The sequence below is a fragment of the Sander lucioperca genome, chromosome 7 (assembly GCF_008315115.2).
Source record: "Sander lucioperca isolate FBNREF2018 chromosome 7, SLUC_FBN_1.2, whole genome shotgun sequence".
Classification (NCBI taxonomy): domain Eukaryota; kingdom Metazoa; phylum Chordata; class Actinopteri; order Perciformes; family Percidae; genus Sander; species Sander lucioperca.
Window position 1 is genome coordinate 32,325,067 of NC_050179.1, and position 144,179 is coordinate 32,469,245.

General features: G+C 40.1%; 4 protein-coding genes across 5 annotated transcripts in view; 1 reads left to right on the plus strand and 3 right to left on the minus strand.

The window, feature by feature from the left end:
- Positions 1–2,013: 2,013 nt before the first annotated feature.
- wnt2 (wingless-type MMTV integration site family member 2) lies at positions 2,014–21,101 on the minus strand. Its single transcript, XM_031279794.2, has 5 exons — positions 19,568–21,101; positions 18,322–18,542; positions 13,994–14,271; positions 13,068–13,332; positions 2,014–2,779 (listed from the first exon to the last, which is right to left on the minus strand). The coding sequence occupies exons 1-5, from the start codon at positions 19,648–19,650 to the stop codon at positions 2,574–2,576; spliced, it is 1,053 nt and encodes a 350-aa protein (XP_031135654.1). The 5' UTR covers positions 19,651–21,101; the 3' UTR covers positions 2,014–2,573.
- Positions 21,102–21,714: 613 nt separating this feature from the next.
- Positions 21,715–62,789, minus strand: asz1 (ankyrin repeat, SAM and basic leucine zipper domain containing 1). The gene is made up of 13 exons (XM_031279768.2): positions 62,661–62,789; positions 61,092–61,194; positions 59,783–59,905; positions 45,860–45,971; positions 36,985–37,096; positions 36,704–36,838; positions 36,366–36,484; positions 35,050–35,122; positions 34,467–34,523; positions 32,449–32,561; positions 29,502–29,607; positions 28,939–29,052; positions 21,715–22,112 (listed from the first exon to the last, which is right to left on the minus strand). Exons 1-13 carry the CDS (start codon positions 62,763–62,765, stop codon positions 21,954–21,956), a joined length of 1,431 nt encoding a protein of 476 aa, XP_031135628.1. The 5' UTR covers positions 62,766–62,789; the 3' UTR covers positions 21,715–21,953.
- A 3,189-nt stretch (positions 62,790–65,978) lies between these two features.
- On the plus strand, positions 65,979–109,234 carry cftr (CF transmembrane conductance regulator). Its single transcript, XM_031279712.2, has 27 exons — positions 65,979–66,543; positions 67,597–67,707; positions 74,161–74,272; positions 76,306–76,521; positions 77,207–77,296; positions 79,193–79,356; positions 80,033–80,158; positions 81,049–81,295; positions 81,392–81,484; positions 83,851–84,027; positions 84,171–84,362; positions 89,604–89,698; positions 90,709–90,795; positions 91,209–92,001; positions 92,205–92,333; positions 92,425–92,462; positions 93,090–93,376; positions 93,961–94,040; positions 95,485–95,635; positions 98,408–98,635; positions 99,418–99,518; positions 100,018–100,248; positions 101,789–101,944; positions 102,517–102,606; positions 103,158–103,330; positions 106,005–106,110; positions 106,861–109,234. The coding sequence occupies exons 1-27, from the start codon at positions 66,491–66,493 to the stop codon at positions 107,074–107,076; spliced, it is 4,542 nt and encodes a 1,513-aa protein (XP_031135572.1). The 5' UTR covers positions 65,979–66,490; the 3' UTR covers positions 107,077–109,234.
- A 6,703-nt stretch (positions 109,235–115,937) lies between these two features.
- The window catches only part of cttnbp2 (cortactin binding protein 2), a 123,393-nt gene continuing 95,151 nt past the window's right edge, over positions 115,938–144,179 (minus strand). Inside the window, exons 12-24 of one of the 2 annotated variants that reach the window (XM_036002779.1) lie at positions 140,173–140,252; positions 138,842–138,928; positions 135,640–135,739; positions 134,592–134,768; positions 133,396–133,568; positions 132,727–132,905; positions 128,936–129,162; positions 128,612–128,803; positions 121,892–121,943; positions 121,630–121,729; positions 119,377–119,475; positions 117,010–117,149; positions 115,938–116,976 (exon numbers count right to left, since the gene is read on the minus strand). In XM_036002779.1, the coding sequence (XP_035858672.1) occupies positions 116,796–116,976; positions 117,010–117,149; positions 119,377–119,475; positions 121,630–121,729; positions 121,892–121,943; positions 128,612–128,803; positions 128,936–129,162; positions 132,727–132,905; positions 133,396–133,568; positions 134,592–134,768; positions 135,640–135,739; positions 138,842–138,928; positions 140,173–140,252 (1,787 nt within the window). In that variant the 3' untranslated portion in view covers positions 115,938–116,795. Of the gene's footprint in view, positions 117,150–119,376; positions 119,476–121,629; positions 121,730–121,891; positions 121,944–128,611; positions 128,804–128,935; positions 129,163–132,726; positions 132,906–133,395; positions 133,569–134,591; positions 134,769–135,639; positions 135,740–138,841; positions 138,929–140,172; positions 140,253–144,179 lie in introns of both variants that reach the window. The other variant, XM_031279711.2, reaches the window with a different exon arrangement.

The following is a 144,179-nucleotide window of genomic DNA, read 5'->3' on the forward strand; positions in this document are numbered from 1 at the left end:
GTGTCAGTAATTTTTTCAGACAGGACACACTTCAGACATCTTTACACACTGGAAGGTAAATAAATACAGTGAAATAAGAGAAGAAACAATGAATGATTTACATATTTGGGTAAGAGGACAGCAGGTTCTAACGGTGACAAGCAGGTGTTTAAATTGAACTTTATTTCACTGTTTACCGAATGTTTTAACGAGAGTATAAGTGCTTGTGTTCTGTATTTGGAGGCTACAATTAACAGTGTGTTTACATGCACAGAATATTATCTTGCAGCATTTTTTTATTACACCTGGAAGCTCGCCATAAAATGCAGAGCTCGAAATGTGAGTATGATCTGAAATGCATCTTTAACTGTGTTCATTAATTCAGCGGCTTTTAACAGCGACAATTAAGAAGACAAGTGGACTAAAGCCAGGTCATATGTAATTTGTTATCTTAAGTCGAAGAGAGAAATTGACATTTACCTCACACCTATACAATAATGAGTAGTCATATGCCTTCCAGTTTGCTCTTTTCACCTTCAGCTCCCATACTTTGCCTTTTTGGTTCACGGGGGGACTTGTGAAATCTTTTGCCGCTTCCCTGTCTTTCATTGCAGCCAAACACGCAACAGTTGGGCAGTTATTTTTGAAATAATTTATTACATTTTTCCACTATTCCCTCCACTATGTCAATGGGAATCAGATGAATGTTGGTATCCAAGCCTTGGGCTTCCTTTGTGTTGGCGTTCTCAACTCCGGTGGATTTCTGAGGACTATGGTTAACTGCTCCTCAGATCTCTGCAGGATAAATCCAGACAGCTAGCTAGACTATCTGTCCAATCGGAGTTTTCTGTTGCAAGACTAAAACTACTTTTGAACGTACACACGTTCCACCAAAACAAGTTCCTTCCGAGTCTATTTTGCAGCGGCATTGCGGCTTTTCTCCAGTGCTTAGCACCGCCTAAGACGATTGTGATTGGTTTAAAGAAATGCCAATAAACCAGAGCATGTTTTCCTCCCATCCCCGAATGCTATGTGGACTAGCCTGACCCTCCTCCAGAGCACTTTGGAGGAGGGTCTGGCAAAGCGGAACTAGCCAGTATGTAACTTAACTTAAACTTAACAGTGTTAACATGAGTTTGGAAGTTAGATGAAATGAGAACCGTGTCTTGGGCAAAATGTGTGGAAAAAATGCAATTCTCAAACATAAGAAAGTGATTAAGAGAATACATTATTAATTGAATGCCAAAGACATAGTTAATTTGTTCAATTGATTACGGCTCCAGAATAATGTGAGTTTAAAGCTTTTAATGTTTAGTATTTTACAAAGCTTAATTTGTAGACATCACTTGAACAAGATGTTTACAAGAATACCTGTGAAATCTGCCCTGTTACTGTGCATGTAATCACCCTCACTAATCACCACAAAGTGCTAAACAGAAACCCTCAAACCAGCAGACAGTAAAGAACCAACACTCAGCTGCAAACCCGTCGCCTTTTGGTTGCAAAATGTGTGATGTGTGTAGATCTGAACGAGTTTTGAAACGTTGCGGCTTAACTGAGCGTCTTATCAGGCCTGTCACCTTGTTTTTTGCAGGCCTGAACATTTGGGGGAGTAATAACCAGAGGTTTTGGGTGACACACTGCCATGTTGGACAAAAGCCCCCGACACGGCAAAAACTAATTTATGTTCTTTGGCGAGGAGTTCAAATTGAACCGTAAAATTGAAAACATGCGGGAGAAAAGGACCGGCTCTGAATCGCACAACACTTGCACACGCTGATGTTTCTGTTACGAACGGGTTGCTGATTAAATGGAAGGTGTCGCCAAAACAAATCTTACAAAACATCCATACATACTGTCATCAAAACATCTGTCAAACGAATGATGTGTTTAAATTCTGCTTTGTATTAAATTGTTGAAAAAGCTCAGAGACTGCCCAGGGAACAACGCAACTCTCTCTCCCTGTTGAGCGATTTGACAACACTACAATAGATTATATAACTTAAGATATATTTTCAGTGTATTTTCTCAGTCCTCAGGGTGGTACTGTACCTCCAAAACAACATAAAACTGATTGATTGATTGATCTGATTGAGCCAGTCAGCCTTTGAAAACCAGGTTTTTGGCAGTAAGACCTAGTTTGTGTTGATCGATATATATATTTTTTTTAAATACCGGTCATTTAATCTTTAACATGTTGATGAAAGCGCTTCCATTTTCTGCCCTGATCGTCTGGAGTCTGGAAGCTCTAGCAGACAGAAGAGTTACCTTGTTTTGTTTGGAATAAACAGCTGGGTAATGAGCATGAGCAGCAAAAACACAACATGGCTAAACCAAGAAAAGATACTCATCCACAGATCCCAATCCACAGAGAACCCAACTACCTACTGTTTAATTGACAGGTAATATTTTGGAAGTGCGGTGCAGAAACACTGAGGGCTTAGCAAAGGGTCGTGGAGTCAGAACATCCATCCTTGATTGTCACTTACAGCTTGATGACAGTAGCCCAGTACAAAAGCAGTGGTTTCTACACGCTGGCCCAGTATGACTGCTGGCTGAATGTGAGCGGTCAGTAGTGTTCCGTGGCGGCGACGTCACGTCTGGCCCTTACAGGTGTGCACGTCGACCTGCTGGTGGCAGTCGCGGCAGTGCACGGCGCAGCACCAGTGGAACTTGCACTCGCACTTGGTGGTCCGGCTGACGCGCGACGTGTCGTAGCCTCGACCGCAGCACATCACCTCGCAGCCGTCCACTCCGCGGGACGTCCGGTTACAGAGTCGCCCTCCCGTCCCCACTGACCCTGCAGAGAGAGAGAGAGAGAGGTCAGTGAGGATTTAAGGACTTTATCGGCTTTTCATTCATAGTAACGTATCTATAATCATTCACTTTACAATGTTTGACACCATCTGTGCTTTCGTACAATTCTCTGTGTTCATTTTGAATTTTGAAAATAGGTGAGAATCAACAACAAAAAAAAAAGCTTCAATATTTTGCTGTTCTTAAAAACACCTCTAGGACCGGTATTCCAGAAATGTGGAGCTCGGTGGGCAAAGGCTTGACCACCAAATAAGTTGTTATTAAACCGAGGAACAGTTAAGTTACATCAAGGGAACGTAAAACGTGTGATGGAGTATTTGGGGAAATAAGTGCTTCTTCCAAATTATTTTAGCAGTAGGATTTAAGTTGGAGTTCATTTCCCACTGAACAAACATTAGATTCACTCACTAAATGCAAAAACACATTTCAGTAATTTCTCTCCAAAATGAGACTTACTGGTGGAATCGCTCGACACCCAAACAGACAATTATTCCGGGCTGAAAAAGTTAGAAAAAGCATCCTGGGAAATTGCTCCGGATTTAAGACATAAGTGCCCCTTTAACACAGTTCCTCCAGTGTGGAATGAGGACGTGACTTGGCGGTACAGAAGCCGCAGTGTGGCCAATCAGAATAGTTTAATTGGCTATCAAGAGCCAATGGGAGCGCGGTATAATGCTGGCAGCGCAGCACAGATAAGACAGAGGGGGTGAGTAAGATGATGAACGTTGGACGAAGGAGAGATGAGGGATTGATGATAGGAGCCGTCAGCCGGCACTCCCACTCTTCATCAGCTGTTCATTTTACAGGAGACATCCATCTCCTCAGACTGGCCACACTGATAGTGTTTTCCACTCATTCTCCAGCCGCCCACACACACTCACTTTCTATCTCTGCAAACACACTTACATTATCTATGATTTCAGGTGTTGTTTCACTGAGGGAACAGCTGCTGAACTTTCATTTATGATAATCTACGGAAGCCTGCGATAGTCATACTGTAGCAGTGGATATTTTAATACTTTCTTGTGATCACATCAGAATGATCTCAACTTTTGAACCTTGATCAAACAAGGTTTTTTTTAGATGAAAACAGCAACTATTTTGAAAATCCAAAAGTACATTTTTGATGGTTCTGATTTTATCAATTGTGAGAATTAACTGCTTTTCAGAGTCTTGCATTCAAAGAAATTGAAAATGTGAAGACGTCACCTTGGACGCTAGGAAACTGTAATGGGCAATTTTCAGTATTTTCTGACATTTTATAGACCAAATGATTAACTGAGAAGATAACTGGTAAACGAAAATGAAAAATGTAATTCTGATGTGATCATGATCTAGCATAAACTGTAAACTAACTGCTGACACACCATCGGTCCTCGACAGAGATGTTTCAGGGACTTTTATCTGTTGATGTTAAATATGAGCAACATCACAGCCAGCAGAGAACATCTCAGAAAGCACTAGTAACGTAGCAACGCACACACAGCTCCAAATCTTGAACAGTGTATCGGGTGCACAGTAGAGGCAAAGTAATGGCACACTGGCCAAATCTGAATGCGTTTTGGCTCGAAGCTGTCATCATCATGTTGCGACCTTTACTTAATGTCTAGGGCAGAGATCTTCAACAGGGGGTCCGGGACCCCTAGGGGGGCCTCAGTCACTGCAGGGGGGCCTCCAAATTATTGTTAATTTTTGAAAGTTTTTTCAAAAATTAAAAAGTCTTTACATGAATCCAACATATTATTAGCAAATATAAATCCCCATTGATGATAGTATTACTGGCCTATAGGTAACACTGTCACTAAGGTAGCCATCCACAGATACAGTTAATCCCAAAGGATTCACACATTTATGTTGAGAATTAAAATATTATTTATAAAATCATGTCAATAACAATTATTATTTTAATAGCTTAGTATTCTATGAGCTAAAAAGGTATGTATAAGGCTTTAGGCCGCACTACACGTTATTGTAGGCCCAGTTTAGTATGAAACTTTTTTATACAATATTAGTAGTAGGGGGTCCCTGCTCTGTCTCTCTTTTAGTTAAGGGGTCCTTGGCTTAAAAAAAGCTTGAAGACCCCTGCTCTAGGGGAACACAAGGAGTAACATAAAGTTTACCCAAAACCATTGCAAAAATTAGACCAAAACACCAAGAAAAAGTCTGCTGAAACACTAAGTGTAACAATGAATGACTTTTATTTACAGGGTAATTATTAACAGAGATAAACCAACTAACAACCAGAAAGGGAAGCAAATAAGGTATCAGTGCAGGCTTTTTGTTTAATATTTTGGCCTTGGAGACCCTAACTAGAAAATAAAAACTCAACTGGTCTATAGAATTAAACAGAAAGACAATACTAAGCTCCCTAACTGAGCACTAAACAGGAGCAAAAGGGGAAGCAAAAATAAAAGGCAGAGAACCCCTATAAGGTTACCAACTTGTCAGCGAAGACAAAAGATTGATTAAACCGAGCTGTATGTTGACAACGGCTTCTAGCTAAAACAAGTTCGGTTTTGCCCACAATAAATAAGAAAACTATTCATCTGTGAGTGCCGGTGTTCATCAGAATCTCACGTTTTAATCTAATGATCCCAGAGGGGTCAAGTAACGAAGTACAAATACTTTGTTACCTTACTTAAGTAGAAATTTTGGGTATCTATACTTTACTGGAGTCATTATTTTACAGCAAACCGTTTTCATTACAGCTTGTCATCGTTCAAAAAAACACAAAAAACAAACAAAAACAAAAAACCTATAAAGATAAATCGCGCCATCCGGATAGAGTGAATTTGATTGTGGTTGGATGAGAAGTATAAACATATACCATTCCGACACCCTATTGGTTTGTACACGATCCATCGCACCTGCACATGACACAAATCACGTCACACTCCAGCAAATAGCAGACGTATGTAGCCTAGTACGAAGATGTCTGTGGCAGAGACTCGAGAGAACTCGGTGAAATGTTCCAACCAAGCACCAGCGAGGAGGTTGGTAGCCAGGAAGACCAGCCAACCCTTCTACATCCCTGGCCGTAGCTGGAAGAATTTTTCGAAATGGTTGGATGCAAAAACAACTCCTTTCTAATGCGCTGCAAGCTCTGCGCACCCAAGTACCACCAGCTAATTGTTTCCAAAACTCGGCGTCTAATCTGAAAAAGCATATTGATATTATTTTTTTCCCCTTACATTACTTTTACTTTTATACTTTAAGTAGTTTTGAAACCAGTACTTTTACACTTTTACTTGAGTAAAAACACAACTCCAGAAGTCTTTTTAAACCCTAGTATCTATACTTCTACCTGAGTAATGAATGTGAATACTTTTGACACCTCTGAATGATCCTAACAAGACAGTTTGGGTTATTGTGTCCAGATTTCCAGATAATTATTCTTCTGTCACGGGAAAAACAACCCTTGTTATGTCGAGTTAAAGACAAACCCATTCCTTGATCACAAGTACAATAAAACTGTGGAATCAGCACCTTTCAGATAAAGTCTCAACAAAAAGTGACTCATTATGAACAACATTATCCTGGAGGCCAGAGGCTCTGATGTATGTGTGATTCGTAGAGTATAAATGGGCTCCGGCTCGGCCTTTCACAACATGTCATTGTGTTGATGAGTGACTGAACTTGGCTGGCAAATGCAGCATTTATCAAAACACAGAAAAATAACAAGATAAATAGTTTGGATTCTACAGAGCCCATTGTGTGCCATGGAGAAGAAAAACTAATTTCTGCTGTTGAATTATTAAATTGTGGTTTTCACATTAATAATTCATGTGCACAAATTGACAGAACCTAACATGAAACAATATTGTTGACATTTGTTTAGGATGTCAAGGATTAAGGGCACAACATTTTTCAACAGGCAAAATCTGAAGTATGTTATTCATGTACCTGTCGAAAATCAAAAACTAAACTAAATCCAAGCATCTCATTTAGATGAGACGATTATTTGACACCCTTTTACCCGTAAACATAGTTCATATGATTTAACGTTGTGTTTGGTGAATTGTTGCACAAATTAAGTTATTTGAGCACATTTATTATTCAGCTGTACACAGTTTTGTTTTCTATTAATTTCCATTGCATCGATTCAGAGGTGTTTCAGATTGTTCAATTTGAGTTAAGCAGCAGCTACAGTCTTCATGAAACTAGATAAAAACATAGAAGAACGTTTCTATTATATTATTTAGTCTTTTGTCACACATTTCTGTAAACTTCAGCAAGTTCCAAACACACCTGGTTACCATTATCACAGTTTTCACATGTATCTATAAAGAATATACAGTATAATAATCACACATACTGTACTATGTCACACAGTACAGTAAAAAGCTGACTGCAAGAAACTCCCCCATCAGAATCAGACCACACCTCATTAAAACCTCATATGCGTTAGTTGATCAACATAAAATGAACAATATTGCATTTTCTGCCTTTATTAGACAGTGGAGAGCTGACACACAGTGAAGTGAGATGGGAAAAAACGTGGTGCCGGACCAGAACCGAGGACATCACAACAACACGGTCAGTGTCCTCAACGCCCTCAAGCACCAAGACACCGCAATTAACAATCATTTAATCGTTTTAGTTAGTAGTTAAGAATAATCATGGCAAACATTCACTGCTTCCAGCTTCTCAAATTAAAGCATTTGCTTCTTTTTTCTTCTTCCTTTAAATATTATTGGGTAACACTTTACTTGAAGGTATCTACATAAGAGTGACATGATACTGTCATGAACACATGACTCTCTCATGACACATGAACCCTAACCCTAACCCTAACCCTAACCGTAACTTGTCATGACAAAAACCGAATGACACTTACTAAAAGAAGCGTTATGTCATAAACATTTATGACTTGTTTATAATGTTTATGACATGTTCATGACAGCGTCATTGTCACTCTTATGTAGATACCTTCAAGTAAAGTGTGACCTATTATTGTAACAGAAAATGACTTCCGCACAGCTATAACATGAGACAGGTGCGTCGTTACGTAGAACTAGTACCAAAACGTTGCCAATTATTAAATTTATCTTTGCAAGTTAGACAGTGTGCGGGAGTTTCTTTGCAAAAATATTATTGTAAATTGAACATTTGTTGGTTGGTTGGACAAAACAAGACATTTGAAGACGTCACCTTGGGCATTGGAAGAATGCGATGGGTCATTTCCACTATTTTGACATTTTATAGATTAAACAATGAATGACTTGGCTGATGATGAAAATAGCTGGAGCCCTGTGTAACAAAACAAAACATGGCTAACTCTGCAGTCTTTTCTAGTTTTGTGATAATCCTGAGGATGTTTGAATTTGAATTCTGAAAGCTTGATTAAACCTCTGAGCTGCTGTGGTACAGATGTTCAGCCAGCAGAGGCCTGTGGCTGCAGTGTGCAGGTGGGGCCGACTGTTACTGTCTGACTGCGAAGCAGCACAAGTGTTACTGAAGAGGAACATGTGTGTGTTCAGCTGACTTTTCCTATATAAATAAAGGTTTAGAGAAAATGATGCGCTGGCTTCAAGTACCATCTCGAACATTGTTCTGGAATTTGCCCGTGTTTACATTCTGCTTCACTCTGTGTGTATGTGTACTGTCTCTGCACCATTCCCTCGCCAGGTAATATGTCTGGGCATGACCTGAAGCCCCCCCCCCTCTCTCTGGCAGCGTGCCCGCTCGTCATCTACTGGTATGCTGCGCTGCGAGGGATGACATCATGGACGGAGTCTTCCTCACAGCCTTCGCTCTCCCTGCGTCTGCTTATTGAATTAAGATGAGGGGGCGCCGAGAGATGAGTTTAGCACCTGAGCCTCGCCGGGGCTGAGGGAAATTGATTTCACACTTTAAAGAGGCACAGAGGGGCCGTCTCACTATGTGTGTGTGTGTGTGTGTGTGTCCCCATCTGTCTGTGAGAATGGATTCAGTCTGTGTGTTATTCAGAATGATTGAGGGTGAGTTTGCATGTCTTTGAGAGGTTTTTCTGTGTGTGTATGTGTTGGGAGAAAGAACAAAACATGAAGAACTCAAAGTGTGTGTTTGAAGAACGACTGACTTCATGTTTTTGTATGTGTGTGTGTGTGTGTGTAAGAGAGAGAGAGAGAGAGAGAGAGAGAGAGAGAGAGAGAGAGAGAGAGCATGATTCAATGTACAGTACGTGTCATGGCTGTGAGTGCGTTTACATGCCTGTCTCTCTCTGTGTGTCCCAGAGGAATTAGTCTTTAGAGAGGGAGTGAGTTAAGTTCTCATGAGAGGCCCAGGGCGAATGAGTGTGTGTGTGTGTGTGTGTGTGTGTGTGTTACCTCACCCTGCTTACATGTACACAGCACATAACGCCTTTATGTCTGCTGTGAAGCCTCTACTTGTTCCCTAAAAGGGGGCCCTAAGACCTCCAGAGGTCCATCAGGAGGTTACAGGGGGAATTTATTTCAGTAGGATTTAGGATCCAGAGAGGCCATGTTCAGACAATCAGTAGAGGGGATGCAGCTCATGATTGCACATTATGTTGTCAGTTAAATCCTTAATTGTTCAATAAAATGTCCAAAGAATAGCAACAAAAAACTAATAAATTTTCTTAAAGTCAAGGTGAGGTGCCATCAAGGTGCCATCTTGTTTTGTCCAAAACCAAAAATATAGTTTTTCACATAAAAAAAAGAAACTAGGGCTGAAATTAACTATTATTTTCATTGTCGATTAATCTGTTGATTATTTTCCCGATTAATCGATTAGTTGTTTGGTCTATAAAATGTCAGAAAATGTCAATCAGTGTTTCCCAAAGCCCAAGATGACGTCCTGAAATGTCTTGTTTTGGCCACAACTCAAAAGATATTCAGTTTACTGTCACAGAGGAGTGAAGAAACTTTTTTTTCTCAAACTGATTAATTGGTTGTCAAAATATTTGGTGATTACTTTAATAGTTGCCAACTAATCGATAAATTGCTTAATCTTTGCAGCTCCAAAAGAAAAGCATCAAATCATCCCAATTATAAAGCTGGAACTAGAGAATGTTTGGCATTTTTGTTTGAAAAACAGACTTTAATGATAAATAAATTATTAAAATAGCTATGGATTCATTCTCTATCGATCTCCTAATTGACTGTTTCAAGTACAGAGTTTATCAAAGTCTTACATTAGAGTTAAACAAATCAAATTCAATTATTTTATGGCAAATTGACCTGGCTTAGGGGTCATTTTATGAGTTAAGGGTGTCCTGGTGGCCTAGGGGTTCAGATGCCCATGTAGCTGCAGTGTCCTTAGTTTGATTCCGGCCTGTTGTTGCTATCTCCATGTGTCCCATCTATTTCTGAACTGTCACTATTCAAAAGCAAAATAACTAAAAAAGTAAAAACAGTGGAACTTAAGTGACGTAATGACACATTGAGCCCGCACCAGCAGACAGTGAGATGCAGTTGAAAGCTCCCAAAGATCAAGAATTAACTTCCATGCTCAACGACAAAAAAATAAAAAAACGCTCTCGTCTTGACCTCTTAACTCAAACCATGCTTCTGAAAATATCTTAGCATGTTAAACAGCAGGTTAAAGTGAGTCTTATTTTAGGGTCATAAAACTCTCTTAGCGCCTAAAAAGACCATGACGGTGACTGATAGCTTATACTGCACACACCGACAGGAGTCCATGACAGACAAATCCCAGGTTTGATTCGCTACAACATCCAATGTTTCCTCTGACTCTGACTTAAGTGCGTTGAGCAAGACATAAACTTTACATGCAAATATCTGAGGCTCAATCACACAGCAAAGTGCAAGTCAAAGCGTTCAACTATCACTTTCATTTCATAAACACCCCATTTTGTTTCTAGTTGGGCCATGAAATACAAAAATAATAGGACAAGGTTCGCACATAAATGCAGACTTCCTCTCAACCTGCACATTCAACTACACTTCCAATAAGACTAAGAAAATCTATTCAAAAAAAGCATCAAAATATGTTTGGGGTGAGGGTAATATATTTGTGGGCTGCCCAAATTTAATCCAAGTGTCCAACCAAAAAGACTTTGGAGAAGCATCTCACTTTGACACGACTGTAACAACACTTTGCCGTTGTTACCACACTGTAAACTGTATTGTGGGACCCAACCTTCCCCCGAAATATACCTCTCTCTGCTGGCCATTCATGCCCTCAGGCGTGTGTCTGTGTGTGTGTGTGTGTGTGTGTGTTTCCAGTGGTGGTGATTTATAGTGATCTGTGGTGCTCTAAGGTTTCAGTCCACAGAAGTGTGTAATGGGTCTTAAACTGGCCGACACCCGATCACCACGGATCATCTGCTGCCTGACAGGCATCCACCTCCTCTGGAACACACACACACACACACACACACACACACACACACACACACACACACACACACACACACACACACACACACACCTGTGTGTGTAAACCAGCGTCTAGGCTCCGATATTTGACATTCTTCTGGCCTGATGAAAACGGTCTTACAACTGAAACCTCAGGTTGAGTTTCATGTGTTTTATTTAACCAGTCAACAGAAAAACCATACAGGAGTATCCACAGAAATCACAGTCAGTTTTCATTCTTAGCAAAAACTAACTTGCAGCCCTCGAGCTGTAATGATTCACTCCTAATGAGATACTGTAGATAGTGTGAAGGGCAGGCTGACACTGGAGCTGCACAATAACTTCAAGATCCACTTTCTCTACTCAGGAGTTTAATCACTTCAAATGTAGGATGCTATCACATCACGATAAGCATCAAGTTTTTGAACAGCAGCTGGAATTTTGATTTGACACAAACACAGCTCAACAAAAAAAGGATTACTTCTTCACAGCAGCTTCCTAAACTCTGCAGGAACTGTTCCAGGAGCAGTCAATGCAAGCTGAACCCGCTCCCTCTGTACGTACACTGTAAAACATGTTTGTTGTTTAAAGAAATCTGGTGATATGAATCCCTGTTTACACACTGCAGACATGACGGAAAGCCATTAATTGTGAACTGAACCTAAAAATGGCACCAACCATAACAAACATCCATTGACGCGCAGGAGCGATAAACAATTCTTCTCGTTTTGATTCCCCCGTGAAACAGAAGCACATAGTAGTTTTCAAGTTGCCTCGAAACTATGAATCGCTAAAATTACTAGACAATCTGAGCTGGGTATGTAAAATACCAGCTCAATGCTAAACTGCAAACTTCTAGCTCCCTATGAGCCGATACGGCACATGACAAACTAGGGCTGCTACGATTCGATCGATTAATTGTTTGGTCTATCAAATAGTGAAAAAATGTCCATTCTAGTTACTCAAAATCCAAGGTGATATCTATAAATGTCTTGTTTTGTCATTCCAAAACCCAAAGATATTCAGTTTAATATGATATAAAACAGAAAAAGCAGGAAATCTCCATATTTGAGAGGCTGAAAACAGCATTTTCTGCCATTTATGCAAGTAAAATTACTTTAACCAACAAAATTAATCGATTATAAAAATAGTTGGCGATTATTTTTCTGTCAATTAACTTCAGTTCGGTAACTGAAAGGTTTGAGATGCCAAAAACATTTAACCTGCTGGAGCTTTTGTTTTTGTAATTCAACCAAATATTTGTGATCAAGCATTTGATAACCTTCATGACAAATCTGTTCACACCGACCAGCATGTTTGTTGAAGTGTTTCAGTTTAGTTTGGTTCATTTGGCAAAGTGAGAACTCAAGTGGAACCAAGCAGCAACCTCCGGGTCTGAAAAGTGAAGCAAATGTGAAAGTGCCTTAAACCTGCATTCTTTCTAATGGCCAGCAGGGGGCGACTCCACTGATTGGAAAAAGAAGTCCGATTGTATAGAAGTTGATAAGAAAATGACCCTACTTCTCATTTGATTTATTTCCTTAGTAGGGCTGCGCAATATATCGATATTATATCGTTATCGATATATGAGGATAGATATCGTTTTACATTTTGAATATCGTAATATGACATAAGTGTTGTCTTTTCCTGGTTTTAAAGGCTGCATTACAGTAAAGTGTATTTTTGTGAACATTTTCCGAGTTAATGGTCTCAATCGCTAGTTTCAAGTCTTCTTCAATACAGCATAGTGTTCATTTGATAAATGATGGTTACATTTAGAGTAGGGATAGATCGATTATCAGCCCTTGCCGATTATCGGGCCGTTTTTTTGGCAGTTTGCAGATTATCTGTTTGAACTGATAAAGTTCATTAATTAAAAAGTGTGCTACTTTGGCTCCGCTACAGCTCTGTGTGATGAGCTGATGTTCTGCAAAGTTCATGGGTGTTTACCTGACTCGTGGTCCCGTATGCAGTAGTCCGGCGAGTCCTCGAAGTACACCAGGTCATTCTTGCTGGGTCGTTTGAAGTGTGTGTGCGCGGCTGTAAACCCAGTTCCGTACTGGTTGACGGCCACCTGCACTGCGCCGTTATACCTCTTGCGAAGGTGGTCGCCAGTGCGTCTGAAGTCAGCCATCGCCAGCCAGCAGGTCCGAACGCTGCACGATCCGCTGACGCCGTGACATTTACACTCCAGAGTCATGAAGCGCTTCACCGCCTGCCGAGGAGAGAGAGAGAGAGAGAGAACAGGAAGTATGCTACAGAGAAGATTGTGTGTGGACAGTTATTATACTGAAGTGATGAACTGTAACAAAAATAGTTCGAGGCGCAACAGCAGTTGCCCACACTGACTGTTGAATGCAAACAATGCAAGGTATCATGGTTTTCACCCAGTTTCTCCTCATTCTAAAAATTTTAAATTTAACATAGTAGCTTAGTTTTTGTTCAAAGATTAGTTTAGTTAGGATGTCAGTGAGACTAAAGGATTTCTCTTTTTCCTTCTCAATATACAGACTGAAAGATACAGTTGACCACCACATCTGAAGATTAAATGCAGGTAAAAGAATCCATTTCAAATAAAGAACAACCAACAGATTGTTTAAGTGTTTTTCTACTTTTCTACTTTTGAGGCTGGTTTAGGTTCTGGCAGTCGTTAAACTATATGAAAACATACTGCCATACTTTTAACTTTTTTTTCTGTGAACATGTAAAGATTTGTACAGTTATCATTCTTGTACAACTCAGGATTTGGATTTTTTATTTTTCCACAGTGGCTGAAAAACTGCAAACTTTAGCAGCTGCTTGAAACCAAACTAGTTTTTCAGAATAAATTACTGTCTGTGAAACACATTTGGTGAACTGATCAGTTGCCTGCTCACCTTCCTGCCGGCTCGGTTGTTGTGCAAGTTCATGAGCGCCCGGGCGTCCCTCTCCTTCCTCTCCTTGGCGTCCACAAAGCCCTGGCTGAAGCGCATGGCGTGCTCCACGTGGTCACTGCAGCCGCCCCAGTCAAAAGAGCCTTTGGCGTCCCGCGACGAGCCCTTCTTTGTGGGATCGCAGGAGCAGGAGTCCAGCTCGCCTTGGCTGCAGGCTCGAGCCAGCGTGTAAACCACACCGGCCGAGGAGATGGCGTACATGAAGGCCACTTCGCGGCTGCCTGGATGGGAGAGGATGAAACGCTGTGAACAAGGAAGCACACATCTGTAACAAAAGACAGGTCTCTAGATTCTAACTACACATTGAGGTCAGAGGCTGACACCATATTCTTTGACCGAACACTAAAAACCACAAGTTCAGGATAAAAAGAAAAAAAAGAATTCAGTAGTTACTGGTGCACTTCTCTACATCATTGAAACTCCACTGATGTGAGATGCAAATCAAACACAAAAGTTTTATCTCTTATTGATCTTGGATCTGGCGTTTCCCAACATTAACAACGGCAACATTAAGCCATGACAAACGGAGAGATGCTTCAACCGCCGCTGCTACCTGTATGACCCGTGTTTGTTGTTGCTTGCTGGAAGCTGTTATATCATGTGAGGCATGAAATAAAAACGCTTCATCTACCTCCAAGTTGGATAAACAGCCAAGGTTTACCAGCAATTCCCTGACAGAGAACTCTTATCTTCCTCCACATGTAAGTGATAAAAGATCTGACAGAGATCAAAGGCTGAGGCTGGGAAAGTGTGTGTGTGTGTGTGTGTGTGTGTAAAGGCAAGTGGATGTATGACATATTTAGAGCTGCAACTAATGATTATTGATTTTAATTAGCAATAAGCTGATCTCTTAATTCATAAATTGTTTTATCCATAAAATGTCGGAAAAAGATGCAAAATTAGCTCTAGCATTAAACCGGTACGGACGGTACTGATTTTAGTAACAACCCAGAAACTATATTATCTGCCATTAAGTACCAAGTCTCTATCATATACAATAAATGTGATTTTAAGAAGGTTAATAATTTACATTTCATTTACAAACTGTAGTTTTTCGGATAGACATAGATCGATATAAATGTAATTAATACAAGAACTGGCATTCACATAGTTTCAGCTTTTAGTCATTTTTTTTAATTGAAGAACCCCTGACTTTATTGCATCGGTGAAAAACTGTTGCAGGAAAAACTCGAACACAAATTCAGTTCATAACGATAAAAGAAAGGAGAGTAGCTCTGAATCTTTATGTTAAAGGAGCTTGAACCGACAACAATTTGATATTGGTATTTGATAAAAAAAATGACTTTAAAAGGATGAATCAAGTACTTAAAGGTGCTGTAGGTAGGATTGCGAAGATCCAGGACTTTGAACATCAACAACTTCTCAGTCCCTCCCCCCTTTCTGCTAAAGCCCAAAATGGTCTCCTAAGCCCCTCCCCCCACAAGGGAGAATGAATGCGTGTGCATGAGCAGTGATTGACATGCAGTTAGACACCCCCCCTGGCCCTGATTGGTGCATCTAAATAGGGAGCGTTGGATTTTTGCAAATCACATTACAGGCTGTAGGTGGTGCCAGAGGAGCTGGATTTTTTTTTTTTATTACCTGCTTCATGTAGTTCTACTCGAACACAGGGTCAGTTTCAGCAAATATGACAGAAAGTTAGTTTTTATAAGTCTGCACCTTTAAATGTTAATGCTTTTGCCGATCGACTATTTTAATTGCAAGACATATTAATGAAGACACACTCTTAACTAAACATAAACTTGACTAAAATCTTAAGTTCTTTACGAATTCTCTGATCAGATAGTTTACCAATAATAGACTCTTGTTTTGGCAAAGTTTGTATATAGCTGCTGGTGTACGAAGAAAGAAAGTGTTTCTTATTAAAAAAAATAAATAAGTTTTGGTATTGAAACTCAGGTATCGTATCAGCACTAGTGTTAAATAACTATAACACATACATACAGTGATCTCAGTGAGTGTGTGTCGCAATCCAGTAGCTAAGTTGAGCGTGCCTAACGAGGTTAATGAGGAGAACGCTGAGAGAACACGACACCAGAGAGGAAAAAACTCCTGTGTAATTGTTTGAAATTAGCCCGGTGACATTGACTATAAGGAGCTTCTGACGGGGCCTCGATGTGCCGTTATAATGCTGTGTGACACGGCCAGGGCCCGGCTGGGAGGTCTGAATACCACACGGCTGATTAGAGGCCCCCGACATGAAACGGACTAAGTCGAAGGATCCGCCTCGCAGGTTAAATCTCAGGGCATGGGAGAGGAACATCAGGCCGCCGGGTCCTGATGATCCTCCACTGGCTATAAAAAAAGATTATGACTTGTTATAACACGTCCTCACAGGAGACACAGACTTATTCTAGCTGCTCAGACGCACAGTGACACGTCTAATTTGACAGAATGCTTCTGTCCAGAGCTCACATCTGTCACAGGCAGCGGCAGAAAGCTTAATACTTGTTAATCATTTAAATCTTTGATGTTTCTCATTACTGCTAGGGAGGAGCCATTTGTCACACTCTTTATAACATCTATTTTCCCTTACACCCCCACACCCCCAAAAAATATGTGACTGTGTCTTCTCTTGACTTTGAAAAGCTCAATGAATCAAGTCTCTTCTTCTGCAAATGATAAGAGAAGATAAACACAGCTAATGAGCCAATGTGGATCTTGAAAGTGGTGGGATTACTTTTATTTAGAAAAAGTCAAAATTTCTCCCATTTCTCATTTGAACGAGCTGAGTGGAGAGTAATTAGCTAACTGAGACAGTAGCTGAAACATAAACATCACTGTGATGAAACGGAATCAAACAGATACAAATGTAAACTTTTTTTAACTAGTTATTAATACCACCGACACTGAAATAATAAATTGTATAAACCTGCAATCAATTAATCTCATTATCATAAAAAAAACATCTGTGGATTCTTTTTTTTTTTATTCTCATCTATAAAATGTCAGAAAATAGTGAAAAATGTCCACGGTGATGTCTTCAGATTGCTTGTTTTGTCGGACCAACAGTCAAAGGAGGAGGAACCAGAAAGTGTTCTCATTGTAATTAGACAGTATTTTATCATGATAAATGACTTAAAAGGTTAATTATCAAAACATTTGCCAATTGATTTTTCTTCCACTGATAAATCTTTTCAGCACTAAATCTGCTTACCAGAAGTCATAATATTACTACAACAAAAGTACTGAATAGCATGTTAGCCCCCCAACACAAGAACACACTGACAGAGAAACCAGTCGGCTGCACCAATGTGATAAATGTACAATTGTAAAGTTAGACGAGGTGTGGAATGCGATTCAACCTCTGTGGGGGGAAAAAAGAAGAACAACATATCTGCGAGGGAACTATCAGTTTCCCCAGAAAGCCTCAGTGTCGCAGTAAATCAACACTTTCAACACAACACACAACCAACCAATTGTTTAGATTTGTCAGGGTTAAGTTAAGGCAACATGTTTGTTACTGCAAACAGATCAGTGTGCTGCTAATCATGCAGGGATTCAATTCCAAAAGGTGCCAGCAGCACACAATGACCTGGAAACACGACCCAGCAGATACTGTTGCAGACAATCCAGCCACTAACTTTCTATTTCTAGTCGTGCAGTGTTTAAGGCAGCGACACCCCCTGAAGTCATATCATGAATATTACTTTCTGCACCTCTTCCCTGCATCCTACATCATTTACCACGGGGGTGAGCAATGATCAAATTTGACTTATACTTCATTTAGAGATGACACCTGTAAACCACAGCATCTTATTAGAATTTTCCAACAAAAACACTCAAGAGAGACTATAGAGGATCATTTAACTGCCTTTATTTAAATGTAACTTTCATTTGATGTATACACACATAATTAATGGAGACAAAGTGAGGCAGGTATTTAACATGGACATGATATCAAGTATTTGAAGTAACTAAAACTAACGACTTGCAGGGAAAATTAGCCCTGAATAATGAGATACTTTTTTTACTAATCCCTCAAAACCCTAACAGGTTTAAATGTTATTTTTTCTCTTGTCTGTCCACCTGAGGCTCAGTGACTTGCTCAAGGACACTTAAGCAGGCAGGGTGCTTCCTGGTTTGATTTCAGATCCTCTAGATTAAGGACAGTCTCTCCCAGCTGTCCCACATTTTCCAGAATAATGATTTTTAAAACCTCCTTTGGTTTAAAATGTGACTTTTTTTTTTTTTTTTAGGCTAAAGTAAGATAAGTCCCCCCTCCCGGATCTAACATTCCCTCCACTCACTGCGTAGCAGCAGGCGTCCGAACAGGTTGTGGTCCCTGGCCGTGGTGTTGCAGTTCCAGCGGTGGTTTCGGAATTGGTGCTGGCACTCTGAGATCCAGTCCTTCATCCCGGCCCCGATGGCCTGCATCACTTTGGGGTGCTGGCGGCACAGCTGGCGCTGCTTGTTCACCAGTCCAGGGATGTTGTCGCACATCACCTGGGAACCCAGGGTGCCCATGTACCTGCAGAGCAGAGGAGCAGACAGATAGAGAGCCAAACACTTGATGAACGTCTTGGAAAACCTTTTAATTAAGAAATTAATTAAATGTAACAGTAAAACAAATTTTGGTCACTGAGTTCTCTCAATGATCTTAAAGACAGAAATTAAAGGACATTATGAATCTATTCTATCAACAAAAGTGCAAATAACTCAATATATGCCTGCACAGAAGAGACATTAAAGCCTTGTAGGGTAATCAGACACCTATCTTCTGCAGAAATAGAAAAAGATAATGAAATAAAAAAAAGAAGTGTGTTCTTATGAAACACACTTCTTGAAAGTGTTGAAACCACTTTGAACAAGTCCACACTCCCATGTACCTGCAGAACCAGGTGATGAAAGACTTGCAGGGAATTTGAACACTTGCAGGCTGCAGGGATTTCCCTCACCGATTAAAGACCAGAGCAACAAGAGAAAAGGAATTGAGGAAAATTATCTGTCTAAATAGCCGCTCAGTATCACAGGCAGTGTGAGGTTTGGAATTTGAGCCTTTGCAAATATTCATTAAAGATTCAAGAGAAAAACAGCATTCAAGAGAAAGTCAGCAAATAAAAAGAAATTAAATGATATCGAATGACTTTATGCTGTAAACTTATCTGTCCAAATATTCAGTCTTCAACTTCAGTATTTCAAAAAATACAGTTATTAAAACCCTGGGGGGATTTTCATTACTCAATCTCTGGGAAATGTCTAATGGACTAAAGGAAAAGAGGAATTATGAAACCGTTTTGGAGGTAATTCAAACATTTTACACATTTAAAAAAAAAAAATAATAATAATCAAAAGAAGGAAAACATACTCGAGATAATTTCACATAAATCACATTTTACTGCAGACAGATTCATTTCAACATTAACCGTTTTGGAGCGTATAGGCTATATTTTGCGCGTCGCGTTAAAACGTGTTAATGAGAAAGCCATGCATTTAGCGCGTGGGGTTTTGCATTTAAATAAAGATGTAAAAACAATGCACAGTAGGTCTACTTACCACCAGGACGTATCGACCTCGGCCGTCAGCCAGCAGATTGCTACAGATAAATAAAAACATATTCCACTTGGCAATAAGTTCATATTAAACAAACGTCGGTCCTTTATGGATCTGGACGGAGCATTTCCACGGATAAAAGACAACTATAAAACATTAGAGAAATCGGAACTTGTTGAATCTCCAAATCAAGCTTGGATTAAAAAGATATCACAGACAGCCGGAGAACGGAGCTTTGCGCGTAAAAGCCATGACCGGCTCGGGCTGTGCACGGTGGTAAAGTGCTTATGAGGAAAAAGTAAAGCGCGACTGTCTAATAGTCCAGCAAATATTTTCAGTGGAGATGATGTGCTATCAGGTTTAAATTGCTTTACACAAGGGGTGGGCAGAGTCCCGTCTCAGGAATGAGGTGAAAAAATGAGACGTCTGAGAGTATCTGTTCAGGCTGGTTTGACACCAGACAGGCTTGGCCCGCGTCCAGACCGGAGCTCCGCTGCAGCTCTGAGATGTGGTCCACACTGATGAGCTCTTCACCGTGATGGGCACCGACGCGTTTAGGGAAGGAGCCGGCTGAGGGGGATTCATCCAGCACACTCAGCCAATGCCAGTCAACACAAACGCGCACAAACCATCTTAGATTCGAGTTCAGGGGACAGCAGATGATTGAGATTGACCGGGGTTTTGTACGATGTCCCTGTACCTTTGCGTATAAATTATATAGAGGATAGTGATTTGAGGACACAGGTTCCATTTATTTTACGCAGATGACTTTTCAGAATATTATTTTCAGGACTTCGAGTAGTGGCGTTTTATTTTGTAATACTGTGAATAATTTGTCATCCAACTATACACCCACGTCACATAATGACATGTCTGCTTCCTAAATACAGTTTATGCTCATTCATTTATCTTTATCTTATATATTTGGTAATTTTCCTGCTCGTTAAGGCATACAAATTTGGATTTACTAAAAGAGAGCCCATTGCCATACCCAACTGACGCACATGTGCCAAATATTTCTGATCCCCAAAGCATGACGCATTGTTATTTTACAGCCTTATACAAACCATCGCTCAGTCCAACTAATAACTCAGGAATGATGGTTAAAAAAGGGGACAGAGAAATTACGCACTGATTCTTCCAAAGCTGCACCTAAAGGTGATGTGTCCATTTCAATTGGATTATCTATCACAGTCTTTTTGAAGTCTTTGGGGGAAATCTGTACCACTGTCACACGCTATTTCCTCCATCTTTGATCTGGCCCGGGTGTATGACCAGATGACATTAATGGGCAAATTGGATTTTTCGCATGATCCCCGTGGAAGAAAACCATAAAACAACAAAGAGATTTAGAGCTCTCTCTCTGCTCTTCTCAGCCCATTGGACACGACTTTGTTGTTGCAGCAGCAGTAGTTATAATAAGTCTGTAACAGAAATCCAATTTAATTGGAGTAATTTGTTCACTGTCATACCAAATCGCATTAAGGCTGGTCACCCTATTCCACTACATTTTCCATGAAGAGAAAGAGAAGTTAACATCATCAATGTAAAGTCAGGTTATGGCCTGAAGACAAATTAAGTACGTCACCAGGGCTAAATTCACTTAAAGGACTGAGCTGATATCTCACAGACAGACAATCAAGATCTTTAACAATTTGATGTTTCTAAGTTTCTATTTCTGGATTTAAAAAACGTTTCCTTAACTGAATTTCAACATCTTATGTGGTGGCGAAAATTATGAGTGGCAGGATAATATGATCCTTATCAACGTCACAGCACTCAGATTTAAAAACTTGGATTAAAAAAATAAATAAATAAATCAGTTCATTCATTATCCAACATTTTTGGAAATATGCTTATTGGATTTCTTTCCAAGAGATAGATGAGAAGATTGATATCAGTCTCATGCCTGAGGCTGATATCAATCTTCTCACAGAACTATGGGAAGTGTATTTCCTAAAATGCTGTGGTATTCCATTAAGTATGTAACTTCAAGGCCTGAAAATGATCATATCTTTGTCTTTTTAAAGTGCGTCATTATCGAGATTAGCATCCAAATTTACACTTTAAAAATCAAGTTCAATTTGTTTTTGTAGGCACTGAAAACAGAAAGAAACATTCTGGTTTTAATCTTAATTTGACTCCCGGTATGCAAGAAATTGTTCCTCATAAGAAACTTTAATTTTCACTTTAAACCTTTAAAACATAATTCAGAACTAAACTCAAGACTAGACAGATCAAAGTGGAAAACAAGTGTTACAGCAGCAAAAATATAAATGCTGTCTTGTCAAACAATGTCCTAAAACAAATCAGTTGTTCCATAATCTAATTGATCATCTACGGTTATCAAAAACAAAATATTCTTTAACACACACTCCTTTACACTCCTTTACATCTGCAGGTAAACCTTCCCACTGGCAGCTTTGTAGAGGAGTAAGAGGACGGTGGCTCCGAGCGCACTCAGTGCGACTGTGGTCAGGGAACGCATCCTCTGATTGCTGTGGGAATCAGGTTTCGGAAGCTGACCGCAATCTCCGGCCTCGTCCATCTGAGGGAGGAGAAGGAGAGGTTTGCATGAGACACGCACGCACACGCACACGCACACGCACATGCACACGCACACACACACACACACACACACACACACAATCCTGTTAAGGCAACGTGACCTCATACAGGAAGTAGAAGGGTCGTTTTAACCTAATCCAGTCTGGATTATGGCAGTTTACTGGCCAGACAGTTTCAGGTCAGTTAAACCTCGAATGGGTGGGAAATATCAGTTAAGTTAGTACTTGGCGGGAATCAAACAGAGATCAGCTCATTTTGAGGGTGAGGGCATGTCTGGTCCCATCGCACCACCACAGCGTGACTCGCAAACCTGATTCACCAAAACTTCCTGTGCCAAATCCTTAAGGATTCATCAGCCAAGTGAAGAGTGGGTCATGGTCACGGAGGAATAATGCTGTTCATAAACTCTCAAGTCAGAGGGTGACACAGTGTCACCTTGAATCCCTGTCATGTGAGAAAGTTTGAATGAGTTCAACATTCAGCTTTCTTCCAGTAAATATGACTCAGGAACTCGCGGTTTGGCAATATACCCATCATTTCTACAACTTCCTGAATTCTGACATCACCAACAAGGATACCAGGAACTGCAAAAATCTGAAGGAAAAAGTGCTTATAACATATGATTGTTGATTTTTCATTAAGTGTTATACTTGTAGATCGTCTGTATTTTGTAGTACTAGTGCAGTGCCCGTTGAAAATGTGCCTGTTTGGGACGGGCCGATTGCTTGGCCTGTGGTATTGCTGCTTGTAGCTTTCTCCAGAACCAAATTGTACCCCAAAATTACTTACAGAAGGACCCCAAACCACTTAATATGCAACTCCCCTGTATACCCTACTACTAACTTACTGATTTACCTGACAGAGAACGTGGCAGATTCAGAATGTAATCACAAAATATCACAATGACAATGTGGAGTAATTTCATGGACTCATGGCAGTGCGCTACCCACCCGGCCCGTTACGAGAGCTAATCAGTACATATCTGCGTTAATCAACCACCAGAACTGGACACACACACAGAGAGAGAGAGAGAGAGAGAGAGAGAGAGAGAGAGAGAGAGAGAGAGAGAGAGAGAGAGAGAGAGAGAGAGAGAGAGAGAGAGAGAGAGAGAGAGAGTTGTCTCGTTAACAAATTTAACATTTCAGCAGAGGTGTTAATTTCCATACAGGTTTAGTGGCTTGACAGTTAACGGTGAAGTAGGGGATTTGATTCGCGGGGGTATTTTGGTATTTTTGTTATTAGTTAGCAGTATATTTAAATAACCCGGGGTGAGTTTGATGAAAAGTGCCATGTCTGCCCGGTTCAGCTCTGAGATGTTCTCGCATTGCACAGCGCTGTGAAGGAATAATCTCAGAGATAACGTCATGTTCTGCCTCTGGTTAGAAGTGGTGAATGTAGGCTACAGCTCACAGCAACTTAATACTATATAGTGTCTGACTTTTGTTTGATATTTAGTGTTGGCAAATGGCTTTTTGTTGAGTTTCCTCTTAGCGAAAGAATAGACACGGAAAAGCGTAGTGCCTTTTTTTCGCCAACCTTATTCCACACAACAGTCACGATGTTCCTTTCAGCTATTCGCCCGTGCTCCAGGAAAGTGAGTTAAAAGTTAGTTTGGTATATCCAGCAATCATGTAGCTAACGTTGGAAGCAGGAAAAAAGTCAAAGGCGCTGTTGTAAAGCGTTACGCATGTGGCGTCTGCATGTGACGTGCAGGTTACCTTCCCACCAAACATGGCCCCAAACACAGACAACGATGTGACTCAAAAACAGTGGCATTACGCTCTGTCTGCCAATTGTTGTCTGTAGCTGGTTGTGGGATTCTGAAACGTCCTTAAATTCGGGAATTGTCGTATGTTTATTCAAAGTCAAAGACAGTCCAAAGTAGTGCTACTTTGCACATTTTTGTGGGTCTGAGGTGTATGTCACATTTTACAAAGCTCCGCTGCTTTCTTCGACCCTCTCTGTCTCTGGTCCTGCGTTGTGCTCACTCAGTGTGCACTGTGAGAGGGGGAGTGGCCAGCAGCTAGAGCGGCAAAAGCTAATGTGTACTTCTTTTACCAATATATATTTAACGATATCTTTTGCATTTCTAATCCAAACAACGTCAAACTTGGCACTGCACTTACTCGTGCCCGTAGCAAAACACCTGTCAAGTCTGAAATCCATCGGACTAACGGTTCGAGAGATATGCGCATAACACACACACACAGACAGACAGACGTTCCTGCAATTTATAGACAGATTTGTCTGTATTGTGTCTATTGTGAATTTAGTTTTTTACTGTCTGTATATTCTCGGTTGTATGTTTATTGCTATTGGACCCCCTCTGAAAAGCTTTTAGTAGCTTATTTGGGGTTCCCCATTTTGTGTGTCCTACATATGATCATTATTCCATCTGAAATTGTGTTTTAATGATATGATGATGATGTATGAATAAACTGAAAACTGATATTCTGCCAGGAATACATTTTCCCCACAAGATATGAATGCAGCATGGATGCCAAATCAAAAGACAATATTTTTAATTTTCTCTACTGTTGATCCATGTGTTGATTATGTGTTGACAGTAATGCACCAAGATACGCAGCAATGCACCAACTAAGCCAGGGAAGAAGAAGACTGCTAGTTAGTAAACATGGATGTAAACACTGCAGGTTTCAAAATGTTTAAAAAAAAATACAAAACAAAAACTTAGGAGGGCAATGCATTTGTTAGATACCTCAAGGATAAGTAACACTGAATGCAAACATAATATACATAATTCCCTGTGGGGTTATCACTAAGAGGGGCCCGTTTCTCATTACACTAAGTGATCCAAAGTTATCTAAAAATATGAATTAGTGCAGCTTTAAACTACATAATTTGACTTAAATCATGCTCTCCCTGTGTCTCACATCTCCTAACTACACGTCTTTTGGCACTCAAGTTTACACATTCAACGTTATTGTGAAAATTAATTTATGATCACCATAGGCTGTGCTGGGGGCTTTCCCATTTGGTGTCATATCCCCACTTGTTCACCAGGTATCACGCATTTATCAAAGTCAACACTAGATGGCAGTAACAAGCACCATCCCCATTGAAATTACTGGTTCTGGTTTAGATGTCCCTCTTTAACTTGTTTTTCTTTAGTGCAAGAAAAAACAGAACCAAAAGCTTGTGTAGTGAGAGCTCCAGCAGATGCAGTGATAGTGTTTGTGTGTCTCAAGAGACAAGCCTCATAGATAAGGTTAGATTCTGTGTGTGTGTGTGTTTATGGTAGCCAGTGGGCCCAAATGGGCTCCATTGGCCGTCAGATTCTTGTCTGACACAACCGAGCTACGGTATCAAACCCCCCCCCCCTCCCCCTCCACACACACACACAAATATCTACCTACACTATCAACACACTCACACGCCTCCATCTGCTGCTAACCCACCTCCTTTTCCCACCCCGTACCCCCACCTTTCTGTTTCTCCCCTTTTAAACTCCCTCACCCCGCCAAACTGCATCCTCTCCTCGCTTCCCTTCGCCCCGCACCCTCGCTTTCCCATCAGCCCCCTCTCATCCCTCCGCCTCATCGTCTGTGTGCTGACAGGTCGATGTCACAGCCGTGCTGACTTATGGGCTGTGAGGATTCTGCCCTGTCAAGAACGACTCTCTCCTCTTGGAATACAAATGCAAAACACACACACACACACACACACACACACACAAACACACACACACACACACACACACACACACACACACACACACACACAAACACTCAGGTGCACACATGCAAGCACTCCCGCACATACCTGTTGGAGCTCGCCAAAATTCATATACCAACATCTAACATACACACTATGGTGTGCTCCTGTTGCTTTAAATCCTCAGTAGTATGAGGAAAGCTCTCAGTAAGAGTGTAAGAAAGGAATTTACTGTAGATTGACTTGCATGAAGTATGACTGTTGTTTGAGCCCCAATATTATCAGCAGAAAAAATACTATCAGCTTATCACAGATATATCAGTGTCAATGTTGACAGATGCAAAAATAAATGATGATGATAGTACATGAATATTTTACGAGCTGCATTTTTATGCATATTCACATTTTCTTTACTTATTTGTATTTTTAGTTTGTTGCCATTTACATCTAATTTTCAGCTACATTTACCTTTAATTTTTTTATTTACTGTTACTGTTATTATTAATTACAAAATTTTTTGTTCAGCAGCTAAATGTCCTGCCTCAGTACTCACAACTTAACGAAATGTGAGACCACTAATCCAATTTGAAGGCATTTCCAACTCGTGCTTGTACAAACGATGAGGTCCACCAATAAGCCCGACCGATATATCGGCGGGCTGATATTAGGCATTTTACAAACTATCGGTATTGGCATTTATAATGGCCGATAAATGAATATTTAAAAAATAAAATAAAAACGGACGAAACACCCTTCAACCATGTTATGAGTGTTGGTGTTGCGTAGTCTGTCCACCAGAGGGAACTGTCCCTGTTGGCAACGCTCGTGTTTAACCCTTTAAGTTTCATATCTTAAGTTTGTATTTTTATACATTTTATTTATCAGAACTTTAAAGGGGTGATAGAATGCAAAACCGATTTTACCTTGTCATAGTTGAATAACGACAGTTTGGTGGGTAACTAGGACATACATAGAACCTCAAAATCCCATTGACACCTCTTTCATCTGCAAATCTCACAATTTGAATCTGCCTCTGAAAACGGGCAAATCTCAAGGTGGCTCCTCCTTATTTGACTCTAGTCTCTACCTTTGTCATGCCCAAACATTTACATAGGCTACACCACTGATATGAGATAAAGGTAGTCTTCTGAATAGGTCGCGCAGATCTCAGAAATTGTATACATTGTTCATCTGCTATTTTACCACTAAATTCACTTCTGAGACTTTTTTATGCGAGAAATCAACTATGTAGAGGTCAGATATGGGCCGTTTTACGAAAATTTATGGCTAATTGCAAATTTTGTCCAACTGTGTGTTGGTCACCGTTTCTGGGTTACTGGGCTACCAATCGCCGCTGCCCTGACAGAGCTCCAGGGCCTGCAGCTTGCTGTCCTCCTTCCCTTCTTCCTGCTAAATGGCCGGTGAGTGTGAGTGAGAGCGCGGTCAGCGAGCTTGTTACGGCCGCAATCTCTTACCACAGGTTCCAGTTAATCTTATAATAGATGTGTGTTGAGTTATTTAAACAAATGATCAGAGAAATAAATGCCTCTTGTCCGTGAGTGTGCTGGATGGAGAGCTATCAATGAGAGCTAGCTTGCCTCCTCCTAACGAGAACTCTGAAATTCACAAAAATGCCTTAAATTGAAATCGGACAAAAGTGTTAGCTAAGCTTTGTAAGACCTTAGGGTAGCTGTGATATACATGCCGTGATGAAATTCAAAGTGTAAATATACTATGGTTATGCTGAAAGTGTAGCTAGCTAGCCGCGATCTTTACCCATGGGATTGAAGGGACACTAGCAGCTAACGAAACCCCTCACATTCACAAAAATGTATTAAATTGAAATCGGACACAAGTGTTAGCTTTGTAAGACCTTAGGGTAGCTGTAATATAAGTGGCGTGACGAAATTCAAACTGTAAATATACTATAGTTATGCCGACAGCCGGCCAGCTCCGTGGAGCCCCGAGCCCCGGTAGTCCAGTAACCCAGAAACGGTGACTTTGCCCTGGGTATGGAGCCCAGTCCGACACGTCTTACCAAATTTGCAATTAACCATACATTTTCGTAAAACAGCCCATATTTGAGCTTTATATAGTTGATTTCTCGTATAAAAAAGTCTCAGAAGTGAATTTAATAACGAAATAGCAGACAAACAATGTGTAACTTTGCAGTGTCTGAAATATGAGACCTGCTGTCTCGTCTTCAGTGTATGTGTATGTGGTTCGCTCACCAATCAGCGCGCAGTTCATCTAAATATTCATGAGCATACCATATTTGGAATTTGGAATATTTGGAATTCACAGGGTAGTTAAGGGCCCACAGAATAGCACTTGGGCAATTTTCAGCCCAACCAATGTTACATACCCTATTAGGAGACCTTAAGGAACAGTGTGAAATACCCTATATAATCATTCTATCACCCCTTTAATATATTTTGATGTTCCTCTGTTCTGTTGTGACAATAAAACAAACAAATTATCATATTATTTTAGTGAGGACTCATAAATAACTACAAATAACTAATGTTAGGGAAATCTGTTTGTTTTGTTACGCGTTTCTGCATTTAAAAAAAATAAAATATATATATATCGGATTTTTAAATCACCAAATATATGTATCGCTATTGGCCTTAAAAATCCTTTATCGTCGGGCTCTAGTTTGCCATGACATCTGAGTTGAATACTTTATTTATGAATATGTTTAAGAACACATACAAAAACTGATTGTGCCCACTGAAAAAAGTTAAAAACAATCAGACTAGACCAAAAAAAAAAAAGCACACAGCTATGGTTTGGAAAACTGTGTGGCTATCCAGATCCTAATTCCCTCTCGCTGCTCACCTGCGATTTCCTTTTTCTAACCTGATTGTGGTAAGTAGCACACATTCACACAGGTGCGCAAGTGATGTAGTGACCAACAACATTCTCTCTCACACACACACACACACACACACACACACACACACACACACACACTCTTTCACTTTCTATGATAATTTTAGCGATTTATTAGGTAAATGAAGATTACAAGTATCAGTTTTAAAATTAAGAAAGGTAGCAGATGAATGAGCTCAGCAATGAAAGTGTGAGTTTGTGTGTGTGTGTTTGTGTGTGTGTGTGCGTGTGTTGACCTGGCATAGAAGATTGCGGAGGCAGGTGACTTCCTTCTGCAGGTCTTTAGTCTGGATCACCAGCTGGTTGCAGATGGCCTGGGCATCTTTCTTCGGGTCCAGTGAGAAGACTAGCTACATGGAGAACCAGAGAGACAGAGACCTAGTTATGTAAATATATGGCAAGCGAGATGGACAGAGGGAGTAACAAAGACATAAGCAGACAGAGCACTCTCATCCCAGTCTGGTGACAGGAAAAAACACTGGACAGTGTACAGACTTAAATGTGCACAAAATATGCAATTGAATATAGTTTATTTTAGACTATCAGTTATGCTTTTATGAAGTTTACTGGTTTCACCCACTCCGAGAATTATTCCTACATGTTGTGCCCCCTAAACAATGTAACCATATTAAATCAACATGCCTTCATTTTAAGCTTAAAAGATAAGGACTTTTATATATAGTAAACATTCTTCTTTTCTTTCTTTTGCCAAAAAGCTAGCATGACCTAGCAGCCAAGGTATCAACAACCGACTGGTAATGCCTAAATGAGTGCACCACTGCAGACAGACGATATGTACCTGAGAAGCTTGGCGGGGAAAACGGCTGATGACGTCCTGAATCGTCTCTGTCAGGTAGCAGCACTGCTGCCTCACACTTATCAGGAAGTTCTGCAGATCTTCACCCCTGAAAAAAACATGAGCAACTTATGGAGAAGGTCTGATTAAATCATAAAAAAAATAAATGAAACAGATATATACAGTATATTTATATGTATTTAAGAAAATATTTGCATGCCTACAATTTACATTTATGGTTACATACTGGATGTTCATGTGCATTTATTCAGTGCTGGAAGTATTAATCGATTAATTGTTTAGCTGATCAACAGAAAATGAATCACCAATTGTGATAATTAATTAATCATTTAAGGCATTTATAAGAAGAAAAAAAAGCCAAACCTTTTCTGGTTCTAGCTAGCTTGTCAAGTGTGAGGATTTGTTGTGTTTTATATGATTGTAGACTGAGTATCTCTGGGTTTTAAGATGGTTGGTGTAGTCAAAAACAAGTCATTTGAAGGTGCCATTAATGATGGGCATTTTTCATAGTTTCCTGACATCTTAAACTAAGCAATTGATAGATTAACAATTCAGTAATTACAGTTTCTCAAATTGTGATTTCAATTTCAAATGCCCAATCTCAGTCTGCAAAATACACTGGAATTTGAATAACTGAATAAGGGTGATGAGGCACATGAATGCAATGCATTGCTCATCTGACAAGTCACACACTTTTTAAGGCGTATAGATAATGCTCTGGAAGCTTCGAAAAGTGAGCCCTAAGAAGATGTCCACATATAAAAAAAAAACAAGGAAAGGCCTGCTGGAGATGCTACAATGACAGGGCAGACAGATTGATAGTTTAGACCAAACTTTGTGTTGACATTCTCCATGCATTTTCCTGGAGACCATCTCAGCAAACTAGAGAAAACTGAGCAGGTGGCCAAGCACTCTCCCCACCTCCTCCCCATGCTAACCCCATGCTGTCATTCCTCCCTGAAAACATCCACCTTAAATGATAGTTATTTATATTCATCAACCTCTCGTTCCATCCCCTGGTCCTTTGGGATATTGATAGCTCTTATCTTAATGGTACATTTCCCTTGGTGAGGGGACTGAGCAGCCAGCCGTCCCGGCCCTCCTCACACTCTATCAGAGGGGCGAGTAAACACTGTCAGTCAGCCTGTGCTGCACCCTCACCTCCCTTCTCCCTGCTGTTAGTTTATCTAGGGAGCAGAGAGTGATGATGGGCCCCTGGTGGGAAGATCGTTGAAGGGATTGTAGATGCAAAGGACGTTATGTTATGTGGGGATACACGTGTGCTGTTGTTGTGAACTTTTTTTATCCAGGAAAAGCCAACTGAGCATGCATGCAGCAGCACCCAGCAAGTAAATGGACTGTCTTTATATAGCGCTTTTCTAGTCTTAACGTCTACAGGAACCATTCACACACATTCACACACTGTGGCCAAGGCTGCCATACAAGGTGCCACCTGCTCATCAGATAAACACTCACAAACACTCACACACACATTTACACTCCGATGGCGCAGCATCGGGGGCAACTCGGGGTTCAGTGTCTTGCCCAAGGACACTTCAACATGGGACCGCAGGGCCAGGGATCAAACTACCAACCTTCCGATTGGCAGGCAACTGCTCTATATCACTGAGCCACAGCCGCTACTCCATGGTAGCTGCTGAGGGGAGAGTGATGCACATTTACTTTCACTGCATACATATTTTCTCTGGCAGATTCAGACCAGCAATATTTCAATCATGTCACTTCTCCAACTTCCTTTGGAGGTGGCAGAGGAGGCTTTTGACATGGCCCGCTAGAATTATCAGTCCCCAACCTGCTCTGGGATTTAGAAAAAAAACACAGTGTTGAATTGCTGCAAAGTGGCATTTCAAACATGAATGAATGTTTCCGGTTCTGCACATCACAGTATTTCAATTCATTATGGTCTTCATTATATATATTTCTGACTGAATACATAGGTTACATTTTATTACAACAATTACGTCAGGCCTAATTTTTCTCACAGGTCCCGGACATGTCAAGAAGATGTTTTTAAGACCGATTCTCTTCTTTTTTCCATTTTTGAGTGTAAAATAAAGATCCTAAAGGAGCTCTTAAGGAAGTCCGGCTCTGATGAAGCCATCCATCCCTCTTATTAACCTTCCCCTCTCTCTATTTAACTGTCTCTCATCCGGCAGGCGAGGGTGGTGCAGCAAGCGAGCCCAGTTCTGCTGAGGATTCATGAAGTGATGGGGTGCGGTGCGATGGCTTTGTTTGGCCCCTGCCACTGGCTCTCCTTTGCTCATTGCAACCTCCCATCGCCTCTCACCTTACAAATCATTACGGCTCCGCTTAAACCATTAGGGCCTGGCTCAGGGCTCCGCTACGGAGATGGGGGGGGAGGGGTATACGGAGCTAGGACCGCGAGATGCTCATGGGGCTGATGGACGACTTCCAGTGGAGGAGGACAGATGGAGCATTACAAGGAGATGGAGGAGGAATGGATGTGGGGGAGGGTTTAAGGTGTGTGGCTGACAAGTGTTTAAAATGTTGCTACTATAGTCAACTTTGTTTGTGGAATACTTTGTTTTGCAACTGACAGCTTATCAGACATTTCTAGCACACTGAAACAAAGATTTTCAAATACTGTAAAGACTCAAACACCTTTTGACAAATTGCCTGTCAGACACCACAATCTAGAAAGTTTTTTGTAATGTTTGGACTGGACTGTAGATAGGAAAGGTAACGTGTAGATAATGAAGCCTCTGATCAGATTGTTAGTCATTCTAATCTCATAATATTGCTTTCCTTAAAAGTAATAACTCATAGTTTTGCCATTAACGCTCTGAGAGCCTTCTAAAGGTCTTTAGTCCTTAATTTGGTATACTCTTCTGTTGAGTACACGTGTTGATTGCCACAGGCCTGCTGGGCATTAAGATGTGGTACCTACCCACTCTCTGCGGTTCCTGGCAGGCTGATTTTGTCAAAGTCCACTTTATCCAGGTGCATCTGCTGCACAGCACTCAACACCTTCTGCTGGTCCACCGGGTCTGTGATCCCAATCTGACAGATGGGGAAAAAAAACAATTTGTCTTTCTTGTTGATTGAAAACTCCTCTCTTATCATATGAGAATAATCTGAAATATAATATTAATAATATATGTAACATATCATATATGCATGTGCAGGACTCCGATGACTTTGTTTTACTAGTGTTTTATTGAATCAGTCTTGACATTTTGTATTGTGGTATGGTATAGTGGTCTTTCAATGACCAACAAGCGTAAGCTAACAAAGCTGGTAAACGTATGGCTAAGGTGGTTGGGGTACAGCTACCCCAGCTACAACATATATGATAAACAGGTCAGGGGTAAGGCTAACCTAATTTTAAACTGCCCTGATCACCCACTTTTTGGGGGAATTTAATCTGCTCCCCTCAGGTTGCCGTTTTAAGCTACCTATGTTAAGAACTAGACGTGCCAGGGATTCTTTTATTCCTGTGGCTATTAGGAACCTGAATTCACTTGATTGACATCTCTTGACATTTTTATATAGTATGTGATTATTTATTTATTTATTCCTGTCCATGTTTATTATGACAGATTTACCTGTGTACTGTCCAATTGGATTCTGTCATTGGTTTTGGGGGAAGTAGTGTCTCCATTGATGTGTTGATGTGTGTCCTGTGTTGTGTTTACAATGTTGTTGGCATCTGGTGGTGCTTTTTCGGTGTATGTGTTTTAGACATCCTGCTGCACACTAAATTTCCTTTTCTAAGGATAAATAAAGTGGAACTTGAACTTGACTTGATATATATATATATATATATATATATATATATATATATATATATATATATATATATATATATATATATATATATATATATCATGCCAAACTAATGTTAATGCATTTATATCATGCTTCAGTAATGTTAATGTTTGAGATTAAAGCCAAGGCATTTTTATTACTGCACCACTTTATTAAATGAAAGATTTTTTACACTAGAGGTGTAAATTCTTATGCTTTTCGATCTGTAATTTACCATGAAGTATGTTTCATGTCAACTTCTCGCCTGGAATTTATCGTTAGGTTCTGTCTGTTATTATAAATGCAACATGCCTTTGCAATAATGACCCCAACGTGGGCCAGGTGAAGTGCACCAGATTAGGGCCGTCAAAGTTGGCCCAAAATCATGTTCGAATTCCTTCTAAAAAAATACATAGGCTCAAACTCTTCAAATATCTATTGTTGCGCAATATGTCCATAAAAGGGTAAGCCAATAAAAGAGACATAACTACTTGTATAGGCATATTGTTGTCAACATAAACATGTCTTTTAAAGGATCTACATACCTACACATTACAAAAAAAAACAAATAAAGTCCTCAACTGTAAAATTTAATTTAAGGACCGTGGAGATCTCTCTCTCTCTTTAGAATGTGCAGGAGGAAGGACATAACACAGATTACACTGCAGTCACGTAGCTTGTTCGTAATTTGGTCATAAACAACAACTTTGCCGTTCCTTGAACTTGTCTGATAATTTAGCCATCAGGCCCGTACTGATAGAAAATCTCAAATCTCGTCTCTCCAGTAAGACTTTTTCGTTGCTGTGTCTGTGTAAATGACCCTTCTTCGTCACCCTCAGATGTTTGTTATTTTCCAATTTCGCACAAGCCGCATGACAAAAAAGTCATTTTTTTCAAATGTATATTATAATTTAAAATATTAGTTGACAGCCCTATACCAGATGCACTCATTTTACATATACCACTTTTGAGAGATTTGAGGTCTATCCAAGTTTACAGAAATATAATATAATCTTTCACAACCTTCTTTCTACTGAACTTGTGTCCTTTTTACAGCTGTGACATCAGCAGCTACCCTCGTCTCTTTATGGGTCACTCTGAAGACTGGCAGTGAGCAAAAGAGCTGACAGACAAACAGATGTTACAGTGATCCTCTACCTTCTCCAGGTCGTCCTTCTCCATGGTCAACAGGTAGCTCCAGGTGATGTCATGTTCCTGTGCATGTGTGTATGTGGGAAAGAAAATGAGTATGAAAGAGAAAACATCACTTAGCATTTACCGAATCAAAACTTCTACAGCTAAAAACAGATGTACCTGCATGAGGCTTTGCCATCCGGTGACAACAATCTACCTGCACCCATCAAACCCAGTCCTCATATATCAGATAGGGCCTACAACTTGAGCTGACCCTTGGTTTAATTCAGGGCCCAGCCAATCCGGCACATCCATTATGAAGCAACATGTAAAATATGTAAACTAGTCATCTCATGACATGTTCCAAAGCATGTAAATGTCATCCGGCCAATAATGCAGCTGTGCTCAACACATTCGGGATCACTGTATCTCACCCATATATTTAATACTGTATTGTACTGTGTGTAACAGCATGTTATCTCTGCTCGCCATCTTGGCATCAGTGAAACAGAAATCTCTCACCTTAGAAAAATGCACTGTTTTACTAATACAAATACATGATTAAAAAAATACAGACATTTTATTCCAGCACGCATTCTGTACTTACAGTCATAATGTCGGTGAGGTAGCCAAGATCAAGGCCGTGTAGGAGGAGCTCAAGGTCATCAAGCTTGTTTACACTGAAGAGAAGAGAGTCGTTCACCTTGACTCATAAAAATGTAATGTACATAGTATTAACCTAAGCCTGGGACTATAATGCCATCCAAACTGTATGAATTCAGACTTCCTGAGTAGGGCATGGATGTAAAAATGTGTTCAAAACTTAAAGCTGAGCAGCAACATACTGAAAAGAGAAATCTTTCTTTATGGGCAAGGCTTGGTTTAGGAACTCGCAGTAGCATAAGCTACCCTACTTAAGTGTCCTTGAGCAATGAACTACATCCCTTCCAGCTAAAGTGTTCCTTAATTTAGCCTTCGCCCTCCCCGTAGAAAGGGGTGGGCATAAGGAAACTCCTCTCTTTCTCCTTTGGGGATCAAGTGGGTGCAACCAAGGTGCCATTGAGTTCAGACACATCAGAGTAACCGCAGTGTACATGCAGCTTCTCAGTTTGACTGTTGAGATGATGAGCTTTACGAACGAGCCTCTATTCTCACGACGTTCAAAGTATGTGAAATATGCTACTTGGATTTTAACATCTTTTTAAATGAGAGAAAGACAGCTGAAATGCTTACAGGCTGTAATTCCTGGTGCCAGACATGCTCAAATACAAAGTTTTTGGCTTATGGTAATTGCCCAGCCGTGTCTGACTGGACTAAACACTCATGCAGGAGGTTTATTATTGTTTATGTCTGGTTAAACAATGGTTCACCAACACCTGCCGCACAGGCACTGCTTCACGGAATTACCAACTGGGGGCGACAAACACACAGGCTGCAGTGACTGGTGGCATGCTGCTTTGACAACAGAAATGCAGAAGGGTGAGTTCTGAGTACATTTTGTCTTTACTTGCTGTTCTGCTTTACTTTGACTTTATACAGATTCACACTTGAGCTCTTTCCTCTCTTAGACAGTATTACAATTATTGAAATGAATGAAATGACTATTCTGGGGCCTGTAACATTGTAACCTGTGTATTGTAACTGGGCAGAAGAGTTTACATTTTTCTCATAATAGTAGGTAAGGTGTATTGATGAAAGATCCTGATTCGGGTACCAACAAACAATTTGAGTAAGCAAAACTGTTAAATACATGTACTGTATGTTTCTGCTGCCAAAGCTAGAGAGGAAAACTACATAAAATCTCAAAGAAGAATGAGGAAAATATAGTAGTAGTGCAGGGATAGTAGTAAGCATGTTAACACATTCTTTGTCAAACCTGTCGCAGCCCTGAAGGCGCCGAATGCAAGCCTCAGGTCGTCTTACCTTTCTTGGGAAGGTGGCGGTTCAGAGTTTGTCTTGAAGTACTTTGAGAGGGTCTCCTCCATGGAGCTGAAGGTTTGGACAGTAGAGATGTGGGACGAAAAGGCCAGGACCCTGCATATCTGCAAACAGACACTGGCGTTAGGATGATTTAGCAGTGGAAAGGTTAGTCCAGCACAAGTAAAACACTCATTGATCAGTACTTTTATTGAGCTTTATTGAACTATTTCCATGTGATAACTAGACATTGACAAGATTTTAATTAACTTTTTAATGTAATATAGGCTACCAAATTGCAGATACGTTGTGTCTGGAATGCATCATAAAAGAACTTCAGGTACCTGTGTGCGTTTGAAAATCACAGCCAAGTCGGCAGGGCTCTTGCCAGCCTTGTTCCTTAATGTTTTGTCCGCTCCCAGCTGGAGGAGCTTTAGCACTGCCTCCTCTCTGCCATACTGCACTGCTATTGACAAAGCCTGACAAAAAATGTTAGTATGATTTATCATTCACAAAGTCAAACGTATAAAAGGTTTATTGTAATGAAATGTATCCGACTATGTCTTTCTTTTTGTGATATAACAGCGTGATCTGCACATTCTGACTGAAGGGACTTGTGACCCACCGTGTATCCATTGCTATCCTGGACATTGATTTCTGCCCCATGGGAGACAAGCAGGTTGATGACCTTACTGTGGTTGTCCCTGGCTGCCAGCATCAGGCAGGTCATTTGAGACCTGAAAAGGACAAGTGAAAAGAAAGCAGAGGAGAGATGAAAATAAAGGACAACAAAAGGGAAGGGAATGAAGAGAAAAACAAAGAAAATGGGAGACATGACTGAACAGGAGTGATGATGAAGGTACAGAGAAACCACCGGGAGGCAGCACACACCACATTATAAGTAGCCATTTACTGTGACACAGTATACAAAAACACGGTTTTAACTGTGACAGACCAATCCATGTCTTTATTCTGGTCTATATCTACTGCACTCACATATTTTAACTGCAGTTTTTTCTGTTAAAAGAACAATCACTAATTTGTTGTGATACTACCGCAGGTGGTATCTAATACTACTGAAACGATTAGAAAATTAATCAAGTGGTTGAGTGAGAGAAAAGTCAACTGTTTTGATAATTTAATTATTCTTTTACACATAAAAATATATATATATATATATATATATATATATATATATATATATATATATATATATATATATATATGTATATATATATATATAATTTGCAGGGAATGTGAAGGAGACTCACTAAAATTGGTAATTCTCCAGGCAGCCTATTAGAATAAGGAAAAACAATCACGTCAGTATAGTATACACAATTTGTATGTATCTAATAATCATTTTACGCACATATCAAAAACACTGATTCATACATGCAATATACACAAAACCCCATCATTAACAGACTAGGAACATACATTTGTGTGACATGAGAGAGAGCAGAGAATTCCAAATTTTGGACCCTCAGTTACTGAACTGAGATTAGGAGTGTGCGAGAAAAAGGGGATCTAAGGCATAGACTGTATATAAAGATGAATGACGCTATGTGTGTGGAATAAGAATGAAATTCTTGGCTTTCTAGAGTGTCCAATTGCTGCTTTTCCTAGTCTTAGGTGATAGTAAACTAAATATCATTGGGGTTTGGACTGTTGGTCAGACAAAACAAGCAGTTGGATGACATCAACTTGAGTTTTAGGGGAACTGTGATACAAGGCATTTTCTGAACAACTTAACCAATTATAAAAATAATTGTTAGTTCTAGTCCTAGTAGACAGTTTGGATTGAAAGCAGTTACAATGGATTCATGTAGAGACCCAAAGTCACAGCAAGAGTCAAAACAACCACTCCTATTGTTCATTTGTATATTCAATATTTTCAACACTCATATTTCTTCCACAACAGAGTTTAATAAAGTAATTCTGTGTCTCATATCATATTGTATATAGTTATTTATTTGCAAAGCGACAATAGTTTGGAGCACACTGAACATACGGATCAATAGTGAAGAAGTGGGATTATGCTGCACGGGTAGTTCAAAAAAGTTTCTGTGGACAATTAAACCATTTTCTTCTGCCTTAACTCTGGATCTCTGGCGTCTTCTGCAAAGGTGCAAGCTACAAACTTAAGCGCAATGATACAAATCTAAAAAGGGATAACATTTAATAACTAGTCTTTCACTGGAGTATTCCTTTACACACAACAATAAAGATAAAGGCAGGGTAATCTAATGTAGTGGGTCAGACTGACAGAGCATCCTGTAACCACACACAAATGTTTCACATGCCCTTCAACAGTCAACAGTTGTTAAAGACCTGGTTCTAACAACTTTGACCTTTCTTACTAATAGTCATTTCTCTGTTGCCTTCATGTGTTTGCTTCTATCTGAACAAGGGCTGTATATAAATACGCTCCTCTACAGTTTTTCTAAATCTTATCACCTATGACTCAAACACAGCGGGTGAGAAAAATACACCCATCTCGAGGGGTGGGAGAGTCTGAGGGCAATTCATCACCTCAGTTAATGCTTTTACAGGAAACTGTGGGTAGCCCAACAAAACACAGGATGGGAATGCGTTATCGCTCCCAAATTGATTGACATGGCTTTTAATAAGGGCTTGTAATAAAACAGACTAACACTGGACGGCTACTAAATCCAAGTTAATGATTTCTGTTGCAATGTTTACTTACATCAATATTTCTTGTAAACATTGGGGGGGGGGGCTTCCCTAAATTTTAAATCTATTTAAACATACATACAATGCTCAAAACAAAGAATAGAACTAAAATGTATAAAGTCCAAACATAATAACCGATTGTGTCTTTAACACAATAATAGTGTTTGATTTGCATGTGAGATGGTAGGGAAAAAACTGTGAAGCAGGTCTTTCTTGCACGTCTTTTACGTTTTCATAATTATTTGGAGGACAACATCTTCTCAAGAGTATTTGCAATATTATATCTTCACATTGATAATAAATCACGTTAGTCAAAATGCAAAAATCCTGTTAATCTGCTCTATTTTTTTTCATTTCCAGTATTTCCTGCAATATCCCCAATACTACTAGCCTGGCTCCGCCCTCCTACGTACTTCCGCTCAATTTTCACGCCGAATATCCAGAAGTTAAAGCCCGAGCAAGAACAATCTTTGCTGAGTTGTGTTGGTGGCCATGATGTTGTGGCCCTCCTCCCCACGGGGTTCGGGAAAAGTTTGTCCAGCTCGCTCCGTTAGTGGTGAAGAAGTTGGCTATGGCTAACGCTAGCAATGCTAATGCTAAATATAAGCCGATAGTTGTCGGTCTCCCCTCTTGTTGCACATGCACATGACATATGTCACAACCAAACATTAGCGATTGGTTATGGCAGATCCAGAGTGGCTCTGGGCAGATCCAATAGTTTTAAACTTCAACAGAGTACCCGCCTTCGAGGAAGTTAACACTTGTCAATGGAGAGTGGCCAGACTCTCTGTACAAATGAAATGTACGAGAGCCTGGTAGGACCAGGCTACAATACTACTAGAAATATTAAAGATATTTCTACCTTGGTACCCGATTGACAAATCTCTATTCTCTCACGGTATATATTGTCATATGACCGAACCCTGAATGCCATTTACAGTAGTGCCTTTTTTGCTTGGTCACTCCGAGTTGAGATTTATTGGTGTTGTCTTTATTCATGTGTTGGCAATAGAAGTGTTGACTTTTGTACTAATAAATTATCTTGAACTGAAAATGCTCTTAGACCGAGGTGATGTTTGTCTAAGAGGCGTGAATCTGTATGGAACATCAGTGGGGACATCATCCTTTAATAAATTACAAGACATCCAAAGTTAATGTTCTATGTGAACTCAAACAAATGAAACAATGGCTATGACGTGTATGACAATTTCTTTATTCACACTCGTCTGCACCCATCAGTCAATTCCTCCTTGACCCAGGAGGACGGGATAGGTAGTGTCATTCATTTCAGCTTTTATGTCCTGCACCACTGAATTTCCCAAGGGTGGTTTTGCTGTGAGACAGGTACCAAGGTCACTCACATACTGTTTGTTTGTTGTGTGTGTGTGTGTGTGTGTGTGTGTGTGTGTGTGTGTGTGTGTGTGTCCTTCAGACTGTGAGATTTGGCCAGTCCCCAAACAGACCAATAGCTGATCGTTATGCAGACAATTCAGAGTAAACATCGTTCATGGCCTCAGGACAGCGAGAAGAATGACTTCCAGAAACACCTGACTCCCAGTGCCAAGCCAAACACAATACATCTAAAAATGGCTTCTGCAATGACTACATGTACTGTATACATGCTTTAAAAAGATATATGGACTAACAATATAATAATAATTAGCAAATTAAGCATGGACAGCACATTACTGGCTAATTTAATGCCAGTGATGATCATTTTTTGTCTTGTGCAATGACAACTTTTCTACAACTACCACTATCCAATTAATAATATTCAACCTGGGGCTCATTTCAGAAAGCAGGTTTAGTGAAAACTCTGAGTTTGTTAACCTTGAGATGAGGGAAACTCTGGGTTTTCAATTTCAGAAAGAGGTTAATCAAACCTGAGAGAGAGGGGTAACTCCAGCCCATTTCAGAAAGAGAGGTAACTTAACCTCAGAGTCAGTTACTATGGTAACTGAGCCTGTGAACCTAACCTGGTAGGGAGCAGGTTTTCTTCAATAAACCTCGAGTTTCTCTCAGTCTCCTCCCTCTGACACAGCGCGCTTTCATTTCCTCATTCATTCAGTCAGTCTGTATCAGGCGCATTTTAGTGCAGTTTGTTATCTGCATTAATAAAAGAAACAGGGTTGGTTTATTGACTGTGTTAGGCAGACTATAAAACCTTTTTGTTCCGAACATGACATTTCATTTTGGCAACGATCCTGTTGATGAAGCTGTATTACTTCACGGAGAGTTAAACATACGTCGGGAGATGATATTGAGGCCCCTAACTATAGATGAATTTTCATTTCCAGATAACATAACGTGGACATGCTCTTATGTCCCAGAAGATTATTTGTGTCACATTATGTTTTTTTTTGCAAACGGCAGTTTTCTTTACAACAGTGATGCGGAGCATTTTAGTAAAGCCACTGTAGCAAAGTGCCGTCAGAAGAGTGTGACTCGCTCTGAAATGTTTTTTTTTTTTTAAACATTTTTGTGGAGTTCCCACATTAAACATTAAAAAGAAATAAATGATTGTAAATCATAATTCTGTTAATGATGGTGCTGCAACCTCAGAATGGGATTAGTAATAGTTTACTTTTTCACCCGTAGGACTGCACCTAAATGAAATTATAGGTGTAGCCTACTACCATTCCAGTTTTCATCAGTAATATTATAGGTTAACTGTGATTAAATATGAAATTAATACACTATATTAGAGCTTACGCATTGACTCAAGCAGCAATTTTCTCCCACACCAATTCTCGCTATTTTGCAACAGCAGCCGTATTGCTTTTTTTAAACAAAACATATTCAAACTTGCTACATGTGTGCATGAGTATTTCCGCCGACCAGTTAGTTTGTGGTTGTTACCATGGTGAATCGTAGTATCATGGCTCCATTCATGCTGCCTTTTTATTGTGGTGGTGCACACGCTTAACTTAACTTAAGTGAACCTACTCCGAGTTGATTGAACCAACTCGAATCAGCTGTTCTGGAACCGAAAACTCAGAGTTTCCCATCTCAGGGTAAATCAACTCAGATCAGGGCTAGACTCAGAGTTTGTTAAACCTCCTTCCTGAAACGGACCCCTGATCATTAGGGGTTAATGATTATTCTGCACAGTGGTTATTTTGCACATGGATGATGTTGCCAAAACTATCTAGTAGAACTATACATTAGGTCTCAAGTCCAAGTCAAGTCACGTCTTCATAAGCAAACTGAAAGTTAAGATCAATTATTTCAAGTGTCTGAATGCTTCATTCAAAAGAGTCAAGTCTTAATACAGGCCTTGCAAACTGCAGTGTTTCATTTTGTAGAAGACAAGGCCGCCAGGCCAACAAGAACCCCGCAAATTCTATTGTTTCCCCAATATTTTTTCAGCAGCGCTGCACTGCCCTGAACTGCATAAGTCTTACAACACTCAAGTCCAAGTCAAGTCTTCCAGTCTACAACGGTGTGTGTCCATATCAATACAGGCCCTGACTCAGTGTTTCCATTACTTTTTAAAGATAGAAGAAAAAAGATACACAAAACATTTAACATTTTGCTGAGACATAGAAAAGGCATTGACATGGGTATATGGATAGGTATTGATACCCTTATCATCAAAAAGGGTGGGGCCTTTTTGACATTCCAAAGCAGAAGGTTATGGAAGTCTAAGCTGGAGTTATGCTTCTGCAAATGTCTCTGCAGACCTAAGCAGTGAAGGGTATCATGAGTAACCATAAGTCGCAGAGATTCACAAACACCTCCCAAATCTCAGCAACACACCATGCAATACTGCGCATTCAGTAAGCTAATTGGTTGATCCAACTCCTGTTGGGAGGAAAGTTTAAAGTTGAGAGGAAAAGTATTGTAAATACTGTATATATCCAAAATCTGTACAAAAGTATAAAAGCCATGCAAACATCTCAGAACAACCCCCCTGTACATTCACCTACTGTATGTGCACAATGCATGCAACTATGGTCAACACAGATCAGTACAGTGAAGGTGAAAAAAAGGGACACATGGAGGCAATGGACCCCACATCTTGCTCCTGCAGGACTTTGAGAGATGACAGAGAATGGTTGTTTACACTACAATGGAGGGATGAGCAGCTGGTGTTAATCTTTGGTTTGATATTCAGACGTAAGAGGCGATGAGGAGGAGGAGGAGGAGGTTTATCCTCTGCACCCACAGGAACCTCATATTCTTCTTTTGCTCTTGATGTTGGGGGCTGTTGGCCCCTCCTCCTCACCACCTCCCCTCATCTGCATCCTCCTGTGTTTTGTTACCTTGCTTTAAATATTTTGTCTGGGAAGGAACCAACCATTTTCCCAACGCTACAGCATGTCCATGTGTGTCATCGCGGGGTTTCAGCCAGTGTGTGTCGTGCATGTAATGGCATACTGGCAGTGTCAGGGGATTAGGGAAAGCTAAACAAGAAAGCCGCTGGGGGCTGCATCCTCCCTTTGACGCGCCAAAAATCCACAGATGGTAACAGTAAAAGTGCTTTGAGAATGACCTCCCTTCATTCTTTTCCACAAGATGGAATTTTTCATTCTTCCTCACCAGGGCAGGGAACCAAAGGTTATATCCGCTGGCTGCAATGGCTGATGGATCCCAAACACACACGTGCCAATTTGTATAGTGAAATAGTATTAAAAATGCAAAAGAAACCTCTATGACAACTTACCTGTCAACATGGCTGAATCTCACTTCTCTTATTTGACAGCTTCTTGGTTGAACCAGAAGTTGTTCTGGCCCTCCTTCGTGAAGCTTTCTTTCCTGCCCCGAGGATCGAGGAGGGATCTCTGAGGAGCTATGAGCGAGGATACACAAGAGCAGCCTTCCCGTTGCTAACTCTGACTATACATTTGACGAATTCACGTGACGCTTCAGAGGAAAAGAGCCTCATCCCTCTGAAAACACATTTCCTCGTTTCCTCTATCCTCGCATGATTTCCTATGCCTCTCCCATGCTTCATTGGTGGGACGGACTAAGACGCGAGGAAGGGAAGCACGTGGAGGAGCTATAGATGCAATTTAAGGGAAGTGAGATTCAGCCCATGGCTGCTTTGGAATGTTGTAGGGCAATACACATCACCAGTGTTTTGTAAAGTGTTTCACTCTGTTACTCTTCCAATTTGTTTCCATTATTACAAACGTTTGTATCCACACAAACAAAGAGACACCCATGTGACTTTTCGTGCAGTCTACTATTTTGTGAGATCAATAGTTTCGATGATATTTCTGACGTAAGTCAGTTTAGTGAAGTAATTGTTGCCAGCGCTGGCTGCTGTCTGTCTCGAGGACAGTGACGGCCGAACGGAAGTTAAAGTCGTGAGGATTGAACGGATGGATCCAAATTACTACTTAAACAAGGACATTTTCTAGTGTGATTTCATGTGAACATATAGATCCAAAATGAAGCTTTTCCCCAAATGTTCTCGTTTGTTTTCTATTCTAAGTTTACTACTGCTTTAAAAGGAAGTTTTTTCTCGCCGCTGCTGCAAGAAATGCAATTGGTCTTGAAGGAATTGTTGGGCCTCTGTAAATTATAGAGAGTGTGGTCTAGACCTTCTCTATCTGTAAAGTGTCCTAAGATAACGTCTGTTATGAGTTGACGCTATAAAATAAAATTGAAAAATTTGTAGGCAAGACAGAAATTATCTTGTTTGACTTTACAGCAAAATTCACCATAATACCATGCTTTATTCTGTTAAAACTAGTTTTCGGAGGGCAGATGAATTCCAAAGTATATGTTTACAATCAAATGCGTTAATAATGATGGACAAACAGAGGTGTTGAAATTAATCAAATAATCAATGCATCGAATCGCGGACACGGATGATGCTGCATCGATAATCGGCCGGGCCATAATATCGATTATTTCTGTTTACAATTTAATGTATGCCTAACAACCTTTTTGTTTACATATTCTGTTATGGTTTGCACATTCAGGAAGTGCCATGTGCTCAGTGCTGTAGTTTTATGTATCCAATTTATTTAGTATTAGAGCACTGCAGAATGTTTTGCTTTTGGAGCTTGAAAAGCTATGAATTAAATATCCTATATGGCTTTAATAGAAAAAAGTATTTGACGCATCGTGATGCATCAAGATATCGAATCGAAGACGTGATAATCATAATCGAATCGAAAGATCAGTGAAGATTCACACCTCTAACAAACATATCAGAAAAAAAGCTTACTTGGTTTTGATGGATAGCTGGTAACTAGTGGTTAAACATGGACTTAGCGATGTGCAGTCAAATGACATTTTAACATCCAGGTTAAAAATACTATATATACTATAATGTTTAACAACAATGGTGTTAAAACCACTGTTGTATGCATGCCTAAAGATATACATTTGAACAACTTTAGCCTGGTTCTGTAACTTAGACGCACGCCTAGATCACTTTTGACCTACAAATTCCCAAAATCATGCTTACTGGATTGCATCCAAGCTTGTAAAAAAAAAGCTTCTAAAATCCTCCTGCCTTCTCCTTACGTGTGTTTGTTTGTCTGTCTGTCTGATACCCGTCTGTACATGCACATGCCATAACAGGACATTCCAAACAAAACACACAAATATACACAGTGTATGGAGCGCTGTGGTGCATAATGCTACCACATGGCAGCAAAACATAACAAGAACCATCAAAGGAAATCCGATCAAGCACCTCTGTTTTTTTTCTCCCCTGTTCAAGTCAACTCTAAAGAGTTTTTATTTTGCCAACATCAACAGGGGTGTGACAGTGCGTACTGTGCTGAGAACCCTATAAACACTTTGACCTGAAACACATCTGTACACCCCCCTCACCCTCTCACCTGTCCAACACGTTGGGATCAGCATTTCTGGATAGCAGAAGTTCCACACAGCGAGCAATTTTGTCTTCACTGCCAGATGCTGTGCAGCTGGCCATGAGCACCGTCCAATGATCTGTGCACAAGAACACATTAGTGTGGAAATGCATCATCACAATTTTACAATTCAATTTCAGTTAAACAAACATTTAGATTAGCACCAACTATTAAAAAAAGGTTTCAGAAAAAAACTTCATAGGCAAGGTAACAAGCGGGCTACAATTCACGCAGCTATGAAGAGTTTTCAATAAAGAAAAAAATACCATTAACAATAAAAGACAAAGGCTGGTTTCTTTGCTTTTCATCGTTTTTTGTTTGCAATTTACACAGCCCTCGGCCAGGAATAACTAAATATTGCTGGTGCTATCAAAATCCACCTGTGTGTGGAAGTTAGGATATTTTTTTTCTGGTTGAAAGTAAACATGCTTATCCTTTTAGTGGTGCAGTTATATGGACATATGTCGTATAGATTTTACCAATAAAACTTAGCAGATAGTCCGTTGATAGTCCAGTGATGGCCAAGAGGACAACTATATTTTTGTAGCTGGTAAAAAACTAGAGGAAGCTTTATGAAGAGTCAGACAATGTGGTGTCAAAAGAGCAGGTTTTTATGTTTGAATATAGCCTGTACTTCTGCAAAAAATATAAGATAATTTACATATCTGACATTTATGATATTTCTGAGTGCTGCAAATCTTCAGTTTTACAGTAACATGTGATTACAGATTACAGTCAGCACTAGCATATCTTGAAGGTTTTTGTTCAGTCCTAGTGACCTAGGTCACCATTTTATGAGCTGTTTTTAAAGCTTAAATGCTTCGTGACTTACTTAAAATTAGAAGTAGCATGTCTATTTTTGAAGGGTTTCTTTAATCTTTTGGTCAGTTTAAAACCATCCGTATGTTCTTGTAGCTCCAAACATTCCAATGTTCGCCCTGTTATTAACTGCCCATTGGTTACGGTAGTTGCTATGTAGCAAAAGAGGAGTATGTCCCCCCCCCCATCAGAATGAAGTCATACACCATGCAGCAAAATAAAAAAATCTGGACGATAACCTGGTGATGGAGATGGATAGCTGTTTATCTGGCATCAGGAAGTGTGGCGGCCTTTATGGGACCGAGTGCCTTCAGAGAAGTTGTTTCCTTATCTTATTCTGATAAGACCTGTCTGAGACCCATGGCAATGCACTCAATTCCTGTTTTGTTCCGCCAATGACTAAGTCTCCAACTTGTGTGTATCATAGTATCTATGTGTGCACTTGTGTAGGCATACCTAGGCCTCGGCATCTGTATATGGGTCCCTGTGTCTATGTGGTGCTCTGCATGTTTGGCTCTATATCTGTTTGCAAGTGTGTGTGTGTGTGTGTGTGTGTGTGTTTATACTACTATTTGTGTGGGTGTAAACCAGACTGCCTAGTTTGTGTCTACAGAGAACTGGAGTAAATACATCTGAGAATTTGTGACTGGTCACTCGTGCATTCCTCCCCTCAGCCTCGCTGCTTTGACAAACGCCATCAGTACGTGACCACACGTCATCCTTCTGTGTAATTATTTCCTTCACCTGCCTCAAGCATCAGATGCCGAGACCATGTGAAATCAGTCACACACACACAGTTCAACTCGACATTCTGGACTGAGAATTAATTGACATCAGATATCAACAGCATGACCAGTGCTGTGGTACCAAACTTGGGTCTGGGGACGTCCAGGGGCTACGGGAGGGTTTCTATTGGATTAAGAATGCAGCGTTCTCAAAATAATTTATTGCAACTGCACTGGCAACAGTGACAATACTTAACTGATCTAAAATTTGCTTTCACCTCCGTTAGTCATGGCAAAAGTATGCTTGTATGCTTATCCGTATATGCAGTGTTCTTTTACTAACATAATCATCATGAATTTGCAGTATTTTGTACTAAACCAAAACTTAAATACCTACAAACTATTAAACTTCCCTCTACGCCTTATTCAAAAATGTATTTTTTATTGCATTTTAGGCCCTTACTTGAGGAGGATAGCTGAAGAGACGAAAGGGGAGAGAGAGGGGGAAGGACATGCAGCAAAGGGCCGCAGGTCGGAAACCTCGGGCCACTGCTGCAAGAACCGAGCCAATGTACTTACGCCGCCGCTCAACCAGGTTAACTACCAGGGCGCCTCCACGCCTTATCCAACGGTACCTTTTTTCAGTACTTTCCCGAAAAAATTTATTTCAGTTGTAAAAATTATTCCACACCTATATATCCTGTTTTATTTAGTACATTTTACACACCACACAAAATACAACACGTTCTTCTCCCCTCCCAAACCCGGCTCTACATCCTATTAAATCAAATAAGTATTCATTTCTTAAACTGCACTGTAACTTTTATTCTTTATTTGCTCTTTAATGTTTTATGTAAAGCACTTTGATTTGTCTTGTTGCTGAAATGTGCTACAGAAATAAATTTGCCTTGCCTACAACCTACAGCCTGTCAGTCAGTAACCAGGGCATAGAGAACACTGTGGTGCCTGCCTGTCTCAGAGGAAGTGTTAACCGCACCGCGTCCGCTTTTGGCTAGCCATTCTTCTATCTTGAGCCATTCTATCTTGAAAATTGCAAAAAATGCGCAGAGTTTTAAAAACTGTAACCACACTTGCAACCACCTGCAACCTCTACGTGTGTGTCACCGGAGCCAGGCTCTCTGTCAACATGCAGAGAGGACAGATAAGCTTGAGGTTACACGCTCTCAGGTATGGAAATTTGGCACCATTTGATTTAACGTGAATCAGTCCTCGGTAGTACCGACGTAATTCAGTCGGTACCCAAAAAAGTACTGAATTCGGTACCAAACCCTATACTGCAGGTAGGGCTGCAACTAATGATTATTGTCATTATTCATGAATCGGTTGATTCTTTTTTTAAATAACTAATGACTCATTTGGTCTATTAAATGTCACTAAGTAGTGAAAATGCCCATCATATGGTCCCAGAGTATGAAGGGACGTCTTCAAATTGCTTATTTTGTCTGGACAGTAAATGCGTGGCACACAAACATTTAGTTGACTATGAAAACATTGCTGTCAATTCATTTCTGTCTATTGACTAATCTATTAAAGTGCCCATATTATGAAAAAAAAAAAAAAAAAATCACATTTGGGGTGTTATGTTGTGTCTCTGGTGCTTCCACACGCATACAAACTTTGAAAAAAGCTATCCATGTTGTTTTGAGTGAGATACAGGTTTCCGAATGTGTCCTGCCTTCAGTCTCCGGGTGAGCTGTTCAAAATCTGCACGGCTTTCTACGTCACTAGCCAAAACGAGGGTGCTAGGGGGCTAACTGTTAGCATGCTAGCTCATTCTCAATGGCAAAACACTGCTACAACACACACAAATTCACCCTAATCTACAAAATGAAATTGTATAGAACTACTTACATGTCCCTGTTCTGCAGGTATTCCACGCAAAGTTGGAAGTGCGCCCTCGTTTAGAAGAAGTCTCCCAGCTAATCCTGCCTTGTACAGGCCGAAGTTGGAGAAACAGCTAGCTAGCAATTGTGAGCTTACCTAGCTACTGCACATGTGCGACTGCCAACAAAGATCTTACAGAAGTTGAGAGGTCTCACTCTGTAGCTAAAACAGAGACCTGACACAGGGTGAAAAGACGATCTGCAGCAATGTGCAGTACAACAAAAATATGGTGTTTTTTTTTTTAATTAAACCATGTAAACCTATTCTGATACAATCTCAAATTACAATTATGAACCTGAAAATGAGCATAATATAGCCACTTTAAATTAACGTATGTTTCAGCAATAACTGCAGTAACGTGATTAAAAATACCCTTCAATAAACAATTGCTTAACAGCTTTACTGCACATTTGCATAAAGTTAAGCTGCCCAACAATCAGTGACAAGTTATCCAGACATTGCTCTTCCGATAATTTGAAATCAAAAACTACCAGCCATTTAATCTCTTGTTATCACTGCTGATTTGAGTCAACAGTAGCAGTAACTATAACAGTAGAATGAGCTCCATCGCAATATTACCAACATTACAATCTGCCAAGAGTTTAAAGAATCTGAATTACAGTTCCCTGACAATATCCCTTTGACCGTAGACTGATCATTCAGCGTGACAAAATTAAACTTGTTCTAACGGCAAAACATTTTAAGTTTTTGGGGGATCTGTAACTTCATTTTCCCAACAGGATGCATGTTTTATGTGTATATAACTGCAGACTTCTTAACATGGAAGAGTTCTTCCCCCATGCTTATTTTACACAGACTGACCTCGATCCAACAGATGCCTTCGATTTCTCTTGCTCAGGGATGAGGTTGCAGTGTGCATGAACTAAAAACAACTCCAAGGATCCGCAATGTGTTTCTGCAAGAGTTCCTCTTTGGCGTCATCACCATTAAGTAATGTCAGATGAAGCGTATTGGTGCAAAGGCTTGAATGGTCCCCTGGTCCTTGGCTGTAGCAGGTGAGGAAATTGAAAAAAGGTGCCACAGGGAAGGATAGCTCGACACCAGCGCAACAGGGACCATCAGGAGGATTAGGTATGGCTGTTTGATATCCAAGCCTGGAAGGCAGCAATGTAATGGTGTTGCCTAATCAAACTATCTGCCCTAGTTTTTTTTGTAAAGTGGTGGGTGAGGGATCACAGATGGATCAGTGGAACCTACACGTACGGTATATTATGATATCAACCGACAATCAAAAATAGAAGGAATTCAAGCCATTTCTGTTTTTATCTTTGGAACCAGTTTAAACCAAATTCCTATTTGGTGTTTTTAGTTGTCTAAAAAATGTTTTGAGTGAGCAGTTACACATGCCAAAATGCTCTATAGAATGATTTAGAGGGTCTTTGGTGACCACCACTGTGAAACTTTGATACTTGCTTGCCTTCTTTTTCTAAGACACAGGTTGTATTTTTTGGCATAAATTGTAAGGTTTCATTTCACAGGTTTTTACAATTGTTTATTTTTAAGGTTTTATTTCATATTTACTGCCCGGTACTGTTTAGAGGTGCATCACTTTTGGTTGGCCTTTATTTATTAATTGATCGACTCCTGAGCTACACTTAAGCCCTGTTAGCATTTGTATTTGTTTTTTTGTGCTGTAAGACAGTATGTCTTTCACATCACAATACTCATCTTATTTCATAGCCTACCATTAACGGCTGGGACTGAAATTGACTCAAATGATTATTTCTACATGGAAAACTATTTAACTTTAGACTCTCACTTCATGTAACTACAGTGAGAAATTTAGCAGACGGTATCTGCATTCTGTTATGTTCTGGCCTAGCCAGTCTGTGATTGTACGGGATTATGTTTTTGTGTGTGTGTGTGTGTGTGTGTGTGTGTGTGTGTGTGTGTGTGTGTGTGTGTATGCTGCTCTCTCTCCCTCTTTACCCCTCACCCTCCTGTCCACCTTTTCTCCTATATACCTGAATAGTTAATATGGGTAAAGGCTTATTTGTTATCCACCTGAATATTAGGAGCTTGCCACATAAAATTGATCTTTAAAAGGGCCTGGCTTGTCTATAATAAACCTAGTGTTATCACACTGTCTGAGACCTGGTTGAATAATAACATATCAGATGAGGAAATCAAACTTGATGGTTATGTTTTTTATAGAGCTGACAGGGGTGCTCGTGGAGGAGGGGTAGCCACTTATGTCTCCTCAAATTTATTATCCGAGCTTGTAACCCCAAAGGAAAACCCTGTACACTTTGAATGTCGTTTTGTTAAAATTTGTCTTCACGTAAATAAACAGTTGATCATAGGGAACATCTACAGACCTCCAAGCTCCCCTACATAGTCAATACACTGCATAGGTACTACTATTAAATCTATTGGTACCACAAATGAAATGATTATTCTTGGTGACATTGTTCATCTCTAAATGACAGAAATTTCTTTGAAAGCTTAAACCTGACAACTAATCAGAGAACCCACTCGAGTTGACCACAGATCCAAATCTCTATTAGACTGGATTCTGGTCACCCACTCTGACTGAATCGCTGAATCTGGTGTTCTACCCGATTGCTTTAGTGATCATTCCATGGTTTTCTGTGTATGGAAAATTAGATAACCTCGCCTACCACACAAGGTAATCAGGGTAAGGCAGAGTAAACATCTTAACACTGAGTTTTTCATTCAAGATTCATTAGATATAAATTGGAATAGGCTTCACCTCATCCCCTTTGTTGAAGCTCCTTCTCATTTGCTATAATAAATCCTACTGACATTTAGCAGGCAATCTTTTAATTAAAGTCAACAAACAAAGCTTGTGTCTTATGTACTGGCAATTCCTTTATCGGATTTATTTAACTTATCGTTATCCACCTGTGTGGTTCCATCAATGTGGAAGTCTGCCAGAGTTACACCAATACACAAGGGTGGCGATGCACTTGATCTTAACAACTACAGACCTATTTCCATCATCAGTAGTATAGCAAAAGTGTTTGAAAAACTAATATTTAAACAATTATTCAAATATATTAAAGTGCCCATATTATGAAAAAATCACTTTCTGGGATTTGGGGTGTTCTTTGGTGTCTCTGGTGCTTCCACACACATACAAACTTTGAAAAAAATCCATCCATGCTGTTTAGAGTGAGATACGTTTTTTGAATGTGTCCTGCCTTCAGTCTCTGGGTGAGCTGTTCAAAATTGGCACGGCTTGTGACGTCACAAGCCGAAACGAGCAGGCTAACCGCAACCATTAGCTCGTTAGCATGCTACCTCGTTCTCAATAGCAAAGCACTGCTACAACACACACAAGTTCACCATAATCTACAAAAGAACTACTTACATGTGCGCCCTCATTTAGAAGTCTCCCAGCTAATCCTGCCTTGTAACTGACCGAAGTTGTAGAAACAGCCTTTCTTTTACTGTCTATGGAGCTAGCTAGCTGACATGATCCACATCTGAGCTACTGGGCATGTGCAGTGCAATCAAAGATAGTACAGAAGAAGAAGAAGAAAAGAGGTCTCACTCTGTAGCTAAAACAGAGACCAGGTGAAAAGAGGAGCTGCAGCAGTGAGAGAGAGCGGTGCAGTACAACAACAATATGGTGTTTTTTGAAAATTAAACCATGTAAACCTATTCTGGTACAACCTTAACAACAATTATGAACCTGAAAATGAGCATAATATGGCAGCTTTAATGATTTCTCCATTCTGTCATCAAATCAATCTGGTTTCAGACCAAACTTTTCTACAACTACTGCTCTTCTAAAATTTACCAATGATGTCTCATTCTCCTTAGATAACATGTCGACTGGTGCAATATTCATAGATCTCACTAAAGCCTTTGATATGGTCGATCATTATATGCTTCTTGACAAATTACATGCGATAGGCCTTTCTAAACATTCTCTTCTCTGGTTTAATTCTTGTTTTCACTGTAGACGTCAGCGTCTCTTTTCATGGTTGTGTATCACAGTCTTTAATAATGGAGAAAGGTGTCCCTCAAGGCTCTTCCTTAGGGCCTCTCCTATTTTCTGTATTTATTTATTACTTCCTCAAATATGCTCAGACTGTAATATTCATCTATATGCAGATGACACAGTGATCTACACATCTAATGTGTCTGTCTCTAAGATTCAATCCTCACTGCAATCTAACTTTAATGCTATTCAACTTTGGTTCCGATCCAACCACCTTCTACTGAATAAGAAAAAGTCATATAGCATACTGTTCCCCACCAGATCAGCTACACTGAATCAAGATAACAATCTTTCACTCAAATTTTTAGACGATACTCCACTTGTACAAGTTGATGAACTTAAATATCTGGGACTTTGGCTTGATTCACAACTCTGCTTTAAGTATCATATTAATTCTGTTGTAAAAAATATCAACTGTAATTTACGAATATTATATCGCTCTATTAACTGTTTCACTCAAGTGATTAGATTAAGAATTGTGTCACAGTTAATATTTCCTATATTAGACTATGCAGATGTTTATCAAAACACATCAGAATCAAATCTTAAACCATTAAATGTTGCTTTCAATAATACCGTATATAGCCGAATATAAGACGAGGTTTTTGTCCTAAAAATAGGCTGAAAATGTGGGGTTGTCTTATATTCGCGATATAGACAATATCACGGGGGGAAAGGTAGAAAGCAGGGGGAAACAGTAGAGGGCGCCAACACGATAGGCTATGTACCGGTAATTACTGGTAGTGACAGTGTTATGAATTAAATAAACAATAAAGTGCCGCCATGGAGAGGTCAAGAGATTATCTTGAGAAAAGCACTTCAAAAGTTGGTCAAATAAACCAACACGTTCGAAACAGTTATGACGCCAACTTTAAACTTATGGTCATGAATGAGGCGGAATCATCTAATAATTGCAAAGCTGCCACAGAAGTCACAGAATGCAACGTTCGGAGATGGCGAACACAAAAAGAACGACTAAAAAATACCAACAGCCAAAGGAAAGCTTTCCGTGGACCTCAAAGTGGCAAGTTTGCAGAACTTGATGATAGAATCTATGAATATGTGGTAGAAAAACGTCGGGATGGGATGCCAATCACAAGAGAAATCATTCGGTTGAGGGCTCTGGAGTTAGCCAAGGAGCTGAACATACTGACAAATGAATTCAAAGCTAGCACTGGGTGGTGTACACGAATGATGCGGCGCAAAGGGCTGACACCGCGTTGTAGAACAAGTCTGGCCCAGCGCCTGCCCTCAGACTTCGAGGAGAAGTTGCTTTCTCCTCAGCGATATGTGCTTAAACTGAGGAAAACTCACCTCATACCCCCTGGATCAGATAGGGAATGCTGACCAAACACCAGTGTTGTTTGACATGCCAACATCTGTCACTGTTGCCAAGAAAGGGGACAAATCAGTTATTGCGCGATCTACTGGAAATGAAAAAAACCTAATCACTGTAATGTTGGCATGTCTCGCTGATGGGACCAAACTTTCCCCGTATGTGATTTTGAAACGCAAGACTATGCCAAAGGAGACGATGCCAGCTGGCATTATCGTACGTGTCCAGGAAAAGGGCTGGATGGACACTGACCTGGTAGTGGACTGGCTCAAGGTAGTGTGGGGCAGGCGCGCGGTGCGCTTCATAAGAAGAGAAATATGCTCGTTTTGGATGCATTCCGCGGACACTTGACGGAGCCCGTCAAAACTCAGTTGCGGAAAATGAACGGCGATCTAGTGATCATACTGGGGGGGGACAAGCCAGCTACAGGTATTGGATGTAGTCGTCAACAAGTCATTCAAGGATAATCTGCGCAAGAGGTACACTGAGTGGCTCCTGTCAGGCGATCGCTCACTGACGCCTACTGGAAAACTTCAGAAGCCAGCAGTGCATCTGCTCTGTACTTGGATCCTCCAAGCATGGGATGCCATAAGCCAGGAGAGCATCATTCATGGATTTAAGAAATGCTGCATATGAAATGCCCTTCATGGGAGTGAGGATGACATTCTGTGGGAGGGGCTCGTGGAGCATCATGATAGTGATGACAGTGAGAGTGAGCATAGCGAGGCAGGGGATCTCTGTGAGGAATAGGCCTAGTTTAATGTGCAGCATAAAGGCCCATTTGCACTGCTGTTCTTATTACAACCCCACAGTTTGGTTGTTTCAAGACTTTGTCAGATGTGTTTGATTAAAAGCAGATGGTTATTTTCTATCTTCACAGTACCACAATTACATACATAGGCCTACATAATTATTGCATTTTTTCATTCATTCATCTCTGAACTCATTGACATGAGTGCACTTTATTTTGTGACAAATTAATCCAAATATTTAATGAATGGTGTTAAAATGTTTTTTCCAATGAATTATCACTAGAATTCCAATAAAATTATTTTCTGTTGAAAACCAGATTTTTTTCCACAAAAATCTCTTTTTTTCCCAAAAATAAGTCTGGAAAATGGGGGGGTCGTCTTATAGTCAGGATCGTCTTATATTCGGGTATATACGGTATATGCAGATTTGTGCTGAGATGTCCTTTTACTACTCACCACTGTAATGTATGACTCACTGAACTTATTATCACCAAAAGCCAGAAGACAGTATCACTGGTACCAGGTTATTTTTAAATATGTGTATTCTGATTATCCTCCTTACCTGAAGGAATATTTAATTCCATACAGACCCAGCTATAGATTGAGACACACTGAATATCCCTTCTTCACTGTGCCAAACATCTATAAAGAGAGTGGTAGACGTACCTTCATAGGTGTGATTGGCAAAGGACAAAAAAGCAGGAAAATATACGGCGCACCCATGACGCTGCGACAGCGCCCCCCCCCCCCTCATTTTTAAAAAAAATAAACCATTAAATGGCACTTTCTGGAGAGTTTTGTGCAAAGAAATGGAGAAATTGAGTCTTACATGATATGTAGGTATTAGGGCATTTAGCATTTACATTCCTGTTAATCAGTCATCACTTGATTATACATTACACATATTACCTTGTTATAATATAAATAATAATAGTGCCACATGAAGAGACAGTGCAGCATATGACAGTAGCAACAGCTGAGAAGATTTGGGTCTGTGGTGACCAGGTCCACCTCACACAAACTTCCTTCTCCTATTCTCTCTCCTTACTACCACACCCACACCCACACCCACACACCCACACCCACACCAGCCCACATTACCACGCCCATGCAGCCCCACCCACGGACATTTACGGATTTTTAAACATTTAATGTAACTGGCAAACAATGCTTTCTACTTTTTAAAGAGCACACGTTTATAACAAATTTTTATTTATGCCGTTTGTATGCTGTTACTGTCATTCTCTACAGTATGTAGGTATGTAGTATGTATGTTGTCACTGTCTGTTCAATTGTCCGTGTTTCTCTCTGTTGACACTGTACATATTAAGTTATAACTAACTCTGCAATTGAAATGTTTTTATGGCTGTCTGTGATTATACTTCAGGGTTTTTCCTTGCTCAGAATTTGTCTTTGCGGGAACACACAAAGCAGGGGGGGAGGAGGTCTGGGGGTCCTCCCCCAGGAAATTCTGAGGGTAAAAGACTTCAATTCCTGCATTCTGATACATTTTTAGGCACCAATTTATGGTAAAAATGTCAATATTTATTGCAAGGAAATCACAAAATTCTGGTGGCAGGTAACAATTCAAAATATAATGGAATATTATTATATTCAGTAGTCCAGTAAGGGGGCTTTCACATCCGGGACATGGGCCAGATACAACAACACTTGACCCTGAAGTCCAGTTGTTTGTAGGATTGACTTAGGCTACTTAATCAGTGATGTTGAATATAGCCTACAGTGTAACGGACCACCACAGTTCATACATGTGAACCGCGGATTAATGCAGAGTTTAACCTACATAGTGTAAAACTATTACGTGAATGGGGCACAGCAGAAAGACAGAGCAGAGCGACGCTGCTTGTTCAGGGTTTTCATGTGTACTCCTATAGGCCTACACTTTGCATCAGGCGTTAAAACCAATTGTACCGAATTAGACTACTATTTAACGCAAGACGTTTTTAACCGCTAATAAAACTGTCTCAATTTAATACTGATGCCGTCAGACGGCCACGCGGACAGACAGCAGTCGGAGTTCTGGCAGAGCTCTGCGCCTGTCAGCAGCGGCTTCTCACTGTACAGCCGGTCCCCCAGAGCAGCATGATCACCAGGAGGGTCCAGCCTGAACCCTGCAAACAGAGATCATGTTTGAAGGTGACATGCTTGATTTTGACTGAACGTCCCAATTTAAGTAACCTCTGATCGGGTCGTAGTAAATTAAGTACCCTAAGTTTAAGATTAGGTGTTTCTAGCCCCCACACACACACACACTTATCAACTCTGGACTGTTAGCTTCAGCTGGCTAACGTTAGCTGTCAACCTCCCGACTAGCTAGTGATCTAGCGAGGATTAGCCCTTCAGACCACAGTGGACTTCAGTGGACTCTCCATCCAATCTCCCGACTGGACCTTCGTCTACCACAACTGCCGGACTCTTTCAAATACATGTACTCCCTGTCTCCGCCGATCACTTGGTAGCGTTGGTCAGCTGTCAGCTTACGCCAGCTAGCTTCTGTTAGCTTCCACCGACTGACGGCTCGCCCAGCACATCTTTTCGCTGTAGAGCTCTTTTAGCCATGTTTCCCGGCTCAACACTAAGTTAGTGTGGGCCACTACCTTTCTGCACTGCCGAAAATGGTGCTCCTAAAATATTCCTCACTGCAACTTTTCAACGTCATCTGCTACGTCGCTTCAGCTTGCATTGCCAACATAAAATAAAAATATTGTCCCGTTGTCAGCTTCAGCTAAGAAGATAGTTCGCCCCCACACGTCCAAAATTCTTATTCAAATAACCTTCCGCAACGATTGCAGGCTCTTTGGTGGAGCTCTGCTTTGAATGAAGTTACATCGTGACAAATTAATGGACCACTTGCGGAGTGATATGAAGACATGAGTCAGAGGCACAAAAAAACGTTGACAGCAGTGACCGGTCATTATGTTTACCAATACCCCTGACCCGTGCCTTGCGACACGAATTTTCTTTTATATACCCACGTATTTGGGATACTTTTTGTCCTTTCCTTTTATTTATGTGTATACATAAGAGTATGGGTTTAGGTGTGCGTATGTATATTATATATGTATGTATATGCATATGTGTATGTATGGGCTAAATGTTGTCATGCCTCTTAATACTGCAATATGTATTATACATGGATTTGTTTTTTAATAAGGAGTCGGTGGGGTGGGTAGGGTGGGCGAGATGGGATGAGGGAGAGCTCTAGCGAGTGTGAATGTACATGTGCTGTATTGTCTTTGTCTTATGTCTTAAGGACCCCCTCGAAAACGAGATGCTTCATCTCAAGGGGTTATCCTCTTAACAATAAATCTCAATTCATATAATAACTTTTATTAAGCCTTTCACGAAACCCAAGGACACTTTACAGAATTATATACATTTTGGGTACACCTGTCTGACTTGTATTTCTTTAGGCATTTGTCATTTACATAGGCGGCAACCAAACGATCAATCAAGTCATATTCTCTAATCAATTTAAAGTCAACAGACTATAAATATAACGCAAAGGGATGAGAGACAGTGGATGAGGGAATAAGAGGTATTGTAAAGTGGATTGGATAGTTCTGCTCCCAGGTTAAATATTCTAGATAAGTTCTGTCTATTTACATTTACGGTGATATATCTGGTGCCTTTCCTGTGAGCCAAGTTGAGTTACACATCCAGACGCGCGCGTGAAGTGGCTCTCTGCTCCGCTAAAGATACGCGCCAGCCAGGGGCGTTCAGCCAGCCGGGCAGGAAGTGAAACAGCAAGATCATCCAGTCAATTTACCAAAAGACACCCCCCAACGTTGTATATGTCTCCTCTACAACACCACGGACGGCGAGAGATTCATCTTGGAGGTGGAAAAAACATAATAGACACCACAGATCCTTTTTAGAAGGACAATGCCAGAAAAAAGAAGGCATGGAGTTTATGTACAGGAGTGCTTGGAGTGGAAGGTGGATACTAGCTTAATAAACACGCGATTGTTCTTTCAAGTACTTGTAGAGACAATAAATCTGCAAGTCGGCAGGCAAGACACTCCGCTTCTGAGACGCTCCCGGTGTGGTACTGCGCGTGGCGGAGGACGGAACAAAACCGGAATGCAGCACAGACGCACCCACTGCAACATAAACCAACAATTGAAATAAATGGAGAACTTACTTTTCTTTACTTAAACGAAAGCTAACCATCCAGAGGTACCCTTCCTGGAGGAGGTCATTTTAAGCTCAGGATTTCCAGAGGTGTCATTTCAAGATTTTTTTCTCCACATCTTCATGAGCTCAGTGAGAATAAGGTCTGGTTAGACAAGATAAACCCCCACCCCCCCCCCCCCCATCAAACATCCGTATTGGTCTGACCTTTGCTGAAGTTGGCACTGGCCCCTCTGTCCAGTAGCAGTTTTGCCAGGTCGTAATTAGCCACACTGACGACACACATCAGAGGAGTCCATTCAAAGCCAAGCCTGGTCTCAATGTCCATGCCTGTCCACACCAAACGGATCAAATTAAGCGAGGCAATGAAATGATTAAAAAAGTAAATGCCTAATGCCCTCCAGCACACGCACATGTAAGCACAAAATAAGATCCTGTTGTTTTGTTTTTACTTCCTTGCTTGAATTTTTGTTATTCCTCCCCCACCTGATTTCGGCCAATCACTGTTTCTGTTCACATTGGGGTGAGAAATTACCACCAGCAGCTAGACGAATGTTGGTGAATTAGAAAGTTTGTCACCTTCACCAATTCAACCATCCTTATCTACAATGTACACACAACAAGACAATGGGCCTCATGCAAGACATTTTCTTATTCTTTCTTTCTCTTGCTTTTTCTGTAAGACTCGCTTGATGTTAAAAACTCTTAAATGGACAAACTTGTCATCGTTGATCATTTCAGCCTGAAAAAGCTAGCATTTATATTTTTTTTAATAAAAGGCAGACTATTTATTGACTGGTACAACAGGTCTGGGTCACTCGTATGCCACAAAAGAACAAATCTGTTCGTACGAGTGGTTCTTGCATGAGGCCTAATATCTTTTAATTGCTACTAAAGGTTAAAGGTCCCATGGCATGAAAATTTCACTTTATGAGGTTTTTTAACATTAATATGAGTTCCCCCAGCCTGCCTATGGTCCCCCAGTGGCTAGAAATGGTGATAGGTGTAAACCGAGCCCTGGGTATCCTGCTCTGCCTTTGAGAAAATGAAAGCTCAGATGGGCCGATCTGGAATCTCCTCCTTATGAGGTCATAAGGAGCAAGGTTACCTCCCCTTTCTCTGCTTTGCCCGCCCAGAGAATTTGGCCCACCCATGAGAAAGAGAGAGACATCATGGCCTGAAAACAAGTGAAGTAGCAGTTGGTCAAGGCCACACCCCTCCCCTCTCCTCCTCAATAGCTACAGACAGAAATGGCACATCCTAAGGAAAGCTCATTGTGGGACTGGCTCTAGTGGCTGTAATTCTGCAACAAGGCTGAATTTCGAGAAAGAGACTTCAGATACAGTATTAGGGGATCGCTAAGGCCTATATAAAAGCATCCAAAAAGCAGCATGTCATAGGACCTTTAACTATGAAGTTCCTATGGATAAAGCAATAAAATCAAATGATCACAAGTGAATACATGCCCACAGTCTAAGTGCTGATGTGTCGTACAGAAATTGAAGAGAGTACTTGCCATTGTCCAACAGCTGTTCAACAGTCCCAATGTCTCCTTTACTGATGGCTGTTTTCAACATCAACACGTTATCTGATGCATTTGGTACAACAGCACCCAAATCCTGTAACAATGGGGTAAGATCAGAATCGATTTATAAAAAACAAATAACTCTGAGAGAGAAAATAACAAATACCAAATTAACAACTCCAAACTAGAAAATGCATTTCCTGCAGAAAATGCGTGTGGATGCTGAATAGTTAAACTGCTAAAAGCTAAACTGGATTAATAGCTTAAATCTGTAAGAATAAGTTGGAGTAGTGAGAACAGTTGGAAAAGTGGGAATTGTTTTAAATTGGTATGAATTTCATTGACAAGTTGAATAACACCACTAATGTAAAAATGATGTGGAATAATGAATCTGCCAAATCAGCATTCACACAATTAAAGTTCCCCATTTGGAAACTGTGCCACCCGCATGTGTGAGGATACAGAAATATTATAACTATGAACAATATGTTCTCATAATGGATATCAAACGTACCAATATTCAACAGATATATTTCCTGCTATTAGGTGGGAGCGGTATTGACAAATAGGTGTCCAATGTGAATGCAAAGAAGAAAGGTAATTTTGTGCAGTACCAAGGGAATTAGACTACTATCTTACCTGTGCTATGTCCCCATTTCATACTACAAACTAATACTACACTCTAAATACTGTGTTATATTGTTCACACTGTTTATGTGGCACAATTAATGTAGTTTAGGGATGCAACTTTTTTTCAGTAGTGCCTAATCTCTGTACAAAGTCGATTCAATTTTAGTATTTTTAGTAAAATTGTCAAATATACGTTTATAATTTGACAGAACCCAAGTTGATGTCTTCAAAATGCTTTTTGTCCAAATAACACTCCAAAACCCACGGTGAATAGGGGATATGGTTAATTGACGTTAACGTTACTTACATTAGTACAATTATTTGTATTTCAAGTTTTCGTAAAATGTATGTTTAAATATGCAAATTAAGCATTATATAATGCTACATTTTGGTGAATTTAGAAGAAATCCACAGGTGCAAATAGACAGAGTGTAGAAAAATAAACACCTAAGTGTGTATTTTGTATGTTTTTACTAGTCTGAAAAAGACATTCAAGGTAGCAAAATAGCCCAAACCTCAAAATTATGTTTTTTGCCTTAGGTTATCGTCGCTCTACTTTGAGCCAACCGTCTGCATGAGACCGTGAAGGGTGAAAAAGTGCGGCAGAGTAATATAAGCACAACGTCTACTATAATGTTAACGTTAACATTAACACTATGTTGACTATGTATATGTGTAACGGTATGAACATAATTTACAATATCGTTACTTGAACATAACTAGTTTGTGCCAGCCTATTGTTTATTAACTTGTTTCTATTTTGCCGCAAAACAAGAAATACAGCAGGTGTTAACGTTATCTAAAAAAAGAAACTAAGTTAGCTTTAGGTTTCATAGCTACTAGCTAGCTTCTAACGTTAGCGCTAGTATTCGTAACGTTAACTAGCATAAACATGATTGAGAAAAGATAAAGAACGTTTTCTGAAGTCACCTTAATGCGGGGAGACTTTTTATCCGGACACCCGATGTCCCACTCGTCATTGCTGCCGTCGCTTTCATCTCCAGCTGGGAAAGCGTTATCCGTGAAGCTACCCATAGCTAATTTCGTGTAGCCGCTAGAGATGGGCGAATTTCGGGCGAAGCTCCGAAAATGAGGAATATCACGTGACTGATGACGTCCGACGCTTCAAAAGTCACAGGTGCTTCGGGAAGCACATCATTTCAAACCTCAAACATTTAAACTATTTTGAAGTTGTGCCACTGAACTATGTTACTATGCTAAATAGATTAACTGAGAAATATGTCGATGTACAGTTGACATAACCATAAGTATGAGAACATTTACACCTGATACCAAGTAAATAAGGTTCTAAAACGATGTCGGTTAAGGTAAGTGTAATTCTGCCAAGTAAATCCTTTGCTATGGTTTTTGTTGCAGTGCTACTGCTACTATGTGGTAACAGACATTAACGTCAGCTACTTAGCTAGCTAAAGCAAGCTAGCATTAGCCTGCAGACATTTTTTCAGTCTATGCTGCAAACATTTCACTGCACCGTTCTGACTGCTTATGGTGAATATATTTAATGCTAGCTTACATTAGTTACATAGCTAATATTATTGGTTAGCCGGATAACTTGACTGCAGCCAAGGTTTGAATCTAGAAGCATTTGGAGTTTAACCAAAGAGGTTAAACTATAAAGTTAAGTGCTTTTATACTAGCTTAGCTAGGTAGCTAGCACTTGCATTTATTTTTCTAGTTAGTTCTACTCATTCATTCAACCTTTTATTTAGACTCGAGAGATCATTGAGAGGCGACCTTCAAAAATAAAAAAGCCAATAAACACTTTTCGATTAGGGGAAAGTAATTTGATAGATACATTAGCATTATTATTGTGTAAAATAAAAGTTATGTTGCCTTACATTTTGCAATTAGGGTAGATCATTTGATAGATTATAAAATGTAAAATAAAATACAGTTTATGTAAAACAATTACAAGTAATGTTAGAGGTTGGGAGGTTTAAGATCAAATTTCTAAAATGTACAAGTGAATTGATTTACAACTAAGTCCACATTTAACATTTTTACATTTCACAGTCAGCATAAAACACTTGTGTAACATCCATGCTTTGATCTTGTTTGTCCAAAGACTACTCTGGGGAAAAAAAGAGGAGGAGAACTTCCGGTAATATCAACATATGGCAGGTGAGTGGTTGGGTGCTCTTTTTAGTGTACATCTTAATTTAATAAAACACCTAAATATATGGCACTAGTGGATTGATTTTCTTATCTTTATGCTGACTGAAAATATATAATGTGTAGTTAGTCGTGTACCTACAGTCCACCCACACGGGTATGTTTCAACAGTCTGTCTAGTTATACCTTCTCAGGACTCTGGGTGTTCACTTTTCGTGATATACATGTCCCTTACTTGCATATTAGTTTTATTGTAACTTGTACCTTATTGTTCATATTTGTACATGGAGTTTGGTGTCATCACATAACTCCCAGCATATCCCTGCCAAACTTTGACCTGAGCTAGTCTCTAATCATCTAGAATAAGTGGAAACGCATGTGAGGATGTACAGGGCCTTTTAAGGATTTTGACACGCTATCATTATACAGCAAGTATTGAATATTACTGATGAATACATTGTCTTAATTATTGAGTTTGGTTTGTGCTAAGCCTCAAAATAGAAGGTACTTGGATATGAACCATCATTATCTATAACTGCATAACTAACAATATTTGGAAATGTCATGCTTTAGGATAAAATCTTATCTGGCTGCAAAGGACGGTAAGTGTCCAGCAGAGGTCAGTCTTTTCTCTAGACAAAGACAAGTAGCCTTGGTGTCCCCCAGCAGTAATGACTCAAAGTTGAAAAGAATTGCAAGCAACCAACAGTCTGACTTTATGTGATTCTCCTCATCCCCTCAGCTCCATGCGGAAGTTCAGGCTCAGCTTTATCTTGTCTCTCACGCACAGAGATACCCTTTTTAAGAAGCAGGAAAAAGAGACCCAATTCTCAGCTAAATTCATTCAATCCCTTTCATCTTCTGGTTAGATCTGGGGAGACCACAATAACATGTCCCATTCAGTATTAGAACAGGGAGTAATTGTCCCTTTTTAATTTAATTTTCTCAATTGGATGTTTGTTATATTATTATTCACATTTTTTAGGCACTGTTAAGTTTTATTGAAGAACAGTTTGGGGGTATTTAACAACTTTTACTGCTTCCAAGTGCATTTCAACAACAAATTGGACACATTTAATAATCTGATTTGATGTTTGCCCTAAAGATCAGTTCAGCAATATTTATCTTATTTTGCACTAAGAGATTACCTCCCCTTGGTCTTTCTACCGTAAGTGTGTGCATTTTTGAGTTGCAGTTAGGGAAGTTCAATGTTGCATAGTACATCAGTGTCACTTTCTGTTCAGAGTTTGGTGTCCACCTGAAAGCTGAAGTGAAACCTGCACTCTCAAATTTACTTTAATACAAAATACTCATGTACTGTAGATCTTCTCCCATTATACCCTAATCGTACCCTGGCAGCGGCAGTTAACAAACATGAGCTCGGCAGATTCGTCTGGCTCCCAGGCTACCATAATTATTCATCAAACAAAAATGTGATTGGATTATCACATTACCGGCCAGATGTGTTGATGTTGAATGTTTGTGATAAACTAAAGGATGAAGAATTCCTTTGTGTTGAGAAAATTCTCCTACTTCTTAAGCTGAATAAACGCTTAAGAAAGCCTCTTGGATCAGCTGGAAAATGCACAGAGCTGAAAACAGAGCTGTTTTTCTGACTGCTCACCGCATCTTCACGTTATCTCTGTTCCCTTATGGAATGTCTGGAGGTTTTAATCCTCCCTCTCCTGAAACTGTGCGTAACCTGAAACTGATTAAAGTTTCAAGTTCGCTTTAGATGTCCCGGGAACTGTTTCTGCTATTTTGTGAGTGATAGGGAGGCAGCTGAGCGGAGTGAAATAATAAAAATTAAAAAAAGCCACAGCTCGGCAGTCAGAAATAGTTCAGTGGACCTGCAGCAGAAGTAGTTTTTGCCATATAAAGTAATTTCAAACCCCTAAAAGCTCCACAAACCATCTTCCAAGGTGTTTTTTAATGTAGCTGCAATTTAAAAAATTGTAGTCGATACATGTAGTGTAAGATAAACTTGTGAGAAGTATAGGAAACATTATTTAGGCTAGGCATATTATCATAACAAATTTGTTTCAAAGCTGTGCATACATAAAACCAAAGACAATCTTACAAAAATGGAGTTTGATAAATAAACTGAATTTCCTCTGAATTAAATTAAAGTGGGGGAATTATTCTTTATTAACCTTTTGGACTCCCATTGTTCCCTGCACCCCCTGCCTTGTATTATATGGATCAATATCAGTTTATTGCCACAATATGCGACCTGCGGCTCGTCGGCGTGGAAATGACGTGTCTCCGCACGTTTTGGCGAGCCCATAAAGGATGGACTGTACTCTCACTGTCACACTGAAGGAGAGGGAGCAAGACAACAGAAGCAGAAAGGGACAGTGGGAGCAGAGAAGACCAGGGAGACGCACAGAGGGTAGAGGTAACGGTCTCGGTTTTTGGGGAGGAAGATAACTAAATAGTGACATCATATTTACCGGAGGCACCGTGACATCATATTTACCGGAGGCACAGAGTGGAGGATAAAACCAGGCGAGCACGCTCTCTCTCTCTAACTGTGGGAACGGAGCCACTCAGGGGACACGCAAATGTGAGCGACGCGCGCGGGACAGACTCAGGTGCAGAGAAACCAAACTGGCGGCGCACTTAGGATGCAGAAGTCACCCGTGGAAGATGCAAACTTCCTCTCCAAATTTTTCTTCTGGTAAGACATGTTTTTGTCCTTTTTATCCGAGGAGCCGGGGGTTTCTGTGGATGGCAAGGTGCAGACGCCGATTCTCAATTGGCGACTTGCGAGTGAAAAACATCTAATGGGGCTCGATTTATATGTATAAATGTTTGATTCGCTCGGACTCTTAACTGGTAATTGTTCTGTCGTCAGTAGGCGTGTCTGATCGTGATTAACATCAGAAGGAACTTTGATAAAAGGGAAACTTTGGGCTTACGGCACAGGCTGTTTTGTCAAGAAACATAATTTCGCTTATTCCATGTGTAAAATGTGCACCTGAAAGGGGAGTTGTGCTCCGATAAGGTGTTAGGGGAAAAACGCTGTCAGGGGTGAGTAGACGCTCTTGGGGGTTTGTTAAGTCCCTACTATTTTTGGAACATCAGCGAGCACATTCATTGTAAGAATATTAGAGTTGGTGTGTGATTATGCAGTACATCAACGACTTGTGAGTAACGTTCTAATGCTATTTTACCAATGTCCACAACGGCTCCTCGATTTTTATTGTTGAGTCCCAAAGAGACACAGACTTAAAAAGTCAGATGATGTAAACTACCCTATGTCACCTGGCTGGGACAGCAAACATCTGACTTTATCTCCCTTCTGTGTCATTAGTCTGACTGTGAAACCTCAGGGATTACTTCTATTACAACTAACACCTTACTTTACATGAAAGCTTCCAGACACTCCGACAGTATGCCAAAGAGTTGCCCTCTAACCACAAACAAAAATACATTTAATATAATCATTCAAGTACCTTCACCTAATTGCAAAGTATATTTTCTTTGTGTTAATATACTGTATGCACACAGTGTCGTTAGCATTGGTAAGACGATGCATCCATAATGTCCAAGTGCACTTTGAATACATGTACAATATAAGAGATTTTGTAGCCAATGTTTGTGTTGGATTGTATCTGTTTGCAAATGCTCAAGAGCACATATCTGTACATGTTTTGCCGTAAGCGTCCTAGTTTCGAACAGCTGATACCCAACAGTCTAATCTGTCTGTTCTTTTTTTTTTTTTGTGCAGGTGGACAACACCACTGCTGAGGAAGGGCTTCAGAAAGAAGTTAGAGCTGACAGACATTTATAAGGCTCCTTCCTATGATCTGGCAGACAACCTCTCTGAGAGGCTCGAACGGTTTGTGCAGTTTACGTTTGTTTACCGCACTCGTACGTCGGACGGCTGTGGCTCAGGAGGTAGTTTGTTGTCATTTAATCACAAAGGTTGGCGGTTCGATCCCCAGCTGCTCCTGTCCACATGTCAGTGTGTCCTTGAGCAAGACACTGCACTCCCAAGTTGCTCCCTTGGCAGGCTACCGCCTTGCATGGCAGCTCCGCCACCATCGGTGTATGAATGCGTGTGAATTGGGTGAATGAGAGTCAAATTGTAAAGCACTTTGACTGGTAAGGTAGAAAGGCACTATATAGTAAATGCAGTCCATTTACATCCTAGCAAGACCAAGACATTTGGATTATGGTAAAACAGATCAAAAGTAGTGTCCAAAGGCTTTGGAGAGCCGCCATTTTGCACCAAAGTTCAGTTATCGCAAATGGGGGTAGAAAATAGACCAAGATGCAATACAGCAACAAGTTGGCTTACTCTGTTGACCCTTTTCAGAGCAGAAATTTTGACTTGACGTTGTAAGGCATTCTGGGCATCTACAAATGAAAACCTGCACGGAAATGGTCTAGGAATGTAACTATTCACTGTATTAACTACAACCATCCATAAGCACATATGGAGGTAGCATGTACCCTGCACAGTGTGTATCTGATATGTATATACATTATATTAAGTAAAATCATAAAATCCTTTTTATATAGGATGAAGGTGCAGAAAAGTGACAACCTTGAAGTGTGCAGCCTTGATGTATGCGTTACATGTGTGTTACAGTAGTCATCATTCCCTCAAGGTTAAGATATGGGCTGGCATTTAAACAGGGCTAGACATAAACCAAACCTGTGTGTGCCAACAAACAACCAGGCAGCAGATGATGGACAAGGTTAACTCTTCTCAGTGTACTTTTGATTTGTATATCTCCCTTGGTTAATCTCTCTCTCCCTTATTTCCCTTTCTTACCATGCCACTCTTTTTTTCTTTCCCTCTCTCACTTTTCCTTCAATGTTTTTCCTTCGCTATATAAATGCAGTCCATTTACATCCCAGCACACTGACTGAGAATTGTCATGCTGTAGCTCAGGCTCATTACATTTCATTTTTTTAAGACATTTGGATTATGGTAGAACAGATCAGAAGTAGTGTTCTCCCATACTATCAGCCGATTCATTAATTATGACAGTTTTGTTCTAAGATGTCGGGTATCACTGTGGTCCCGAGTGTGATATAGTTAAGAAGCCTTGTCTTTTACTGTGGAGGGTGAAAAGCTGTATTACCTAATTGATATCTAGACTAACTAGAGTTTGATTTAAAAATTGAGTTTGTGTCATTTAGGGGAACAATATATAGGGGAAAACATCTATCCTTGCCCATATCAACACGTTAATAACCATTTAGGATCAGAAGGTATACTTTAATAATCCAGCAAAAAGGGGAACATTTTATATATACCCATACAGGCCAAAATACACACATGCACAAGGAGGACCTATATGTTCATTCATGCGTATATATTGAGAGATGTCAGAGCGAGGGGTGGCTGCCTCACAGGATGCTGAGCAGTTGGGAGTTTGATGCCTTGCTCAATGGCACCTCGCCAGTTACCAGTACACACTCCGTAATTGGGCAGTGTGGGAACTTGAGCCGACGACCTTCATGGACTAAGCTACTGCCACCCCCATGGGTCCATGTTATTGTTTGGTGTTCACATTGAGTGCTGGCTGAACACAATGTAATATCTTAACATAATTTCTGCATCTTCAGTAAAGTTTGCCACCAGCACACAAGTCATCAATCTTTAAAGGACAATTCCGGCGCAAAGGGAACCCAGGGGTTAATAACGTGTACTGAGTCGAACGTTCTCTGGGACATGTTTTCATGCTAATCAAATGTGTCTCTAGCTTTAAACAAGCTACCACAAACGGGTGGTTAGCTGCTAATGCTAACTTTCGGGGCAGATGGTAAATGGCTATTTCTACACCACTAACGAGGCTCAAAATAGCACCACACTTCCACGGTAGCATAATGAGGGTCCCTACATGTAAACAGAAGCATTGAGAACTTTAAGTGTACAGACAGTTTATTACAAAGATAGATTATAAAGACAGTAGCGTTCATGTTTACATGCGGGCCATACATGTAGGGACCGTCATTATGCTACTGTTTAAGTGTGGTGCTATTTTGAGCTTTGTTAGTGGTATAGAAATAACCATTTACCATCTGCCCCAAAAGGTAGCATTAGCAGCTAACCACCCGTTTGCGGTAGCTTGTTTAAAGCTAGAGACCATTCGATTAGCATGAAAACATGTCCCAGAGAACGGTTGACTCGGTACACATGTTATTAACCCCTAAGTTCATTTTGCGCTGGAATTTTTAAAGGGGCGCTATGCAGTTTTGGCAATTTTTTCACTGTTTTCTCGCTTTTTGCTCGCAGGTTTCTCTAAAGAGCTCCCCCTACAGCCTCGGAATAGATATTTGGCAACACTGTTGTAAAAACACGTTGGCGACTCTCCCCCCTCCCATCTTCTCCCTCTGGTCATGTGCATTTGTTTTCAAAGAAGTCGGCGAACGCACGGAGCCATGTCCACTGAGGTAGACAGCTAGTAAGCTAGCTAGTAAGCCCGTAACAGACAGACATAAAAACCTTTACAGACAATAGCAAACATCCTGAGGTCACAATAACAAGAAATACAAAGATTAAACAGTTTATCCAAAATATACTTACAAGTGCAGGCTTCTGTTTGTCTCAGTTCTCGCCATTCTGAAAACGCAGGACCGATGTTTACTCGTGTCTGACTCCTCGCTCAGTCAGTCTGCAGTTTCCTCTTTCTCTGTTCCTCCGACAATGCTTTACTAGTTGTCTGCTTCTTTTTTGTCAGCTCAGCCATGATGATAATGTGAAAAACTCCATCGCTACCTTGTTCTTATAGCTAGCCGGTTCCTAGCAGTGCCATAAAGCAATTTGTAACATTGCAAGACCTGATATCACGCGATACTTCCTGACACTGAGGCCGGCGGCTCGCCGGCCCAAGTTGCAAGGGTGGTTTTTCCACCCACAGGCGCTAGGGGGAAGCGAGACGACCACCATTCAACCCGAAAAAAGTCATATAACCATTCCAATGACTCTGAAGCTGTTCAGTTCAGGTAAATTAAGCTGAACAAACTGCATAGTTCCCCTTTAAAACGTCAAAAGTTAACATTCAATTTTGCCGTCAGTCCCTCAGAATCAAAAATCAAAGGCTTCTTTGGAGAGCCGCCATTTTGCACCAAAGTTCAGTTATCGCAAATAGGGGTAGAAAATAGACCAAGATGCAATACAGCAACAAGTTGGCTTACTCTGTTGACCCTTTTCAGAGCAGAAATTTTGACTTGACGTTGTAAGGCATTCTGGGCATCTACAAATGAAAACCTGCACGGAAATGGTCTAGGAATGTAACTATTCACTGTATTAACTACAACCATCCATAAGCACATATGGAGGTAGCATGTACCCTGCACAGTGTGTATCTGATATGTACATAACCAGCTTATATTAAGTAAAATCATAAAATCCTTTTTATATAGGATGAAGTTGCAGAAAGGTGACAACCTTGAAGTGTGCAGCCTTGATGTATGCGTTACATGTGTGTTACAGTAGTCATCATTCCCTCAAGGTTAAGATATGGGCTGGCATTTAAACAGGGCTAGACATAAACCAAACCTGTGTGTGCCAACAAACAACCAGGCAGCAGATGATGGACAAGGTTAACTCTTCTCAGTGTACTTTTGATTTGTATATCTCCCTTGGTTAATCTCTCTCTCCCTTATTTCCCTTTCTTACCATGCCACTCTTTTTTTTTTTTTTCTCCCTCTGTCTCGCTTTTTTTCCTTCACTCTTTTTTCTTGAATTAAATTAACCTTATCTGTTTACTTTTTCTCTCTTTCTCATCTCTGTGACGGTCAGTCTTTTTTCTCTCTGCCCATTAGGCCACTGTACACCCCCTTTCCCTCCATTAAATCAAAAACTAGGATTGGCTGGTCATTTTAAATCTTGTAATTAATCATAAATGTAAAGGTTTTAAAATGTTTCTTAAGCCCAGTCCTGGCCATGCATTGACATAATAGTATTCGTAATATTATAGTTCTATTAAACGCATGTCAATATAATGTATTAATGTATTTTTACACAGCCTGTTTCTCTCTCTCTCCCTACTTCAAATGGCACATTTAAAATTCGAAAGATTTCTTCTTTGTCATCTTTTTCTATCATCTTTCTCTCTTCCATTTGTCCCTTTCTCTTCTTTCTCCTCTCCATTGTTTCTTTTACTGTTCTTATAGCACTGAGCAAATGCCACATCTTTGACAATGTTTTGTTTTCTTAAAAAATGGAGATTCAATACTCGTGTCTTCTTTCTTTCTTTTCTTTTATTTTGCCTAACAACCACAGCAGTGTCCCACATTGGCCTGGCCCCTTGGTTACCCAGGGCCCCACGTCACGCTGAATGGTGCCAACAAGCCGGTTAATGTACATCGGTGTTAAAAAGTCAACCTTTTAGAAAGGGCCCGGTGCCCACCGGGTGATGAATGAGCAGTGGTGGGTGATTTTGCTTTCATTATTCCGATCAGACAAGCAGTGAAGGCTTCTGGGAATGTGAACTTTACCTTTTATTAAAGCATGCTGTGTACCATCAGCCCCTTCATCACTGAGTTCAGTTCACTTCAACAAGCTTTTCTGCCATGGTATTGTATACAATATCAAGAGCTGGAAGGAAATATAAGTAAAGAAATAAATGAAATAAAAGGGTGTGTAAAATGTAAATCTGTAAAATAAGTATTTGTTTTATAAAATGAACAACCTACATGTGTAGTGAAATGCTGCGCTGCCATGGTCGGATATCGTGTGTAGAACATATTTAGCAAATGTAGTTAGTTTGTGTGCAAAAAAACAGCAATTTAAAAAATATTAATACTAAATATAAATTATGTATATAAAAAAAAAAAAAAAAAAGAGTTAAAGTTACAGTCTCGAAGATTTCTGTTTTGTTTCTTTATGGCGATAAGCAGTAATTGCAGGTGTGTCTTTGGTAGTAACCGCTTATTCTCTGGCGGACCAACCACTGCTGGATGATGGAAAACGTGTCACTAACTTTGTGCCGCTTGGGATTTTTCCCGGGAATGTAGCCACAGACACCCAGTTCGTAATACTGCAAATGGAAGGGCTTTCATCTGTGGACTGTAAACTCAATCACCATTGTGTTACCTCACTCGTCGATAGACATTGACTAAACAGACATTTATTTACATGAACAACAAGAATTAAGAGTCGCAGTAGTTTTGATCTAAGAATGCAAGTAAGCATGTGCATGGATGAGGTAATGATGGACATGAAATTTGAGCATGAGTGAAATGTTGAGCATGGAAATCCGTCTAATGTGGCTGAACATCTTTTAAGGAAGGTCCATGTTAAGGAGTCTGAAATTGTTGGTGACAATTTCCCTTGCTGTATATACCGATACCAGGCAGTACAAATGGAAAACAAACACTGAATTTGAATGGCATCCATTGATGAAGAAACTGTATTTAATGTGGATTCATGATCTGTATCCCATCCACTTGATAGGGTCAGTATCAGTGCTGATACTGATCTAGCAGATCAAATCAGTGCATCCCTACCTCAGCTATCTGTGAATGGAGATCAATATACTCTACAAAGCTAGCAGCATCTTTAGCTTTAGTTTTTGGGGCTTGGTAGAGTTAGTTGATATTTAACTTCAGGATATCAATACCTACGATAGGACACTTCAGACTTTGTTCTCTTACTTTGTTTTGTCACTCTCTTCCTTGTTGGTCTCCCTCTCCTTTTTCACTTGTGTATTCTCCTCCCCACTTTTTCTCCCATCACTCACTGTTGAACTGGTCAGCCAAATCACCCCGGTTATAAATGACTCAGAGAACAATGCTGCTACTTACTGTAGCTGTTTCTGCTTGCCAGGGCAGTTTGTGGGAAGTTAATCCATGTGTGTAAGGACAAGGGCAAAAAGTTATAGCTCCATAAGGCAATATCCAAAAAATACTTTTAGAAAAATCTGTAGAAATGCACATCAGAGAGAGTAGCGTCTTCATTATCTAACAAAGTGTGAAAACAGAAAAGTTTTGGGGGAAGTGAAATTCCATCAAAAAACTAATTATACTAATAGATCATCAAATTAGAAGAACAAATAAAGTATTAATTTGACTTTAAGTTTTTGTGCATTTGTTTCCACATTACTCTCCCATTGATGGTCAAAGGATTTCTAACAAAGTGAAAATCGATAAATACACTACTAGCTTCTCGTTCTGTAGCTAAATCACCAGCCAAAGTTGAGAAAGGACAGCAGGTTTGTTGCCAAAGTAGTAGTGGACAAATAGAATGCTGGCATTTGTCTGGTAAATGTGTTCTTCTCCCACCCTGCCTGCACTGCGGGTTAACTGTGTTGTAACTCTGTCCTCCCTGCAGAGAATGGGACAGAGAGGTGGTGTCAGCCAAGAACAAGCCCAGGCTGATGAGAGCGCTGGCCCGATGCTTCATCGGCCCTTTCGCCTTCTTTGGTGTCCTCCTCTACCTCGGGGTGAGTCATATCGATCGGTTGTCTCTGGAGGAAGCAGATCTGACATAAATCGACTTAGGAAGTAGTTAACTCTGCCGAAATGGATCATACCATTGAGTTGCAGATGTAACCTCATGATTCTTATGCTCTGTTCAATGTGATATTAGGTTTGTTTATTGTTTGTTGTAAAGTATATAGAACAAGCTTTAGTTTGAACCATAGACTGTAGGGAAACATGGATGTAGGTGACTGAATGGATGTTTTAAAGCTCTGATTTCGGTTTACAACTTAGTTATCTTTGTGAGCTGCTAGAGTCAGAAAATCCAAATCCTGGCCAATGTGATGAAGGCTAGGTGTTACTGTACAGAATCATCATTTCTTCCTCAAGCATAAATTGGTTTCTTCATATTGCTTACAAGACCAACAATACAAACCCCAAAGCATTCAATGTACAGTAACCTAAAACAAGAAAACAGTAACTCATCCAGTTTGTAACTGTAACCAGAAAATGTTTGGCATTCTACTTTTACACAGGTTTTTTCCTTTTATGATTAATTTATTATTTTTTTAATTTATTGATTAGAAAGTTCTATAATCCACTGTATAAATGCTGCCCGAGATATTATCCATCCTGCTAACAATAAGATTATATATTACATTATAATTTTACATTGTAATCACAGAATAACTGTAATGTCTTCACATAAAAAAAATGCTCAAATTATTCTTTACGTCTTGAAAACAACATAAAAAATTAGACAGGCTCAACTCACATTGAAACTTTTAAGACTGGGTGCTGGATCCTTAATGTAGATAATATTTAAAGGCAACACAGATGCTTCGTGCAAAACATTGCCTTTTATATATTTAAGAAAACTACACAGTTTTGTATAAATACAATATTGGGTCATGACTACATTGGTTTATAAAGAATTCCCACAGTTACTCTAGCCCCAATCTTGTTTACACACTGCTGTTTTACTGCGGTGTGTGTGTGTTAACGGTGTTAACAGTGTTGGATTGGTGAGGGCCTATAGAGCCACAGTGCCATGACGCACACAAATAACAAGCATGTCGCACCATAGTGTCGCAAACCATCCTCACTGCCCCGGACCTATGGAAAGGTGGTGGTGGGGACAGCAGCCGTTGCGTCAGTTAGTACAGTTGGTTAGGTGGTTGTCTTGACGACAAGAATGCCTGTTAGATGTTGAAGAGGCTGTGTGGCGAAAACCTTTGGGCAAGTTGTCTCAGAAGAAGCCGAAGGAGTTTTTTTTTTTTTTTTTTTTTTTCATGTTCTTAAATATTTTGCAGAATCTCAGTTATGTTATGGCTAAATGTGAAATTGTGACATTGACATTGATCTTGGTTAGACATGTTTTTTGTTTGTTTTTAATCCATATGTTTTACTGCACTGAATTGTATGAAAAAAAAGAATCTGATTTAAAGATTTTTTATCTTATCTTTTTAACACAATCTATCAATCTGTTATCATATCTATAATTCTGTATTTGTAAATTGCTGCTTGTTGTCGTTGGGATGTTCTTTTTGCGTTTTAATTCTACTTTTATTTTACATTTCAATGTTATTTATACAGAACCTTCGTGCTTTTTTGTACAGCACTATGGTCAGCTTAAGCTGTGTTTATATGTGCTCTTGAAATAAACTTTACTTACTTACTTACAGTATATCACAATGTATATTTTAATGCAGAGCAGAATCACGCTGTAAATTAACTTTTCTAAATGATCGGAAAAAATAGGATCATACACCTTGGCAGGAGTATACACTATGGATTTCTATTTTGAAGTTAGTTTTGACACCTAAAAGTTCAGATTTTCTACAAAAAAATGTAATTATGAATGGCATGCACTGCAAAATTATTGGAAATCATGAATCCTCTTGCCAGTAACTGACTAGGAGTTGACTCTTACCTGCTCCAGGGACGCAAGTACAAGCTGGCTGACTTTTGTTTCTCTACCATAAAGTGTCATTGATGTAAAAGCAGAATAAACCAATCACCACCCTTTCTCTTATTGTCTTATCTCTTGGTGTAGGAGGCTTCCAAGACTGTGCAGCCTCAGCTTCTGGGTCGCATCATCGCGTCCTTCGACCCATTCCACGCTCCGGAGCGTGAGCAGGGATACTTCCTGGCCCTGGGCCTCTGCCTACTCTTCACCGTCCGCTTCCTCCTGCTGCAACCTGCCATCTTTGGACTGCATCATCTGGGCATGCAGATCCGCATTGCCCTTTTCAGTCTCATATATAAGAAGGTAAGGAGGTAAGGAGAGGACAGTGTATTTATGTAACTGAGACTCGGTCGTTAATTTATTTGTGTAAAAACCTAAAACTGTCATCACAGATTAAGACAATTTCCCAACCTCAGTTCTTTTATAAGATCTATGTCTAAAATGTATTGTCAACATGCAAAAATAAGGTCTTTTTCATTTATCCTTAAAAGTTGACATTTTGGAGTGATATTTGAGAATCTCATTGAACTCATTGCAGTCATTTGCAACGTAATGAAAGTACAATATTTGCCTCTGAAATGGTGTGGAGTTTGAGTGTAAAATCTGCCAAAACTCGTAGCCAGTGACACTGTGGGCCTTTTTCTCTGATTACACATGAGTCAAACACTGTCTACATAAAGCCACTGCTGTAACAACCAGTTATTGGAACAAAACATAACCACCAAGCTGATAAGGGTAAGACCGCTGTGTGTGTCACACTGTTTCCTTGCAATTGTTTTTAAGATCAGACAGAAGCATCAGCTGAATCCTTCTACCTTGTTCGGCATGCATGATTGAACATTCCCAGAAGCTTCTCACATGTGGAAGTCTAGTAGTGGCAATCCACAGGCAGCTGTGAGGGGCGTGCCAGCCTCTGGTGGTGTCACCGGCTTCCTCTCAACCAATTCACTTTCTATCTTTTGTGCCTCTGACCTTTTGACCTTTTCAGACCCTGAAGCTGTCGAGCCGAGTCTTGGATAAGATCAGCACTGGTCAACTAGTCAGTCTGATGTCCACCCACCTCAACAAGTTGGATGAGGTGAGACTTCCCTAAGGATTTTGTTAGTTTACATATACATATATTTTATCAGTTTTGTTTTTCCATTTTACTCTCTGGCTGAAAACTAAAGGTGGACGGACCGTTTTCAGTCAGGGCCCGAAGCTCAGGAACGATCTGCCCTTGAGTCGGTAAACCCTTACGTCCCTCCTGAAAAGATATTTTATCAACGAGCCTTTACTGATTTTAGTGAGTTTTCATTTCCTTTGAACGTTGTCTTTTTATTTTCTTCAATACAATGTTTTAGGTGTAAAACCTGATGATTTTATGACTTGTCTGTTTTTATTTTGCTGCCTTGTGAAGCAATTTGCAAATATCTCTTTTTTTTTTTTTTTTTTTTTCTTTTTTTTTTTAAGATTTCTTTTTTTTTTTTGCATTTTAGGCCTTGATTTGATAGGACAGCTTAGACATGAAAGGGGAGAGAGAGGGGGAATGACATGCAGCAAAGGGCCTCAGGTCGGAATTGAATCTGCGGCCGCTGCGGCGAGGACTGAACCTCTGTACATGTTAAGTTCAGAACTATTGAATTTGACTTTTGAATGTGAATTGCATCCCATTGTTTAGTAGTTTTCCACTCATGAGTAGCTGGCGGTAAATGGTTTTATCTCCACAGGAAGGGTAAGGGAAAAGCTCACACCCTCACTGACTTCAGTGAATCCGTTTTATTACCCAAAACAGAGCTATGTGTTCTTCATGCTGAGGGACAATTAGATGACAATAGATCTGCAACAATACACACACACACGTATACAAACCAAGCAAAGTATTCTGTAACTGTGATTCAGTGTTGAAAAAAACCCTGATTATCTGATGAATAAATGATGATTAAACTCTAACTATGCAAAAAACATAACTGGAGGGTATATACGTGTGTATGTGCCTCTGTTTGTGTGTATAGACTGAACTCAGATTTGCCCTGGGTCTCACTGAGGCGTTGAATGTGGACCTGCTTAAAGACAATTATCACCTGGCTTAGATGTGACTTTGCCAATGCAGCACTCTCTTCTTATGACTTGTGTGTGTGTGGATTGTAGGTGAGTGGATGAAAGGGAGCTTTATTGAGGCGAGAGCTGAGGTCTATCAGCACAGTGCTGACTGGATGAAACTGGATTCCTCAAAACAGAACGTTTACTTGTTTGATACATTTCTTCTTTTATTTCTGTCTTTCTTGCCTCCTACTTTTGAGCTTGCTCTCTTGCGTTCAATCATTGTAATCATTCATTCATTCATTCTACTGCACTGCAAATCTTTCATGTGCAATGGGAAGGAGACGGGAATTTGATCAACCACAAAACAATTGCCAAACATTTATACGAGTAAGCAACCCTGCCAAAATGCCCTATGGTAAACCCTGCACATCACAGGGCTATAGTAAACTGCATCTATGAGAAGATTTATTTAAATTACAATGTTTCAATCACAGTTGGAGCTTAGTCAAGTATGCTAGGCTATTATATGAATAGTCTCTTCATATAGTAGCCTAGTTTAGCGTAATCCACTGATTCTACTGTATCTGTTGCTCTGTATGTTTCAAACTCATGTTTTCACAAAAATATGTCATAATGCACAATTTCTTTTTGTTGGCAGCTTAGTTAGGTGTACTATGTTTCCAACTCTGTTTTGTTTTGATCGAAGCTGGCTACAGCGGCTGTCCTCTGTTACTTTTCCAAAACCACCTTTCAGGCAGTGAGTGTAAACAAAGGTTCTCAGCTGAGTATTCCTTGAACCTGACCTTTGACCTCGCTGTGTTCAGGAGCAAAAGAACGTAATTTCCTTGCGCCAAAGTGTCACAGTATTGCTCCTTTAATTAAGTCATATTCTGATTACAATATGTTCATTGATGTGATGTTTGTGTACTTTTGTGTATGTTTATTCCAGAGCTTGGGTCTGGCCCACTTTGTATGGATCACCCCCCTGCAGTGTATACTGTGTGTGGGTCTGATCTGGGAGCTGATCGAGGTGAATGGCTTTTGCGCGCTGGCAGCACTGACTCTGCTGGGCATCATCCAGGCCTGGCTCTCCCAGAAGATGGGGCCGCACCGGTGGGGAAACACAATCACACATCCACTCATATTATGGAGCATAAGTATCAGAATATTACACCTATACATAAACTTGTAATTGCCCTAATGTCTTGCACTATGTATGTATGTGCATGTATATCTACTACTACTAAGATTTGAAACATTTAGTCCATATATTATTTTTCTCCTGATAACTTTGTAACTTCTTGTCTAAGAAGTTTTTCCATGTATACATATTTATGCTGTTACTTTCATATTCCCATCCAGCACATATTCATATTTTATTGTGCATGTTAGCATGTTTGTAGCTGCATGTTGTGATATGCATGTTGATGCTTGTTTGTATTAGGGCTGTGTATCGCCAGTGATTTCCCGATTTTCAATTTCGATTCACAAGGTCCCGATTCGATTATATCTCCAATTCAATATCAATTAGGTTAGGGAGTTTAAAAAGATATTAAAAAAGATAAAAGACATTCTCAGAATGCATGCTGTAAGTTAACCAATATCAGATCACTCAAACAAAGATCGATTTTAATTGGAGAATAGATTATTTGAACCCAGCCCTGGTATGTATGCATTCATTCACGCTCGCACATGTGGGCCTACTGTGACCTTGTGAATTGCTGTGTTTGTGTTCTGCGCGTATGATGCTGCTGTAAGTTGGTAACGTACAACTGTGTCCTGTAAACAGGGTGGAGCGAGGAGTGATGATCAGCCGCCGCCTGGCTCTCACCTCAGAGATTGTGGAGAACATCCACTCTGTGAAGGCGTACGGTTGGGAGGAGGTGATGGAAACCATCATCAAGAACATCAGACAGTAAGACACCAAAACACACAACCACCTTACCCAAAAGGAACCTCTCCAATTTTCTTTTCTTTTAATACCTGACCGTTGTTTAACAATGTATCTGCTGGTCATTTAAAGTCTTTAAATAACAAAAGGCTGTTAAATCATCCTAAAGGCTATTAGCTAAAGGGTATTAGATGATTTAAGGCCACTTTAACAGTAGTATTGAATGAAATAATGCTTTATTGTTGATTGCAGTGTGGAGACTTGGAGCAGCATTGCTCTGGTCAAACATGTTCTGCAGTATACAACCCCTAATTTTTAAAGTCATCCATCTCTCCAGTATCTTTTTATATGCTATTATGTATATTGATGATGCTATAGATGTATTGTAATAAATGGAACTGAACAAGAAAAAAGAAACGAGAGAGTGTCAGCCGACATCACACTGAAAAGGCTACCACTGTGCCGTAGAAATGGAATCAAGCTGGTGCGAAAATTGAGAGAGAGATGTTAAAACATGTGGTGAACGAGCAGAACCACGCTGGCGTCACTGGTGGCTGTCAGAGCCAGAATCAGGATCACTGTAATTAGCAAGAACAATAAACGTACAGGAAGGAATTTTGATGTCATCGTCCAGAAATATTTTTGATAACTATCAGAGCTAACAGGGAGCCACCAAGACTTCACATTTACACGACAATAGCATCATGATAAACTGACATGTTGTTAACCAAAACATCTTTTTGGATGTCGGTTGTTTCTAGAAAACAAAAGGCAGCTCCTGTAATTCTCAGTATTCAGGCAAGTCTGTGCAGTGTTGCTGAAATCAATAATATGATATGAATAACAATGTTTTTTATAGATAGATAGATAGAGAAATAAAAAAATCTTCTGTCTCACTTCCCCTCGCTCGTCAGGGACGAGATGACGCTAACGAGGAAGATCGGTTCTCTGCGTTACTTCTACAGCGCCTCGTACTTCTTCTCCGCCATCTTGGTCATCGTGTCTGCCATCGTTCCACACGCACTCAGTAAAGGCATCATCCTGCGCCGTATCTTCACCACGGCTTCCTACTGCATGGTGCTGAGAATGACGCTGACCCGCCAGCTGCCAGGGTCCATCCAGATGTGGTACGACACGCTGGCACTGGTCAAGAAGATCGAGGTGGGTTCAGGGAAGTGTGGGGGGGGGGATGTCATTCAACAAATTCAATCCAAAAATGTATATATGATACTGATGTTACTGTTTTGTTTTCTCCAGGAATTCTTGATGAAGGAAGAATACAGAGTGCTGGAGTACAACCTGACCACCACTGAGCTGGAGCTGGTCAACGTGTCTGCATCCTGGGACGAGGTTTGTTCAACTCTGTGTGTCAACTCAATGTGGTACTTGAAAGAAAGAAAGAAACTGTCACTAAACATACAGTACTTGGTATAAATGTTCAGTGCATTTCTTCAACATATAGTCAAACAAAATCCAAAAGATTAAACCGTATTTCTGGACAACTTTCAGACCTTTCTGGATGATATACTGTAACATGCATGGCACTTAAAACAAAGATCCCATTCTTCTCAAGAAGAAAATATAGACTGCTTGTATTTCTTGACAACAGACTTAAGTCTAACTGATTTTTAGTGTCATGCCCAGGGTACCCATGGGGTCTTAAAAGTATTAAATAAGTACTAAATTTAATATTCTAAAAGGCCTTAAAAGTATTGAATTTTATTCATTAAAGTTTGTTTACAAGGTCTTAGATTTTGTGTTGTCCTTTTGTAGGATTAAATAAACGGTCTCGTACCGTGCTACTAACAAGCTAACGTTAGCTCGTCGGCTCAGAATAGGCAAGTGTCTGGAGATCTGGCCGGAAATACATACAAGTTGGTGGACGAGGCTGATGGCAAAGGTGCTGAGGTCAGCACAACAAGCTGATTGCCGTGCGAGTCTGTCCGACTATGGCTAGCGCAAACTCGCCTCTGTAACGTTACTTGCTAAATAATTCCTTTCTCGGGTTTAAATCCATACACATTTTCCATTATAATTACATTAAATTTCATCCTATGTGGTATTAAAAAGGTCTTAAAAAGTCTTAAATGTAACTTGGAGAATCCTGGGGGTACCCTGCATGCCCACATCATGCACTCTGGCGAAGATCACTTAGGGTGCAGCGGCGTAGGAACTGATCCCTGCTGGGGTTATGCAATTACTCAGACAACTTTCTGCAATCTCAGAATATGACTTCTTCATTGATAAATCATTGATATCCTTAGTTTGGAGCAAGTATGATTCCAAAATGATAAAGTTTACGGGTACTTTTTAAGAGGATGGATGTGTACATGTGACAGGTGGCCTGTGCTTAGTAAGCTGAGCATAACAAAATCAAACTATTGCCTGGCATTAGCTTATTGTAGATAAAATCTATATTGCATTATGTCAGCCGATAAGGAACAAGAAATGTCAGTACAGAGATATCAGATATGTTTAAGGTAGAAACAGTGTTGCCATTACATCTGTAGTCTGACCACCTGAAAAAAAGATATAGATAGAAGATTATCGGCTGATGAATCATTATGACTCTCAAATGTCAATATTGGTATTGGACCCGATAAATCCAGTATCAGTCAAGTTATAGTACATTTACTATAAGAGAGAAGTTAAAACTCCTGCAACCTAAATCCACCATGCATTACAGGTATAATAGTTAATTTCTCACCATCACTGGGAGTGGGTAGTATAATCTTATCTATAGGCAGAGGTTGTAAACTTTGTCTAACAGGTGTGATTTATTGACCACCCAATGGCGTGAGAAAACGAACATCCAACTCTGTACTTTTACTCTGTTTCTGTTTTTTTCCGTTACTTTGCATAATTAATTATCCCAGTGTCGTCACCAAACTTTGCCTTCGCTGGGAACACTCTGAATCTCCCTTTGAGATTCGGAGTTGTGTTCATCACCTAATTCCCAGATTCTCCTCTTGCCTTCTTCTCTTCCTGGAATGTGCCATTCTGCGATGAATGGGAGGGGTGTTGCCTTTCTTTACTGCTGACAGCATGTACGTCAGCTCATTAGAATGTGAATCGCACAGAGAAACCTATACAAACCGCAGCAAATCCCGGCATTAGAGGAACGGTGACCCATAAAATGTCACAGGGGTCAATGATTAAGCCGACCAGTCAAGCCGAGTTCCTTTTTCTAACAGTGATGTGTCACCCATTAATCTCTACAGATGCGGTGACAGATGAGGTGAAACAAGGCCATTGTGAGACTTTGGGAGCTCTTCCCATGTCTTTGGAGAATCTCTTGTTTCTCACAGGTTTGGCCCTGTGTCACGAAGCACAGCCTGACGACACACTCACTCAGCCCTGTACAGACAGCTATGTAAACTAAAGGAAAAAAAACAAATGGAGTACATGCCACGCACACGTACACACACAGAATGTGTACTTAAGCATAGAATGGTACAGTGTTGTAAAGGTAGACAACAATGCCCCAAAGCATTGGGCACTGCATCCTAATATAGTAGAATAAAGTATAATGTAGGAAAATCTGCGAGCTATTTATGTAGAATATTGGTGATCATTTAAATCGCTAATAAAATACAATATTGACTTATTTATACAAATGCCTTTTGAAGCACACACATTGTATTCTATGTTTCAGTCTACCTGCACATTTTGAATTTGTACATAAAAAAAAAATTTGATTTTGAACTCTTTTGCAGGGCATTGGTGAGCTGTTTGAAAAGATCAAACAGGAGAACAAAGCAAACGGACACCTGAACGGTGACGCTGGCGTCTTCTTCACTAACCTCTACGTAACGCCTGTTCTCAAAAACATCAGCCTGTACCTGGAGAAGGGCACGATGCTGGCGGTGGCTGGATCCACTGGCTCAGGGAAGGTAGGTCAAAGAAATCATCTCAAAGTGTCCTCGAGCAAGGCACTGAAACCCTACATGCTGACTCTTCTCTATGTGAGAGTGACATCTTAATGCCTCAGAATAAACATGTAGAATAAAGTGTGACCAGTGTGTTTTCCCTCCAGAGTTCCCTGCTCATGATGATCCTGGGAGAGTTGGTGCCATCGGAGGGTAAAATCAGACACAGCGGTCGCATCTCCTACTCGCCACAGACTTCCTGGATAATTCCCGGGACGATTCGAGACAACATCCTGTTTGGCCTGACATATGACGAGTACCGCTACACCTCTGTCATCAAAGCATGTCAGCTGGAAGAGGTACCTTTTACTTTATTATATTCTTTCTTTTTCTTCTTTACTATTCTGCAAATGAAGAGGATTTCTGTAGGTATGTTCAACCATGGTGGCTTTTGTTGCTCGTGTAAACTACACACATTGTCTGCTTTTTATTCCAAACTCAACCTAAAACAAATATAACCACTTCTGTTATAGCAGAGGATTTTTTTTGCTGAGATTTTCAAGGTGGTTAATCGTGCAGCCTGTCAATGTTTTATCCCTGGCAGCAATTTTTCCATAAAAACTCCTGCAGCATAATCGACTACACAATCTAGTCAATATGGTCAGGGAGCTACAGACATTCATATTTTCCCAAAAATATAAATATAAATACTCATAATATTTTGTTGAAAACACAAGCTTTTTGGAGCATAGCCAACATACAGATGGACCACATGAGTGTTCAAAACCCACAAACAAAATATGACTTAATACACAGGTTCAATGCTGCAGTAGATATTTTTATACTTTTTAGAGGCCTTGAAAATTTGTGACCACTGGATTTCATTGTAACTGACATTAATTGAAGCCCCAGCCACACACAAAAGTAAAATGAAAGGTAAAATTGTCAATGAACAGGGAATATGTTGAGTCACTATAAATCAGTGACACACAGTAGCAACATGTTTTGCTATGAAAATGTCACAAAATATTACTTTTAGTTACAAATAACTTAGTGTTTCATAGCAGTTTTCTCTAATAAATTCATCTATGCCATCGGACCGATGCTCACTTGTCTGTCTGGAGCCTCTACAAGGCATCAAGAAGGTTCAGGTTTCCCCAGTTCACATTTAAACCCATTATGTCCCTCACACATACAAAGACACGCATGCTTGCACATTCTGTCTCTTACACTGATACACACACACACCACCACACACTTGCACTCTCATAAGCCTCAGTGTTGAGAGACGGTGCCCTCAGCAGAATAATGTCTCCTCTTTTGCTTTGGAAATCTCACGTAATGTCACTGGGATGAAATATGAGCTTGTTGGTTCCCAGTGACAGACGTTTACAACACAGACAAGCTGTATAGACAAATCATCAGATCACAGGGCTTGTTGGGCCTGTGATTGTGGAGCAAAAAAAACATGACTCTTATGTTGCGTACATGAAAGAAAAGTAGGTGTTTATTATGGTGTAAAATCCCAGAAGTAATGTAATATTCTTTCTGCACATAGGGCTGCTCGATAATGAAAAAAGAAAAATCATAATCACAATTATTTTGGTCAATCACAAAATCACGATTATTATTATTTTTTAGTCTTGCTCAAGGGCACCTTGGCAGTGCCCAGGAGGTGAACTAGCATCTCTCCAGCTACCAGTCCACACTCCATACTTCGGGCCGTACGGGGACTTGAACCAGCGACCCTCCGGTAGGGTTGGGATACTTTTACTGGTACCGACCGAATCACGTCGGTACTACCGAGTATTGGTTCACGTAAAATCAAACGGTGCCAAATTTCGTACCTGAGAGTAAGCACAAGCTTATCTGTCCTCCTCTGCATGTTGACAGAGAGCAGAGGTCCGACACACACGCGCACGCAGAGGTGCGGACGGAGCAAACTACGTCAGCTCTGCAGTTTTGTTGAAGTCACAGTGAGTCACGGCAGTGCCGATAAAACGGCTTCAAGTGTGGTTACAGTTTTTCAAAACTTCATGCAGACACCTTTCACTGTGATATGATATTAATGGCGAGCCGAAAGCAGTCGCGGTGCTGTTGACGTTACACTTCCTCTGAGCAGGCACAATGGTGGCTTCTGTGCCCTGGGGATCGACTGACAGGCTGAGGTTGCAAGGCAACTTTATTTCTGCAGCACCTTTCAGCAACAAGGCAATTCAAAGTGCTTTACATGAAACATTAAAGAGCAATTAAAAACGGTCATGAAGAAAATAAAACAGGCTAAAATAGAATAATATACAAATACAAGAAAAAAAGTTGAATAATTATTCAATTCAATAGGTTGTAGGGACGGGTTTGGGAGGAGAGATTATTTTTTTATATTTGAGAGATTTATTTTTGTTTTTATTTCTGTCAGTGTAAAATATTCTTAATAAATAACAATGTTCTAAGTAAATAGGTTTGGAATTATTTTTACAACTGTAATAATTGTTTTGTAATTATAGAGGGAAAGAACTGAAAAAAGTACCGTTGGGTACCGGAACCGAATTCCAGGTACTGGTATCAGTAGTGGTATTTGTTCAGATCCAAAGGGTACCCAACCCTACTCTCCGGTTTACCAACCCAACTCCCTATGGACTGAAGCTGTGTATCCACCGCATGATTTGGTTCCACTCAAATGTTATGGCTTTTTCCTTGGCCCATGTAACACCCTTCCACCAAATTTCATGAAAACAGGGCCAGTATAGTTCCATAATCCTGCTGACAAACAAACTGAGCCGAAAAAAATCTCTTTGGCGGTGAAAATAAATAGGAATAAACATACATGTACAGTACATTATAGTGATGTAGTCTATTGAGTAATAAACTATTACACATAGCCAAACTACCACAACTATTCAGAAAATGTTGATAATCACATTGTTGGAACCTATATAAACATTAAGTTTATGACATTTTTTAATTATAGTGATATTGTAAATACACTGTATTCATATTATTTATACTGAAATCAATTGAGCAGCTCATGCAGAGGGTTGGACCATCATATTTATTTACTACCACGCACCGTCTGAGGTGGCAGTGACAATGCCTCATTAGTTTTTGACCAACAAAAAAAAAAAAGAAACGGCCTCCATTTTGTCTTTGAGGAGAGGTGTCAGTGAAACGGAAATAACAAAAGCAGTGTGGAGAGGAGATGCACTGTCAGTTCTGCTGTATATTGTATGGAAATGACAGGAGGTGCTTTGATTGTGAGTGTTGACTGACAAACAGGAAAGACAAAACGGCCTCTGAAAAGCAGCTCCCCTTTAAACATTGTTAGGGCTGATGCATTGTTGGATGGAGTCAGTCGTGGCAACAAGCAATGTGAAATAATGTGCTCTTTATTCATGTCTTCCACGTATTAGACATATTGCCTGGAATGACAGTAGGTACGTTTTTAAACTGTTTAAACATTTTTTTTTTTTTATCTCTAGCACAATTTTTACAAGAATATTTACAAATCATCTCAATTTTTCAAAGCATCATTCTGATTATTCTTATTGAAAGGCACAATGTATAATATTTCAGATCAAATACATTTAAGGTGGTTTTTCATAATTGAAGACTTGAGATTCTCTGGAAAAATACAGCATTTTATGTTTCCTAAAATGATCCTAAGTTAAAATCTTTAACTGCAATGTTTACACTACTCACTTTTGACAGCATCATTAGTTGTGGTAGTTGTAGTTTTAGCCGTTGCTCTGTGAGACCCGTTAATCAATAGGAGAGTGATGACAGATTGTGCTGATATAAATGAGAAGTGAATTCTCACTCTCGTTGATCATAAATAATAAGATGCTAGGCACCATAAGCTCTGTAGTAATTTTCCCAAAAAATGTGTTACCAATAACTCTTAAAAGTACCAATTCTCAATGATCTGCCTTATCAATCACTTCAAGAGGCTAGAAATGACTTAAAATAGAGAGAGTAGACACCGGTAAAATCCCCAAGGCAACCCTGACAGACTGGACTAACAACTAGAGCAGATCTATCCAGACAGAGACGTGGCGTTTAGTGGGCTGGTGACTGTAATTCCTTACTATTGTTGCCCCCTGAAGCACCAGACAGACTGCCATGGGTGGTCTTTGCACTGTAAACTCATCTTTTGCCCCCAGCCTCTAGCTGCTGGCCCGGCAGGTGCTTTTTGTTCAGCGTGAGACACACAGCATGTCTTTTTTTTTTTCTATGCTGCCTTGTTTTACAAGCTGTTAAACAACCTGTTAACTTGATCCCCTATGCTCTCCTGTCAGGACAGCGGAAGCTGCCGTTAAAAGGTAGGAAGTTGTGCCGTCACTTCATTCTAATTGGTATGGGCGTCTATTTTCATTATCAATTACCACTGAACGCACTATATGACATGTGCCTGTCCCATCTGTGGTTTGTGCTTTTTGTGTGGTTTCAACTTGGACAATACATCTCTGATCATATGATCATGAATTTCTACCACATTACTTTAATTAAAAGGGTTAAAGTCATGTAAAAGAGGTATTGGTGGTGTTGTTTAATAGGCATATTTATTGCATACACAGTACTGAGAACAATTACCATGAAACCAAAATGAACCTTGGTTAGTTCTTTTATGGGTGCAGTTTCATAAAACTGAAACGATGTGTCTTTTGTGCAGATTCGACTCAATAAGGATCACTACAATAGATTTTAATCCGTTCAAAGTGTTTGAAAGAGCAGCTGCCCATACAGAAATAATGGTCTATTTAGTTATTTAGTCATTTATTTATTTAGTTTTTACCCTGCAATTTGTCCAGAGACTGCATGGTGCCATTTTCTGCCCCTTTTTTAAAAAAAAAAAAAAAAAAAAAAAAAAAAAATCTTCCAAGGTTATTTTTGCCCGAGTCTCAGTAAGTTCAACCTATTGTCGTGCAAAACCTTGCACAAGTGAGATATGTGCGTCACTCTTTAACCATTGAAGCAACAAAGCTTTATTTTTGCTGCTTTGCATATTGCAAATATAATAATTTAATCTTTATTTTAATTAAAACATTTCATCAGCTGTACATTTGCCATGTTCAGAACTTCCAGTTGAAGACCATCAACTTTTATCCTAATGCTAATCATGTTGTGTTTTCGTTCCAAAGTTATGTTAAATTAGTAGATAAATGTTTGAGCTGACAGTATATCTTTAAACCACTGGCCTAGTTTCCGTAACTGTAGCATTCAGCACACAGGTAGTGCACCTTACCCATATTTTAGGCATCAACGATATACTTGGTCAGACGTTTAGAGGTAAAATGAAAAAGATGGTTTCACTGTGGCCGGGTTGGCTCAGTTGGTAGAGCAGGCGCACATATACTGAGAGGTTTATGTCTCGATGCAGAGGTCCAGGGTTCGAATCCAACCTGTGACGATTTCCTGCATGTCTTTCCCCCCTCTCTCTTCCCTTTCTCACCTAGCTGTCCTGTCAAATTAAAGGCGGAAAAAAAAAGATGGTTTGACGGTCTTCACTGTCAATGGTTTTTTTTGCCAAGCTCTCTGGTATGTATTGTACACTTCTCTTGCTGTTTTGTATAACAGACCCTCTGACCCCTTGTTTTCCTCTGTAGGACTTTGCCTTGCTGCCTGAGAAAGACAAGACGCACCTCGTTGAAGGAGGCGTGACCCTCAGCGGCGGTCAAAGGGCTCGCCTCGGCCTGGCCAGGTACTTCCTGTCACACCTGCATATCTGACAGCACGCCTCATTTACCCCTCTTATCCGTCAGCACATTCCACCTCTGCTAATTAGATATAATTACAGTCTTTCCTTTGTTCAATTTTTTATGTGTTTTGCAATGGACAGGAATAGAATATAAATGAAAAAAAGAAATTATGTGGTGTTATGCTTCAATGAGAAATAGGAGTTTAATTCCCTTTTTGTAGGAAAGGGAGAAAATGTCAGCTGCTCCACAGTGCATGGATCAAAGAGAGCTCCTCACGGACAATAACTGACAGTAAATACACCAGACAGCATTTATCTCACTTCTGCAACCTTTATCAGCTGCGTACACATTGTGTAGTTTCAATAGATTTAGGGCCATGAACTAATCACCGTCATTATTATTATCATCATTACTACCACTTCCAGGAAGGTTCCATTCCTTGTAAGTCAATGAAAACATAATGGCATTGTAAAGTTAGCAAGTATATAGAATTTGATGTCTTCGGCAATGCTTCAATTTACAGTATATGTTCCCAAAATTGCAAGTAATCGAGCCTCTACTGAACATAATCATAACCTGCCCACGCTGATAACATCCCCTATCATTCTTATCTGTGTGTTTGTCTGCCTGCAAACACAATAGTTATTGTGTTTTATGGTCTGACGTTTTAATTGACGAGGGCTTTCCACGTCCTCAGTAGAGCTCTATTACTCCATTAAATCAGTGTGCAGGTTACAACAGTCTCTCTTATTCCCATGAATTATTTATTGATTTGGTATCCTGGCATCAATTTGCAGCCACTCATTGGTTTCTGGCATCTGCCATCGCTTTTAACATTCACTGGAATTGATTTATTCCCACAGGGAGCCGACTTCTTCATTTACGCTGTTTTTTTAATAAAATTTTCCTCCCCTTCTCTGTGTCTTTCTTTCTATTTTCCCTATATTCTCGATTTCTCTGATGTTAACATTTTTCCCATCACAAACTCCCCTACGTGTGTTTTCTCCCTAAGGGCTGTGTATAAAGATGCAGACCTCTACCTGCTGGATGCACCTTTCACCCACCTGGACATCGTGACAGAGAAAGAGATCTTTGAGAAGTGTGTATCCCAACAGAGAGTCTTTCATGTGGAGGAGGTGGGGGTGGTTAAGCTGAAAGTTTTAGGTTGAAGGTCAAGGTTATTTCTTGTCTCAGACACACATTGTCTCTGGTAGACTGTGGTGAGTCACAGCTGCTTGATCCCACTGCATCCTTATCAGGACTTGGGAGTAGAGCAAAAGGGAATTATCCTTTTGATAAAATGTGGACTTTGGCAATCTTTTAGAGTGTAAATGCAGGCAAAAACATTTTGGTTATGTAGTAAAGGCTGAACGTAGTTATGGTAATAACACCTTAGTTAGTAACCTTTGTTTGACAGTCAGGCTTGGTATCAAAAAAACAACTAAAGGATATAAATGTTGATATTTTTAAATCTCCATTTTATTTTTAATCTTCCATTGTATCACTGCACAGATGTGTCTGTAAACTCATGGCATCCAAGATACGCATTGTGGTCACCAGCAAGTTGGAGCATCTCAAAAGAGCAGACAAAATCCTCCTGCTGCACAACGGAGACTGCTACTTCTACGGCACCTTCTCAGAGCTGCAGGACAAGCGCCCTGACTTCAGCTCCCTCCTCCTCGGCATGGAAGCTTATGACAACATCAACGCAGAGCGACGCAGCTCCATTCTCACAGAAACTCTTCGCAGGGTCTCCATTGATGAAACCGCTGGCTTCCGAGGCCCAGAGACAATGCGGCAGTCGTTCCGCCAGCCACCACCTCCGCTGATCGTCTCCGGATCCCAAGGCCATCCTGGAGGTGATGGCTACCCAGAAAAACGCAAACAGTCCCTCATCCTCAATCCGCTGGCAGCTGCTCGCAAGTTCTCCTTCATCGGGAACTCCCAACAGACAAACACTCCCCAGTCCACGGCGATAGAGGACGGGGTTCGTGAACTCTCTGAAAGGAAATTCTCTGTAGTACCCGAGGATGATCAAGTAGAGGAGGTGCTCCCCAGGGGGAACTTGTACCACAATGGGTTGCAGCACCTCAACGGGCAGCGGCGGCAGTCTGTCCTGGCGTTCATCACCAATGCTCAGGGCCATGCGCGCAGAGAGCAGATACAGATGCAATCCTCCCTCAGAAAAAAGCTGTCCATCACGCCGCAGTGTGACCTGGTGTCCGAGCTGGACATTTACGCCCGCCGCCTCTCCAAAGACAGCATTTATGACATTAGTGAGGATATGGATGAAGAAGACATGAAGGTAGAGCTTTCGTAGACCCTTTTTCAAGGCATATTAAAGTACATGAGTAGACACATTTTTATGTTTAGACTTCCAGAATAATTGTTTTCTTCGCCCTCATTATCATGACGTGAACACTAACAAAATATACTTCACATTAAAGTTTGTCTGGATATATTGTCTGGTAGTCTCTATGGTAAAAGAGCCACTCTGTTTCTTCACAGCAATGCTTCGCAGATGAACGTGAGAACATCTTTGAAACTACCTCATGGAGCACGTATCTACGCTACATCACCACCAACAGGAGCTTAGTCTACGTCCTTATTTTCATCGCCTTGGTCTTCATCATTGAGGTAAAGTCACAATATTAAAGTTTTTTTTTACATATGTGAATTTAATTTTATTAAACAATTAACAATACTGTTTTTTTCTTTCCACTAATAGGTTGCTGGTTCAGTCATTGGCATTTTCTTCCTTACTGAGTAAGTGTCATGTTTCATGTTCCTTGAGACACTGAGACTAAAACAGCAGACGACACTAGTGCCTGTGTTGTTCCAGTCAGCAATGGAATCCTGCCCTGTCTGCATTTGCAGCATTTGCCCCCCACAGAAATACTAAATATTGTCACGAATTCTGCTTTGACAAAAGTATTCAGTGGCTTAATTTGTTTTCAACAAACATTTTAGGCTTTTCTTTTGTAGTGTATGCTTTTGTAGTAATTCTAAGTTCTCGCCGTCTCTTTTACAAGATTAACTTACTAAACAGTACAATATTTGTTTAAACATATGAATGTTATTTATGTTAAACATCAGTTAAGTCAAGGAAATGCCCAGTTGGTAATATTTCGGCAGAACCAGTGCTTTTAAATGTTGGATTCCTTATGGGTGTGCAGTTCGGAGTTTGATGTACAGTATAAAGTATCATATAGCGCATGCATATCTCAGCCATTCCACATTTTTTGGAACTGTTATGTATGAGCTTTAATGGTGCAAACTAATTTGTACTCTTGTCTCCTTATTAGCAGCCCAGCTACAGTTTAGCTTGTGTCTATATTTCGTACTAAAATTCAGTCGGTGTTTCATTCTCCGTCCTTTGCTCTGTTCTACCAGAAAGATCTGGAAGGACAGCACCACCCCTCCAGCTCCAAACTCCATCGATGAGGAGCATCACAACGCCTCGTCGCCCGCCGTCCGCAGGGGAATCATTGTCACACCGACAAGCGCTTACTACATCATCTACATCTATGTGGCCACATCGGAGAGCGTACTGGCCTTGGGATTCTTTAGGGGTCTCCCGTTAGTGCACACATTACTCACTGTGTCCAAAAGACTGCATGAACAGATGCTTAGCGCTGTGCTACGAGCCCCCATGGCTGTGCTCAACACTATGAAGACAGGTGATTTTCTTTCTTAATATTTTTCAGGGCTTTTCTGTTTTTTTTTTTTTTTTTAACTAGTCAAAAGTGCAAATGTCATGACCGTTGTGGTTAGGGCTGGGTTAAAATAATCAATTCTCCAATTAAAAATCGATCTTTGTTTTGAGTGATCTGATATCAATTAATAAAATCCCAAAATCAATCTTTTAATATGTCTTTTCACCATTATGTTTAAGTAAAAGGACTTTAAACTAACTTTTTGGGGTTCAATTCTTAATGTAAACATTAACCTGGTGCATTATAAAAAACATTTGAGGGTTGCTTCTTGCTTGTACAAATTACAGCGTAAGTTCTCTGAGAATCTATTTTATATCCAAGTATATTGGCATAGTAACTGAAATTTCCCTAACCTAATTGATATCGACAATGTAATCAACTCGGGACCTTGTGAATCGGAATCAAATCGATTTAGGAAATCATTGGCGATACCCAGTCCTAGTCGTGGTACAGTATACATGTATTTACCTGTAGACCCACATCTGTTTGCCAGATAAAATACCATGCTGATGTTGTATTTCACTACAATGACAAGTTTCCTTTTTCAGGCCGGATAATGAACAGATTCACCAAGGACATGGCCACCATAGATGACATGCTCCCCCTGGTGCTGTTTGACCTCATACAGGTATTTTACCAACACAATGGATGGTGTAAGATAATATTTTTAACAAAGTTTCAAGGTTTTATTTGTCACACACTTAATCTCTACATTGTGCAGTGAAATGCTGGTTTGCCTCCTCCAGTACTCCAAAACATCTACAACAATTAAATGTATAACAAAGATAAGATGTTATGTGCAAATACATGCTAAATGAAATACTAAAGCCTCTGAACACCCACATAGGTGATTTCAGTTGATCTGGCTGATTAGACCTCTGCTCAGGTTGAAAGTGTGCCAGAGCTTTGATGGGAATTTATTAGGTCACAAATCTCATCTACCAATAAAAATGATACATCTGTCATTTGTCCTGCCCTATCAGGTGCAACAAAGCTAACAGGAGACTCGGGAAGATGTCAATAAATCAGTCTATACACAGCCACACAGTTCTGGGAAGAGATCCAATCAGCCAGATTAACTGAAAACACTGTGGGTCTTCAGAAAAAAAATATAAAAATATACCGTATTGGTCTGAATATAAGACTTTTTTTTTTTCCTGGAAATACGTCTGGAAAAAGTGGGGTTGTTTTGTATTTGGAGTCTAGACTTTCAGCTGTTAAAGTCGCAGAGGCTGGTTTTAGAACGTAAGGGACGTAACCTGTTTCAACAGCCAATAGAGAAGTCAGCTATAAACTATAGAAATAACATGATCCATAATCCATTCTATTTTAATGTTACAAACAGCTGGTCGAAATGGCAGAGTTTTAGACGGAGTCTCAACGACTGTCCGAAAGCACGGTAACGTTATAATATAACATGACCATATAACGGTTATATGGAGTTATAGGAGCGCCCAGCGGCGTTAGAACAAAGCAGTGAATCAAAGAAATAAAAACGTGTTTTCACCGATTCATCACTAGAAGTGTAACTGTAGCAAGAATCTCAATATCACTAATGGTATCCATGTTCATATTTAGATGCAAGAAATAATATATCCAGCTACAAAAAAGCCTAAAAGTCGGAAGTTAGAACAGAAGTACAACTAGGCGTTGTCATGGAGATGAAACACCGTCTAAAAATGCAAACATCTAGAGAAAATCTTACCGTAGTCCTCAAAGCAGCCGCTTCCAAGAGATTGACAGGAGAGTGTGTGATTACGTGACTGAAAAACGGAATGATGGGATGCCTATTACCAGAGCAGTCATTCAGCTGCTGTGGTCCTGCTCAATGCCCACAGCTACTATTATTATTATTAGTCATAGTTCTATTATCTTCATTGTTACTATAATTATACCATTGCTATAATTATGAGTCATATTTCTATAATTGTTATAGTTAGGTATTATTGTAGTTGCTGTGCATCTCTCTCTTTCTTTCTCTCTGTCTTTCTTATTAATAAAACAAATCAAGTAATTATTTTCTAACTTGTTGTACGCTCTCTGATCAGTCTTCTCTTCCGCTCTCACCACAGCTCACAGTGATTGTTACAGGTGCCATCTTCACCGTGTCCATCATACGGCCTTACATCTTCATCGCTGCCATCCCATTGGCTGTCATCTTTGTTATCCTCAGAAAGTACTTCCTACGAACTGGACAGCAACTCAAGTTACTGGAGGCTGAAGGTGAGAGTGTGGGATGAATTGTGTATGTGTGACATTACGCCTATATATTAGTAATAGTGCATTAGCTCATTTTTTCACTACAAAAAGACATAAGTACCAGAAAGGACAAGCAAAGGAATGCTGCTTCTCATCATAGCATTGCATGGGAAGTTGAGTACTGACCTTTTCATACAAAAGAAAAATAAACAGTGTAAAGCCAAACAAAATATGGCAGAAATTGGGTGGAACATGATGGATGCATTTAATTATCTTAATTTTCAAATGTGGCTTTACTTAAAAAATGCATTCTGAATGCAGACCTCTAAATGTTTTCTTACAATGCTCTGCAATCTTCTTTTTTAAATGGATCTCGCTGATTTGTTTGAAAATGTCCATCTTGCTAAAGTATCCCTGAGTAACAGGCTGAATTCTCACCAGCCTCATGGGTGTTGTTCTTTAGCGCTAGCTCTAATCTACTCCTGAAGATTTTTTCTGAAGTTTAATATTTTGATTTATCTTTTATTTGACGACATAATGAGGGTAAGAGTTAAGAAAAAGGACAAAAGGCAGAGAAGAGATCGGCAAGAGTAAAATTATGTTATGTTAAATATTTAGGAAGAGTAAAAGTGAGAACATGATAGGAAAACCAATAGAGCGAACAGAGGAAAGGAGACTCGGCGGGGCTGGGGACGGGACAGCCACAGTCATCATAACTGCTGGCAGGGCTGGTGGATGGCCCGGGCCAAGGGGGCAAAGGCCTCGCTGAGGGGAACAAACACATGACAGAGGAAGGGTTGAAGGAGAGGATGGATGGGCTGCCTCAGAGGGGCAGGAACAGTTTAAGGAAGTGAGGCAGGGCGAATAAAGTAACCGCTATCCTCCAATTAACAAAGAGTTGCACATTAGACAATTGTTTTTGCTCGTTTGAACTAATTTTGTCAGGGTTTAATCTGTGGGTGTACATTTGCTGGACAATCTCTTTAACTACTAGACCTTTTTCCCAAGGTGTAAGGTATTGTGATAAATGGTGTGTTGCAGAAAAAAAAATTCTGTTTACTTGTAAACTCCTTGTTATTTTTTTAAAGCGCCCGTATTATGCTCATTTTCAGGTTCATAATTGTATTTTGAGGTTGTACCAGAATAGGTTTACATGGTTTCATTATCAAAAAACACCATATTTTTGTTGTACTGCACATTGCTGCAGCTCCTCTTTTCACCCTGTGTTCAGGTCTCTATTTTAGCTACAGAGTGAGACATCCTACTTCTGTACCATCTTTGTTGGGATTCGCACATGAGCAGTAGCTAGGTAAGGATCACAATTGCTAGCTAGCTGTTTCTCTAACTGCAGTCAGTACAAGGCAGGATTAGCCGGGAGACTTCTTCTAAACGAGAGCGCATTTCCAACTTTGCGTGGAATACCTGCAGAAGAGGGAGATGTAAGTAGTTCTTTTGTAGATTATGGTGAACTTGTGTGTGTTGTTGCAGTGTTTTGCCATTGAGAACGAGGGGGCTAACCGCTAGCATGGTTTAGCCCCCTCGTTTAGCTAGTGACGTAGAAAGCCGTGCAGATTTTGAACAGCTCACCCGGAGACTGAAGGCAGGACACATTCGGAAACTGTATCTCACTCAAAACAGCATGGATGTTTTTTTTCCAAGTTTGTATGCGTGTGGAAGCACCAGAGACACAACATAACAAATTGTTTTCATAATATCGGCACTTTAATAATGTTGATTATCTACAAATAGTTTTTCTTAGTTCCAGTTAAATTTCATTCACAGATAGATTAAAGGGTCTGTTCACCCTGCCAAAATGGATGCCCCCAATGAATGGATATTTCTTTCCAGAAACACTTCCCCTGTTACTTTGGATAATCCAGAGAGCACGATGTCAACCGTTTTCATGGGGACTATTTATTTCAGTAGAACGTATTTCCAATGAAAACTGTTGACAATGTGTAGTTATAGTCATCGTTCTTGTTCCTGTGGAGGTTGAATGCACAAACGTGCATTTTGCTTTTGTCAGCGTACTGACTAATCTTCACAGTTCCTTAAAAGTTGTTTCATGAACTAAAAAGTCCTTGAACTTTGGGTTTAACTCTTGAGTTTCAGACCTGAGTACATAATTACAATGACTACATCATTTAAAGATTTACAATACTGTTTATCAAGATACCCAAAAACAATTGCATATATTCGAGCACAGAACATTTATCTAAAACTTAAGAAGTCCTAGTGTGTTAGCCAACAGTACAGTGTAGCACTGCCAGAGGATGAAAAAACAGGTCACTGGACTGCTGACGAAGTTGCCACTGTGTGTGTTTTTTGGACTTCCCTGCTCTGCTCTTGATTCTGTCAGTGAATGTGTGTTTGGGTGATGACAGCAAGGTCTTTCCGGAGCAGCTGAGAGCACATCGGGGTCAGACAGATGAGCCGAGCTGGGATTTCCTCCAACCCCATCCTGGTGTCGCTCTCTCTGGTGTCACAAGCAGCATGTTCGACAAATACAGTGGAAATGATGTGTCACTCAGATGTTAATTAGAAGGTTTTCACTTTTTGGTTTGGTTCATGGAGATAGTCGAGAGCAATACAATGAAATTTCTCTTCCTTACTTTGTCATCTTTTCAATGTGCGAGCAACTCATTTAATCTCATTTAGTTTATATGGTAAGGTGTTTAAGTAGACATTCAGCCTATGATAATTAACCATTTTGCGATTAGGGGGGAAAAGAAAGGCATCTTCCTGTGAGTTAGATGTAGTACTTCAACAATATGTGTCCCTTCTCCTCTCCTGCAGCTCGCAGCCCCATCTTCTCCCATCTCATCATCTCGCTGAAGGGTTTATGGACAATTCGGGCTTTTGGACGTCAGAGCTACTTCGAGACGCTCTTCCACAAGGCGCTCAACACTCACACGGCCACCTGGTTCCACTACTTGTCCACACTGCGATGGTTCCTCTTCCGCTGCGATATGATCTTCGTCCTGTTCTTCAGCGCCGCCGTCTTCATCGCCGTAGGCACCAACCGTGAGTGATTATTAAGGCTTGCATGTATGGATTTAGGATAGGAGTCTCAGGTGATAAGCAGACTTGTTTAATATCTAGAGCACAGTATATTTAGGTTTATACAATACGTTTTGAAAGAGGTCAGAAGAATTGTAGACTTTTCTCAACCTATACATACCAAATAAGGTAATACTGAGGAAACTTCATGAGCTGTGATTGCAGCAAACCTCAGTTCACAAGGACGCTGTCATTTTGTCAGAGTCTTCAAGGGAACAAGAGCAGCAGCAGTTTGTACACATAAATCCCATGAATGATTAGGGAACATCTTGAAATTCCAGTAAGGTAGTTGGTTAGTAAACATCTTATTATTTCCAATGAGCTTATCTAGTGAAGAAGCCTCAGCCTTATCGGTCTGTAACAGTGTGTGTGAGTCAGATATCAGGATCATAACGGACAGTTTGTCTGTGAAAACTGATCAAAGTGTTGGAATGCCTCCGGATAAAATGTCATGTACAAAAGGAAGCCTGTGTGTGTTCAATTAAAGGAATAGGAAACACAAGTGCACGTGTGCACACACACACACACACACACACACACACACACACGTTGTTGCGTCATACCCTGTGTTTATGTTGAGCAGATTAAATGGTAATTTCACAGCTCATTATTTCCAATAGAGCAAGTAGCAGAGCTGCAATACCTGACTGCTGCTCTGACATCAGAGAGAGCAGCTTTGATTGGACAATACTGAGGACTGTGTGTGTGTCCTGTGCTGTGTATGTATGGGTGTGTGTGTTCTACAGAGGACAAACCAGGGGAGGTTGGCATCATCGTGGCCCTGGCTATGCTCATCCTGGGGACTTTCCAATGGGCTGTCATCACCAGCATCACTGTAGACGGACTGGTATGTGACGCACACACACACACACCCCTATCGTCGTTTGCATCATAGTAAGACCTGACTTGCATTAAAATACCACACAACCAGTGGCCAGTCAAGAGTATGTCAAGCGTTACAAATGCACACATTAGAGGAGGTTTTGCTGAACATGTATGGGTTCGTTTTTTAACACCTGTGTCTGCAACCACATCACACAGCAGCTAGTCCTCAACGTTTCTGTGTTCAACCTTCCCAAAGTTTTCCCACACCACTCCACCATTCATTACACCAACTCCCTGCTGAAGTTCATGTATGGACAAACCCATTTTGCAGGGTTTTTCCTAGCATTTTAAGGCTTAGCGCAGCACCCAGTGGTGGTCTAAGGTTATAGAAGACCAGCTTAGAAATTGTTTTGGAAATTCCTGCCTCAACAACTCCATGGAGAACCACTTAACTGTATTTATAAAGGGGAAACTCCCAGTGACCCACAGCTCTCCTCACCCTTTGCCTTTTCTCCTCTCAGATGCGTTCAGTGGATCGGGTGTTCAAGTTCATCGACCTGCCATCAGAGGAGCCGCTGCCAGCCAAGTCTAGTGGTAAAGGAGGCCCCGACCTGGTCATTGACAACCCTCATGCCCAGGACTGCTGGCCCAACCGCGGCCAGATGGACGTCAAGGGCCTCACTGTCAAATACACAGAGGCTGGACGGGCGGTCCTCAGCGACATCTCCTTCTCTGTGGAGGGAGGGCAGAGTGTAAGTCCTGAGTGATGGGTAAAGAGTGTGTATGACTGGATTTTAATGAAACTCGAAGTGATGAATGTTAGCTCTGCCTCATTGGATTTTAAACCATCAAAGCACTGCTTTGCTCGAGAGGCACTGCAATTAAAGGGTCATAGAAAGGTTATAGCAAGGTGACTTACCAACCTGCCTTAAGGACGAGTTACATGTGGTGACATGTTTACTGATTGATTTTTATTTGTTTGAAGCTGGGGTGCGGGACATTTACATATAAAAGAACGTCTGTTAAATTCAAGAGCTAAACGAGTTCACACAATGCTGATGAAGCCTATTGCCGTCAGGGAAAGCTCTCTGTATTTCAAAGTATATTGGAGTTGTAGTGTCCGTGGCGACTTGACCACTCTGGCGCACCGGAAGTTATGCGTTTTACATGAACCAGCCAGAACTAAAGGGGGTAAAGACCTTGGCGACGGAGCAGCAGCTAGGAGTATGGCGGAAAATCCTAAGAAGTCTTCAAGAAAAGTTTCTGGAGTGGGCTACATTTCTGGCATAGATAATTAGCTCATCCGACGACTCCATCACTTGGCCTTTTCTTTTCCATTGCCCTTGACTTGAAGAGAGCAGGGTGAATATTGGAAACGCGACTGCAATGATACTGTTGCTCCTTACCTGCTGGATGTGTAAATAGGCAACTGTTGCCATATGAACTTATAAGGTTATAACATTAGTGTTTGTTTCCCCCAAGTGGACAAGAAAAACAAACCGGTAATGGAGTTTTAAGTTACAAATTAGATGATTTTTTTTGTTTATGGTCATGTATCAATATTCAAATGACCAAAATGTAATTTCTGTCTGAGGCATAAACCAGGCAACACGACAATACAGACAAATAAGCAAGACCCTGGGGGAGCTGTGCAAATTGAAATGATTATAATAAAATAATGACATGGCCAAGGACAGTATGAGTAAAAACAGCAGCAATAACATTATTGACAAATGCATAGGTGTTTGCTGGTAGCATAATAATTTCAAACTCATACATACTATTGCCATACTGTAATATGTCCCTTATATCTTGATTTCAAAAACCTAATGGTATTTAATTGGCCACATAGCTTTCAACGGAAAAGGGAGAAAACATCTAATATTTGGCCCCTGTCTCTCTGCTCCTGGCCGTATTTATAGTCAGTATTCGCTCCATATTATGAATCCTGCAGGACAGCCGAGCTCACTTGAGTGTCAGCCCTTTAGCCTCGTCCCATTAGCTACTCTATGGCCTTCTGATAAATGAGCTATTTGTTGCTGCAGAAGAAAGGACAGAAAGCTTTTAGACTCATTAACACCGCAAGACAGGAGTTCATTTCACAATGTCAATGTCCTACTCGTATATACTTGTATCCATATTTACTGCATACTGTACAGTATGTGTACATGCAGTATATACAGAATTAATATAGGTATGCATGCTTAGATAGATGCCTTAAAGACAACAGCTACAGAACTAACTGAAAAGCAACAAACAAGTCAAATGTTTTTGTTCTGGTTGTGTGTGTAGATGGGTCTGCTGGGTCGAACAGGTTCTGGGAAGAGCACCCTGCTCTCCGCTCTGCTGCGTCTCGCCTCCACTGACGGAGAAATCTCCATTGACGGCATCTCCTGGAGCTCCGTCTCCCTACAAACATGGAGGAAGGCCTTTGGGGTGGTGCCGCAGGTACGTCTGTGACTGCTGAGCCGCTTTTTAAAAAGACATAGCATACACAAGGTTGCTGGTTCAAAAAAAAAAAATCTTGATAGGTGAATGAGAGGCTGATATCAGTAGTATGGCAATACGGACACGCAGCCAGGAAAGCAAAAAAGGTGAATTAAAAGTTATAACAATTCAGAATTCACCTGTAGAGAGTTCATTCTGGCACCACCACCAAATGTTCCTACAGTTTAATCTACATCGTTTTGGGTGTGACTCAGTCATTTTTGCCAAAATGTGGTGCATTTCATTGTAAAAGAAAATAAAATAGGTACAAGTTTATTTCATCAGGAAAAGAGACAAAAGCCTGAAGTCTGCGTGATATGACAAATTTTAGGCCAGTGAATCACCTTTATCTTTCTTAGCCATAAACTTTAAACAAGTTCAGAATTTAAATGCATGAAAATGCATTATTACTGCCATTGTAATTGATCCAAATTATTCTTATTGTGAGGGCTACCTTTCTTGTTTCAAGGCAACCTTTTAATCCAATCCCTTGACTGTGTGATAAAATGTTTTCTCTGGTCTGTTTTGAACAGAAAGTCTTTATTCTGACCGGCACTTTCCGGATGAACCTGGACCCACACGGACGTTACAGCGATGAGGAGCTGTGGAGGGTCGCAGAGGAGGTGAGGCTCCGTTTCCTCTTTTCCTCTGCTGTTCTTAGAATTCTGGCCATGATTGGAAAGTTAGTCTGTTTTACCAGACAGTTGGACGTTTAATCAATCAATCAATCAGAGGTAATGAACTTTTGAACTTTTTTTGGGAGTTTTTTTTAGCCACAGTTTGGATGGATTTGGATGATATGGATTTTCTTCTCACACCGCTAGAATACAGTCAAAAAAGTAGATGTTGCAGGAAAAAGAAATAGTATGAATAGTTGAATAGTTTTGGCCATCAGGATTATCTGATGCAATCATTTTGTTTGGATGCTTTTGTTAAATAAAAAAAGGATTTTGAGCAAACCATGTTTATATTTCTCAAAATAAGGTTAATAAAAAACTGAAATTCAAGTATCCTAACAGGTCTTTTAATGTGTATCTAAAGCTAATGGTTCAGGTTTAATCCGCATTCTATTGTTGCTCTGTGAATGAACCTGTCCTCTGAGCTGGAAGCACAAATCTCGTCCTCCACGATGGTCATTTGAGTGAATTCTAAAGTAAAATCTGTGAATCGCCAGGTGGGTTTGAAGTCTGTGATCGAGCAGTTTCCAGAGAAGCTGGACTTTCAGTTGGAGGACGGAGGCAACGTGTTGAGCAACGGACACAAACAGCTGCTGTGTCTCGCCCGCTCCATCCTCAGCAAGGCTCGCATCCTGCTGCTGGATGAACCCTCCGCCTACCTCGACCCCATGTTAGTATTAATGCCAAAACACTAAACAATCTGTGTGTGTGTGCAACATGGTGTCTATAGTGTATTGTTGTGTACCTTTAGTGTAATGCAGTTTCCAAACGTTATTGTTTCAGAGTTTACTTTTGACAATTTGAAACTTAAGTAAAATTCTGATGTACTTTTACCATTTTATTTTATGCTACTTCTACTTTTATTATACTTCTACTCTGCTACATTTCAGAGGATAGAATTGGGTTACACTTTACTTGAAGGTGTCTATATAAGAGTGACATGACACTGTCATGAATGTGTCATAAACATTATAAACAAGTCATAAACGTTGACATAACGCTTCTTTTAGTAAGTGTCATTCGGTTTTTGTTAGGGTTAGAGTTAGTTAGGGTGTCATGACAGTGTCATGTGTTCATGATAGTGTCATGTCACTCTTATGTAGATACCTTCAAGTAAAGTGTTACCTAATATTGTGCTTTTTGCTCCACTACATTTATTTGACAACATTAGTCATTAGTAGGGCTAATTAATTTAGTAATTGAGTATTCTACCGATTATTATTTAATCGATTAAGTGAGTAATCGGATAAGAAAAAAAACAGCAATAGTAAATATACAAAAGAGAGGTTTCCTTTTTAAGAAAAAGCTACATTTTTATATTGCCTAAATTGCATACAATAACAGGGATAGATGCTAATATTTTTAAGCACAGGCTGCATGGGCCACCAAGCCCCTTATTCTGTTGGCAAAAGTACATTTTTAGTGGCCTAAATGTAAATCTTTTTCGCCCCTTTCCCCTTCATGCCTCTGGCTCTTTGCACTGGATATGCAAAAGAGCTGTTCACTAAGCCCAGGTAAATGTGACTGTACAAAGCTTGAATCGGAGCTATTCAACTCCACTGTTCAGGGGGAGAAAGAATAAAGAATGCAGACATCACCGGCATAGTCCGATGATGTCATTCACGTACATATTAAGTAGCCATGAGGTTAACCGCTCCAGGAGGGAGTGGCTGGTTTGTCTCCGGCAGCAGCTAAGTTTAAAAAAAAAAAAATATGTCCAAATTTCAAGATTAGTAGCAAATTAATAAACAGTTAGACTACAAACCAACAGCTTTCGTTTTAGCTTGTTTGTAAAACATCGCTATATGCAGAGTAGCATGCTGTAGGCTAGTTGTGTAAAACCGCACGGTGGACGAGAGCAGCAGACGTTAGTTACCTTGTGTCGGGTTCGCTCCGTGGAATGGATGAGTAGACTGGGTGTTTTCTACTGAGATGATGTAGCAGCATATTTGCAGCTCTAAATGATCCCAAACTTTCTGTCGTTTTCTCTTGCCTGTCTCTTCTCTTAGCCCCTCGCTATTTTCGCTGTCTTCCTTCATTTTGTAATCTGCGCAGTCAGTCTTGTGTCCAGCGTCAGCCCGTTGTGCGCTAGTAATAATTATCCGTGCGGAAACTCAGTGAGCCGTACAACGTTAGTTACATTGATTAAACGAAGCTCCGAGGCAAATCATTTTGCATCGAGGATTTTTAGTAATCTAATTATTCGAGTTACTCGAGGAATCGTTTCAGCCCTAGTCATTAGTTCGTTTGCAGATTCAAATTATTAATAGAAAATTACAGAATATGAATTAACTAATGAGGTTTTATTATAGTATAACTACCCAAAAGTATATAGTAGTATAGTACTGTATATAGTATAGTAGTAATACTATAGTAGTATGAGTAGTTAAAGCTTCACCTTTACCAGCTGCAACAAAAGTGATTAATGCATCAATAATTATAATCCAATAATATGAGTGATTATTAAATGGGCCGTTCTGCATAATGACTACTTTTATTACTTATTATTATTATTAAGTACATTTTGATGCTTTTACTTTTACTTTGTGCTTTTTATTAGATTTGCAGTAAAACGCGTAAATGCAGGACTTTTACTAGTAACAGTTGTTCTACACTGTGGTACTGCCAAAATGTACCTCTGCTACTTGTGTAAGCTGCTTTAATCAGAGCCTTAATACAGCACATTAACATTAAGGTCTGACTTCTAATGTAACAGCATTTAAATCCTTGAGAATGTATAAAACCTCACAAGTGAACCTGCAGACTCAGACCTCAGCTATGACTCGGCATTTACTGTAGATCTATTTCATGTCACGAGCAGCATCAGATAGATTTAGGGCACATTGATAAAAGCAGTGCATGCTGCGTTCATCCTGTCTGCCTGTATCACTGCAGTCTCTTTGATATGTCTTTTTTGCTCCCTGTGTGGTTTTGTAGACTCTATGTGGGCACTTAAGAAGCGTTTGGTGCCTCCTACTGCACGCTTGTAAACACAGCTGATACCTGAAAGTGATCCAGGGTTTGTGTGTATTTCCTTTTGTGTGCGTTTGTGGCAGCGGAAGTCACCCAAATCCAACATGTGTGATGTTCCTGTCACTGCATATGGTGACAATCTAGAGTGCTTAGAGTAATTCTGACCTAATGCGTGTGTAACCATACATGCAGAGGGGGGTTCACTATGGTAAATGAAGCCTATAATGAGCAATCTAGTTTAACCTGAGGCCAACGCTGCCTGCTCTTTTATGTCGGCTTCAACAGGAACAAAACACTGCGCTAATGAGTGCTAGCAGTAGAGAGAGACGGCCTTTGATGATGATGATGACTGTGTTTTTGTGTGTGAGCAGAACGTTGCAGGTCCTGAGGAAGACGCTGAAACACTCATTCTCAAGCTGCACTGTCATCTTATCAGAACACAGAGTAGAGCCGCTGCTGGAGTGTCAATCATTCCTGGTAAGTTTCTGGATACAATTTTGATTTTCTGCTGATATTTGAGTCTCTGTCAAAGTCAGACAATTTGTGCCAAGACAGTTTTCAGAGTTTCATCAACATTTTAATGCCCAGGTGTTCGTAGAAGCTCACAAAACTCAATCTGCCTGTAAAAAAAAAAAAAAAAAATTAAACTAAACCAAAAATTACCCCCCACACACACACACTTTTTATTTTAGTTACCGTTTATAAGTATTGTATATTTCTTCTCTTTTTATTATTGTCTTAAATGCTCTTAGCCACTGTAACAGAAAAATTCCCCGCTGTGTACTCTGTACCCTAAGTATACTCTGTCTTAACTAAAAGGTGTTTGTCATCAGAAAGTTCTGCAGTTTCATATTACACAATTTAGGACAGCACACACACACACAATGTAGCTTTGTTCTACTGTTTACAAAACAACCAGTCACATCTCAGCCCCAACATACACTCTCAGATTTAAGTAAATATTTAATATTTTTTCGGACCTTGATGTTTCAGATATTTTAAAGCAATTAAACCTAATGTTAAAAAAAGGCCATTAGTTTGAGGCAGTCATGAATTTGTTCATGCAAGGCCTGGAAAATCCTTTATTTTACAAAATGAGTTTCCTGCCAAATTTCCTCCTCCAATCAGCTGTTGTAAATCTTAGAAACATCATATTTTGCAAGAAAACACAGGATTAGAAACCCAGATAAACACATAACCAAGTTCTCCTCCCTCCCGTCTGTGTAGATGATCGAGGGCAGCTCCATGAAAAGCTACGACTCCATCCAGAAGCTGCTGAATGAGACGAGTCAACTGAAGCAGGCCATGAGCCCTGCCGACCGTCTCCACCTCTTCCCGCCTCTTAACCGCCTCAACTCCAGCAAGAGGGTGGCGCCGCAGACCGCCAAGATCTTGTCCCTGCCAGAGGAAGCTGAGGACGAAGTCCACGACACTCGCCTCTAACAACCGGCCAGACACACAAACGCACACACCCCTAACTCGAACGGACAAAACAAAAGTTTTGATACTGGTGATTTTGGGCCAATAGTGAACATGTTTGAGCTATTGTTTCCCCAAATTACCAGTGAAACAGCATCTCAACCACTATGGGACACTAAAACTCTCCCAGACAAAATATTTTATTCAGTAGTAGGAGAATTCAATTTACTTATTCATAATTAACTAAAATTTAAAAAAAATAAAAATCTGTGCATAGAAAATAAAAATTAAAGTTTTCCAATATATTAACATTAAACAAAATTGGCTTTTTAATACTTGATTTTTTTACCACCACTTGTTGACATGCAACATGTCTGCAGGTTTAGAAAAGATATAAATAAATTTGTATGTAGGTGAATCGGAATTAAAAGATGCAAGAAGGGTTCCCATAATGAAGCTTTTGCTGTAAATCTATCACTAAATTAGAAAAATTATAATAAACCACACTGTGTTATGTGCTGCAGGGAGAGCTAAAATACTCCCATGTAACAGGGACCACCAGAAGCAGAGACACTTTGTTAAACCATTTCAATCAATCAATTTTATTTCTCACATGAAATTGTGCGAGGTGCAATTCCATTGAAATATAATTTCATCAGCTCCTTAAACTTCTGCGTGATTCGTCATGAAGCAGAATGTGGCCGTCAGATCAGCACACGAAATAGAGTAACCCGGTTAAATGGCACAGGCACTCCAGGATCCAGCCAAGTCTCCGCAAAAGGACACCACACTTCCTGACATCCCGCTGGAAACCGGCGGAGGCATGGTCGGACGCCTACACTGGCTAGCAGGATGCCCAGCAGAGTAGTCATATTCGGTGTTCAATTCCTCCACGCTTGCCTCGGTGCCCCCTCTGATGTAGATGGAGATGGACGCAGAAATGGTCTTACTTGTCCCCGTAGTCGGGATTGTAGCCGTAGGTCATAGCTGATAGCCGTCTTCACCTTTTCCTCTGTGTTTACTCTGATGTCTACATTTGGAAACTTTGACCAGCCAGGCTAGCAGAGGGAGCAGGAGACTGGTGAGCTGATTCCCCCATCCTGATGAGAGACTTGTAGTCATGAGATGGCCACAGAGATGGCCTTGCTAACTTGAGGTAATCTTCTCCACCTTTTCATCGGTGTTAACTCTGATGTTTACATTTGAAAACTTCACCGGCCAGGTGGCTAGGTAGCCAGGCAGGAGGTTATCAGAGTCCGAAGGAGACCCGAAAGTTGATTTCCCGACCCTCATGAGGGACTCCTAGCCACGTGCCATCAGCGTCCACCGTCAACAACATAAAGCACAACTAATATTTCTAAAATGGACAATTCAGCATACATTTTGCAGAGCTGACGGAGGGGCGACTGGAGAGGTCCGCACTCTTAGCCTAGGTTGAGAGATGTAATTTCTGGTCACAGCCTGGTGTGACGCTCATCGCTCCGTTTGCCACCAATGTTGCCATCGTCGGATAAAGAACAGGAAACCTGAGGAAGTTAACATTAGTCAATGTGCTTTTCTAGCACATTTCAAGTGCCTTTTGCAGGTTTCAGTCAGGTGCTTTTTGGGGATGCTGGACAAACTGTGAGGGCTGCCTCAGTTCAGATAATCCTCAAAAAGTTTCTCCTTTTGAAACCAAAATATTGTATTGTATTATATTTTTTGCATACTTGTTTTAAAAAAACAAAAACATTTTCATTGGTTTCAACTAAGGGATTATTTTAAGATGTTTTGTTCTGAACAACCAGCTACTTTTCACTGTTTTAACTCAGACTGAACACAACATAGCAGCAACTGTAGAGGTCTGCTCAGAAAGCACATTAACTTATCACATGCACGTAATCCAATCATCTTCAGGTAGCTAGCAGGAATCAATATTACAGATAATATTGCACATAAAAGAGTTCTCTGCTCGTTCTGAGCTGAGGCCATATTGATACATTTGAAAACTTTGTCGTTCACACACTACACTAAAGGGCAGTCCACACCGGGGGATATTTATCGTTAGCCACTCGCTGGACAAACATAGGTTGGATCATTGTAGATTAACGGGATGTATGCATCCGACGTCTGATGGGAGTTTCCCAGTAAGCCTCTTTTCACAACCAAAAACAATTTTCAGAAACAGATGATAAGAAGAGATCAGGGGTCTCATTTATAAACGTGGCGTACGCACAAAACGGGGCTGACAATGTGCGTACGCCACTTCCCACGCAAAGGTTGTGATTTATAAAAAAACAAACTTGATGGGAGACTGTGCGGTCCTCCACGCAAACTCTGACCCATGCGTACGCACGTTTTGGAGACAAAATAGGAATTGGCGACGCAGATGGTGAGGTGGTGAACTGAAGTCAGACTGCAGAAAGTAAATGGGAATAACGATTACTCGTAATATTTTCAAGCATTGATGCCTCACGCACATTTTGTCACTCCATATCATCCACGTTGTCATGAAGATTAAATCCAGCAGTGTTATTTGCGCTTGTACTGAGTGATAATTGTTCCATAAACACCTCCAACTCAAATCTTAAATAAAAATGTGTTCTTAATGTTTAATCGGCGCTGTCTCGCCGTCACATTGTCCGCTACGGAGCGCAGGAGGAGGAGATGGCCCGACTGCATGGAATACAGGATAGCATCAAATACCCTAGCATTAGATAATGGCAGAGCACAGTGTAAATAACTAAATATCTGTCCTTTAATACTGTGCATATATCATCAAATGTCAAAGTCTGAAAATACAGCTGTTAAGCTCTCGCGCAATCGTTACCCTTAATGTCCTCGTTATCGGTCCGAACTTTAATACTGTTTGTGACAAAACCTGCATGAAGAAAAGTGTGTTTGCCTATTACACTTTCGTCTTCAAATTGTATCTCGGGGTGGGGGGGGATACCACTAGTTGATGCTGTGTTGGCAAGGTGTTAACAATCACAAATTGTTGTAAACATAAATACTGCGGTGATCCCCGTGCGTAATGCTGCATGATGGCACTGCTGGCCCTGCAGGAGGACTACGCTAATGGAAGAATCAGGAGAAAAACAGACTTCAGGGACCATGACGATGACTGGCTAATATGCCGATTTAGATTCCCTAAAGCTGAGCTCTTGGATCTATGTACGGAATTGGGTCCAGTAGAGAGGGCAACGCGCTGGAACCGTGCCATCCCGGTCCAAATACAGGTCCTCGCCACTCTGGGGGAAACCGGCTGTTTTCAGAGGGAAATGTCAGACAACTAAGTATTTTTTTTTTTTATATATAAATGTTATATATAATCTTCAACTTTATCACTAAGGCTTGTTTGGATATAATATATAGTTCTGTTAAATCTTATTATATACGTCTGGTATATCGAAGCTGTCCCCGAGTGCCGTAATGCCTGCTGTTTTGGACGTATTATTAATACATGTAGTTATAGATCAGGTTTCCCTACACTGTGCAAGAACAGGCCGAAATTATAATTCAATTTGCAGCAATTCCTGAACGTCTGAGAAGTGTTTTGCTTTTTCTCCGCCAGTCATCATGATTCGGTGTAACAACTGCCAGTGTCATTCATATACTGATCAGCATTCACGAGGTGCTTTGCATTGACTATTTATGGTTAAAAATGGGCATGTGCAGGGCGGGATAAGAGGCTGATCCACGTACGCACACTTGTAGGTAATCTCAGATTTATAAAGGGAACATTGCTTACGGGTGTGCGTACACACAGTTTTATAAATCTGACTTTTTTTTGGCGTACACCATTTTGGGCTTTTGGGCGTACGTACACTTCCTACGCACAGTTTTATAAATGAGACCCCAGAGCTTTGTGAAACAGAATTAAGGCAAACTGCAGCTAGGAGTAACACTTCTACAGTGGCTTCATGTGTGTTGTGTTGAAGTATCTTCTAAATATTTGATTTTGTATCTTTAATCAGTCTGACCCTGCAGTAACTTCACTGGCGTCAAAACACACACACACACACACACACACCTCACCAGGAACAGTGACGCCATTGGCTGACACTAACGAGTGATGACTCAGAAACCCTTATGCACTTTAGAGACTCCCTGAGGTACTCATCAGCTTTCACAGCAAGGAAACAGTCAAATGATTCAAGTTTTTGTTTTTCAATTCCTCCATAAAATGAAGTGTAGATGTAGAATTGTGACATTTGTTTACAAATTATGCTTTTTATTTAAATTGTTCAGCCTCTGTGAATTAATTCTAGAAAGAAGGCAGTAATAAAAAAAAAAATTTGTTTGTTTTTGGGTTTTTTTTAGAGCCGCTGCTGTACAAACAAAGCAAACATGAAGCATTTATTTTTTTGTGTAATTTTCCAATTTATATCTGTACTTCCCATTGGAAACTGGAAACCATTTAGGCTGTTCTATTATATCACTTCATTTTCTTTGGTTGAGGGAAGAGTGTGTTGCTCCTTTCATACTGTATAATAGTTTTGTAAAGTAGTGATGAATAAAATGAAGGTACCATGGAAAAAAGGCCTTTTATATGTAAACTGTGAAAACAGATTTTTTACAGAGTAAATTAAGAACAAAGCTGTTTCTTACTCATAGTAAAGGGACACAGATGTCCAAAATATGTATAAATATATTTGTTCAATCAATTATATTTCCAATAAAACTAAAGATTTTGAGAATGTCGTTTGTGTCATTTGTGTTAAAAACCGGTGTGTGTCACGATTGTTTGGGTCTTGTTCATGAGTTGTTTGTGGCTTAAAGGTCACATATAGTTCTTATTTTCAGGTTCCTACTTGTATTTTGGGTGTCTACTAGAACATGTTTACATGCTTTAATGTTCAAAAAACACGTTATTCTGTCTGAATATACCTGTATTCACCCTCTGTCTGAAACGCTCCATTTTAGCGCCTGTCTCTTTAAGCCCTGTTCCCAAAAAAGCCCAGTCTGCTTTGATTGGTCAGCATTTCCAGGTCTTCCACAGCTGCAGTCTCTGAGTCTCTGCATCGTCATTGCAGCCGGGGAATGACTGTAACGGCACTGTAGGAGCACTTTCTACCGATATATAGTATAGTTATGACATCACAACCGTACAAAAGTCCTGACGGCTCGTTTAAAGGCCCGGTTTCTAAATATGAGCTGTGTACATTTCTTTGAGGATTGAGCGTTTTAATACTTTTACAGTATTTATATAGCACCTCAACCTGCTTTATAATCAAAAGACATGAAAGTCTTACTTGTTACAATATTGGACCTTTAAAGCAATCATACTGCAGAAGCAGAGGGAGCAATTCCTACTATAATCAACAAGTCACAACAGATTATAAACTATACCAATTACAATACAATATGCTTGTCAAGAGTATACTGTGTTGGTATATTCAATTCAATTTTATTTATAGTATCAAATCATAACAAGAGTTATCTCGAGACACTTTACAGATAGAGTAGGTCTAGACCACACTCTGTAGTTTACGAAGCCCCAACTATTACAGTGGTTGTCTTCAAGAGCAAGCATTAGCAGTAGCTATTGCGACAGTGGCAAGGAAAAACTCCCTTTTTTGTTAGGAAGAAACCTCGGACAGACCCAGACTCTTGGTAGGCGGTGTCTGACGGCACCGGTTGGGGTTGTGGTGAATGGTGGCAATAATAGTCATAATAAAGATAGTGAAACAGTGACCACAATGGTAGTCGTAGTAGTTCATGTCATAGTAGGGCACAGCAGGGCGTTACGGGGTGTGGTGTGGCACAGCAGCCTGGGTGGACGCGGTTGGACGCAGTCGGACACTGCAGGGAATCGCAGGGTGTAGTAAGTCCATAGCGTCAGCTGCACCCAAGACCCCGGTGTAGGTGCCACCCAATTCCAAGGCGATGTTCTGGGTGAAGAAGAAGCATAGGGACTCTGGGGAGAAAACTCCCCAGAGCTAGGTTAGTAACAAGCATTTCTGGGACTAAGATGCACACAAAAGGAGACAAGTGAAAAGAGAGAAGAGGGAGCAGCTCATTGTGTCCTTGGAAGGAAGGAGCTTCCGACAGCAGTCTAGAGTTATAATAGCATAACTAAGAGAGGCAGGCTAAAGAGAGGGGCCGGACCGGGCTCGTACTCTTCCCTGCCGGAACGGGCTGTACTTCCTGCCTCCCTCTACTCTACAACGCTGCAACTCCTCACTCCCTAACTATAAGCTTTATCAAAGATGATGGTTTTCAGTTTATTCTTAAATGTGGTGACGGTGTCTGCCCCCCGAACCCAAGTTGGGAGCTGGTTCCACAGGAGAGGAGCCTGGTAGCTGAAGGCTCTGGCTCCCATTCTACTTTTAGAGACTCTAGGAACCACAAGTAGCTCTGAGTTCTGGGAGCGCAGTACTCTAATGGGACAATAAGGTACTAAGAGCTCTTCTATGTATGATGGTGCTTGACCATTTAGTGCTTTGTAGGTCAGGAGAAGGATTTTAAATTCAATCCTGGATTTTACAGGAAGCCAATGCAGAGAAGCTAATACAGGAGAAATATGATCTCTTTTCTTAGTTCTTGTCAGAACACGCACTGCAGCATTCTGGATCAGCTGGAGGGTCTTGAGGGACTTATTTGAGCAGCCTGATAGTAAAGAATTACAGTAGTCCAGCCGGGAAGTAACGAATGCATGGAGTAGTTTTTCAGCATCCTTTTGAGAGAGGATGTTCCTGATTTTGGCAATGTTACGAAGATGGAAAAAGGCTGTTCTAGAGGTTTGTTTTAAGTGGGCGTTAAAGGATTGATCCTGGTCAAAAATGACTCCCTAGATTTCTGACAGTAGTGCTGGAGGCCAGGGCAATGCCATCTAGGGTAGCTATATCTTTAGATAATGAAGTTCGGTGGTGCTTGGGTCCCAGCACAATAACTTCCGTTTTGTTTGAGTTTAACATCAGAAAAGTGTGGGTCATCCAGGATTTTATATCTTTAATGCACACTTGAAGTTTAGCTAACTGACCGCTTTCGTCTGGCTTAATTGATTGATCGTCTGCGTAACAGTGAAAGTTAATTGAGTGTTTCCTAATAATATTGCCTAGGGGAAGCATATGTAAGGAGAATAGAATTGGTCCAAGCACTGAGCCTTGAGGAACGCCATGGTTAATTTTAGCGTATTTGGATGGTTTATCGTTAATATTAACAAATTGGGATCGCTCAGAAAAATAGGACTTAAACCAGCTTAGTGCGATTCCTTTAATGCCAACTAAATGTTCCAGTCTCTGTAACAGGATGGTATGGTCAATAGTGTCGAATGCAGCACTAAGGTCCAATAAGACAAGTATGGAAACAAGTCCTTTGTCAGCAGCAGTTAGAAGGTCGTTAGTGATTTTCACCAGTGCCGTCTCTGTGCTATGATGCATTCTAAATCCTGACTGAAAGTCTTCAAATAGACTATTTCTATGCAGAAAGTCACACAATTGATTAGCGACTACCTTCTCAAGGATTTTGGAGAGAAACGGGAGGTTAGATATAGGTCTATAGTTGGCTAAGACCTCAGGATCGAGGGTGGGTTTTTTCAGAATAGGTTTTATCGCAGCTACGACTGCGGTACGTGACCTGTTAATAAGGACATATTGATCGTATCTAGTAATGTGGTGTTGACCACGGGTAGTGCTTCTTTAAGTAGCCTCGTTGGAATGGGGTCTAAGAGACCCTTAACATTAATTGTTGGAGGTCTAAAGGATAAAAGCCGTCTAAGTATGTATCAGGTCTTATCGTTCTCTCTAGCCCTCCTGCGCCCAATGGTGAGCCCTTAGAAGCTGTGGGCAGAAGGTGATGAATTTTTTTCTCTAATTGTTATAATTTTATCATTAAAGAAGGTATATATTTTCTATACTGCTTTTTCTGTTTTTCTCTTGGATGATCCTATTTCCGCAATTTGCTTTTCCGACTTTGGTGAGTTCATGAGCTTTATTAGTAATGTTGTCCCAGACTTGCTGCCGCACCAGTATATTCCCTAAAACAACTAAAATATTGCTTTACCTGACTTATCAGGGTTAATGCTAATGAATAACTTTTCTAACTAATCTAGGTCACGCTAGTGGAAAGCAACTGACGAATAAAACCTCGTACCATATTAAAAATTTAGCAAGTAACTGATATGCAATACATGAATTACATTTTTTTTTCTTAACCCATTTACTTTTGTCCGCCATGTTTGTTTCACAATGTTGCGTAATATGCCGCCAACTTGGCACCAAACTGACTAGGAAATGTTCCGACTTCATGTGAATCTTCCTAATCAGGAACGTATTTTTCCAATTATTCCGACACCACCTGGATGCAGCATGAATACAAAAATTCCACATCCCTTATTTGCAGTTCAAAGAAAAGCATTCTGGCAAATGTAGGAAATGTTTACACTTAATTCAACACAAGAAAGTTAGTTCAAGAAAAACTGGGACTACGATAAAAACCAAACAATGAGCATCAGATTGATAATGTATTTGATTATAAAGACATCAAGGGGGATTTTTACTTGAACTGGGATTGGCTACTAAAGAAGATATTACAAAATTATATCCCTGTGGTCCTGTGTTTTAATAAAAAAAATAAGAACAGAAATAAAAAAAAAAAACAGTCAGATGAGGATTTTTAACCGTGCCATTTTAATGTTTGTGCTTGAAACAATTCTTTAAACTTCAGCTATCCTACAGATCAAAACCATAGGATGACTTAAATCTCTCCTGTACATATGTATAGATATTTATATATAAACTGTCTGCTCAACATAAAGTGTTCTTAATGTATAGATATTTATATATAAACAATGTCTGCTCAACATAAAAAGTGTTCTTAAAAGTAGAAACATACGGAGAACAAAAAGTGACATTACACTGTAGGGCTCAGCGGGGGTTAAACATGACTCAGGGGAACTGATGGGCATTTGAAATATTTATTATGGCTTACAGTTGAAAGGACATCCTGTGTTTATACAGTTCTATTACTTATTGCCACAGCCGCTTCACTCTGAAACAAGTGAAGAGTTCAGAACCAAACTCGTTTTACAAACAATATGTACAAACTTTGTTTTTTTCAGCAGTTTTGCCTTAAGGTTTCGTCACTGTACAAGCGTCATACCACATACACCAATCTATAGAGCATTTAAACGTACTAATTCTTATTTACAAATATATTTGGTAAAACCCTGATTAATTTCAACAGTATTTAAACCAACCAACTATTTAAAGATAAAACACTTGAATATCTTAAAATACTTAATAGCAAAAACAACAAAAAGAAAAACCTGCTAGCTTCTTTCTTTGATCCAAAACACTTTTCACTAAAAGGTAACACCTGTAACTTCCTTCAGTTACAGGACAAGTACAGTATTTCACTTTAAGTGCACAAAATACTGTGTCAGTACTGTTCTGAGGCAGTTCCCACCAGTCAAATACTTTATATCTCAACTTATTTCAGTAAATTCTTACAATGTATCTTGTCTACTAAACACTGTCCCATAAAAAAGCAGGTTGATACACTGGAATAAGGCAACAGGAAGTAACCTGCTGCGTTACCTTCTGTTGTTTTTTTTTCCCCACTTAAAGTCTTACCAAACCAAACAAATACTTCAAATACTGTGATAGAGTAAAACTATGGTCCCCAAGTACACAACTGTAGTACAGTGTAACAAGTACGGATATAACAAGTACAAATACTAAGTCAAAGGTCGTCAGTACCTAGTCTTTACATTATGGAGGGTGGTTTTCACAGCGGAATCAGGGAGGGAGGGGAGATGTCTACTTGTTGTTTTCATGCAGGTCTCTGTGGAGGATCCAGATGTCCTCGTGTGATTGGTTGTTTTCGTTGAGGTTGCGGTAGTAGTAGTTGTTGCTGCTGCTGGGAGGAGCCTGCTTTGTTCTGCTGCTGTTGGTGGGTCTGCTGCGGCTGGGGGGTGTCTGGGTTCGGCTGGGGCTGCTGCTGCTGCTGTTGCTGCCGTTACTATTGCTGCTGGAGGCAGCATTGGAGGATCGTGTCTGCTGCCCCCTGCTGCTCGGGATTGGGAGCTGAGATTTGGCACGAGAGCCTGAACGTCGGTCGCTGCTCTGGGCGGCTGCGTGGCTGGAGCTGAGGCTGGACTGACGGACCACAGTCTGGACAAAGAAACAGAGTTTGGTGAGTTGGAGCCATTTTAATTACCTACTGAACCACGACTATCCAACTGCAGGTCTGTACAACTAATAGCAGTTTAAGACCTACAGTTGTAGCCATGCCCTAACCAGATTTCTTAGTTTGTTTTCAGGCTGATCGACATTAACGCCACCCATTCCTCGCTGTGATTAGCCAGGTGTGCAAAGGTGAGAAAGTTCTGTCAAATAGTTCTGCCATTTTTGCATGCATGAATGCATTCTAGGAAAGATGGACGACACTTCATAAGAGCTTGTCTGCTGCCTAAATTGTCACACGCAGTTCCGTCATATCAAACGTGGGAAAGGTGTGAAGGGAGCAGGGTTGCAACGGCATGAGACTCGAGGTACAATAACCATCTCAGAAAATATCATGGTATTACACAATTGTCAATTACAATGACCTTTGATGGAATGAAAACAGAGGTTTTTTTTGGTTGAACAAACACTTTATTATAATTGTTTAACTTGTAAAAAGTCTCCCTTTTTGAAAATAAGAGAAAGCTGTATATCTCCCGTTTGAACAAAAGAAATTACAGCTGGAGAAAAAAAACTCAATACCGTAGATCAGCAAATGTACATGGTACAAAACCATCAATTTTCATCCCATGCTATATACCGCTGCAACCCTAAGAGGGAAGGGGTTTCAGTTACTGTTTGACGATCTCACGAGCACTTACAGTAGGAAGACGCATACTCCCTTTAAAGCAGCCATATTATGCTCATTTTCAGGTTCATAATTGTATTTTAAGGTTGTACCAGAATAGGTTTACATGGTTTAATTTTCAAAAAACACCATATTTGTGTTGTACTACAGTGCTCTCTCTCACTGCTGCAGATCCTCTTTTCAGCTGGTCTCTGTTTTAGCTACAGAGTGAGACCTCTTTTCTTCTTCTTCTTCTGTACTATCTTTGATTGCACAGTTGTACAGCAGTAGCTCAGATGTAGATCATGTCAGCTAGCTAGCTCCATAGACAGTAAAAGAAAGGCTGTTTCTACAACTTTGGTCAGTTACAAGGCAGGATTAGCTGGGAGACTTCTAAATCAGGGCGCACATGTAAGTAGTTCTTTTGTAGATTATGGTGAACTTGTGTGTGTTGTAGCAGTGCTTTGCTATTGAGAACGAGGTAGCATGCTAGTGTTAGCCATAGCATTAGCATGCTAACGCTACGAGCTAATGGTTGCGGTTAGCCTGCTCGTTTTGGCTTGTGACGTCACAAGCCGTGCCGATTTTGAACAGCTCACCCAGAGACTGAAGGCAGGACACATTCAGAAACCGTATCTCACTCTAAACAGCATGGGTGGATTTTTTTCTAAATTTGTATGTGTGTGGAAGCACCAGAGACACAACATAACACCCCAAATCCCAGAAAAAGTGATTTTTTTCATAATATGGGCACTTTAAAAGGATATATTTCACTTTCTACACTTTGTTTCAGTTCATCCTGGGACCAACACAAAATAACAAATACGAAAAAAGTAGACTTTTAAATAATTGTAAAGGTTGGCTAAGGTCTGGTATTGGAATGATTCACAACTCTTCTTTATTGGTATAGAAGTTTTTCCTGCATGCCAGACATGGCTCTGGTGGTTTCTGAAACGGTTTTGAAAATCTAATTTTCAATTCAATTCAATTTCTGTTTGTTTTAATAATTCATAAATTCAACTGACATTTAACAAGCTGAATCATACTATCAACTCGCTGTTAACACCAAAACGATGAGCTCAAAGATGCTACTGTACATCAAGTGCAAACTTACAGCTACAACTAAACCTGCAGTAATGATGACGTATTGTACAACCGTACAGTCCCACAACTGCTAATACTGGACAGGTCAATTATGTGAGGTAACACCAAACACACAAGAGACACATGAATTAAAGTTATACAAAACAATCACACACATTCATTATAAATTTGAGTCACCCGCTTGTGGCTCAGTCAGGTCGCTTAATGGAGTGATAATGATAAGAGATAGGTGGATGCTGTTTTTTGCGTGTGTTTGAACAAATAAATTACCAAAATAAAAATAGCTGCAGACAAAAATGACTGAAATGCAGTATTGCTACTTTTACACACACACACACACACACTCTTCTCCACACAGATTAAATGCAGTAACTTTTAAATCATTTCCACGCTGAGCAGCCAGTCATCGATGTATTTCTACTTTTTTTCTTTTCCCCCTCTCACCGTCTGTGGTTGCTGCTGGACGGCAGTTTCCTGCTTGGCCTTGTGGGGGGGCGTCGCTTCGCTGGGAGAGCTGGAGAACAGGATCAAGTCGTCTTTGGCCTGAGAGATATGTGGGAGATGAACGTTAAGCAGCAGGTAAAACACACATCTTTAAGCAGTGCCTGGCCACACTGACTTTTCTGTGCAACAGGTCATTATTTGGGGTAAATTACTGGGTGGGATGTTGGTGGGCAAGTGTCATCAGCATCAGGGTCATGCAGGTGAAAGTCTGGGATTAGTTTTTAAAGGTGTGATACCAATAATTTAGAAACAAGGCTTTCAAGAGATTATGTTTTTGACATAGTTGGTAAAGTATTTCTTAAAGGGATCTTTGCATTTCTCAATAATTGCAAATCAAGTGTTTTTCACCAGAACGTGGGTGGAAATATCTCTAAAACAGTATTTAGATCAGGGGTTCCCAAAGGTTTGATGACTGAGTGCCAGTTTAGGGAGCCAGCATATGTTTGAGGGCCGCACAGGAAAAGTGCACACACATCTTTTTTATGACATTTTTATGGCATACTATGACTTTTTAATGACATACTATAAAATGACTTTTAGATTATTACATCACTTTTATGTACGATGACTTTTTTTATGACATGCTAAACTTTTTATAGCATACATTAGCCGGCAGGCTACTTTAAGGTAAATGTCATCACCATGCCAGTGCAGTGCCACAGACACACACACAAGTCTCTAATTCATTGCTGTCATCCTTCCAAATATAAAGAGGCAGGAATGAGTCAAAACATGTGACCTAAAAGCAGTGTTTGGAAATGGCAGTGTAATTAAGACCTGAGTGGTTAAGGTTAGGTTCAGTATTTTGTGTTTCACTGGATGACAGAGACACAGTTATAGTCAGATGTCCATTTAGATATATGTATTTTTCCTTCATTAAGGAGTTGAATCTGTACCGCTTTAATCCGTTATAATACTTATGTGAATTTGTCATAGCAAACACTTGTATTAGATTATATTGATCTGAATTTCTTTACACTGCTATAAAGATGAAGAATATTATTGAACCTGTATCTGCCTGACAAACATATGTATTAATTTCCCAGGTATCAAAAAAGCCATGTGAATAGAAATGATATTTACAGGTTTAAAAAAAAAATGCAACCATTTGACATTCAATTTAAATTAGGTAACATCCTATCAGAACTACTAGATATGTACCATTCAAACTTTAATTAGGTATTACAAACACTAACAGTAGCCAATCAGAAACAGCTAGCAATTTAACATTCAAATCTATTTTTCATTCAAATCTAAATCTATAATTAAATTGTTCCAACGAAAAAAAGATGGCACTTATCAAGGGGTAAAAGCAGAAGGATTTACTTCCGAATGGAAATAAGTTTACAACCTTTGAAAGTTAGTGAGATACCTTTGTTGATGCTTAGAAGAGTCTAGGTTTGCTATCGCCTGTCTTGCGAGTAAATAGCAGAAAAAAATGTTTGGAGAAACACAACAACACACCGCGCTGCGTTTTGTGGAAGTGTGAGAATCCCGTACAGTAAACAGTTACATCACTGCCTCTATCGCTTCCACAAGAAAGTTTTAAAACACCTAACACAAGCCCTGAACTGCCGGGGAGTTTGTGAAACAGCTAAATGTTTGCCAAACAACAAAGCACAGTCGATATCTCGCTCTGTCTCTTTTCTTTCTCTCTTTCTCTGTGAAATGAAGCTGCCTTCAGGTGCAGTAGGAAACGTTGTGTTCTATAAACAATCTGACGAAAAACTGTTACTGTGAAATATAAAGTCTACTTGTGCTACATTGGGGGGTTAAAGAACACAACAGGACGTCGCACCACCCTGCGGCGATTGCTTTTTTTTTATCTGAACGGTTTTAATGTTGCAGACCACTGATTTTTGCAAGTAGTTTAAAGTGTAAACATGTATTGTTATTGTGAATCTTTGGTTTAAACTAGCATTGAAGCCCCCCAAGGGCACCTCAATGCCCCCCTTTCCAAAATATTGCTTCCAGCGCCCCCGTTGAGAGACACTGATCTACATAAACATCAGCTTTTAAGTTGGCATGATGAACTTTTACTGTAGCTTAGCAGACAGTTGCTTATTTACACATGCATTGTTTTTGTTCTCTACCAACGTCTGGGAAAATCTTTGAAGATTACTCAAGTGTTGTACAAACTGTGTGTGTGTGTGTGTGTGTGTGTGTGTGTGTGTGGGGTGGTGGTGGTGGTACCTTGCTGATGTCAGGTTCTGACTTGCTGGTGCACATTGTCTGCAGCTCTTTGATTAAATCTGTCTCATCATCAGAGAACACAGACAGACCTACAGGCTCCCTACAAACACAATGAAATTCAAATTAGTGACATATTTTAGCCTTTCATACAGGTCTGCTCTCTGCTGGCTGTCCTGCTATAGTACCGGCGCTACGCCGCTGGACCAATACTGCTGCTACTACTTGTACTGCATGCTAATAATCAATATAAAAGAACACAAACCTCTGGACTTTGCCATTAGAGATGAAGCTGACATCAGTGCTAGACAGTGAACCTGCAGTCATAAGCACATAGGAACAAACTTGTTAGTAACATGACTTGAATGGGTCGGTTCACTCAAATCACAAAAACATTTTGCAGTGCTCTAATACTAAATAAATTGGATGCATAAAACTATAGCACTGAGCAGATGGTACTTCCTGAATGTGCAAACCATAAAAGAATATGTAAACAGTAAGGTTGTTAGGCATACATTAAATTGTAAACAGAAATAATCTATTATGGCCCGGCCGATTATCGATGCAGCATCGTCCATGTCCACGATTCGATGCATTGATTATTTGATTAATTTCAACACCTATCTGTAATCTAAACAATGCAAATAGTTTTGGTTTCATTTGTAGAGCTTTTGAGATTTCTGCCTCCACCCAAATACAATAGAGGTGAATGGAATTTAGTTTGTTGTACTCAGAGTTTAGTCTTATACATTTAAAAAACAGTTTTCTTTACACAATGTTCCAGTTACTCAGGATAATCTTAGACTTTTCTAATAACAGTTTAATTAGAAACAACTTGCTAGCAAAGGTACAATGTGATTTAAACCATCCCCAATGAGGTCTGTGAATTAACAGGGACATTTTGTTTGAATGACAGCAGCATTTAGCAAATGTTAAGCCTGTTAAAGAATGCCCCCTTGTGGATACTGCTGACACAAAGCCAGTGTATGAAGGTAAATATGGTGCAAAAAGGGAGAGCTTGTAGAATACAATGTGAGAACTTGCAGAACAAAAAATCTGAACTTGTATGTTAAAATTTGCACTTGTAAAAATTTAATTTGCACTTGTAAAAAATATTCACACACATGTGATCTGAATTTGAAGTCATACAAAGAAAAAAAACATGAGCTTGTAAAAAAAATCTGAACTTGTAAGTTGAAATTTGCACTTGTAGAAAATGTTCACACACCTGTATTCTGAATGTGAAGTTACAGAAAAAATATTCACAAATGTGTAGATTGATATTTACATGAACACAATGACAGCTGCAAACTTAAAATGCAACATTTACTCGTATACTTTTTTTCCATCACAACCACAACTCAGTGATTACAACCTCTCGAATCTGTCACTGCAACTTCACATATGTGCTCTCTCGCATCACAAAGTGGCGAATCTGCGCACTTCGACTTTCACAACACTCTTGACGATACATTTGGTGCAAAACTAATTTGTACCTGTGGACTTAGGCTGTGGAGCTCTGAGCTAACAGAACGGGAAAAGCAGGGTTTCTATCGCCAGATGAGGGACAACTCTGTCTGGCTTATTTATGTAGCATGGAAACTTGGTGGAATAGCATGCTAGCGTTAGCTAACTAGCAGCCAGCCCGCTTCTAAATAAATACCTTTTAATTGTCTAAACATTTTTAACAGTCAAACTAAAACACTGGCGGTGAGCTCCACGGCCTGCAGCCGCAGACGGACCGTCATCAGTGGGTAACAGGTGCCAAGTTTCGCATCCCTGCCGAGAATTGCATCCACTAGGAAAATAATTATTTTATAAGGCAAAGTACTGTTTAAAAACTAGGCAATAGTAAATCTCTTTGTCATGTTCATCAATAATGATTAGGATTTTAGAAGGTCTAGAGACATCAATGTTTTATCAGACTCTGTAGTAGCATTTCCTTGCTACCTAGATGCAATTTTCGGCAGCAATGAATTCTGCAGAAATTATTGTTTCTGCCCAAGCGGGTGCAATTCTTAGCAGGGATGCACAACATCAGCAAAGCAAGCTCTGGTCATGGCCGGGGGATGGGCCGCTGCTACCGGATGTGGGGCTCTCCGTGTCCCGCTGGAGCTCCGACTGCAGGTCGAGGTCGGCAGCGAAGCTTTCTGGCAAAAGCAGTGTTACTACGCTGGTCGATCCCCACTGATGACGGTCCGTCTGCGGCTGCAGGCCGTGGAGCTCACCGCCAGTGTTTTAGTTTGACTGTTAAAAAGTGTTTAGATAATTAAAAGGTATTTATTTAGAAGCGGGCTGGCTGCTAGTTAGCTAACGCTAGCATGCTATTCCACCAAGTTTCCATGCTACATAAATAAGCCAGACAGAGTTGTCCCTCATCTGACGATAGAAACCCTGCTTTTCCCATAGACTGTATATAAGAAGGCTTTTCCCGTTCTGTTAGCTCAGAGCTCCACAGCCTAAGTCCACAGGTACAAATTAGTTTTGCACCAAATGTATCGTCAAGAGTGTTGTGAAAGTCGAGGTGCGCAGATTCGCCACTTTGTGATGCGAGAGAGCACATATGTGAAGTTGCAGTGACAGATTCCAGAGGTTGTAATCACTGAGTTGTGGTTGTGATGGAAAATGAACCAGAGTAAAAAAAAAAAGTATACGAGTAAATGTTGCATTATAAGTTTGCAGCTGTCATTGTGTTCATGTAAATATCAATCTACACATTTGTGAATATTTTTTCTGTAACTTCACATTCAGAATACAGGTGTGTGAACATTTTCTACAAGTGCAAATTTCAATTTACAAGTTCAGATTTTTTTTACAAGCTCTCATGTTTTTTTGTGCAAATTTTATTTTTACAAGTGCAAATTAAATTTTTACAAGTGCAAATTTTAACATACAAGTTCAGATTTTTTGTTCTGCAAGTTCTCACATTGTATTCTACAAGCTCTCCCTTTTTGCACCATATTTACCTTCATACCAGTGTCCCCAGTTCAGGCCTGGACCCTCTGAAATCCACATTTCTAGACCCTAGACTTTACAATGGGTCAACAAAGCCTGTCCCCGCTCAAAGAAATCAAATGCAGCTGGAAAATGCATGGAGGATAACACTGGTGTATCCTTTTCAGCCCTTAATACTCCATAGTCTGTTGTGCAACGCCATTTAATGGAGCGTTCAGGCATCTTGTAAAGTCAGAAATGAACCCATGCTGGGTATTGTAAAATCACAGGGTTGTAAATAATGAAAGTCAGGATTTGACTGCTCTTTGTATTTGCAACTTGCATATGTCGTTAAAATGAAAGTTATATGGATATATGTTCTATTTACCTAGTGCATTGTTTGCCAGTTCTTCATTAAGTATTAGGGCTGTCAAACGCTAACATTTTTTTAATTGCGATTAATCGATGAATTTCTATAGTTAATCGTGATTAATCGCATGTTTTATCACATGATTAAAATTCTATTATTTTGCATTTCAGAACTGTTTTTAAGTACATATTAAAAATGGAACAATTCTTACCAGTGTATCTTGATTGGGAATCAAATGAATGCAAAGAAAGTGACTTTATAAACTTGATTTTAAGATTTGTATGTGTTTATTATTTATTTATTTACTGTAAACAAAAAAAATGTGAATCTAGTCACACATTTGAATCTAGAGTCAATATAGTGTGCAGTAACTCATAAATAATTTTGATTACTCACTGACGTCCAGTGATCACCTTGCATCACTTTGCAGCAGTTCCAGTCTGGCTGCTTTCTCCGTGTCGTACAGGCTGTGTATGCGTGAAACTACTGTCCCCCTCGACGGCAATGTATAAGACGAGTCAGAACATGCCAACCATAGTCTTTAAGACCCGAGTCTTCTACAATGCTGACAGGTCTGCAGTTAGTTGCCACCCATTTTGCAAGAGCGGTAGTAATTTTTGGGGATTTGGTTTCATCCACAGGTCGGCAAATAGCACTCTCCAAAATAGTGTTTTGCCTGAGCCTGCTAGCATCAACCTGAGTCACGTTAACTGTACTACTATGCTTAGCTCGTAGGTGGTAGCCAAGCTTGACGTGCTTCGGTGATATTTTAATTCGGCTTTACACAATGTGCATATGGCTTTCGACCCGTCCGGGAGTGTTGGAAAATAAAAAGTGCCATTCAGAATTGTGTTGCTGCTGTCTCTCTCCATCATGCCTGCAGCAGCAGAATGTGTTACGAAGAAGTATGGCAAAGTGCGGCAAAGGGTCAAAATAGTAGCCCGTTGTGAAGTAAAAATAAATTAATAAACGGCGGCATGTGATTAAAAAAGGCCCTTAATCGCATCGCGATTAACGCGTTAATGCTGACAGCCCTATTAAGTATTTAAGAATATCACATGTACTGTTAACTTTGTTATCATGAAACCTGTACAAACCACTTTTTTTGTCACGTCTTCACTTAAAGGGTAACTACTATCTGTGTCTAATAGACTGATGTGACCAAAAATCTTTGAATTTTGTCCAGTATTGAGCGAGATCGCAATGACGGGCCGGCGCAAACCGAGCTGCAATGCAACCTAATAGGGCAATTGTAGAGCCTTGCTTTTTGTCCGATAATTTTGCTATATGACAGGCTCAGATTGTTACTGAAAGTGTCTGACAACATTATCGATCTCAGGACGTGACTTTTTGTCCCAAGACAGCGGTGTGGCGAGTGAAACGCGAGACAAGAAAAAGGCGTTCAGGTAGTCTGTTGTTTCGGAGCTACAGAAATCATAGGCTCCTGTTATCTATTTAGCTCAATATGGCTGAATATTTAATTGATTTCGACAATGTGGATGAGGTCGTTGTAGTTCGATGACCACCGGTATTCATTTCAGCCAGGGTAGCCTACGTTACGGACGAAGAGAGAGTTGCGAGAGGCAGCGGCTGGAGGGTTGCGGGGCTCTGGATATTGGTGGTGCTCCCCGTGGGTGCTGTGCCCCTATATGCCCAAAGAATACGTTGTCAGGAGTGGGACCTGTTGCTGCCAGATATCTGTGGCCTGGATGTGTCCAGTACCTCGGACTCAACGCTGTGTCACCACGTCAGAGGATTTCCTCCTCTAATCAACGGGGCGGTGAGATATGATCGATTATTTTAGTAATCGAGTATTCTACCGATTATTCCATTGATTAATCGAGTAATCAGATAAGAAATACTTTTGTTTTATTGAAGAGCAATAATATACAATAGTTTGGTTTAATTTTCGGAAAAGGCAACATTTTTATTTCCTACATTACTTACAATATCATCTCTCAAAAAACGTAACATATTAAGTGCATTTAAGTGCCATATTACATTGTTTTTAAAGAAAACATTTTCTGAAATGCAATAACAACCTCAAACTAAGGCTATAATTACACATACATAAACATGACCTTAAGTTGTGCAACTTAACTTTCAGAACTACAAGTTTCAACCTGAGACTGATCTGTATATAGGCCTATACGTGTATATATAAGTCATACTCAATTTATATATTTGATTACAATGTCACACAGCTCTGTTAGACTTATGCTAGTAGATCGTTGATCAGCTGTTTCTCCGTGAAGAGAGAGAGTGAGAGAAAATGGTGCGCAACAATCAGCTGTTTTTCCGAAGGGATAGTCAACAAGTCGGCTCTTTAGATCAAATTGTGGTCACCACTACGTATTTTCTTGTCTTTGTTTTTGGTAGTTGTTGTGTTTGGTGTAGTTTCATCGTCCATACGACTCTGTGATTTACTTTTGTCGGTTCCACTTCGTGGAATGGATGATTAAGTTAGACTCAATGTTTTCTGTTGAGAGGAGTTTTCGTTTTAATTACGTTTGATCTGATTCCAAACTTAGGACACTTTCTGTCGTTTTCTCCAGCCTGTCTCTTCTCTTAGCCCCTCACTATTTACGCTGCCGTCAGTCTTCATGGCATATGCCGCCAGTAGTGTCAGCCTGTTGTGCGACAGTAATAATCATCTGTGTGGAAACACCACGAGCGATACAATGTTGGTAACATTAATTAAACGAAGCTTCGCGGCAAATCATTTTGCATCGAGGATTTTTTGTAATCGAATTATTCAAGTTACTCGAGGAATCGTTTCAGCCCTAGTTAATACGAACCATTGTTTTTATTGAAAATATTTTAGATAACACAAAACCATGGATGTATTACAGCCTAATGACCGCACAAAACACTGAGCAGCTGCAGCCTCTCTCTCCCCTCGCCTGGTCTTCATCCATAGCCTATAGGCTACTTCATCCATAGCCTGTACTGGCTCAAATGACTACGGGCGGCCATCCAATTATAACGACCTCATCCACACGGTCAAAATCATTTAAATATTGAGCAATTACATTGAAAATCTTTTAGATAACAGGAGCCTATAATTTCTGTAGCCTACTCTGTGACAACAGACTACCTGAACGCTTTTTTCTCGTCTCGTGTTTCACTCTCCACACCGCTGTCTTTGGACAAAAATTCACGTCCTGAGATCAATAATGATGTCAGACACTTTCAGTAACAATCTGAGCCTTGTCAGTACCAAAAAAAAAATCACTTTTATTGGACAAAAAGCAAGGCTCTACAATTGCCCTATTAGGTTGCATTGCAGCTCGGTTTGCGCCGGCCCGTCATTGCGAGCTCGCTCAATACTGGACCAAATTCAAAGGTTTTTGGTCACATCAGTCTATTAGACACAAATGCATGGGGAAATGGGGCCCAAAAAAACAGTAGTTACCCTTGTGAAGTGAAGACGTGACAAAAAAAGTGGTTTGTACAGGTTCCATGATAACAAAGTTAACAGTACAGTGATGTTATGCTTAACAACTGGCAAACAATGCACCAAGTAAATAGAACATATATCCATATAACTTTTAATTAAAAGATTTTTGGTCACATCAGTCTATTAGACACAAATGCATGGGGAATGCTTGTAAAGGGTAGCTTCATGGTCCCTGAATTGGGCCACGGCTTGTATCACTGCTGGCAGAGCAGCCATCTTACCCTCTCTAAAGGAACCGCCAGAGCTCCAGCTTAAGGCGGGGCTTCCTTTCTTCCGAGGGCTGGTGTTGGATCGTCTCAACTTGCCGCTGTCCCGTCCCTTCCTACCTCCTCCACCGCCACTTCCTTTGTAGGAGCCAATGGCTGACAAAGGGAAGGACCCGTCCCGAAACTCCAGCAGGTACCTGTCAATCTCTGCAGGTAAAAAATGAAACATCATTATCATTTAATGATTTAGTGGTTCCCTACAGCGGAAAGTGAAACATGTAAATTAAGCCTCTTCATCGAATGACACACACACACACACACACACACACACACACACACCGTGACGAGGCAGAGGGCAGCCCTGGAGTACTGCCTTGTTGACCAGGATGCTGAGGGCGGCTTTCACCACTGCCTGCTGCCCAGCACTCAGCCCACAGTTGCTAGGAGACAGTCGCTGCGACGACGGCGTTGAGGAGAAGGTGGTGGAGTGCTTGGCAGTTACCCGCGAGATGATGGCTTCTTCCACGCGGGGGACAACCATGGCGTTCCAGAGGCGAGCCAGCCACCTGAAGTGAACACACACAGGTTATAAAACAATTTTTTTTTTACTATGAAATTTACTTCTTAGGGGCCCTAACCCTATTGTATTTGCCTGTATTATTATTCTTCTTCCTAAGAAATCCATGTTCCCATGCACGAAAACTCACCAAACTTTACACATAAGTCAAGTCCTATGCTAAACTTAATCAGTGAGATTTGTGTGCTAATTGTCCAGATGGTGGCGCTACAACAACCATCTAAAATTCTAAAACTTTAAAAATGTATTAAAAAAAAATCAGCCGTACATGCTACAACTTCGCAACTTATGCCAAACTGTAGCACAAATAGAGCAGAAATTATGCTCTGCTGTTACCTTGTAGCAATTTTGAAGTCCATCACTCTAATTTTTGCAAATACTGCAAAACTTCTTAAACCTATCTCCTCCCACATGTTTGTTTCAATTGACACCTAATTTGGGCAACTTCCTCTTCAGACTGTCCTCCACAAATTTACCATTCAAATTTTTGATTTATCAAAAATTGAGCCCACAGTGCATTAAAACGTTTTCAGGCATACAGCAGTGTAAATAAATACTGAAATTTCTTCCAAACTAAATCTTTGATGTTCGTGAAAAAAATCACAACATTTGAAGATCATTGTAGATTTGGTGTGCGAAATTTCTGAATTTTATCTCAAAAAGTGAATTTAAAAAAAAATGTTTGAATTGTGTCCCCATCTACGCATTGTAGTCAATGCAAAATAGAGCATCTTTAAACATCAGTTTTGCATTTATTGATGTTTTTGAAGATAAATCACAGGCATCTCTGATGTCTTAACCAAGTACACAAATTCTCAGAATTTTCTGATAATTTTTTTACAGCCGCTTTAAATTCTGCATTTTCATGCAAGCCTGATCCTTGTCTACTAAGTGTTGCAATGCCACTTGTGACATAACCCAGATAATAGCTCCCTGAGATCAGAACCTGAATATATATATATATATATATATATATATATATATATATATATCCGCAAGTCGCATCAACACAGTCTGTAGGAAACAAGGTAACGGCGAGTTGTAAAGATACCACCAATCACAACAGAAAGAGGGGCGGCCTCTAGCTCAGGGGTTTTCAAATTAATTGGGTGAATGTGAGCCTCCCCTTAGAGCAGGTAAGGACAGCCGAGCCCCCCCCTTCCCCAAAATCCCGTCCGCCTTCCCTAACACACGCCTCAGCAGTAAATGACATCTTTTGTGTGTTCCAGGCAATGATGAGTTTCAATAACAACTGATAAAATGTAAATATTTTTTAATATTGTATTTGAAGACATTTTATTTCCACAACTTTTCTAAAAGTGCATTCATAAATGATACTTTGCAACAGCAAATCATTTCCAACTTCATGCAGGCCTAATTGAGCCTACTTTTAAAATCACTGAACATCAGTGGGCCTATCCACAAGTCAACAAAGCATGCTTAACATGTGCTATGATGGGGGTGGGGGGTCTGGGGGTCCACCCCCCGAAAATTTTAAGCATTAAACACTAAATTTCCTGCATTCTGGTGAATGTTTATGCACCTATTTCTACCTTTTTCTGAATCAATATGCTGGAAATATCTTTATGTAAAGGGAAACAGATTACAATCCAAATATAAAAACATAATGGAAAATATTTCAGTAAGGCTCTCAGGCATTCTGTATTGCTTTATCTATTTGATCGACTTTTCTAATTATATCTGAGTCAGCACACATGTAGCTTAGCATCATTTACTCTTACCTTCTCTTTTGCATCTTTTGTTGGGGAAATAACCTCCTTAAATGTGCATATGACAATTATTCACCAATTCATTTTAATGAATTAATAAACCCCTGGACTGTAATATTTCAGATGTTTGAGCAAGATTTCTGCTCATGTTCAAAACCTATGTGCACATTCAAAATATAACTCATCCCATCTGTGTTCTCTGAGGTTTGGAGGAGTCGTGATATTTTGTGAAAAATAAAGTTATAATAGGCTATTAAAAGAATACAGTCACTATATTTCAGAAAATAATCTATACCTGCACCGTAGCCTGCTGTGCATTACGTGATTGCTCTGCTGATACGGTAGATCTCAGACCTCCTGACAGACACAGAGCCCCGTTTGGGTCTCTGGTCTCTGAATGAGACAAAGTTTAGGGAAGTGGCTGAACGCTGCTCAACATCGGAGGTGGAAAACCGAAAATACACGGAGCTCAAAAACGACACATGTCCACAGCAGACCGCGTCCTTTATAAATCTGAAGCTGCACAGCTTTTTACAGCGAGAGTGGACACTAAGCGACACTGAAGCCCCGGCAAAATCAGCTGACGCCGCGTCTGTCAGTGGGAACAATGAGGCTGCACTGCAGAGAGAAATAAACGCAAGTCGTCCTCCACCTGCAGCTGTGATCTGTATTTGTTTTTAATCAGGGTCAGTGCGGAAAACCCACACTCACACAAGTAGGTGGAGGTGAAGGGGATTAGGACTTTCATAGCCTTAGTGGAGATCTGGGGGAACTCGCTCTCCACAGACAACCAGAAACGCGTGATCGGCATTTCTCCAAGTCTGTCACACTGCGGCAGAGGAGCAGCCTCGGACCCCGACCAGGTGAAACCTAACTTTAACTCAGGATCATATTTCCTACGTTTTTTGCTGGGTCCTGTCTCCTCCCTTAATGCTGACTTCTGTTGACTTGGGACAAGGAAACGATGCATTTTAAAGCTAATAAACGCACGCACAATTACCGATATCAGCAGCGGCCCGGGTTCGAATCCGACCTGCGGCCCTTTGCTGCGTGTCTTCCCCCATCTCTCTCCCCCTTTCATGTCTATCCACTGTCACTATAATAAAGGATAAAGCCCCAAAAAATAATCTATATAAAAAAAAAAATAAAAAAAACAACAGAAAGAGCATTTGCTGGCGGTGAGTATAACTGTCATTTATATTTACATTTAAAGGGATAAAACACCATTTCACCGGCGCATGTGCGTCGGAGTTTATCAACAAATGTGTGGCAGCTGGGGCATGCCCGGGCAGAGACGGCATACTGCAGGCAGAGAACATTTATATGTTTCTCTGTCCTATTCTTCACATCAGTGAGGCTTTCTTCTCTTGTTTTAACGAAGTGAATACATGACGAAGTGACTGGAAATATCCATCACCGCTCGCGCATGGATTCTCAACGTCCCGGCTGTTGCCCGGTCTTTGAGACACTAACTAGCTAGTAATATACTACTAACTAGTAATATAATGTATTACATTTTAGAAGTAACTTGCCCAACACTGTCTGGTTTATTATTATACTTTGTTATATATTGTTACACCCAAAATTTAATGAAAAATGAAAAACCAATAAAACCATGGTCACAAATAAAAATAAAACTATTTTCTGGTTTAACTTCACAGGCCATTGTCACTCTCAAATGTGGGTGTTTAATCTTTATTTGCTTTGTGGTAACATACAGTTTAAGATATGAACACACACACACACACAACAAACAAACACACGCGCGCACACACACACACACACACACACACACACACACACACACACACACACACCCCTACCTGACGACTGGCTGTGTGTTGTTTGGGACCACAGGGCAGGACAGGAAGAGCTGCGGGCCCAGCAAAGCTTCATGGGTCCCCAGACGGGACAGACAGGCGTTGAGCTGCTGCCAAACCTGGCTCACCCACAACACTGACTTCTCCATGACGCCATCGGGTGACCAAACTCCAGTCCCCATCTGGAGTGGAGTGGTGGAGGAAGAGATTCGATTTTTTTTTTTTTTGCTTTTGTCTACACAACTGAATTGAACTAAGTAATGCAACAAAAGATTACTTTCAGCACAGTTAAACCAATTATAACGGTCGGTTTGACAACAAAACAGCTCTTGTTATGTATTCTGAGGATTTCTCTGTGCATATATTATTTATTTTATTTCAAAGTCACAGCACTCAATAAATCACTTTACCAACCATCTATTATTTGATTATTTTTTCCAATTTATAATAACTTCTTTGCATTTATCTTTGTCACAGAGACAGTGGAAAGGACTCGATCCACTAGAAAAATGTAAATATCCAGGAAATATCAAACATTAAAAGGAACGCTATATTTATCATTACAGATATTAACCACCAAGCAAATCCAGATGTGATTTTGCATTATACGGCTTGCTAACAGTGATCACAATGTGTCTGTCTTAGGCAGCTGCAACTAAACCTCACACTGACCTTATGAAGCAGCTTCCTGCGGAGGTGTCTTCCCAGCAGGCCGTGCAGCGGCTCCTGATCCCAGCGCAGCGTTACCCAGCGGAAATGCTGCTGCAGGCGGAGCTCTGAACCCTGCAGGCGGGGCTTTGACAGCGTCGCAATCAGGAAGCTACCTTCGCAGAAGTGGTGGGGACCTGAGGGATGAATAAATAGGAGGGACGGGGGACAGAGTCGATTGATTTTTTTCAGGTACTCTGTTAGTCAACCACTTATTTGGTGCTTATCTGGTTTCATAAGATGACACTCAAAGTCACATCTGTTGCTGGAGGGCTATTTAACTACTAAGTCCAATCCTTGTATATTTATCGCACTGGTTTGAGTTATTCTGATTCAGTGACGTTTGCATGATATTTTTATTTTTTAAAGATTATTTTTTTGGGCATTTTTAGGCCTTTATTTTCACAGGACATATGAAAGGGGGAGAGAGAGAGAGGGGGAATGACATGCAGCAAAGGGCTGCAGGTCGGAGTCGAACCCGCGGCCGCTGCATCGAGGAGTAAACCTCTACATATGGGCGCCAGCACTACCAGGTGAGCTACCCAGGATATATCCTGGATATAACCTACATACACATGATAACCCATATCTGAAAGGTTTAGCAGAACACAACACTGGATTATATATATAGAATATTTAAAGCAGAATAAAGATGTTCTAGATTTATGATTAAAAGAGGAGATTTTCTGGTTATATTAAAGCTGCATTTAATGGATTTTTGTGTCCATTTTTAAAAAAAAGTAACTGTATTTCTCTTTTCCTCCACAAATAAATCAGCTTTGATTTTATTTATTTTTTATGGTTATTTTTTGGGCATTTTAAGCCTTTATTTATATATAGGACAGCTGAAGACATGACAGGGGAGAGAGAGAGGGGGAATGACATGCAGCAAAGGGCTGCAGGTCAGAGTCGAACCCAGGCCCTCTGCGTTGAGGAGTAAACCTCTATATATGGGCGCCTGCTCTACCAGGTGAGCTATCCAGGCGCCCAGCTTTGATTTTTTTTTTTAAAAACGTTAACTCTAAAATCTTAAAAAGCTAACTGAACTTTTTTTTTTTTTTTTTTTTTTTTAACTTTGGTTCACCCTAGTAGTAAACATTGAGAATATAAAATACGTTTGATTATTGTTCAAGTCCAAGCCCGGCTGCAGCGAGTCGTACCAGTGTTGAGAACCAGCGGGGAGGCAGAGTGCCTGTTGTCCAGACTGTGGCAGAGGTCTCCCAGCAGGCCTGTTAGGGATGAAGCCTTCTCCAGTCCCTCCAGCAGCACCACCACACAGTGGCCTGTGTTACCGGCTGGCACACCGACCCCTGACCCCACCGCCGGCACCAGGAAACCTGAGGCAGGAAGAGACACACAAGCCAACAGTGGGGTTTTGAATAATAACTTATGAGCTGTTTTTATAGATGTCGAAAAAAATCATAAAAAAAGTCATATTATAAGTCAAAAAATTCATTAAAAAAAGTAATTGTGTAGTATGTCGAAAACAGTCAGAATAAGTTATACTATATTATGTTGAAAAAAAGTCATCAAAATGTCAGTGTAGTATGTTGAAAAGTTATAGTATGTAATAAAAAGTCATAATATAGTATGTCGAGAAAAGTCAGAATAAGTCATATTATATATATATATATATATATATATACACATACATACATACATACATACACACACACACAGTCATAGTACAATATGATAAAAAGTCATAGTATAGATGTCGAAAAATTCATAAAAAAGTCATAGTATAGTATAGATTTGGGTGGGGGGTGGGTGGATTGATCGGAAAATGGGGAGGAAAAAAAGTCAGTATAGTAAGTAGAAAATTGTCATAAAAAGTCATAGTTTATGTCGAAAAAATTCTGAATGTCATACTATAGTATGTTGAAAAAAGTCATTGTATAATATGTTGAAAAATTCATTAAAAAATATACTATACTATACTATACTGTGTGTCAAAAAAAGTCATTAAAAAGTCATAGTATAGTATGTTGAGAAAAGTCAGAATAAGTCATTATATGTTGTGGACAAAAGTCATAGGATAGTATGTCATAAAAAAGTAATGTTGAAAAAGTCAGTATAGTAAGTAATATAATATAAAAAGGTCATAAAAACATAATTGTGTGTGTGTGTGTGTGTGTGTGTGTGTGTGTGTGTGTCCGTCCGTCCGTGTGTCCGTGTGTGTGTCCGTGTGTGTGTCCGTGTCCCTACCACAGGTGATGAAAGTCTCCAGCAGCTGCTCTTTGGTCAGGCTCTCGTCCACCTCCACCCTCACCACGTCACAGCCAAGCCCCCCCGTCTCCTGCTTGGACTGGTGGAGAGAGAGAGAGAGGTAGGAACGGAGCACGTTGTCATGGAAACAGAAAAATCTACTACTACTCTGCACCGAAAGAAATGCAGCAAGAGGAGAATCTGAATGAGCAGAGAGGGCTTTTCCAGGCAAATCGGAGAGTACAGTCGACATGCAGCTGCTGAAGACATTTTCCTTCCTCCTTCCTTTAGTTCTTTTTAAATGTGTAGTATATCAGTATATACACGTATACAATTATATGTATAAAAAAAGGTAAACGGTGGCAAAACAGATGACATAAATACAGACGAGAAGAGAAATATATGTATAGAAGCAGTTCTTCTCGGACTGAATTAATACTAATTAATTAAAAACGGCAATATCAATTATCAGTAGGGCTGCAACTAAAGATTATTTTCACTGTCGATTAATCTGTTGATTTATATTAATCTGTCGCATAATCATTAGTTGTTTGGTCTATAAAATGTCACATAAATGGTAGAAATGTCGATCAGTGTTTTCCAAAGCCCAAGGTGACATGTTGTTTTTTAACTTTCTTTTCATAAATTAATTCTCAAAACGATTAATCGATTATCAAAATAGATGGCGATTAATTTAATATTCGACAACCAATTGATTCATCTTTGCAGCTTTAACTATCAGTTCAAAAGAAGGCCAACAAGCTCTCTGTGTAAATAAAACCATTGTGTACATTCAAACATCTAATCATTATAACCTCAACCTTTTTTCATGCTACAACACGTTCTTTATCTGCTCATATCAGATATGTCAGACGTCTGTGCCACTGCAGAAAACCTCCATTTGATGCCTTTACCATGGAAACCCTTGAGATTGAACAGCAGTGATTCAAACAGCATAAAAACAGTACTGAATGTGCTCTGATATTTACAGCACAGTATGTTATGAAATGAAAATATCACCACTATTGATTTATCAATTCTACTGCCCGAGTTGTCCTGACCTGCAGTGTTTCATCATGTTGTGGTGAGATATTGTAGTAGTTTGCTGTTTGCATCCAGTTTCTGTATTATTGCATCAGACTGTGCAACGGAGCCAAATTTAAATTTGCTTTAACCCACATGTGTTGTCTTCCTGTCGACCTGCAACTTTTAGTTTTTCTGGGTCAAAATTTAAAGCTACATTGTGTAAGAATTTCTCCCATCTAGAGATGAAATTGTATATGACAACCAACTGAATATTACTTTCTAGCCCCTCCCATTCCGATCGCGTTTCAACTTTTAACTCTCCTTTTCCCTCCCGGCTGGCATTCGTCACGGTGCCACTGAGTCTAAATGTGTGAAAGGCGGCAGTATGTCCCTCTTTGGCTAATGTATTTTGAAGATGGAGACGCTACATGGCTGCAGTCATTTGAGCGACTCGCCTGAATGATTCTAAATGTCAGATTCTACGCTTACGAGAATACTTTGATTAGTTGGTGGAAGTAATTACACATGAATGAGCACATATTTGTGAAAGAACAAAGGGGGGGTTTGCTAAGAATCAACTCAAAAAAAAGGTTTAAAATAAAATAAAAAATGTTTTTTCTGCGCTTTTGACGTTTTTTTTGGGGTTTTTTCCACCACGTTTTTTTCGACTTTTTCCCCCCTTTTTTCAAATGCTATGAAAGTGAATAAAACACGTAAATTCAATTAAAGTAGTGAACCGATCATTTATTTTACTTGTGAAGAGTAATGGTTCTAGGGAACCATCCACGTTATTTTTTATTTCTATTTTTTTTTTGACAATTTGTTTGAAAGAAACCAAAATTTATGATACAGAAACTTTTTTTTAAATGGGTCAAATTTGAGCCGAGGACAACATCCATCCATCCATCCTCTTCCGCTTATCCGGTAACGGGTCGCGGGGGTAGCAGCTCCAGCAGGGGACCCCAAACTTCCCTTTCCCGAGCCACATTAACCAGCTCCGACTGGGGGATCCCGAGGCGTTCCCAGGCCAGGTTGGAGATATAATCCCTCCACCTAGTCCTGGGTCTTCCCCGAGGCCTCCTCCCAGCCGAGGACAACAGTAGGGTTAAATTAAAAAAAAAAGTGGGGGGGACTTACGGATGTTTCCAAAAAAAAGTAATCACATCCAGTGTTAAAGAAGTGAAATTGTGAGCTTTTTTTTTTTCATTTTGGTCTGGTGCTGGAGGGCCATGAATGAATTAGTTTTGAAGAGAAATCTCTTAATAGTGCGTGGGATTGTACGACAGTTCTCTGATTCACCCAGACATTACTTCACCTGACTGGACCATCGCACCACTCACACATACTCTATGGCATTCGCATTTTTAAATTGGAAGCCCATAACAGCTGTTCTGGGAATCTTTCCCAAACCATTTCCAAAAATCACTTTCTAATTTTACAATATTTGGGTTGACAAAGAGGCTTAATGCAACATAAGCTGTTCAAATGTCTATGATATTTTATTATGTGTTTTATTTCTTAAAAACCTAACCAGGGACAGGGTCTGCACATTTCATTTGCTACAGCTAGATAGCAAATATTCATCCGCACCTTACTCATCTGTACATCTGTGTTTATATACTGTGTTTATATAAGGGTGTTTATTGTGTAAATATGTTAGTTTTATTACTATTATTATTATTATTATTATTATTATTATAACTAATTCTATTTTTTCTATTTCTTATACTTTATGTATATTTTTCTCCTATGTCTACTTAATGTGTATTTGTGTTATTCTGATGTGTGTAATTTCTTTTCTTTTGAGCTGCTGTAGCACAGGAATTTCCCCAGTGTGGGATTAATAAAGTCTATCTTATCTTATCTTAGAAGTCCTATATACATTGCCTCAGTGTCATTTTATTCAAATGAAATAATGCGTATACCATTTGAATCGTTCCTGTCAAATAAAAAGAATAAAATAAATGAAATTAAACATTTGTATTCTTATGTTTGAGCTACAGAAGGCGCGTCAGCCCTCTCAGCCTGTATGTTTTCTCAAAGGTTTAAAAATAGAACTACAGTATATGTGGTGGCGACAGATTTATATTTCTCTCCTTGAGATGAATGATTCCCTTGAAAGCGTCATGGACGACTGTAGCTTTCTGGATCGGTGTTTGTGAACTGGTGGACGCACCTTAATGCAGCGAGCGACCAGACTGGCGATGTACTCCTGACAGCTGCCCTCAAGCCCTTGAAAGATGAGGTTTCCATACTGTTCCACCTGGACACCGAGAGAAAGAAAAACAGAGGGATGAATTAGTTTATCAATGAACTGACAAACAAAAGTGTTAATAAGAAGTATAATGTGATAATATGTGTGATGTTGGAATTGTGGCTTTTCCTGCTGCTGCATACTTTGAAAGTCACTCTGGTTAAGAGCATAAACCAAATACCTGGAATTAGATGGAATATGTGATCATGAACGGACAAATACATAAATAAATGAGCAGTTGTAGTAAAGAGAGAATGAAATTAGACCGTAATTAGCTATGCTACAGTAAATAGTATCTTTAGGTTTACTTTAGGTTTAGGTTTTACTAACTCGCTCTTAGTTAATCGATAAGCTGTTTTATAAAAATCAATAGTAAGAATAGAAATATGTTGGTTACAGCTTCATAAAGATACATTGTTGCTAACCTTCCTCCTAAATATTTTCTTGTAAATAAAATACTTGAGTGGAAAATGATACATGGATTGATTAACACTACAATAGTAGAACTCAGGTGCATGCTACAGCAATGATCTGAGCTGTGAAACATATTTCACTGTCAGACTCGAGTCGCTGTGGATAAAAGCATCAGCTTACTGTCAAAAAATATAAATCAGTCATGAGAAGTGGGATTTAAAACATTTACAGATGCTGCTGGATCAAATCTGAGCCCTGCGACGCTTTGGTTTCTTAGTGAGCGCTGTCGCCTGTTTCTCTCATCGCCATGTTCTATGGCGCGTTTTACTGATCTTATGAAATGTAAACTGATCATCTTGAAGTCCTTCACATCTTCACCTCGACACAGCCAGCAGGGGGCGCTGTAGCACTTTATTCCTCTCTTTCATCTGTCCATCACTTCATCTCTCTCTTTCTCTGCCTTTCTTCACCATCCTCTTGCTGCAGTCTTCTAGCTTCCTCCCTATTTTTCGACATCTTACTCATCTAATCCCTCAATCCCCCGCACTCCTTTGTGTGTTTGCGCGCGTGTGTTTGCATGAGTGAGTGAGTGAGTGAGTGAGTGAGTGAGTGAGTGTGTGTGTGTGTGTGTGTGTGTGTGTGTGTTTGCATGTGTGTGTGTGTGTGTGTGTGTGTGTGTGTGTGTCTGGTTTGCATGAGTGTGTGTGTGTGTGTTTGCATGAGTGTGTGTGTGTGTGTGTGTCTGGTTTGCATGAATGTGTGTGTGTGTGTGTGTGTGTGTGTGTGTGTGTGTGTGTGTGTGTGTGTGTGTGTGCGTGCGTGCATGTGTGTTTGCGTACCAGGCGGACGTAATTGTGCAGCAGCGGCAGGGGGAAGAGGTATTCCAGAGCCAACTCATCGAGACACGACTCAGACAGACCTGTCAAAAACACACACACACACACACACACACACGCACAAAATTCACACAATAAATCCTCAAATCCGCTCTGGTTTACAAGCTCAGTGTCAGCAACCGACCGCAGCAAGCTTCAGTTACATCACACAGACGCAAACCTCAAGGTGCCCTCGTGGTTAGACTGTACTGGAACTTAAAAACACCGCAACATTCAACAGCTGTTTGTTCTGAAGATGTAAGCACTAGTGTCACTCACTCACGTAACAGCTCTTAATGCTTCATATCAGTTAGTAGGGTGAATTATAGCTGTGAGAGGTTTTAATCTGCGTCCTGAGGAAATCAAAAACACTTACTCATCCTTCCTCAAAGATTCTCATTAAACATGATTTTCAGATCGTCACAGAATCGTTTCAAACAATTAACAATTAGGCTCCATACGCTGGTAAACATGATTTTAGATGTTGATTAATCTCATTTCAAATCTTCCATGTAATTAAATGTGACAATACGATGTGTTCACTTGCTTCTAATGCAAATTTGTGTTGCAACGTTTGTTGCAAGAATCGAGAATAATTTCCCTGATTCCAGATGTGTCTGCCTTATTCCAGTTTGTCCTTTAATGTCCTATTCCTTCTTTACAGATGCTGAGGACTGTTTCCAAATGATTCCCGAAACTCGTAAAACTTTAAAGCTAAATAAGATTTTTACACAGTATAAATGGCAACACCGGCAATGTCTCATTTGCGTCAAAACATCCATTGCTGTTCATGTAAGACCTCATGTCTACAGCGCCTTGAAATGCATCATGGTAGGTGGGGGGGGGGGGGCATAGTATCGCGATATTTTCCGTGGCAATACTGTATCGACACACAGATGCCAAGTATCGCTCTATTATAATATATGTGTTGGTCAGTTTGTCTGCTTGACAATCCCATTTTGCAGCAGTGATGAACAGACAGAGAAATGTATCTTTTTAGATAAAACAGATGTTGACAAAATTTCCTTTTGGGGACATATTTTGAAATTGGGAAAAATTTGAAGTTGGAAAAAAGGTAACAAATTGCGATAAATAGCAGAATATTGCAATATGTTTAAAATCGCAATAATATCGTATCGTGACATAAGTATGGTGATGATATCGTATCGTGAGACCTCTGGTGATTCCCACCCCTAATGGCAGGTTTGATGCACGTCAACTTGCCACAATACACCACCGGTTTATTTACATCCATCGACGTGTGTCGGCTCCTTAGATAAGCAGTCATTTTATTATTTTATATATTTGTCCCGCCAATTTGGGCACATCCCAGCTATTGTACCCTGGCTACTAGTCCATCTTATCAAATTTAATGGTAATGTTTTATTTTACAGGTCTGTAGTTTCCTAGTTTTCTGGAAGGGACTATGTCATTTTTTCACCAATTATGGGAAAAATGGAGACAAAATTACAGTTTTCTTATTGAGATAAGTCAGTTTTTAGGATCCATTTTCTTGAGAGAAAAGCTCCATTTACCCCAAGTAGATTTAAATTTGGTATTGCAAACTGTATTCTCCATATATGTTGAATATGTACTTGTAAACAAATTTTTAAAAATCCACATTCAGCTGACCTTCTGTGCACTAACTACAAGACTCTCTAGATTAAGATGGCAATTCACTGAAATTAACTAATTGAAGCCGTATGAAAACTATCGCCATTTCCCCTATAACTAGTACTGAATTACCGTACGTAGTTCTTTCCAGGAGCCATCCTATGAATTTTGAGTTACACATTTGTCACTCACAGTTTTCCTCAAATTGCCCAGAAAGAGAATAATAACGATATGTGCGGATTTTTGGAGTACGAGTAATCAACCATTTTCTTTTTGACACCGTCTCTTCATCAAATTTCAACAAATATTTGACGAATATGTTACAGCTGTTATAGCATTTAGTGATAGATTTCTTTCCACTGAAGCCTGTGAGTGCTGAGAATGTGAGACAGATGAACAAGCAGAGGGTGAAGACCGAAGCGCTAGTCATTGGTGAGCGGACAGGTCGATACACACCCCCCCCCCACTTAATGAGACGTCTTCTGAAGGAAGGTGGTCAGAAAGACGGAAGAGAAAATGAGGCTGACGGAGATGAAGGCGGAGAAGGAGAAAGACGCAGAGAGAGGCAGACAAAGAGAAAATGGATTGATGAGCGAGTGAAGAGAGGCGGTGGAGAGAGAAGGAGAGTTTAGGCTGCTGCTCACCCTGATTTTCATGGCACCAGACAATGGTTTAGTCTTTTGTTTCCTGACTCACAGAGACGAGAAATCCACTAGATAAAGCAATTTAAGGCACAGAGGCAGCCAAACAGAAGCAGCAGCAGAAGACAGAAATAAACATTATTCTAATATCTGTAGAGCAAGGCGGTCTGCTGCTCAGGGCGGCTGCTGGGACTCATCTATCATCATTAACAGTGGTGTCTGAGGAACCGTTCTGGTTCTACAGTATGTTCAGACCTGGTTTGGTTCCAGTTATGGCTTTAAAAATGAATAAAACAAAGATCATTTTCATTTAGATACGGCTTTCTTCAACATTGCAGTACCAATATTACTGAACATCCTCGTATCATATGTCGTATTACAGATTATACTGTCTGTTGTGGCCAATGCGTGCGTGTATTATGTGTATAGTGTGTGTGTGTGTGTGTGTGTGTGTGTGTGTGTGAATGGATTGTTCGCTACGTCACCTGCGCACCTGTGTGTATGTGTGCTATCAGAGGTTAGAAAGGGAATCACAGGTGAGGGGGATGGAGGAATTAGGATCTGGGAAGCCACGCAGTTTTTCAACCTCAGCTGTGCGCGAGTGATGTTTTTTAGATCTCGTCTGCTCGTTGTTAATCCTGCACAGTCAGTCTTTTTGTAGGTGTTTTTAAATGCATTTATAAAATAAAGGATTAACCTTAAGACGATGGCGGACCTCATTATTTGCACCAACAAGCGTTGGAAATGGTTTCAAAATCCCTCCAGTGGCATTTTTTGTGGTCAGATTGCCACTACACTGTTTATGATCATTCTTCAAGATAAACAGTAGTGTATCATTATCAGCAAGAATTCTAAGCAGACTTAAAAAAAAGAAAAAAAAGAAATCTGAATGTTGACACACATCCACCACCAAGCAGAAAAACAGTACGCTAAATTCCGCAGATTTTCAATCTGGATCACCACTGAAAACCACACACACACACACACACACACACACACATCTGCAGTTCCCATTATCAGGTGTCAGGTGTAAAAGCTGAAAGCGGCCGTGGTTGCAATATGTATTTTTTGGTGTTTGGTGTGCTCACTGATGACAGTGCTCAAAGACACTGATTTCCTTTGGCTGGAGAAACTGTGGTCCAATCAGAGCTGTGTAGCCGGATTACGAACGGGGAAGTCATCCATACGCACAACTAGCAACCTAGCTACATCTACAGCATAAAAAAACAGCAGCTGTGCAGGTTGTTAAAATGACTCTTAAACTGACATTATCTTTGATCATCGTGGAAAACGTTAATCACAGCTTCCGTGTTGACTGACAGACAGTTATTTCCAAATGAGTCCTGAACTTGTCCCCTGTCCTCAATACAGTCTAATTATCAAGCTAGCTTGTCTCCACGTGCAAGAAGTCGCTAGACCGAAACTGGAAACATCTGTTTAAGTTGTAAAAGATTGTATGGACTCTTATATTAATTATTTCTATGCAAGTAGAATTGCAGATTATTCTGTTTTTCCTATCAGGGTTCATTTTAACCAACCAGGGTTAGAATTCTGTCATTCTGTCTTCCACATAAAGCAAGAAGAACAGAAGAAGTTGAAGCCTGCAGCAGCTGGCATAATCCATGTTATTTTCCATCAGCCTGGTTAAAAAAAAAAAAAAAAACTAGATCAGCGTAATTACAGTGAATCTGGCATGTGAAAACCCGACTCAGGATG

Excerpts from the sequence above, each read along its gene's own strand:
- wnt2 (XM_031279794.2), bottom strand. The coding sequence starts at position 19,650 with ATGAACTTATTGCCAAGTGGAATATGTTTTTATTTATCTGTAGCAATC. Across the intron at positions 13,333-13,993 it reads ACAACCGAGCCGGCAGGAAG|GCGGTGAAGCGCTTCATGAC; the intron begins GTGAGCAGGCAA and ends TCTCCTCGGCAG. Across the intron at positions 2,780-13,067 it reads CATACGGGACCACGAGTCAG|GGTCAGTGGGGACGGGAGGG; the intron begins GTAAACACCCAT and ends CTCTCTCTGCAG.
- asz1 (XM_031279768.2), bottom strand. The coding sequence starts at position 62,765 with ATGGGTAGCTTCACGGATAACGCTTTCCCAGCTGGAGATGAAAGCGAC. Across the intron at positions 29,053-29,501 it reads TTCCCCGCCAAGCTTCTCAG|CTAGTCTTCTCACTGGACCC; the intron begins GTACATATCGTC and ends TTCTCCATGTAG. Across the intron at positions 22,113-28,938 it reads TCCGCAATCTTCTATGCCAG|ATGGACGAGGCCGGAGATTG; the intron begins GTCAACACACGC and ends CTCCTCCCTCAG.
- cftr (XM_031279712.2), top strand. The coding sequence starts at position 66,491 with ATGCAGAAGTCACCCGTGGAAGATGCAAACTTCCTCTCCAAATTTTTC. Across the intron at positions 66,544-67,596 it reads CTCTCCAAATTTTTCTTCTG|GTGGACAACACCACTGCTGA; the intron begins GTAAGACATGTT and ends TTTTTTGTGCAG. Across the intron at positions 81,296-81,391 it reads CACTGGTCAAGAAGATCGAG|GAATTCTTGATGAAGGAAGA; the intron begins GTGGGTTCAGGG and ends TGTTTTCTCCAG.